Here is a 137,356-nt window from a genome sequence, read left to right as displayed (position 1 = left end):
TGGACGTTTGCGTCGTGGTTGTACCCATGCATTGCATACTTCTATTTAACTTTTGGGTGCGTGTTTTCTTGTTTATAATGATGCGTACGGCAATATTATACGTGGATTACTACCTGGTATTCTCCTACGACCGCTCAATAATTTATAATCAATTTTCTTTCTCGTGCTTTTTCGGTTTCGGTTTCAACAGCCGAATGAGTACTGTGACATCAAAGAGCGGTTCTATGTCACGTGAGACATGAAAAAAACTGCAATATAATCGCTGCTTTAATAATCGTTGTCATCTCAGTTATTAAGGAAGGCTGGCTTCAGCACTACAGTAAATTAAAACGACGAAGCAGCGATTATGTAGACGTTTTTTCTATGCCTCGTGTAACACAAAAACACTCTGTGACGTCACAGCCATCGTTCGATTGTTGAAACCGCAACAGCATGACAGAAAAAATCGATTATAAAATTATTTAGTGGTCGTAGGCGAATACCACATGATGTTTCATGCGTAGTAATGTCTTCAGCGTCATTGTAGAGAAGAAAACATGCCGCTAAAATTAAGTGTCCAAAGGAGTATAGACCTGTGTGTATGTGGTGAACACAAAATACGCCACGACTAAGCAGTGGCGCTGCCAGCGCGTGCCCGCAGTCGACCGCAGTCGACCGGCCACCCGAGGAAGGGAGGGCATACAAAAGAATAAAGCACCGAGAAATAAAGTCAGTTGGTACCGAGACTCCAATCCCCTCGCATCTTCTCTGCTTTCTTCGCACGTGCCAACGTGTATACATGAAACATTTCTCAATATACACGTACCCATCATGCAGGAACGTTAATTGATGGCTGCAGCTTACGCACGTGGCTGTGTGATTAGGTTAAGTTAGGTACAGGTTGTTTTTTTTTAATGCGTGAGCATTCGAAGGGTATGTGCAAGCAGAAGTGACGAGCGCCATACGTGAGTAGCCGAGGCAGGTGGCTCACCTGTCCTCAGGGCTGCGAATGAACTTAGTATAATACCTAAGCGAACTAAGTGTACTATCTCGCATATAACGAACCTATATGACGACCTTTCATTTGTTAGCATCAAATATAACGAACCAAAGCGTGCCACCTCGTATAAAACAAATTTTGGTGTGTCCGCGTCTGATATAATGAACGTATAGCGGCCAACGTATTCGAAAGATCCACCGAAAATCGCCCAAGAGTATTATTATTCAGCCTGGAGCAACCGGCCCTCAACAGTTTCAGCTCGAAGGCAGCCGATCGTTTGTTCGAATTCCAGTTGGAAGAAGGAGGCACTTCGCAGCATACGATTGACGTTGACGGGAGCGAAACATGTGTTCGGGTAAACTGTAAGTTCGAATTATGCCAGTTTTAGCTTACAAGATTGCACTTTAGATAGGTTTATTTGTGTTCCTTCTAATCAACTTTTTTTTATACGTCTTTATTTCTGCATAAAATAGGCCTAGCCTTGCGGCAGAAATGAGGGGCTTCATGGGGGTGGAGGTGGCGGAGGGGGAGGGGGGCCGGTCTCCACTTCTTCGAAGTGGGGTGGTCCTGTGGTCGGCTCTGCGAAGAAACGGCCAGGCCCTTCTTCTTCCTTGAAGTATAGGAGAAAAGCCCGCCAGAGCCGGAGTGCGTCCGATGATCCGATCGGTAATGGTGGATCGACCCATTCCTGCAAGGTGCCAGGTCGGTGCCCGCCCAGGGACTGAAGTGCTCGCTCCCGCACCACGTCAAAAGCAGGGCAGCGCCACAAAAGGTGTTCGGCCGTGCCTCTGGCCGGGTATGCTGGGCATTGAGGGGTCGGGTATGAGTGCGGGTTGATGAGGTTGAGCTTTTCTGGCGACAGAAGCTGGCCAGTCTGGGCGCGGCGGAGGAGTACCGCCTCTACCCTTCGGAAAGTTCTAGGTGGGCGGCGGTATAATTGCTCAGGGTTCGCCACGTGCTAGAGGATGCGGCGGCGATAGCATTGTGCGCGATGCCATGTCTCGGCCCTATCCATAGGAGGTGACGACGGATGTGCAAAGTCATCACGGGCCCAAGAAGCGGAAACGAGTGTGCATCCAGGCAAAGGTGCGGAAAGAGCTGCAGCGCGCGCTGCCTGGTGTGCCTTTTCGTTTCCACTGATTCTTTCGTGTGCAGGAATCCATCTAATAACAATAGTGTAGCCCTCCTCTCGCAGGCGTCGGGCTTCCGTTCGAATTGCGCTAAGAACGGCATAGTCTGCTCCCCCCGCGCGGCATGCGGTGTACGCTGCTTGTGAATCAGTGTAAACATGGTAGGTGCATGGAGCCGGATCCTGTCGATCTACTATTCGAGTAACGGCAAGGCGTATGGCAATGAGTTCGAGATTAGTGACAGTGTGTTCTTCGGAGAGCCGTTCAACTATTGTCAACTATTCAACTGTTCAACTATTGGCTCAGTTTCAACTTGGCGCCGCAATAGCTTGTCACGAATCTAATCAACTTTAGTCTGCGCTGGTGCTTCGTTCTTCCATCGTCCCTCTCAAATGACAGCGCAGTTAGTCATTCTCTCACGTTTAGTTGGTGGAGTGCGTGATGTCGGTTATGTGTCGGCCTGTGTCGTAAATGCCATCCAGGTAGCCGTTTTCGGCAGTCTGTTCCGGAGAGTGCGCCACTGAGAAAGTGCAATGTGACATGGCTGTCCTATAAACGTGCCCCTCGTGTGGAGCTCCTATCCTGTGACAGTAACGGAGTAAAAAAGACTAAGAATTTGTGGCGCGACTCGGATTGGTCTGGCAGTCGGCGCAGGCGCTCTTTCAGAAAGGAGAAGAGCGGTAAAGCTAACCCTTGCTCTCACCAGGAGTGAAGTAAAAGTGCGAAAGTGCTCTCTTTCTGCTGAGAGAAACGAGTGGGTCCTCGGAGCTGCTTTCCGTGGCTTTGCGCGTGCCGCTGAACGAGGACAATAATGAGAAGCGTCATACTCGGTCGGTCACGTGCAGTGACGTAAGTAGGTGGGGATGTGGCGCCATCTGTCTGGGCCAGGCACTTTATTTTTCTTTATTTTTTGCCCAATCTAACCTCTATCTCCAGGTATCCCAGATGCATTGCGAAAAGCGTGCCGGAAATCACGTGTGCTGGAAGTCGCATGTCATTTTTAAGCCTACTTATGGAGCAAGTAGCAAACAGCGTCATTGTTGTTAAGGGTCAGCGTGGCAAGCAGGCCGGTGTGCAAAGAACGTTAGCGCCACAGGCAGCGGAGAGTCAAGGGAGAGGTGGAAGCTGCCCCATGCAGATGGCGCGGCCGCGAAGAGTGACGTCACGGCCTCCATACCTATGCCCTATCCGATGTTCACACGTTTCCCGCACGAACTATAGCATATTTGCCGCGAGCGTTATCCCGCTGTGCTATAGCGTGGCAGTGCCTGTAATGGCTCATTTAACAATGCAGTGCCGACGCCCGAAGTCCCAGAGATCGCACAGCGACTTTCGCGTTTAGACCGTCAGACCAAAAGCGAATTAAACCAATTTGCACAAAAAGTAAAACCGAAACTATATACTAGGTTAAAATTTTCAGGGCTCGCTTTCCATTGAAAAAAATACTCAACGTTTACGCTATGTCCGTAATGCGCAATGCGCAGCACTAAGCAAGAGCTGAGCTGTATCGTAGGTACCACTGGACGTGGGGGCTGCAAATTCCGTCCCATATTGCTCCCTGCTACCGAGAAAACATGGAAGTGGAAGACATGAACGGGCGCTACAATTACTATCCCCCTCCCTCTTATGGAGAGACCTGTGCATGCCTATGACACCTCAAACCCATTGTAAAATATGTTACGCCAGCCCTGCAAAGCATTTCAGGAACGATCGAGGTGGCCCGAAGTTCTTATTTGTCTGCGTTTTAAAAGAGCTAAGGGTTTCGGCTGCAATGAGCGCTGAAAATTCACTTTAGGGTCCCCACTTCGCGGCGTGCTTATATGCCGCAATGACGTCTTTGAACATAATTTTTGCAATGTGAAAAATTCAACTTATTGAAAACACTTCAGATCGAGCACTCGCTCAAGGCCTACCGGAATAAGCGGCTCGGCTGGGCCTTGGACGACCTCGAGCACGACACCAGCCCGAAGGAGTGCCATGGAAAGGCGTTCCCGTTCGTCTGGTCTGTGGCCTGGAGCAGACCTGGACGCAACGTCGAGCTGCCCTGATTGCGAAGACCTGCGGAGTGCGCCAGCGGCGGCCACATTGCGTGTCATAGTTCGCATTGTGCTCCAGCCTATATCCGTATTTTTTTCTATACTACTCACCGTCATTTATAAACGCTTCATCCTGCGTGCACGGCGGATTTACGAGCAACGAAAACTGATTTATTTCCGACGTTTCGGCTGGCCCTCGTGTGTATATATACGTACATATATTAGTTATATGAACTTACATCTCTTCCAGGTTGTGCAATGCACAGTCCAATGTTGCTCGAGCGGTCCTGTATAGGGAGCGCTAGCAGAGAGTGAAGCTAATTGTTGCAGACAGTGGCTCTCGTGAACGCGGAGACAGTATGTGAACGCATGACGACAAACTTCCTTGGCAACGAGCAACTTAACTAAACGGGGGGCTTCCAGAGTTGGACTGTGACCGCTGACGCGAACTATGGAGAAATGCGCGGTACACGTACGTGCTGATGTGGGCGAGTGCCAGCTGGTAGGTAGCTTGCAGAGTGCTAGCGCTGGGCAGCTGGTAAACTGGCAGAATCGTTCGTGGCTTCCAGAAGCCGTCGAACAAAGAACTGAATACATGTCCAATATTAGGTAAAAACTGATAAGTTATACAGGGTCCTATAAAATTGGAAAGTCGCGGTTACCGTGTTAGTTGCGCCATTGTCTTTGGCTAAAATATAGAACATAATTCTCGGCGACTTTAACCTGCTACTCTTGAAGCTTCTGTTGTCCTGACTGAACGAAAGTTCATTTGGACAGTATCTGATATACAGGCACTGACGTGCACTGTATATCAGGATATATCTCTGACCGGAACTTCCGTCCTGAAGCTTGTGGACTTCGCATCACTACAGCGAACTAGAATATTGGATAGTGTGCTCACTGGCCCCGCGTATATCGACAGGCTTCTGCTTCGCAGCGCCGACACGAGGTGCCGCCACAGTAGACTTCACGGTAGGATTTTTCGTCGCTGTCACTGCGCCTCGTGTATTTGTGTGCTCGTTGTTGTTCCGTTGTGCGGTTTTGCGCTGATTTGCGCGCTTCTCGGGGGTCACTTCACGTTTTGTTCTCGTATGAAGACATTTTTAACATTCCTTGACGATTGGGAGACACTTGTAAAAAGTGGTCGTGGTTTTCTGAGTGCCTCAGCAGCCACTGTTCTTTGTGTGACTATTCTCAGCGCATTTCAACTGTTGAGTATCTGACAGAAAGCTGAAGTACAGATACTTGATGACTTCAAAGCTTAGCCAAGGTCCTCTTGAGAATCTGTTCGGAAACATAGGGCAGTCCTCAGGATGCATGCAAAAATAGCACCCTGCACCAAGCCAATTTTTAATCCTAGTCAATTACATTTCATTTTCTGGGATCATAAAATGTGTATCGCAAGGTAACCATCCTCAGAAAGTGCTAGATTTTTCTGCTAGACTGAAGTTGCAGGTGATGTGGAGCATGTCCAGATAAGCGGCCTTCAAATGCAGGGTCGCCCTCCACTCAACAGAATTCAGAAGCTTGTATGCCTGCGCATGACCACGATGACGACGCAGCTAAATGTTACGCTATTGACTTGTTTTCTACGTAGCAGGGTATGTTGCACGGAAGTGTGTATTGAATAATAATAATAATTGGTTTTTTGGGAAAGGAAATGGCGCAGTATCTGTCTAATATATCGTTGGACACCTGAACCGCGCCGTAAGGGAAGGGATAAAGGCGGGAGTGAAAGAAGGAAGGAAGAAGAGGTGCCGTAGTGGAGGTCTCCGGAATATTTTCGACCACCTGGGATCTTTAACGTGCACTGACATAGCACAGCACACTGGCGCCTTAGCGTTTTTCCTCCATAAAAGCGCAGCCGCCGCGGTGGGGGTTCGAACCCGGGAACTCCGGATCAGTAGTCGAGCGCACTGAGCCACCGCGGCGGGTGTGTGTATTGACGACAAACTGCCAAATGTGCATAACCTTGCTTACAATTCTCCCGATTCTCAAACTTTTTCCTTGCGAGGCTGAAAAAATACCGCGACCAAGGAGGACTGCTCGACCCCATCGGCGCAGCTTGTTGAAACTTGAAAACCTCTTCACAGAATACTTTAGAAGTTGGTTGCCCGTTCACACAGAAGGTATCTCTTAAGAAGATAACTAGACTGCACTTCACTACGTGAAAGAAGTTAATTTAAAAAAAAGGCAGAACGCGAACGGGCGAAGCACCTTAACTGCATGGCTGTCGAAATATAAAAATAATTGCTATTGATGTGTCTATATACCCCCCCCCCCCCCCCCCCCATAATTTATCTCACGTGCCTTGCTTCCGCCTATCGTCTCCCTCTGTTTTCTATGTGCTGCACAATAAAGATAATTGTTGCCAACGGCTCTTTTCAGTCCACGTTTGTCCCTGGCATGAATCAAATGTCGCATGCTTCAATACGCTGTACAATCCCTCGGTGTGCAGTGCATTATAATCTCCAGCAGTAATACCTCAGGCAATGTCTCTTGTGGACCTTTGAGGAATGAACAAACATGCGCACAGGCCAGAAATAAAATTCCATTCAAGATCCGCTTAGCCATTTCGGTGACACTCGCGCGAATGTCTCGATTATAATTCAATTCGCCGGGGCGGTTACTGGGATGCCGGCCGAATGCGCCACTCTTTTTTTTTTTTTACCAGTGAAGACGCGTGCAGCGCCACCACGCGCCGCCGCGACCTGTCGGCACTGGCGGGATGACCCCGAGCCGTGCCTGTGAGCACACTACCCAATGTTCTAGTTCACATCACGAAGGTGATGACTTACGTAAAACGTGTGAAGCCAGGTGGCGCTCTTGTCAATCCCCCGATAAAGGGGCTTTATCCCCCGCGTTTTGTGGCACGGAGGCACGGACGACTGCGGATCACGCCTGCTGTGGCGCAGGTCAACGTCTCGTGATGCCGGCCCGACGCCCGTCCCACCTCAACCGATATTTTACGGCAGGAAATGCTTTTAGCTTCTGTTATAGCGTACACTACACTTTCGTTGTCGCGCCGCGAATGAGTTTGGCGCCAGGACGGAAGAGAACACGTACAGAGCCGAACATTTACGAACATAGCGAAACTTTCAGTTTACCCGCCCCTGGAGCCTACGTGCTGCGTTACCGACGGAGCAGCGCATGCGTCAACAGCGTCTTCGTGGTCCCCGCGGCGCGAAAAAGCCTTAAATTAGTTCTGCCCTGCAGCCCGAGAGACGTACTATCGCGCTCAGTATGAGCTACACCGCGCGAGCGCATGGCCGAGCGCTCGGCACGGTTGTACCGTGGCGTCGATCGCGCCGTTTTTTCGAACTATCTGGAGAGGGTGTAGCTGTTCCAGCCATCTCGCATCACCTCCACTTGCTCACTTCGCCCTTCCCCCTCGTTTATTCTTGTTTTGTGATCAGTTTCGAAAGTGATAACTGCAGCCGTCCGTCGACGCCCAAACTTCGTGATCGGGGCCCTCCCGGTCCGCCCAATCGCTCTTATCTGGTTGGCCGCTTTTCGTTTCATCATTTTACTGAACGCGGAAATGTGGACGGAAGCGCCGCAGACTAATACGCTGGAAAGTGGCTGTTTGTAGAGCCGAGAATAAACAGCAATACGTTTGTCAGCTCGCAAGATGTCCCGGGTGCCCAACAGTGAGCGATTGCGGATAGTTGAACTGTCCTTAAAGCAGTATACCCAACGTCAAATAGCGGATATTACTGGAAGGTCAAATGAGACTGTGAAGCGCATCATCCAGGCTTATAGGGATGAAGGCCGCATCGGCGACGCTCCACATAAACGGCACCCTCGAGTAACGACTGCAGCTCAGGACAAGAGCATTCTCGAGGCCGCGCGGGTGAGCCCCTTCAGCACCGCCAAGGAGATAGGTGCTGCTGCTGGTGTGTCGGCGAGCGTGTCTACAGTCGAACGCAGGCTGGCGGAAGGAGGTCTGAGGAGCCATCCGGCGGCTCAGAAGCCGCTCCTGACAGATGCGAACAAGACGGCGCGACTTAAATTCGCAAGTGAACACGTCGACTGGACCACCGACGACTGGAAAACGGTAATATTTTCCGCCGAATCAACATTCACAACACGTTGGGACCAAAAACAGACTTTGGCGCCCTGTCTATACCCGCCACGAACCCCGTTAGGTCCAGGAAGTGGCATCAAGTGGCCGCACTACGGTCAATGTGTGGGGAGCTGTGTCCCGAGATGGCCTTGGTGTCCTATATCGTATTGACGGACACCTTACATCGGCAAGCTATTGTGACATATTTATGTCATGATTCCCTACGCGTTGGATGGCCCTTTTCCTGAAGGAGATTTCCTCTTCCAGCATGATCTCTCACCTGTGCACACCGCAAAAATTGTCGAGGAACTCCTTATCGAGCGAGGAGTGCGATGTCTATACAGTGGGCGCCCAAAGCAGCCGACCTCAACATCATTGAAAATGTATGGAGAAGGATGGGAGTCGGGCTCTGCAAAAGAGGACTGCACCGATCATCCGCTGATGAGCTATGGAATGCGGTAGAAGAGGAATGGATGCGCATAAAATATGAAGCACATTTTATGGAGAATCTGTACGCGTCGCTTCCGTCGAGGATGCAGGAAGTGGTCGCCGTTCAAGGGGTGATGACACGATACTAAATAGTGACGACCAGTTTTTTTTTTCCTTTCTGCGTGTTCGTGGTTTTGTAGATACTGATTTCATTTTCAAAGTGCAGTTCTCGGCGCCAACAGCTAGCTGTATTGAATTTGCTACATCCCTTTACGTGTGCGTTGCAGTTCTCGTCTACTTCCTTCTAATCAAATATTTATTTACAATTTGTTAGTTTTTATTTTGGCGCACAACTCGTGCGTTTCTTCCTAATTCTATTGTGATATTAAAGGAATGGTAGGCAGTATTCGTATTGTATAATACATTTACTTTAGGGAGAATTTTTATTTTATGGTAGTTTGCTTTCTATTTCAATGAAGAAATATTACAGTTGTCAATGTTATTTGGTAACTTCTTTAGCTACCCCATCTCTGACTGTAAATAAAAGAAACAAAAAGTGACGCAGCTTCGGAGTTCACTCAAATACCAAAAATATATTTTAATGAGAAAGCCTTATTTCCCTAATTGTCAACCGAAGCTGTCAGCATCGGTGGGGTTGTCCAGGAAAACTGCTCCCCGAAAATTGCCGTGATGTCAACGGTTATTGGTCATAAGGTATACAAGGCAGTATATACACGTGATTACTACTGATCTAATTTAACCTCCTGCTACACCTCCTATTCCACAATAATCGACTTCTTAATTCATCTCAGGCTTTCGTATTCACGGCAATCAAGCTGTCCTAGTGCCATCCAAAACTTTTTCATTCAGACTGAATATCTCTCTCAGTGAACACACGACCCTTCGGAACGCCAATTACGTACCATAGTAAAAAATTCCATGCACAAGATCTTGCCATCACGTTTCTTGGAAACGTCTTTCCTGGTGCTACTTTTGCATGACCTGACTGTGGACTAATGTATTCTCGTAATGTGTGTAATGATCGGCAAAATCAGGGTTTGGGGCCTTAGTTATAGAGAACTGTAAAATTTCGATATCATTCAACACACCTTAAGAAGGAGCGGTGTGTTCTGGAGCAATTACACATGAGGGAAGTTTGTGAAGGCGACCCGACGCGTGGTCCCAGGAGTTGCCGCAAGTGAACAAAGTAGGCTGCTATGGCCAAATGCGAAATGTTGCTACAACAGAGAATGGCGGTGGTAGCAATGGCAACGCTTTGTCGCATTAGTACCCGGACCATGCAAACGCTCTGTTGAAAACACTGCGTTGCCCACGTCGCGGCTGCTTCCGCCCTTACGCTGGACGCTAACGTGCTCTGTCAGTGCTGATATCATGTCTAAACGCACAGCCATTCGCGGATGATGGAAGCACTCAGTCTGTGATAACCAACTTCCGCACGCAGTGCCTCGTCGATGGAAAAGGCGCTGCATAAACTTTCAGTTTCTTCCCCAGTGAAATCAAAATGAACAAGAAAAAAATGATGTGCCCTTCAGATAAACGGGGGCCAAGGGGTTACAGCACGCTTACTGGAACAGCTACACCCTCTCCAGATAGTTCGAAAAAACAGCGCGATCGACGCCACTGTACAACCGTGCCGAGCGCTCGGCCATGTGCTCGCGCGGTGTAGCGCATACTGAGCGCGATAGTACGTGCAGTCGTGGCACTTCAGCTAAAGAGCAAGGCGACAGCGCCGCGTGAGTTGCCATCGTTACGTAATGCGCGCACCGGCGACGCCATCTACCACGGCCAGTAACCAGTTCTGGTTGTGCGGGTCGCCATGCATGTAACACAAAAAGCGGCAAAGAAAGCCGATCGCGATGTCGCTCGTGAACCAAAGATGAACAAACCCAAGCCCCCGTGGCAAGGGTCATTACACATTGAGGCGATGGGAGGCTGCTCTGCGTAGCTTGCAGCCGTAGCTACGGACAGTGGGCTGGGCCCGAGGGGTCGCCGAAGCGCGAAAGTGACCGGCCATCTAAGCGGCCCGTGGGCCTGTCGTCGTCCTACTTCATCTCTCTGTCTGAAAAATATTACTAAGTTTGAGGGGGCCCCCTTTCACAATCACTAGGCGGGCTCCTCATCGCAGGAGCTCATTGGCGACCACCGCGGCTTGGGCAACCAGGGCCTTCTGGCTCTCCCGGTCGGAGCAGCCGAGCAAGGCTGCCTTCCAGTCCTCCCGGGTGGGTTGGGCTTTGGGGCAAGGATCGGGGTTGATTGGCATGCCCACACCATGTGGAAGATGTCCGAAGACATCTCCGCAGAGTGCGGGCACTTTCCCGTACATGCGGGATCAAAGTGCCGGGCACAGCAGTGTTTTAGTGTAAAGACGGAGGAGTGTGCGTTGCTCCACCTTTGTAAGGACTTTACAGGGCTTAGGATAAATTGCGCGGCCGAGTTGGTATAACCGAGTAATTTCTCGAGAAACGAGGGCCGGATTGGGTTCGCGATTAGTTTCAGTCAGAACAGTCTGAAGGCGTTGCCCGGAGAGTTAGCTCGCGGGCGGTGTCGTCTGCCGTTTCATTGCCTTCAAGGCACATAGGAGTGGCAAGAGGACTCCCAGGGATCTATGGATGTAATGTGTGAGCAGGAGCCCATACAATCGTTTGAGACGGGGGGCCCCGAAGTAGTCGCTTTTTTGAAAGGTGCGACACGCAAAGAGATTAATGTACCCCTGTTCAAAGTTTCTGCAGGCCCCTTTCGAGCCGGTGATAATGACTCGCGAGTCATGGCCTGCGGCGGCTAGCGCAATAGCGACCTCCTCTGCATTTGTTATGTCTTGAGCTCGGAACATTAGGCCATTCACCGCGACGTTTTGGCGGACTACTGCAGCCGTGTACCACCCCCCCCCCCCATGGTGAGGACCAGAGGCGTCCACATAGAAGATTCCGTGTTTGTTCTCGTAGTGGCGAGTCAGTGACTCCATCTGTGCAAGGCGCCTGCCACTGTGGTCATCACGTCATGTTGGCCGGAAGAGGCTGCACTTGCAGGGCGTATCTCCAGACTTCGGGGATGCGTAACGCACTCTTCCGTCAGTGTTGAGTGGTGGACATCCATGCCGTGCGAGCGAAGCGAATGAGCTGTTTGCTGCTGCAGTCCTCACAAGCTGCCTACATTGAAATGCTTGTTTTGTGTGTACTTCCCGTGCGCACCCGTGGGATAAGTTCAGCTTCCTGTTGCCTCCTCAATGACCACATGCCGTCCATCCACCGATGCATTTTTTTTGCCATGTGCACCAGCCTGAAGAGCTAACGGCTGTCGTGCCCACCGCCGAGGTCACATAAGGAAAAACAGAGCCTGAACTACACAACTAGCAGGGTGTAGGCAACAGCAAAAGTTGATAGGCTAGAGGCCATGGTACATGCAGTAGCAGTACAAAACAAGTGGAACTATGAACGCGCTGATTATTTTTCTAGGTTTTGTTGCTCACAATCTGGAGATTATCACAATTATTCTTTTTTTTGTTTCGAGACACTCCAGGCCAGCATTCTAGCCTTACCAGGAGGGGCCTACATAAATATTATGGTGACAACTCGCTAAGTGAGGCAGCGAGAGGCAGAGCCGACTATGCTCGCAAACAAAAGTTGATGTGTTGCAAACATGTAGTGCAAATATATCAAATGCTACCGCTTTTCTGTCTTCCTGGGTTTCTCGGAGCACCCTGCTCTCTGCACTCAAATTTGGCAGACCACAGAACACTCATTGTGGTACTGCCTATGCACATGCTTAGACATGCTTTGAAAGTGTTTGTTGAAGGAAAGGCAAAGTTTTCAGCACTGTAATCACAAATCAGATGTGCTGCATCCATCAATGCTTCGATACATAACCTACAAGCATAGTGTTGCTCAAGGCAAACTCAAGCATCCAGTTTAAAGAAGCATTTCCTTTATTACACAACACTGCTAACCACTGAACGCAGCACATAGTACAGCTACATCATCAGAAGTGAAAAAAAAAATGCTACAGTGAAATACAGAAAAATACACAAATTAAGCTTCATTTGGCCAGCACGTCCACCCCTGCCAAAAAACGAACACAAAACAACACAACTAAACCCTATAAAGAATTGGTCACAGCTTATATTCGATTGATCAGTTTGAGCTCGTCTTGGGCAATAAAATAAAAAAATAAACACTCAAAAGAAGACAAGCATATGTATAAGGACTAAGGACATATTTGCAGCTTATGTACATGAATAAAATTTCCGTTGCAAGAGATAAATATAAATACAACATGCTCAGCAGTCTCCAGACAAACATGTGGCTTCTCTTTTTGGCTCACCTTGACAACACAGGTCCAAGACCAAAAAAGTACTGTACCGTTGCACTGAGATAACAAAAAAATCACATCATCAGAGGGGCATGTGTTCATTGCAAATGCTTCCATAGAGCCTATGGTGCGGCTTGCGAAGGGTTATAATTTTGACTTGGTCTCGGGTATGTATGTAGGCCTTGGCTAGCTTGCACAGTCTGAAATTTACCCCTGTGGAAATTTCACACCTCCACAGGTTTACTGCTCCTACGAGCGAATTATGCTTCCTGGTTAAAAATACTATTTCTTGGTTAATACTATTTCACGGTATTTCATGCACCACCTACCATTAACTACCACAGTGCAAATCCAATGTGCAGGCCATTAACCGACAGATTAACTAACATGACAATGAAGTGCTAACAGCCTCACTACGTGTCAAGTACTTGGGCAATAATCACAGTCTAACGCGAGAAAACATAGCACCAGGAACAGCTTCACAGAAAAAGTTTGATGTGCTACGAAAAAACACAAAATACAAAAGGATACAAGAAGGATCCTCCTCCATTGCTCTTACGCAGCTAGTGTAGTGTACAAGCACAAGTACTAATTAGTGTATATATAAAAAGGGCAATAGAACTATGTCGACAATTGGACTGCTTCATCACTGGACAGCTTGTACACTACGTATTATACTAGATACTGAGAAGAGGCGAGGACATAAGCAAAACTGGGCAGAAATGAGGCTGCTTACTTCAGTCTGATAAGTGAATGGACGATGTGGCTACAATACAAAATGGCAGTAGGATTGCCTGAGACATTAGAAAAATAATGGCGTACGAAAATACGGCACCCTGCTAAGGTGCCCTTTGCACAGCCATTTTACTTTGGAATCGGAGGATAAGATAGCAACAGGTGCCTCACAACTACAAGAGAGAGAGAGGACGCCACAAAGGCCTTAGCGGCACTAACTCTGCACTCTGCGAAGCATCGGCAGAAAGGGATAATGTGGCTAGCTATACAGTTCAGAGGACCGACACGAAATATATCTTGCGACCTAAAGTGTGACACCTCGCCTCACGACTACCGTAAAAATGCCATTTCGTGACCGTTGGATGCATCAAACAGGCTTGATGCTGGTGCTCATACACGTAGTAAAGTGAAAAACTCAGCAAATTCAGATTAAATGAAAACAGACATCTCTGCTTCCAGCTCCAGAGCACAAACCCAGCACCCCTCACACTTCACACACACATGCACACATAAAGGACAATAATACACAAGTGATACGGCATCCAAGAAGGAAACAAAAAAAGAAACTGCAGTGCTTTCCACAACCCGTGTCATTTGTTCGTCAAATTTCCTTCACAGCACACACAAAATTGAGCAACGAGGTGGCCTTTTTCAAGCCCTATTGCTTTTTCATGTTGGGTCTGAGCAAATAGGGTCCGTTGCCTACTCACTGTACTAACCTGTACTTAAGCAACCCCCCCAAAAATCGATAACTTGATTCCAGCAAAAGAGAGCGGTGCTTCAGCTTGCTTCAATGCAGCATGAATTTTTAGCGAGGGCTGGTACACTGCATGCCTCAATATTTCCTTTAATACAGTATTATTTTGGAGAGCTCACGCACCACACATACTTCGGGATTTTTTTTATTACAGTATGCCTCACTATGTACGCAACCCACTGCACGACTCATAGACAACCCTACGCCAAACAGAGCTAAAACCTTGATTGTGCTCCCGATGTGACATGCCAGGAGATGTGCCAAGTGTGGCTTACAGTAAAATTAGCAGCTGTATTCGTATTCATAATATAACTATAATATACAAAAAAAAACCCTAGCAGAGATCTCGCAGTCTATGCCGCACTGGCCACATTATGAACCAACAGACATCACTGCCCAGAAGGTGCATTTTACAGCACAAAATGTAGATTTGATCGCGTAATATTGAGTACATCATGCCCCGGCATCAATATACAGTGCCAGAAAGGTGCCTGTTACAAAACAACAGGGACTTCAAGGTGATTATTGATATGCTAGGTTTAAAATGACAAACCACTGTTGGGCATGCTGGGAACCGACAATACACGAAGCGACGTTCAACATTCCTCAACTTCTACCACCAAATATAGCATGCAAATTTTCCCTTGCTAGCCACGAATTTTACGAACACTAATGTTCATGACACGGAAGCTGTGTGACACAAACGTGAATCATTTGCATGAGCGATTTTTTTCAAGGATGACGAAACCTATATCAGAAAAATTAGGCTATGTATAGCATTTCTTTGGAGGCAGACATGAACTAGGTCTGCAAATATCATTCATTGCGAAGCTTGCTAAAAAAAAAAAAAGGGACTAAAGCGGAACACAAAAAAAAAAGTCTCACTCATAAAAGTGTCAGAAAGCGAGGGAAAATAAATGTTCTAGACTGTCTCCATGATATGCACCCTGCTTGCTTGCAAAAATAAAGTTTGAGCAACAATGTAGACGTCGAATTCACTGCAATGCACTTGAATGCAGTGCACATTAAGTAGCAAAATAGCAAAGTAAAAATAAGAAAGCTGGCTCAACTTGTACAGGAGATAAAAATTGTGTGACACTACTCACAGTGCAAAAACAGCCACTGCAAAAAGAAAAAAAAACACCTTCAAAATCACATCCTATAAATATGAACAATAAAGAACCAAGCAAATATGTTAAGTCCGACAGTGTCTGAAAGGCTTCAATAAAAAGCCTGCAAGTGTGACCATGACGGATCCTTTGAACTCGCCCTTTTCGGACGCGGAGGTGAAGCGCAAAAGGCATTCCTGTCCTGTGCAATGTAAGTGCCAGTTAAAGAATCCCCAAGTGGTCCAAATTATTGCAGCACCTTTCTCTCTTCTTTCATTTCCTCCTCTCCCCTCACAGTGTGGTTAAGGTGTCCACTGAGATGTGGGAGTTACTGTGCCCTTTCCTTCACTCAAAAACATTTTTCTTTCCCATCTTGTTTAGACAGCCCAGGCTGGCAAAGAAAGACACAGCTGCACTGCCTTTAAAACCATATCCCCCAAAATTGGAAATAGAAATGAACAGAAAAATATTTTAGAACAGAGCACAAATTAAAGACAGGAACTGAGTAGTGAAGCAAGGCTTAATGGTGGGCCAGTTGGTAAGACATGTCAAAGAATCACTTTTTTTACCAGCCGAAAAAAGATGAGGGGACAAGAGGAGAACCTACACAGCCTTATCCTGTGTAGGTTCTCCTCCTGTCCCTAGTCTTTTTTCGGCTGGTAAAAAAAATCATTCTTCGAACTGAGTAGAGGTCCCAATAGAAAGCCTGCGAGCAGGACCATGAAGGTTCACTTGAAGAATAAATTCTCTTTTTACACCCTTTCCGAAGCTTGGAAAAACATCCTTTTTTATGAAGTTCGTTCACTTACACCAGGGGTTCTCAAACTTGGTTCAGCGATCCCCGGGGTTCTTCAAAAAGCTCTGTCGGGTTACCCGAGCACCTAATCCACGCATGCACCAGCCCCTGCCTTCCTTTTACACACTTTAGTTTGGGACCAACCACGCTGTACTTGTTCATTACAGACTGTTTCACTGTACAGCCAGTCATTATTAATTGAACTTGGGCATCTCTCAAGGTGCCATGTGTTGGCATGCTCCTTTTAACATGAATTTTAGGTAGGCAGGTGCGCAAGCCAAGACACCCAGTGTTCCTTATGAAAGCCATTGCGGTACCCCAGGGCATAAAAAGACTGAGAACCCCCCGACTTAAATGCTGAAGGCTGACATTACACTTTAAAGCGGGGGGACACATGCAAGTAGCAATTATGATGACTGGATGGGCAAAAAGCCACATGTCCTACTTGTCATTACAGAACACTCTTGGTCCCCTCTTTTTTCCAAAAGAGGATGCAAGACTTTATACACACAGAGAAACACATCAATGAAGTTCGAAAAAGTAAAAGATCACTCTAGACACAGTGGAATTTTCTGGCGCATATTACTGGGACTCGCAGTGAGAGTCCCAGAGGATGCCGTTCTGCCCCGTTCGTCACTTCCTGGGGGACAATGGGCCGATGCGGGTGGGATCTGCATAGACTCTGGTCGGGTACGGGGTGTCAGTGGCTGCTATACAGTAGAGGCGGGCAACCTCATGAGGTTTCGATCTCAGCCTCATGCATGAGTTTGAGGTTGAGTGAGGTCGTCATTCAGTGAGGTTGAAATTTTGAGGTCGAGACTTTTTGTAGTCTGAAGTGGAGTTGGAGCGCACCACTGCAGTGTTCATGCAATGACGCTTGGTGTTCGGTTTCCCGTTTGGACAACCGGATGCCGCAGTTTGCTCTTAGCTTTTGGTGCTGCGCCGTAATGTCCGTTCAACCCGAGCCTACAGGAAGATGCACCTCTCTGGTCTTCCTGGAAGGAGTGCTGCTGTAATGGCACGCCACTCTCCCTCCCCCTTCCCCTGCTGGCGTAGCAGCCGTAGCTGCGTCCCGATTGGCTCAAACTCCTGGGAGCACAAAGCACAACTCACGTTGGCCCGCGGTAGCATTGTCTGATGCTGCAAACAAATAACTGTCTGTCTGTCTGTTGTTGCCAGGAAGAAAGAAAAGGAAAGTTCACAGGCCTGCTCACTGGCTCAAGCCGAGCCACAATCGCTACCACGTGCAGATAGTAGGAGAGTTGAAAGATGGAATAGAAAAACAGGATAGTAAAGACACGCTAAAGACAAGGCCGATCCCGGAGGTAGTGCAATACCGGGCCAACCGGGGGCGGGAGTGAAGCATCCTTCAAACTCTCCGCCACATTTCCAAAAATGAGTGCTTTGTGTCCATGCTCGTTGCCGGTGCTGACGTCACGGCTCTTGCATTGCAGTTGAGTAAAGAGGATCCTGCTGTACATTACGCGGTAACTTAACAGAAACTGGAGCAGTCAGCACAGGCGAGAGGACGTGATGCAGGTGGTTCTTAACAAGGACACACATTGATTCGATGAAAAAAGAAACGAAGCCAGAAAAACCTGTACAACATCATCGAAGCTTTTGATCGGTGTCGTCCCCTTTCGAATCTCACACTTCTGTATATTCCCTTCCACACTACTTCTGTATATTCTCTTGTTTTTAACTGAAAAACTTCGTAATCGCTTTTTGTGTTTTTTTTTTGTTTGGGCCCAGGAAAAGTGAGATGAAGTCGTTTCTGGAGACATCAACCTCAACTGATGAGGTTGAGAGAGGTTGGAAAATTTTTTTTGCGGTTGAGGTGAGGTTGAGATTTTTGAGGTAAAATGCCCACATCTGCTATCCAGGCATCTTCCGGGACTCACTGTGAACCCCTGTAATAGGTGCTGTAAGGTTGTCATGTCAAGCTCCCCGCATTACAAAAGTATTTTCACAGAAGCACCACTTGGAATACAATAAAATACACTGTTCTATTTAGTGTCCATAGTTCAGCGCTGGAGTGCCTTATTTCATGTGGCTTAACTGTCACCTTTCAATTTGCAAAAAGAAGAAAAAGTGGTACAATATATGTGAAGTACCTGATGCCGCACTAGCAAGCACAGGCTACGTAATGTAGTTATTGTAGTAAGCCGACTAACTTTGGCAAACTCAGTGACGAGGTCATTCACAATGGTTTGAACCTCACAAAGTTTTCAGGAGCAGCCCAATCTCTGGCAATCACTGTCGCAAATTCAGCAGAGGAAAGAAAGGTTTCGCTTAATACTGAAGTCACAGTCTTGGCCATTTTTTCCTTTTTTTTGTAAATACGGACCCGTTTGGCATGACACGTCACAATGGCAATACAAACTGTACAAGACAACTAATTCTGCTAGACAGCTGATATGTACGAAGGGTATTTCCGTCAGTTGAGCTTCCTGGGAACAACTTGTGGCGCGAGGGTTCTCGCGGGTTTGGATAGTGAACAAAACAGTTTCTTGCAGTCAGCAGTAGTGTATGAACCATTAGTAAACACTACTGCTGAAGGAAAAGCACAGTATAGAAGGAAAGATTTGACGGTCTGAAATTTTCTGCCACTGTAAAGTCCAAGGCATGGCAATGCAGGAAGCCATAATTTATGGAGACGTTTCTGGTCCTAAAATCAGCATCTAAAACCCTGTCACTTTCCAAAACTGTGGGTGTAAAGTTTGCTGGATAGGTTTTCACGCAAATGTTTTCTTTGCATCACAATACAACTAAGCAGCAAAGTTTTTACATGCACATTCCCAGTGGCAGCAAGCTGGAAAGGAGAACCAAGCCAGCAATCTTCCGTGTGAAGTATTCTGCAACTTAGCAGTGTGGAAGACTTGATGCAAAGTCTATGCGATTCACAAGCCCAGCCTCCGTAACAAAAGTCATTGGTGACCTTCAATAGTCCACAGTTCATAAACCTGCATTAAATTCTTTCGAAGCTGTATTAATGGACTCAGGTGGACATCAATTTTAACTATTTCCTTGAATGAACAGCGTCATAAAGAGTGCACGCAAGGCGAGAGAAGTCACCACGATGTAAAGGAAGATTTTTAAAATGATTTTCTGTTCAGCTTGGCAGTTGAAAAATTGCACAGGGCAATGCTCTCATCTTTCACGAGCCCTCTCTGAAACGTGTGAACTTTCTCGGCACAGCACAAGACTTGCGCTGTTGCCCTATGCCCCTGGGCGCTTGGCATTTCCTTTTGAGCCTCCGAAATGCACCGAAGCTAAAGACACTCGTTCTTTGTCTCGGCCCTGCAGCTTCGTGGGACACATGCTGCTTGTTCGCATTGCTCAGAATTCCTCGGCGTCCCTGTAGCTGGGCTCCGCGGAGACGAAGTAGTCGTCGAAGAAGCCATGGAGGTACTCGAACGTGGGCCGCTTCTCGGGGTCGGCCTCCCAGCAGTTGAGCATGATGTTGTAGACCGACTCGGGGCAGTCGCAGTTGGCCGGCCTAGGCATCCGGTAACCCCGGTCCACGACCTCAATCACCTGCCGATTGGGCATCGCTGCAAACGTGGGAAGGTGCAGTTGAAGAAACGTGCCAAGTGTCTAATTGATTCTCATGCAAGGCAAACAGAATGCTGTGAATTAGGGGCCACAAGTTGCCCACCAGCATTTAGGACAACAAACTGGCAGGGCAACAGTGAGGCTACATCGTCTCAGATTGCCTCTTACTATCAGCGGATATGTACACAATCTACTTCCCCCTTCCTATCTATCAAAAATCTACTCTAATGTTTTCATTTACGTGCGTTCCAAGGCATGCAGCCCCCGCTTAGGGTTGTGCCGGTGGTATTCACGAGCTCTGTACTTAAAAAGCATTTTGCAGCACCTCAGAAGCTACAGTGCACTCACTCAATCAGATAGCTGCACCCCTACTAAATGTGTAAGGATGTAAGGATGACATGAGAATATCGTTCTGTACCCACAAGCTATTACAACTAAAACTAAAGGCAAACCTCTGCACACATAGCAGGTTAACAGTGTTTCAGGCAACTTCAAAAACAATAAATCACAGGCTTATACACATGTGACCCGCTGAATTTCTTGCAGGATCCATTCAGGTGCGGCCACATATCATCTTGGCATTTGTGCCCTCAGCACCATTGCTTTCGGGGAAGCCATGTTTACCTGTGTTGATGTCAAGCAGCAACTCGTTTGCTGAACCTCTTTCCATCTCATGCATTAATTAGCCTGTTTCCGGGGCTATCACAGAATTGCGGGGGCGCTTCCTTCCATGGTCCGGAGACCATAAGTACATATGTTATTAGTTGTGAGGAGCAGAAGTGGTGTGCATATTATTAAAAATTCAGCCATACTTGGTTCTTGCACACCTTTCTGGCAGCGCTTGGTGCAGAAACAGTTGATGAACATATAGGGTAAGTACTTTTACCTGGAGGTGTGTCAGCATGTTTTAATCCATGGTGCTCTGCTTGGTGCAGACACCGTCACAAGAGCAGTGAGCAATGCAATGATGCCTGGCATAAACCACACTCACTCCCGACAGTACCTTTTCGTAGCTGCAGCGTTCAGAGAACAAAAACTCAACACACCTTAGAACAAAGTGCACAGAAGGCACGGCGGGCGCTCCCACAATTTTTTGGCACACCTGGGAAACTCGTGACTTCAGAGAGCACTCACAAATGAAACCTTTAGAACAGTGTGCGTCAATTTCTCGTAACGTGATGAATGCAGCAACCTTTTTCTTTTTTTTTGCAAACACAAATCTGTGGGTAAAAGTTCCAATACGTATCCTGCACTAAAAAAATGCAGCTATGTTTCAACTAGACTGAGCCTGGTTAGTTGCGAAAGGTCGGTTATGATTGGCTAGACACGGTCATGCATGGTTAGACATGGTTTCTGTTTTGTAATTCACATGCTTAAATTATTCAATTAAATTATTCATGAGTGCCTCAATATATAACTCGAAGATACGCTTCCAAGACATCTGTGCATTCACTAGACACACGCCATCTGCTGGACCATCACTGTACATTGCGTGTTGGGGTTTCAGTGGGTGCTGCATGATGGCGCTACGGCTGCACGCAATGCACGAAGGAAATTCACCAGAAACATACTTTGCTACTCGCTTAATTGGGATATCTAAAATTTAAATGCTCATAATTAAATTATTCGTGCACGCCTCAGTACATATCTCGAAGATACGTTTCTTAAACATCTGTGCTTTCACTAGACGTGCCTTCATTCACTTGCAAGAGTCGAACAGTTGTGGCGAAGTGGAAGAGTCTCCGTCTCGCATGCTGGATGCCCGGGTTCAACTCCCATCTAGACCACAATTGTCTTCTGTTCTTTTATTAACAGAGGCCGTTTCAAGGTCATATCTGCACCGTAACATGACCTTCAAGATTTGTGCGTGAGAAATGGAGCTTTCACTCCAAAAGTACTGAATGTACTGAAAGTTGAGGGCTCTGATTGCAGGCCACGCATACCCGGGTAAGGGATCTGCCCGTAGGTGAGGAGTTCGTAAAGCAAGATGCCGTAGGACCACACGTCGGACTTTATGGAAAACTTGCCGTACAGGGCCGCCTCGGGGGCTGTCCACTTGATGGGGAACTTTGCACCTGCGCATTGGACAGAAAAATCAATCATGCACTTGCTACACTGCTCTTGATCACACACAGTGAAAAAAAAAAACTTTTTGAAGCTACCTTCATGCAGCAAGGTGAATTCATTCACTACTTTCATGCGAGAGATATTTGGACACATCTGGTACGCTAACACATGCTTTGGCAGGCACTGCTGATAAAACAAAACAAATTTTCAGGCTACAGTGAACTACAGTGAAAAGTCATGACCTTTTCAAAAATTCCCACCAGAATGCCTGTACAGTGGAACCCCAATAATGCGTCCACCGTTCCTGTGACGACCCGCGTTTTACAACGAGGTGCGGGCCCGGCTAATCTCTCATATGGATATATAGCTCAGACCATTTATAACATTAACTACTTATAATGCGGGACTGCATTGTATGCGGATTTTTGTGACAACCGGTTCGCTTCCCATAGAGTTAAATGTATTGCCGTACCACTTAATACACGGCAGCGCGTAACTGAAGACTACATATAGTGCGGTTTCTTGAAAGCCTGGAGGCCTGCATACCGGCGCGGGCCCTTGGGTACCGGCAGGCAAGATTGCGCAAGGGGGCAACAGGCGGGGCGGGGGAGTGTTGTCAGTATGCTTCAACGCAAGGCTGAAGGCAGGAGAGAATTGAAAAAAAAAAAGTCCCAAAAGCAGGCGTTTTTATCACTCACTCTCCGATGCGCCTCCGTTGGGCAAACTGACTGGACAAAACTGGGAAGCACGTGATGGCACGGCCAGACGAGCTTGCTCGAGCGGCGGCCGCAGACGCATGGCATGATGCTGCAAGCACTGCTCGTACCACGCGCGCACGTGGCAGCGTCTTGTCACGCCTGAACCCATGAGCGCAATATGTGTCGTTTCGTGTAGCGAAAAGTTGACAACATAGCAGAGGCTGGTAGACTTGCTCACGTTGTCAGCTGACTTGCCTGTCTTCAGTTCCAATGGTGTCTGCGCCTCCGAAAGCCAGGAAATGGCACGCTCTTGAAACCAAGCAGAGCATTGTGAGGAGTGTCAAGAGCGGTTTGAAAAAGAATACGGTGGAAAAAAAGTATGGTGTCGCCGACGCTACTGTGTCTACCATTTGGAAGAACAGCGACAAGTTGGGACAACAGCTGCAGAAAGCCTCCGCTTTGCTAGCAAGGAAGCGGATTCGTGCATTGAAGTACGAAGATATCGCCGCTTTGTTTTCACAGTCTCGAGAGGTCCTGGCCTAGAGCGTTCCTGTCGTGGCTCGATGTTGCAAGCCAAGGCCAGGTGCCTTGCAAACATTTTGGGGCATGATTATTTCAACCCATTAAACGGTTGCATTCAGCGTTTCAAGGACCGGCACGAGATAAGCTCGTCATCGCCGGCCCAGACGGCGTTGTGTGTGAAGTAGCCGCCACAGATGAAGACATCGTGGCAGTGGTGCACGGTGACGATGAGCCTCTGACAAGTGAGTGAAAGTGCAGCAGAAGTTTCATGCCAAGACGCACTCGATGGTTGCAACAAACTGCGCCTACACTGAGCTCAGAGAAACCTCACCGAGCAAGTGCCTCCCGCTTTTTGAAGATGAAGCCATTAGCAACACAGTTCAGTCGCAGCGCCAGACTAAAATAACGTCATTCTTTCATTCATCACAAAGGTTCGACAAAAAGATCAAATAAACTTCTTTGTTTCTTGTGATTGCAGTGTTGTGCGTCTGATGCATTGTCAGATGCATTTTGAAAGGTAGGCTGGTCGTTCTGAAAACGTGAATGCATGGAAAAGCTACATTTTGGTTACAGTGCAGTACCGTTTATGATCCGGACTTTCCCAACTCCCGCGGTATGCGTTATAAGCGGTCTATCATGTAGCATTAAAAGCCTCAATTATGTGACGAAGTATGCGCACCCCGTTTCATATGTCAGCCAGAGGGAACCGTCCGGAATGACAGGCACTGGTTAGAGCTCCACTGGGTCTCACTGGTTTCCCCATTTTATCCCCCGCCGCTTTGGCGCCACTGAGCAGTTTCCTTCGTTTCCGCCCGTATGGTTCTTTTCTTCCAGAGCGCTAAAACTGCGTGCTCATCACGTGCTGTTCGCTGCTTGTATGGTGAAGCCTCCACATAGGCGATGGTGCCGCTTATGATGGGTGTGATGTGGTAGGAGTAGAGCTACACCGCATCTCACCGTGAAGGATATGGGAGGTCCTAACAATTATGGAGCAGTTTTGCTTAGATGATCCTGACAGTATGCGAGCAACAAGGCATTGCTATAAACGTGAAAAACAGTCACTGCTGCACTGTTGTCACCTGAAAATCGAGCAACCACTACTCAGTCTTCCAAAAAATAAATTTACCGTAATGCAAGCAGTTCTTGACAGCTTTTTCAGGATCATTCGATAATTCAAACATTTTTTTCGGTCCCTTAGAGCTCGAATGTGAACATTTACTGTACAAGCTCCGATTTCTGAGGATTTCATTATTAAGATATTTCAATACAATGAACGATTCTGGGCGGCCCCGCAGAGTTTGCTGTATCGAGATTTTGCTGTACCTTCAAGTTTCCCTCAAAGCAAGTCTACTGTAACTGCACAGACTATCACAGAATACCCACCATCCAAAGCACAGTAGTCTCCCAGCAATATGAACTAATTTCCAAAGTTGACACACACTGCTGCCCAGTGAAAAAAATCTGTGACAAAACGGCTTTCTGTCCTCGCTAAAGATATACTTGGCCACGAAAATGACACTAACCTTGCCTTGCGGTGTACTCGGAGTCTTCAATGATCCTTGCCAGTCCAAAGTCCGCAACCTTGACGATGTGTCCCTCGCCGACAAGAATGTTGCGTGCGGCCAAGTCGCGGTGGATCAACTGCTTGCTCTCCAGGTAGGCCATGCCGCCCGCAATCTGCATTGAGAGCAGGAGAGACAATGATGGCCATGCTATTCACAAGGCAGGAAAACAAATCTGAAGGAGCGGTCACACTTCTGTTCTCTTATTACAGTGGAATCTCGTTTGATATGATTCTCACGGGCACCGAAAATAAAAATGCAGTATCCGAAAATCGTACTACCCAAAAAACGGGCTCCAAATGATCGTGAATAATACATACTTGGCACAGAACTTGTCTTTATTAAAGCACTTTAATATAACCCGTCACTTTGCGCTACACTTTGTTTTTCGATGTACTGCAGCAAGCTTTTTTGGAACTCGTAGAAACGAGTAGCAGTTTCATCACTTGAGCTCCACAGATGCAACAAAGCCATGAAGCGCGTCCAAAGCTTTGAATGCGCCGTCAGTATTTAATGGCCGACGATCGCCGCTGCAATCTCCAGCGTCTCGGTTGTCATCGTCGTCGCTCTCCTCTTCAGCGGTAACATCTGCTATGATGTCTTGGACAGTGCGTAATTCGCATGTCACCAATCGGTCGTCTGCCGATACAAACTCTTCCGGAGACATGTCGATGATGAGGTCACCTCAGTCCGGGATGTTAATCCCCGCGCCGTCATTTTCATTTTCAACCGTATCGGCAGACACACAAAAAAAGCCACACTTCTAGAAGCAGTTGGCGATCGTTTCGGGTTTGACGCGATCCCATGACATCGCCACAAAACAGATGGCATCAAGAAGGTCCACCTTCAAGCTGGCATCTTTCTGGTCAAACTTGGCCAAAAAGCGCCTGACCAACAAGCTCCTGAAGTGAAATTTGACGCTGCTTATGATTTTTGAATCTAAGGACTGCAAATGACTGGTGCAGTTGGGCGGCAGGAAAATTACTTTCACGTTTTGCAGTTACAAAGTATCGACAAGGTGCGCGGCACAATTGTTGAGAAAGAGAAGAATTTTACAGTTCTTGGCATGCATCCGGGCATCCAGACGGGTGAGGAACTCTGTAAAAAGGGCTCCTTTCATCCATGACTTCCTATCCGCTTTGTAAACGACAGGAAGGGGCGGGTTACGCGAGGAGCAGCGTGGCTTCCAGAACTTGCCAATGACAGTAGGCTTAAGCTTCTCAGTCTCATCAGCGTTGCAGCAAAACAATACGGTGGCTCTTTCTTTGCATTTTTTTTTCTCCTTGACACGTCTCACCTATCATGGTGAGACTTTTCTCGGGCTGAAGGTTGATGAACAATCCAGCTTCATCTGCGCTGAACACGTCCCTTGGCTGGTACTGAGAAACCACCGCCGGCAGAGTCGAAAGCCAGTTGGAGACCTGATCTTGGTCGGCAGACTTCCCTTCACCGGAAACGATCTTTATATGACAGGTCATGCCATGTTTTGAAATGGTGGAGCCACCCGCCCGAAGCTTTAAGGTCGTCGATGCCCAACGAGAGTGCAATCTCATGTGCTTTCTTGCGAACAACAGTCCACGTTCACGACCACCGCCCTTACTTCTTTGAACCATGCCAGTAGAATCTCTTCCATCTTGCCATGCTGGGCACCCCTTGTTTTTTTCACGCCGGCACCGAAAACTTGTATGTTCTTCCGAATTTCCTCACACTTACCGACGATCGTGTTCAGCGCAGACAGGCAAACAAAGTTTGCGTGCCTGGTCCACACATTTCTTCTGCGGATTTTCGTCGACTTTTGCGAGGATGTCAAGTTTTTCTTTCAGTGATAATGCCTTCCGCTTCCTAAACATGGTGAAGCGCACGGGTGAAACGCGGCACGAAAGCAGAAGAAACGACAAGTGCGAACAAGTGCAAGCAGGACGCTCAGAACACCAAAATGGCAACGAGAAATGACGGGCACAAAGCCTACAAAGCCTACTGCACATCATCAATGCATGCACCAATCGCTGCTTTTTGGTCACGTGATTTTGACGTGAGTACTACTGTATTTACACGATTGTAAGTCGACCTATTTTTTTTTTATATGAAAATCCGAAGTGGGGGGTCGACTTACAATCGAAACGAAAACATCGCACTGTAAGTAAAGACGAGACAAACGAGATATCAGGCATGCTACAGCATGGTTGCACTTTTGCTGCGAGGCTCCATCGCATCGCTCTTGGTGCTGGCCTTGAGGAGCTTCTATGTCAACATGCAAAACTGGCATCCCCTTCCCCGCTCGCACGGGCGGTGGCCGATGGCGGCTATCGATAACAGCAAACTGGCACCCCACACGTGGCTGCTGACTACGGTTGCTGATAAGCGGCGGCGGCCCGATAACACAATCGCGTTCCACAGGAAGCTCAAGCATCCAACAAGTTTTCTTTTTACTTTCAAATGCGCGCTCGGCGCTCAAGGGAGTGTTGATAGAAGGGCCGCTGTTCCACACTATAAGTAAAGGTGAGAAACGAGATATCGATCATGCTACAGCATGGTTGCATTTTTGCTGCGCGGCTCCGTCGCATTGCTCTTGGTGCTGGCCTTGAGCAGCTGCTATGTACTAAATGCGCAGAACTGGCATACCCTCCCCGTGCGTGCGGGTGGCAGCCAATGGCCGCTATCGATAAGCAGCCAACGGCACCCCACACGTGGCTGTTGACTGTGGTTGCTAATAAGCGGCGGCAGCCCGATAACGCAATCGCGTTCTACAGGAAGCTCCAGCGTCTAACAAGTTCTTTTTTTGCTTTCAAAATGCACGCTCGGCACTCAAGGGAGCGTTGATAGTTGATGGAAGGGCTGCTGTTTGACACTAGTTTGACATAATGCCCCCAAAGCAATTGGAAGATCTCACTGCTGTGGTGACCATGCCCGCAAGTGGGATGCAGCCCAACAAAAAATTGGCCCCCGCCTGCTGCCTCCTTTTGTTTCCGAGAAATCACCGCCGGCAGAGTCGGAAAGCCAGTTGGAGACCTGATCTTGGTCGGCAGACTTCCCTTCGCCAGAAACGATCTGATATGACACTGGAACAATGTTAATGGATACTGGATGTAAGGGGGATGTGGAAGAAAGAATGTGACAAGAAAATGTGGACGGGGGTCTATGGATTACATAAAAATTATTAGGTCGCATGCCCTATTAATGTGACCAACTGGTCACGTGTCTGATACATGCTCTCATGGAAGTAATTTAAAGTGGTAAACCCTTAATATGCAATGAGTCCGATGACGCCATTTCATGCAGATGAAAACCATGATGCATCTAATGATGGCACCATGGTTAAATTAGTGGCTATAGTAGAACACCTTCTCCTCGTCAACTGCAGTCCTGCTAAGTGGAAATACAGTTGGACAAACAGGAGCGTTCCACAAGGACCAGAAATTGAAGTCGTATCATTGTTGAATGCGTTCTGCCCATTGCTTCACTGGCATTTAGTTTCCAAGTAAGGTAAACAGGGAGTGCACAGATTGCCGGAATTCCAACTGCAGCTTTAGAGAGAATAGGCCGATTTGAACCTTGGCTTGGCAACTCCTACCAATTAGTCACTAGAACATGCAATCCCCATCAGCCAATGGAATAGTTGCTACAGTAGAATAATTTCTGGCAGAATTAATGCAATGCTAATCCCACCTGTAGCCAACCACTTCAACCTCAAGACCACAAAAAGCTGACCCTGAAATACTCTGAATCTGCAACTGGAATTCACCGTTACTCATGACTGAGAGGAGGTCGTGAAAGGTGCATTGGCAAGAGAAGAAGGTGCAAGCGGAGAGACCACAAGATCTGTCTAATGCATTGTGCTCTCCTTGGACATGCCTCTATCTCGTACAATTTTACAATTTTACAGCGACAGCTGTCAAGAGTGCGTTTCTCAACTTTGCAGCAGTGGCGTTGTCAGCGTAACGCCACGCCACACTTATATTGGTCAGCATGCAGTGGTGCCACGCATGAGGTCACTGCAACACACCATGCTGACTGGTCAGCATGCATCATCACACGTGACATCCCTGCAGTGTGCCATGGCAGGGCACCACGCTGAGCGGTGACAACACAGTGACGTCAGGAGTGACAGCATAGTAACTTCACGTTCACTCTGCCAGAGAAGGAGACAATGAATAAACGATATTACATTCACCACCACAAACAACCGCCTCCGAACCTCACGTGACACAGTGCTCACTATCCTGCGAGTTCTTCTCTTTTAAAAGCACCCCCCACACACACACAGGTCCCACTGAAGCAAGCACACACAGTGCTAACCTGAGAGGCCATGTCGATGAGGGTGGGCAGCTTGAGTGCGCGGCCCTCTCGGCTGCGAAGGTACTCGAGCAGCGAGCCGTGTGCCATGTACTCAGTGATGATGTAGATGGGCTCCTCCTTGGAGCAGACGGCATACAGGGAGACCAACTTGTCGTGCCGGAACTGCTTCATGATGGACGCCTCCTGGAGGAAGGCCGCCGGGTCCATGGTGCCCGGCTTCAGCGTCTTGATGGCCACCTCTGTGCCGCCTTTCCACACCCCTGCGAGTGGTAACAGTTCCCTCGTCATCAGTTGGTGCTAACTACCGCAAATTGACGAGACCTGCTTAATGAAGCAAGCGTGCCTGTCAGTTGGTCAGGCGGCGGGCAAAGCACTGGCCACGAATAACAAAGTAAAATACTACACATTAAGGAAATGCAGCCGATAATATTCAGTTACCAGCACATGAACTGCGTCCAGAATTTTTGACATCACAAGTAACGCATGCAAACAATATCAGACACAACTACACAGCAGTTTCCCAAGTTTTTAACAATCCTGCTTTTTAAAGCTTCAGAAAAAAAATACAGCCAGCACACACTATGTTCGAGCATTCTTGGGATAATGAGCTAATTAACGTAAATTTGATTTTTTTGTTTAAATATTTGCTATCAGCACAATGTGGACTATGCGAAATTATATCACGCCCTGCATTATGTTCCTCAGCATAACTTGCAGAAGAGATGCAGGCCCTCACAGTAATCCCTGGTAGAAAAATCATCAGCACCATTTTTATCTCAGGATGGACAGAGCGAATCAAACATGCACTTACTAAGCCAACAGGTGAAGCGGAGATGCTTCATGAGCGATCTGCATCAAAATCAGTGAGTGGAACAGATTTCTCTCACAACCTCTCCAAGCGCAACAGTGACTGACTTCTATAGAAGGTTTCGATGCTTTCAGGTTAGAGCCAAGCTCTCATACAGACTTACATATTTTTGCATATTCGTGCAAAAATGATTGCAAAGGCTTTTCACATAACAAAACAAGGATGACCCATGCAATACACATTAAGATAGGAACCAAACTGCTAACTTCGTTATTTCAAGACTCGTACTGCACACTCCATTAGCTACTTCAAGCTCGTGTCAGTGCAATTCTAGAAGCTGGTGGTTTGTGTCAATGAGAGCCTTTATTGAAAGAAAAACTGCAACCTTGAATTTTTGCCCATGCAGTGCTATAGGTCTTCATCTATTGCTGCCCAACACCTGTTTAAAGATCGCTTCTAAGCGACACTAAAAGTTTGGTATTCTATTCGTCCCGAGAAAATAACATTTCTGTAACTCTTGCTTCGTACTCCAGGATCGCAACGCGGCATGTGCTAACTAAAGCCTCGACCCCACGTCGCGTGCCTGCACTCCCGCGCACATGCCGGAATTGATCTGCGCACGGTCGCGGCAACAGACACGAGCAGGTGAAAGCGTGGCACCCAGATCTGTACTTGCCAGGTGTACGCGGCCGCGCTACCCGCGATACACACTCGCCGTAACCGCGCTCGGTGGCGTGCATCAGTGGAAAGAGTTAGCATAGCGGATCCACTGCCGCGCACCACTAGTGTGCGCGCGCTGACTGGTCGCGACAGGGCAGGGGTGCTAACAGCTGGCTGGCACCTTGTGATGTCCTCAAGATGATCTGCGCATGTTCAATGGCTCTTCACGGAATCGGATCGCCATAGCAGCCGCGGATAGTGCTCTAATCGGAGGGCGCGCGGTTCTCTTGATCTCCGTGGAATGAGTATGAGCAGACTGCAGGTGCCGCAGCGGCACTGGGCATGCAGTGCGTACACTTATCAGGCATAGGCGTGCACACGGGGGTGGGTGACAACTCACCCACCTCAGCCACAGCGTTTGTTCGGCGTCGCGTCAGCGTCTTGTCTACCGCGTCGTCGCTCGGAGGCCGCAGGAGAGGGCGGCCAAACACATGAGGGCATACGAACTGGCGCCTCCAGACGAGGGTGGGGAGACACCGTGGGTAAATTCCCTCAATTATCCCCTGCCCGTAGCTAATCGTCCCATTCAGCGGCGACAGGAACCTTATGCGGGGGCAAGGGGGACGGACAATAGCAACTGTGCAGAAGGGGCACTGCTGCCTTTGCAGAAACGGGCCGCAGCTTTTGGCCCCACCAATCCCCATCTACGAGGTATTTCCGGCGCCAACGCTGAGATCTGGCCTAGCCAGATATCTGCATCTCCCTGCGTCGCCTTGCTCCAAGCGCCGAATTTTCGCCGCCGGCGAAGCCAATAGCCCAAACGCTGACGTGGCGCCGAAGAAACGCTGCTTTTGTGCTTCGGCTGTAATGGAGAACGATGAGTCCGCTAGGCTGAAAGAAGCTAGACTTCGGTGTCGGAACGAAACAAGGACGAGACAGCGTGCCGAAGAGACCAAAGAAGAGCGTGTCAAACATCTCGATAAGCGTCGTAATGATGACGCGGCTAGACGAGCTCGCTTAGCCTCAGACAGAGAATCCGCAAAGGTAGAAGACGACGTGCTGAGTTTGGCATCGCTGAAGGAAGGCAGACTTCAGTGTTGGAACGAAACAAGCATAGACAGAGTATAGCCAAGTAAATCATCAGCAGCATTAAATTGCTTAACCACAGCAAAGCCTAAGCGTAGTCATAACGTGTAGCTCTCGCTACATACCAGGTTTAACCAGAGCTAAACCACAGCTAACTTTTTGACGGCCCCTTTTGCAGGACGTCAACATGCTTCTATGAGTGCGATGAAGTTCAATGCATTCTTTTTTTTTTCTGGTAATGGCCTTGTGTGTTCGTAATACACACGACTTTTAAAGAGTCCATTGTACCATTCAACTTATTTTGTGTGCTAGAAGTATTTTAAATATTTGCTTCGAAATTATTCAAAGAAAATTACTATTCGATTCAAATTCACTTCGAACCAAAAAAAACACTATTTGCACACACCTACAGAATAGGCATTCAATCCGACTGACTGATGCAACAAAAAAGTCTTTGATGATGCAGAAAGAGCAAGAAAAAAAAAACCAAGGCACAGCAGTGTCGACACTCACCATACCAGACCTCGCCAAAGTTGCCGCTGCCCAACTTGCGGAGGAGCTGCACCGTGTTACGGGGGATCTCCCACTCATCGCGTGTCTCCGGGGACAGGTCCCAGAGGACGGGCTTGGGCTTGGGGCACGCGATGGTCAGCTTATGGCACAAGCCATTTGCACCTTCTGCGCACAGGCAGGGACAGGAAAGGCAAGGCTTACAAGTGAATTCGGAAAAGGCAAATAAGAAACACAGCACAACCCCACTGTCCCCTTTTTTGTGGGCCAGACAAAAAAAAAACAGGTACGAGCCAGGAAGCGCAGTTGTTGGGAAACCGCACAGAATAGTGTACACTGTTGGCTGCAGTTTTCATTTTTTTTTACTCCTCGCAAGGGCAGCATGGTCCTCTGGAATCTGAAAGGCTTTGTGGCTCAAGCGGTCATTCACATACACAGAATGTCAGAGAGGCGATAGCTCTCTGCCTGCCCAAGCAGCTGCTGGTGGAAGGAAAGCAGATGCAAGAGGGAGAGCGCACATAGCAGGCGAAGTTATGGCTCGCATGCATGCTGTTTTCATAGCAGCCAGTTCAATCCTACACAATACTTGCGTTCTGGAACCTAGAAATTGTGACAATGAATTGTGACAGAAACATGGCTCGGAGCAGTGTTTCTACAGCATTTGCTGCGCCATAGTTTCACATTTGCGCCGTCAGTCGTTTGCGCTTGTGCCACACAGCTGACAGAACTGCACCAACAGCCACAACAAAATTTTTTACACACAAGTGTGCTCGACATTGGCATGGAGGCAAAGCCAAAAGCCACTGTATACAGTGGCATCAAATCACTGACAGAGTCTAGAGTCCCGGTTTGGCCAGTCTGCCATCATTGCTCCACGCGCTAAACGTAGGCTGTCAAAACGCCGGCACTATCGCGAAGCGACATTTACGACCTACCATGCGACGACAGGGCAGATGATCTCATCCGTGTCGCTCCTAAATCTAGGGTTCCCCCAAGGCTGATCTGACTGTCCTCGTATATTTGGCATGGGCAGGGACACTATTTTTCATTCTTTTTAGAGTCCCACAATAATTTTTGTCCTAATGTATGCTGATGAAACTTTAAACATTCCAAATGTGGACTGGCACCAAGCAATCTCGATAACTTTGACAAGTGACAGTACCATCTTTGCCAAAAGTAACCGGGCAACGGTGGTCCCTTTCTTAGACGCGCTGCGAAGCACTGATACCATACCTTAAGCTCGGAATTTATGTAACGTACCATATTTACACGATTGTAAGTCGGCCTATTTTTCGAAATCTGAAAATCCGAAGTGGGGCAGAGGGGGGGGGGGGGGGGGGACTCAAAATCGAAATCAAAGCATCGCACCATAAATAAAGGCAAGACAAACAACATATCAGGCATGCTACAGCATAACTGCATTTTTGCTGTACAGCTCCATCGCATCGCTCTTGGTGCTGGCCTTGAGCAGCTGCTATATCAACATGCAAACCGGCATCCCAACCACACGCACGGCGGCCGATGGTGGCTGTCAATAATAAAAAACCGGCACTAGCCCATACCCCACATGTGGCTGCAGATAGCGGCTGGTGATAAGCGGCAGTGGCCAGATAATGCATTCATGTTTTACTCTTAATAGGTATCATCCAAGCTTTTTTTGTTTACTTTCAACCGCACACTCGGCGCTCAAGGGAGCGTTGATAGGTGATGGAAGGGCCGCTGTTCCAATCGAGGCGGCACCCCTACTTGGACCAGCAACGGTGCCGGGGAGTGTCGGTAGCCGACGAAATAGCCAACGATGTTCACGCGCAGTTTCTCTTTGGCTCTGATGCATTTGACTACTGCCGGCCGCGTTTCACAAGTTTTTAATGTAGTGCTTCATCAGTCATAATTTGTGCTCCAGGTCCGGCAAGCGACCTGCGCTCGTTCACGGCTACATTCAAGATGGCTGCCATTTTTTACGCCGGAAACGAACAGCCGCGAGCCGGGCCGCAAGTTTGACGTTCGCAACGGGTGATACAGGTGTGTCAGCTGCAGAGAGGCAAAATTTTCAGGATGTCGTGATGTGGCTGTTTGCTAAGTGCGGGATTTCGCTGCACGGCAACGCTACAACAGCAAGCTGTGGGACCGCAGCAGCGATCACGACGGCAGCGCTAGTGAGGACAATGGCGCAAGTGTGGACGAGTAGTCCAGTGACTAATACATTTTGGGTTTGGGATGTGCCCACCGGTGCGCCCGCGCGCGAAAGCAGATAGCGGCTGGCGATAAGTGGAGGCCGCAGGATAGTGCTATTGCTTTCTATTATTAAAGACCAAGTGTAAACGACTTCGAAGCTTGTTTGTTTTTTCTTGTTCCAGAAACGTGATGTGGGGGATCGACTTGCCTTCGAGTACAGTCGTACCCACTTATAACAATACCGGTCTTAACAATATATCGGGTACAACAATGGAAAGCTGCTGCACCGTCCACTTTTGTATGTCTCCTATGGTAAAATAACCCACTTACTACAATGCCCCCATGCCGCATTACGGTTATAACAATGAGTCTGGCTCCTGAGTGCTCGTGCCAAAAGGTAGTGGAATGCGAAATCCTTGAAAAGAAAAAAAGAGAATTCCAGCCGCTGCACCCTGCCCGCCGCTGTGCGCTCATAAAACAGAACCTGTTTTCCGGCCTTCTCGGCATTGCCAGCCTCGCACGCCTCTCTCCCGTCGCTCTTCCACCCCTCCAAACCGAAATGAGCTGCACCTATAGCTCTACGCTGCGCCACCCTCCGAAACACGAATGGACCTCGCCAATGCGCCGACATCGCTGATCTGCTCGCTTGCCCCTCATTCTGCGTAGTTCTGCCAACGGATTTTGGTTGTTTGTGTTAGTTGATTGCACCGAAGTCGTTCCTGGCCACGTGGTTTCTCCGTCTCGTTTGAATCGCCGCCGAAACGAAAGATGGCTGATCTGCCCACTGATTATCGGACGACATTGCCGGTGAAAAGAAAGCGCATGGCTATTGATTTGGAGACGAAGTGCAATTATCGTGAAGGACTATAGAGACGGTAACAAAGTGTGTGACTTCGATAAGAAGTACGCACTATCACAACTGACGGTGTCGACGATCCTCCGCTGCACTACGGAAACCTTCCGCTGCACTACGTGGCGAACCTGGATGCCATGGAGAAGGATTTCTGCAAGCTTCGCGTGAGGCAAGCAAAGCTGACAGACTTGGGGTTTTCTCGTGCAAGCCAATGAGAAGTACACTGCGAGATGCTTGTGGCGATTTCACCCCAGCGTTTGTTCGGGATTTCTCAAGCTGAGAGGCTACCGCAGCAACCTTCTCGTATTTTTTACAAGGCCCCTTTTGGGGCCACCAAAACGATGCCACGGCGGAGCTCGCATGTCACTTGCCGTCCGTGACCCCTCTTTCCAGTTGTTATGCTTCTTTTCGTGCAACCCGTTTATAACAATTATCAGTTATAACTATAACAATAGAATTTTTGTGGCACTTGAATATTGTTATAGACACGAGTGTAAATACGATAAGGTGAACCCTTGTCCTCTCATCTGGCACCTTTCAGTCTTTAGGGGCGCTGTAAAGGCTCAGTTGTACCATTGAAAAGCAAAAACCTGCTGCTCGGTTACTTTTGCCAAAGGGGGTACATGTGTGATCAGGCCTGTATTCCTAAAGCACAATTTCTACATGCTGGGAAAAAAAACGTGGTAGAAAAAGCCCACTTTGGATTTCTGGCATGACATGCTTATTTCAACAGCAACTAATACATGGCCGGTACCTTCTAGTCACATCTGGATGTGACACCTGGCGGCTTGAGTATAGCGAAATTGTTATGCGGCCAAAACTAAGAGATGAAATTAACGGGTCGCAATAATATGTGAAGCAATTTGCCAGAAAATGTGTTGGACTCTGCCAGGTGCAATTCACTTGAAGGCAAAAATAAAGGAGTGAATCACAGCAGCATGATTAGCGAGACGATCGGACTAAATCAAATGTCATGTGAACATCCAAAGCAATTTGGCTTCAACTAACGAGTTGGGTGCTGATTAGTAGGTAGATGAATTTACAACGTTACTGCCACGCACCCATGTAGTAGGAGATGAGCTCTTGGAGGGTGGAGAAGGTCTTCTTGGTGGTGACAAAGAAGCCCCCGTTGTCCATGGTCTTCACCTTGTAGTGCTTCACGTGGTCCCCTTTGGTCGGCTCAAAGTCGCGGATCGACAGCGAGTACGCCCCTGCATCGCGCATAGAGAAAGAAACACGCCATTACAGCCTCTTTGCACACAAAATAAAAAGTGTACAGGGGCTAACAGAATTACATAGATGCTGACATTTCAGTTCAGTGCATCCAGCTGCTAAACAATGCCCACTACTATTACACTGATGCTGCTACGTCATGGTGGCTACAGACGGCTGATGTTGCAAAATGCGGTAGGCTTGTTCGCACGCTAATCAAAGTACAGGATCACTGCAAGTGATTAATTTAGTTTCAAACGACTGCTCTCTGCAGAAAGAGAAAACAGTCACTTGCCCTGGAGCAAAGGAATGGCAGCAGTAAATGCAACCCCGCATAAGGTACTATTACATCCAGGCTGGCCAGGACCAGATGGCCACAGGTGGCACATCCACGAAAGCGACCCTATCCCAGCACACATGTACCTGGAGGCTCAATTCCAGCTAGGCAACATTAACTTTGGACAGTGGCAGAACACAAGAGTTTAGAGCTACGACATATTATGCTAATGCCCCTTAGCCCAATCGGTTACTGCAAAAAAGACGCTCGCTAGTGCATGAAAAGGACCAGACCTCCTGAAGGCCAAAGGCTTCCGAAAATTACCACATACACACAGAGACTGCTCTCGCACTTGCCACAATTCCTCAAAACACCAGGAGTTACCAGGAGGACTCCGGGAGTTATGCGCCAAGTAATGGAGGACTGCGGTGCAGTACACCGCCGGTGCAACAAAGCAAGACAGCTTGTGACAAGAACGAAAAGCTAATGCTTGGGCACGAGCGTGTGAACAGCCCTTTTCCTCTGCACAAACCTTTCAAAAGTAGGGAATATTAGCGCATGCAACGCTGGGACACACCTGTTGTCTGCTCACTGTTGCGGATGAGGAATGTGCCCCTGGGGTTTGAAGCCAGCATCAGCATCTTCTCGGCATCTTTGCGCGACACCTTGCCAAAGAACCAGCTGGGAAAGAAAATAAAAACAAAAAAGAGGGCACCTCTTTGACAAGAGGAAACAGTGTCCAGCAAATACCTTTAACGTCAAAACCAGTGCACTGCCCATTCGACTCAAGCTCGTTAGGGAGGTCAACAGAACACAGAAAAGAGGCTACTGGCAAACTAAACAGATCCACAGCTGTTGCTGAAAAGGTAGAACAATGAGACAGACACGTGCACCGAAAGAAGGAATGGATGAGAACTAGCACTGAACCTGCGTCGCCAGCCCTGTTCATTCTTTTTCTATGTGCATGCGTCTTTTTTGTTACGGTACTGTTTTGCAATCAGGTACCAAGCGGACCCCCTCATGACTCATCTGCAACCGTTGCACTGTTAGCTTGAGACCTTAACTGTTAAGCTTTTGGTGAGAGCTGTGCACACCACTCTATACTAAAAGCAATATATATACACTTTTCAGTCGAGGTTTGCACATCATGCACTGAGAGTTGCAGTGCAGATCAACCAGCATGACCTTTTGGTAAAATGTGCTGTGCAAGCTCTTCGTTTATTGCCAATAGCTTTTCCCACAACCCCAAACCAGGAAGGAAAAAAAATGACATAGCTTAATCCACACCTTAAAAACACACACACAAAAACACAGGCTCTAATAAAGCAGCAATCACTCATTAGCAACCACCTAAGTGCAGCACCTACAGCTACAAAGGAATGCTATACAGCTTTCACAGAAACTTCATAGCTGAAGAAAAATTCGTCCTTGTCCGATGGTCGAACTAGGTACCACCACCTGCCTGGGGTAGTTTCTCTACCATCTGCTAACAAGGACGGCTAGCAGATGGTAAGGCGAGAGCAAGCTGACCAACTTGGAATGGAAATGGTGCTTAGTCCAATGTATAGGAAAATTCCCAAAAAGGGAGCCCTAATGAGTAATTACACCTTTATTACAAATCTAGTCCACCTCGGGCAATTCCCCTAAACATTGGACTAAGCACAGACTATTCTTTACAGCTGAAGCACTACACTTTACCAGACCAACTTACGTCTGTTTTTCACATCTTCTTTAATATCTTACTGTGTGCACTGCAATAGATAGAAAGGAAACCCTCATGGTCAGTGGAGGAGATGAAAAAAAAAGAAAAGAAAAAGCTCGCAGCGGTAGAGCGGAGGGTAACAAAGAATCTAAACTCACTCTTCGCTCTCAACTGTCTTCTCAAATGCCACGTAGTTCTGCGGAATGTAGCCAGTGTGTGATCCGTTAAGCTGCTTTGCGTGCCACCAGTCTGGATCACTGAAATCACAGACAAGTGATGAGCATGTTGAATTCAATTTCAATTCAACTTATCTTAACGCCAAGTCACACATGCTAAAAGGCACACGAGTAAATTGACAAGCGTTGGGAGCCAGTGCTCACTGGAAGCGAACAGAGCAGACATTCCAAACTTGATCCTAAATAATCGAGAAGTGCCGCTCACCTGTCATTCAGAATCTGAAGCCGGTCTCCCTTCCTAAAGCTGAGATCACCATCATCCCTCGCATTGTAGGTGTAAAGGGCCACCACCACTTTGCCTGCACACAGTGGCACTGCGCTGTTACGACTATGCAGTGAACGCCAAAAAAAAAAAAAGGTGTTGTATTCATGTAGTAGTTCTCTCGCTTTCAAAAACACAAACTTCCCGATTATTCCAACAAGGAACCAGATTCAATCATTCCTAGCCTCTCCTGTGTTGGAACAGGCTTTCAATACAGTGGAACTTGTATAAATCGAACTCGGGGGGGGGAAAAAAAAAACGTCTATGAGTTAGATATTGTGTGTATTCAGTATAATAGTACCAGTAAATTTAATAACATACAAACACACTGACATGGAAAAAATTTGTTCCTATGACAGCCACTTACTGCACACAGATTACCGAGTGAAATAGTGATGAATTTTAGAGCACAGCTCTTAGGCACCTAGTGGTGAATTTCAGAGCACAGCGCTTAGGCACCTGCTCCTGCGTTCCACGTCGTCGTCGGTGCTGTCGGCGTAACCACCTGCTAGCGCCACCTGCCTGCCACCTGCCAGCGCTGGCAGGTGGCATGTGAAGAGAAGCGTTCAAACCTCACATTACAGACTATAGTAATCATCTGTCATTTTTTTTTCTCTGTTTCTTCTTCTTCATTGCCTCGAGGGAGAACACATCTTTCAATGTCATCGATAGACTCCGAATAGCTGAGACCAGAGCCTTCTGTCAACGAACCATGCTGAGTGCACGAAGCATATCAAAGCACATGAGCACAGGTTCTCTTAAGTTCTCACAACAGTTCGCTTTAGTGGTGTCATGGTTATCCGCAACGTCGGCAATGATGTTTCCATTCGCAAGCTCCCATGTGGCCTCCATGTTGTCATTCGTAGAGATAAAGTCGCCTGCGGTTGCCCCATCACAAATAGCACCAGGAAATATGGACACCTGTTTCCACAAATCATCAAGACCTGCGAGAGCTTCTTCGAGCTCACCAACACAGAATCTGCTCCATCTCCTCCGGGAAAGCAGAGGCCAGAACGTCAGAAGCGGTCTTTTACAGTTTCATTATGACATCATTCCAAATTCCACTCAGCATAGACAAGGCACCTAAGAGGTTGATTTTTATGTTACAGCAGTAAGGTTTGACAAAGATGACGACGAAGCATGGTGTTTGTGTGTGGGGTGGACGAGGAGGACAAAGTGTATTCGGGCGCTGGCCCTTATTCTATGGCTCCACTGCTGTCTCTTTCTGTATATATTAATCCCCTTCTGTAAATATACATTTCTAACCGTCACATTATTGGTAGAGGTGCTCAGTGCCGCAACAGCCAAGACATAACTCCGCGGCGAACTCCTTCTTTCAATTTGTTCCACTATGCCAATCAAAGGGTATGATGCACCAGCGCTTGCACGCGACCTTCTGCAGAACAGACGGTGTTGACTTGGAGGATTGGCTCGCGATGCACGAGTGCGTCAGCATACACAACCAGTGGGATCCTACCCGTAAGCTGGCCAACGTGATCTTCTACCTGAAGGGTACAGCGCGGGTGTGGTTCGAGACCTATGAGGACGACCTCACCAGTTGGGAGACCTGCAAGCAGAAGCTCCATGACCTGTTTGGTAAGCCGATCGGCTGACAGCTTGCTGCTAAAAAGAAGCTCGCCTTCCGTGAACAGATGTCCATGGAGTCTTACGTATCGTACATCCAGGATTTGTTAGCGCTATGCTTGAAGTCGACGGCACGATGTCCAAGAGCGACAAGGTGGGCCACGTCCTTAAAGGCATTGCGGATAACGCCTTTGAACTCCTCCTTTACAAGAACTATGCGCCAGTTGATGGTATCATTCAGGAATGTCGCCGCTTCGAACAAGCGAAGAGCCGCCACATCACCCACCACTTCACGCAGCTGCCGAATACACTTCGTCCCCCTCGTCCACCACGCACACAAGCACCATGCTTCGTCATCATCTTTGTCCAAGCCTACGGCCGTAACATGCCTCGGGACGGTGCTTCTGCCAGCAGGGATTATGTTACGGCCGTAGGCTTCGATAAAGATGATGACCAAGCATAGTATTTGTGTGTGAGGAAGACGAAGCGTAGTCGGGCGCTGGCCCTTATTCTATGGCACAATATCATTTCCAATCCTCAGGTTGTGTAGGGAAAAATCAAACACTTACTACAACCAGCCTTCACTGCGTATATTATCCCCTAGTCCAAGGGTTGAAGCAAAGCACCCACATAACATTCAGCAGCAGGAAGCAAAGGTCAACGTTGCTAGGACTAGCCTGCACTAGTGGGCAGACCAGTTGTCTATGAGGTGGTAGACGTTGTGACCTTGGCCTACCAGGTCATTAAAAAAGTTTACGAGTCATCCATGCTCTTCGACTGGACCAGTAAGTCACTAGAACTGAAAGCGCATTGTGCAAGCATCATGGAGGGTTGCTTTCTCCAATCACAAGTGGTTGCAGTTTCATCGACCCAGCCATGTTAGTGGCGAGCAACGCTGATATTCTAGCCTAGTTAACTTTTCCCCCTGTGGGACTTGTCATCACAACACACGCCAGCGTCTTGTTCTGAAGCATCGGCCGAAATAATGGAGTTTCATCTGTGTTGAAAATATCACAGGGTTGGTCCCTTGCCATGATGTCCCCCGTGGTTTCTTCAATCCATTTGTTCAGAGCATCATGTCCATGGCACGGCTCTCATCAGCGATTGCCTTGCCGACAATTTCGTGGTGTTCTTAAAAGCCTCGCGGCCAAACAGAGCCACCGGGCAAGTCGGGTCTGTTGAGAACAAAAGCAAAGTCCTTTGCCTTTTCCTCAATCAGGGGGCCAGAAATGAGAATTTTTCGTGACCGAACGTCGAGGAGCTATTTGTACACAGCTGCCCCAACATCAAACACAGCTCAGCGAACATGTCTGGCACCGCGAGCGCCTGGTCTTCCCTGCTTTAGTCCGAACGTCAGCCTTGTTCTTTCAAAGTGGTGCTCAGCATGCTTATTGAAATCTTGTACGCTGCGGTGACTTCGGATTTCTTCGCAAGTTGTTTAACTTGCTTGATTATTTCTAGTTTCATACAAAAGTGGAGGTTCTGCTCTTTCGCAACTGCCATCACAAGCATACAGAGACAAAGAAAACCATGCGGAACTTCCGATGGTAGCACAAGGCACCGTACATGCGAACTATATGATCTGGGCACGAATGGTGCAACGCACTGAACACGCATGTCCTGGCTGGCTTGCTACATACCCATCACCTATGTCATGGCAAATCCATGTCACTATATTTCTTTTTTTGAATTATTTAGTTCAAAACAGCAGATGCGGCACATACACAGGTGCAGCCCTTACATGAGATTATATGATTACCGTAAAAACCCGCGTATAATACGAGGTTTTTTTCCCATAATTAGCGTCCTAAATTTCCGCCTCGTACTATTTGCGGATCCGAACAAAAATTTTTGAAGTTGTTCGAAGTTTTAGTTTCGTTATTGCGGCATGGCTATGGCTATGGCTGGGCTTCGCTACTCTCAACAAACGACGTCACGATGTCGTTTCTTTGTTGGTGATCCGTTAGGTGTGCCGGAGGGTCGTGGTGTTCCGTGTGCCTGTTGACAACACTCGCAACTGCTCGCATGTAAGCCAAGCTTCGTGGAGTGGATATTTTTTTGGAAGCAAGATATCAGGGCCTCGAAAACAGCACTCGGCTGCTTTCAAGCGAAAAGTGATTTTAGCTGCGGAGAACATCGGCAACAGTGCGGCCGGGAGGCAGTTTGGTGTCGTCAAGGGAAGCATTCGTGGATGGCGACGACAGGAAAAAGCCCTTTTCGCGTGCAGCGGAACGCGACGAAGCTCTCGCAGCCCGAAGAATAGCGCATTGCCAGAAATTGAACTTGGCCTGACAGAGTTCGTACGGCAACAGCGAGCCGCACATCTAGCTGTGAGCGTGGAGCTTATACAGGCAAAAGCTAGAGAGCTTGCAAAAGAAAAAGGGATACCGCGCTCTGCTTTCAAAGCGAGCAAGCACTGGATCTCTCGCTACATGTGCCATGCATGCTTTTCACTACGCCGGCAGATCTCGATTTCACAGAAGCTGCCTGAAGCGTTCGAAGAGCTGCTTGTGAGTTTTCAGTGCCATGTTATTTTTTTGCGAAAAGTCAAAGAACTTTCTGTTGGACCAAATAGGCAATGCCGATCAGACGCCGGTTTACCTGGACATGCCGTCGCCCCTCACCGTGTACAACAAAAGGTTCTAAACAAGTTAGCGTCCGGTCCACTGGCAACGAGAAGACGCGAGTTACAGTCATTGTGCATGGCAGATGGCCCTCAAGCTCCCCTATTACATGATCTTCAAGAGGAAAACAACGCCGAAAGGTGAGGAGCTGCCGAAAGATGTCATCGTGAGATGTCATGAGAAAGGGTGGATGAATGAGGATCTAGTCTTGGACTGGGTAAAGTCCGTGTGGTGTAGGCGACGTGGTGCACTGTTGTTTCTGCCGTCCATCCTTGTGCTGGATGTGTTTCATTGCCATTTGGCTGACTCCGTGAACAGGCTGCTACACGACTGCTGCACTGAACTCGTGATTACAGGTGGGATGACGTCACAACTACACCCCCTTGATGTTTGTGTAAACAAACGCTTCAAGGACGCATTCAATCGTTGCTATGCAGAGTGGATGCGCTCGGTGAGCCTGTGGTGACGCCAACCGGGCAGCTGAAGAGGGCTTCGCCAGCCACGCTGTGCAAATGGATCGTGAACGCGTGGGCGGCCATCCCAGAAGATCTTGTGCGTCGTTCTTTTAGGTACGGCATCTCGAACGCCCTTGATGGCATGGAAGATGAGTGCATTTGGGATGATTTGTCGGACAACGAAATGTCCGAAGAAAGCAGTGGTGAAGATGAAAGTGATTGAAGTGAAGTGCGGAATGTGATTTGAATAAATGTCTTCTCTGAGCTTTCATCACTCGTATTATACGCGGGCAAATTTTTTTTTTTTTCCATTTCGAGTTTTCAAAACTTCAGCTCGTAATGTATTCGGGTTCGTATTATACGCGGGTTTTTACGGTATTCCCTGATCCCCCTCCCTGCTTCCTCCAATGAGTGAACCCAGTCCAAGGACCATCTGGACACATTTTTCTAATGCCAGAACAAGGAAACAGTGTGTAGCAGGATGAGAGCTGAAAACAGACAAGCCAGACCTGAAAGAAAGGCGAGGCACACGTGAAGGCACACTAGGCAGAGCAAGAGATATAGCAAGGCACAGCAGGAGACAGACATGCAAGGCAAACATGAACAAAGGCAAGGCATAGCTGAAGACACACAACACAGAGCTGAAGACAGATAGACAATGCATGGCATGTCATCCAGTGCCCATGCTGCTTCCTCGTTCTGGCATTATGAAATGCAACAACCAGTCAAGCAAGCACATTGTTGAAAAACGTTCCACTCGGCAGCGGGGGAACATGTGTTTTTGGCTATGACATGCTACACAGGAACCGACTCACCCTGGGCCGAGCCAGGGACGTTGGGCTCCCTGGGGGTCTGCGCCTCGCGGGGCACGTGCGGCCCGTTCATCGGCAGCACCTGTACAGCGCCTGCGCTAGGGCGCTGCCTGACGTAGCGGGGGTCATGCTGCAGGCCGCCATTGTTGTCGCCACCAGCGCCAGAGGACTGGTGCAACGCGTCGCCGTCCCCGCCACTGGTGGTTTTGTCCAGGTCCACGGACTGCACTTCGGGCCCCGACGCCGATGCCTCGAAGCAGTTGATGTTGCCCATCCTGGCAACGCACTGTGGGCCACTGTGCTGTCACTCAGCTCGCGTGTCTGAAGTTGGGGAGTAAGCAAACAACAACAAAAATTCGAAAAACAAGCCATGGAAACAAGGACATCCCCTCAGTTAGCATGTGAAAAAAAAAGAAGCTCAAGGGCTCTTTACGTAATGCAACACAAGTTTGAGTATTGCCTCTGCAAGCAGGAAGTAGAAGAAAGAATTCGGCAAGAGAATGTGCTCGAAGGCTCAGTCGCAAGGTTTTTTGACCTCAACAATGACGGATAAAATGCGTCACATGATGCACACTCGCGTGTAAGTCAAGTGACATGGTGCCAGCAAGTCAGACTCGTGCCAGCTGCACTGCGTAATCAAGCCCCGTCATGAACACGGGTCTTTCATAGCCCGGCCCTGGTAGAAAGAAAAGCTGTCATCCGCAGGGCACAATCTGAGTGGAGCCAACATTGCCACAATTCCAAAATTCTGTGCCCTCAAGACATCCGAACAAAGGAGCTAAGTGGCAGCTCTCTTTAAGAGCCAATGACCCAGCGGTTGCATAAACATTGCCCAATTTTACAGCGTTAGCAGCAAGAGCACAATTCCCCAAAAACGGTGGTGTGAGAAGCCATCCACCCACACCAGAAGCCCCATCCACCACCCCACCCCAACACCCTAGCTACAGGCATGACCCCCCAGCCACCTCCAGAAGGCCTCTGCCCACCAGAAGGCAGGCAGGCATGACACTGACAGGCGGGTGCCTGTTGCTAGGCCCATAAATAGCCTGACCGCGTGGTTTCTGCGCAGCTAGACTGTGGCGACACATTCACCAGCAGTCTGAAAAACAGACCGCACGCAGCCTTTGGGCACCGGCTAGAGCGTCGCTGGTCATTTCCTTTTCTTTTCAGAAGCAGCCTCACCATTCCGACGCCGATGTGCATTCCCCGTGCTTTCATCCAGGTTATTCTTCCAGAACGCTAAGCACGCCGAAACTGCGTGCTGTTCGCTGTTTGTGTGACAGAGCCTCCTTACAAGGCTTCAATGCATTTTCGGCACCTCTTTTATTTTTCCCTGGACGGGAAGGCATTTTATAATTCGACTTTCGGATAATTCAGGCATTTCTTCCAGTCCTTTGATATCTGATTTCATGAGACTTTATATATTTGTATATTTATTTCTTTTCAATACTGCCAGTCTCATCTGAGACCATAGCAGGTGGGCGAACAACAATGGGGAACATGATAAATTCAAGCAGTGCACTCGAGAGTTACATGACAGGAAACCAAACAAAGCGGAACGTAAAGGAACAAGCAAAGTAAAGAATAAAACGTAAACAGCAGTGAAATAAGTTTTGGATTGTGAAAACATGTATACACACATGTATTCTAAAAAAAAAATTACACATGCAAGATTTCAATGAGAAATTCAGCAAAATAACAGCAAATGGGAGCACAAGAGCAAGGGTGGAAAAAACAAAACAAAACAAACTTCCTTCACGATTAATTAAGAATCTATTGAAGTGCTGACAGGCATTTGATTATGTAAACGAGACGGCGTTATTGGTTATTTGATAGATTCTATCCATGACGTGAACTGAGATAATGTGTCTGGAGTAATAATTGAGGGATCAAGGTGATTCCATTCTCCGATTACGAGACGAAAGTAAGAATACATGAACGTGTCGTTATGGCATGAGTATTCTGTTACAGTGCATGCATGTTTATGCCTCAACGAGCGTGACTGAAAAAGATATGTATTTTGATAAGTCTATCCCGTAGTAGTTGTGAGCCAAGAGAAATAAAAATGTTAGTTTCAATCAACCAATCATGTTATTTTTAGCGTCGATTCATGTATTTCATTTATTCTGTTACTTATTTTGCATAATCACATTACTGGCTGTGCACAGTAATGCTGTCTAAACAAGTGGCATATGTTTCTACGCATGTCAGGTTTTTGTTTTTATGGTGCTAAGTTTGTGTCAGTCTAGTTTTGTTTCATTTTGGTTGCAAAGACCATTCATTTAAAACAAAAGGGGGGGAAACATCTGCCTGTTTACCTTTTACTAACAGATATTCAATATTTGATTCGATACACAAAGGCCTTTTTCTTCATATTCACAAATTTTAATACCTGCACAAGTTCACAAGCCCCATGTCAGTGCCTGCTTCATACAATGTCACATGCCCCACCAAACGGTACGTGAGCTTATCGAAAAGGAACAAGGATCAAAATCACACGTGCACAAACTGAAGCCTGTACCTGCTACTCTCATAAAAACTGCCAGACACCATATTTCATATGATAAACTTATTGTTGGTACCATTAAAAACAAATGAATGGTTTCTTTTTCTGCAGTCAGGCAGTTTTAATTCTATGCCATGCAGTCGATGTAGTAATCTGTGTCAGACTCGCACGGTGGCTTGCAAGACTAGCTGAACTGAAATTTTTTTTATGTCGGGTTTCATTTACTGAGAAATAAAAGGCACTCATACTTCGAGAATTCAATTAGGATGAGAGCCTTTCAGAGTCTATGTGCAGTCTCAGGAAGTTCTTGTACGATAAGCGCACCTAGTTATTCCACCAGTACCTGCTACAATTTTGATGGCTGCTGCAGAGTTTTTTTTAAGTAATTAGCCAAGCTGCTCCTCTCAGCAAAAAGCTTATTAAGTTAATACAACAACATAGTGATGCACTGGCATTGGGCACATGTGATAATATTTGCAGAGCAGCCAACAGTTATTTTTCACGCTACTTCCTTGCAAGCACGCATATAAATGTCTGCACTTAACCAAAAATGGGCAAAACTGACCCCTAAGCTTGATTAAACGCCACATGATGAAGAAGATGCTACCGAACTGCAACACGACAAATCATCTCTGCTAAAACACAAAAGTAGGCTAAATAAAACAGCAGTAAACACATACCCTATGGGTGAAACCAGAAGCCTGTGGAACCTTCAGAACACGCAGGCAAATTTCACAATGCCTCTCCGCAAGTTCTCTGTCCAAAAATTGTGCTCCATTGCAGCGTTCAGAATGCACAGACCCTAATTGACGCCATACCACAAACACATAAAGTCGATAATTACATGAGTGTGAACGCGGCAGCAGTTTGCTCTAAAGATTCACCACGAGCAGAATCAAGCCAAACGCTTTCAATGGGTCCCACAATCGCCGTGAGCTGTCACTCTAAACAACAATATATGATAGGAGGATATTGCTGAATGCCAGGAGAGATAAGCTATCTCCGCTGCGTTATGAGGCACAGCCCATTAATGCTGGATGTTAGTCATCAGGGTCAGTCCGAATGCATTTCAGCGAGAAAGCGTAACAATGGCATGAGGAACCAATACGGCCCAACAAAGGCCACTTAGCCCCCTCATGTGTAATAGCATTCAAGCATGCAATGATGACACAAAAGAACTGACAAGGACTAACATTATCTATCAAGTGATAATAAAATCAGAGTCCACTGATAGCCTCCTTACTGGTCACACAACTTCCTCGGATTTCACACAGGTACAGGCCACTATGAGAGGCAGCAGCATTGATTACACGGCAGCTAGCTAATGCCCTGCTAGTTTTACCTCATGGCGCATGGAGAAAGATTGTTAGAAGCGCTATAAAGAAAGAATGTTTAATGCTGCTTAGCTTGCAACTTACTCATCAATGCTCCAATATCTACTTAAAATTGTTTTGGTTGTTTTATCTTGACTAACTACTCATGTTCAACCAGTCCCCAGCTCATGACTGCAGATCTCACCAACTTTTCTACTAACATCATCCTCCCAGGCTTCTCACTTTCCACAAAATATAGTGCATGAATGAACTGCTTAAGACCTCTTTCATTACTTCCTGTATAGCCTCTTCCAATGATCACCAGCTGAAAATATGTGCCCCAAAATGAACTAAAACCACCCGCCTGTTTGCACAGACTCCACACTGGAGCCTGAAGTCTTCAACTTCAAAGTCAAATTGAGCAGTGAAATTTCGCTCCCACAGGAGGAAGAGGGTCTAGCTTGTGCATAGAAAAGCTGAGAAGAATTCAAAGAAAAAAAAAACCCTCACAGCTCATCTGAATGCCAGTGTAGGACAAAGTGTAAACGCCTGTATGCTCATTAGACTCTAATCACCTCAAATCATCCAGAAACTTTTGCCTGATGTACCTAAACCTGTATGTGATCAACAATGAAATTATTTCTCACAGAAGGACAATTTTTGGCAACAGCTTGTCATGGCTATATGATAGTGGGTGTCCCTCTGCTCTGCACTTTTCAAATAGCCCACTGCTTTTGCAACAAATATGACTGTTTTCAGAAGATAATCCTGCACCCTGCGAACATCGAAGTCTCACAGCTTTGCATGCCCTGTCCTCCGGGTACTGCCACGCAAAATACCAAACTTAAAGTTGTCCGAATTGTTTGGAAATACAAATTTTTCAGGTTTACATTACTGTGACTCAAATCACAAGTGAGCACTGGACATGCTTGTGTGATGTCTTCGGCATAAGGAAAACATAGGTGACGCTGCGAACAATTACAACAACGCACGCACAACTTAAATTCTTACACTACCCCTGAATGACAATGTTTTCCTCAATATTAATTCCGACCACCAGGGCTCCATCCATCCGTACCCTCTAGGCCCAAGCATTTTCACAATTCACATCCTTTAATGAGTGCCTGCCACAACTGTTGCAGTAGAAATGAGGTGGCTGTTGACAACTGCGACCGTACATTGCAATGGAAACTTTTTCGTCAGCCATAAGTGCATGCCCTTCTAATGCTTTTCCATCTTGGGAAAAACCAGACTTGCGACAGCATGAAGCAAGAGATTTATGCTGTGTGCTGTCGCTGTTGCCAACAGCTGCCCTCATTCTTCAACAATGGCATGCAAGGGCTAGCTAGGGTTACAGCGGAGAAAGCACATCGCTGCTATAGGTGCAGTATCAAGAAAGCGATGGACAGACTGAAAAAAGGTCACTCAAAACATTCATTTGAATCTAATGTGCTTCAACCAGATCACTTAATAAATAATTTACAGCCCAGTAGGCAGAACTCGTAGGAGACCCCCAGTATTGTAAGCTTCTTTCCTAAAGGAAGACTTCTATTACAGTGTTCGCTGGCCGAGACTACGTTTCTCTATGAAGTTTCCTATGCTGCATTAAATTTACACTTCGGAGTGAAATGGTGCATTGCTGTGAAATAGAATACTCCAATGCAATGCCTTTTAAGTTCTATCACTAAACAACTTGCAGAAAAGCAGGAATGGCCTATTCAACAGCTCTTGCATGGTTGGCTTCATAGCTTACGTAAGAAGGCATGTTTATTAAAAGAGATGGATGCAGCTTCACTGCGAAGTTTGCTCGGTTCTGTCAGATTTGCTCCTGAAAGTGCGCTGCATGTGTCGGTTGACCCTCCCCCACCACAGAAGGAAGCCAGACCCGCCCAGAACTTCACTCACCTGGCTGTTTGAAAGTGCTGGCGGTTGGCGTGGCAGGCAGCCGCAGGCCAGTTCCCATCCATGCCCTCTGCCCTCCACGAAACACGGGCTGACACCCTCGCCGCGGACACTGTGCCGATGCACCACGCCACGAAGCACCACACACTGCGAAAGCAAGGGAAGATGGCGGCAGCCGCCCCTCCGTTTCAAACGAGGAAGTATAATCGCAACGGGAGGAAGCGGGCTTCCTGTCGACCCTCCCCCTCAGCGGCGTAAATGCCAAGAAGCAGGCCTCCCTGTTTCCTGCATGCACAGTGTGTGTGTGTGTGCGTGCGTGTGTGTCAAGATGTCACAGCACCATGCAAGACCCATTTCCTCTGCAGACACGGGCCCAGCATCACAGATCCTCTGTGTGCTAACTGTCACGGGAAGTGGGGGAGGAGCTCAATGAATTAAGAAAAAGGCGTGAAGCAACTGGGTTTATACAAAATATGGGAAACAAGAGCCCTGAAGCCTCTCTGTCTGTCTTTCTTTTCCCAAAATTTTTTTTCCTGCTCGGTGTATATGCTCTAGCCAAGATCATCAGTGGGATTTCTGGACGGATGTGCTGAGTAAGGCATGCGTCAAGATGTCATAGGCAAATGCAAGACCCATTTCCTCAGCAGGCAAAAAGGACGAATATCAAGGATCCTTGTCGTAAGAGAAAGCAGTTCACTGACACAACATGCGACCCCAATATAGCAGATACTCTATGAGTGTGCAAACTTTCACTGGGGAAAGAACTCCACTGACATAACAAAAAGAGGTTGAATCATCCGAAGCTCAGCAAAATATGGAAGTTGAAACCCTGAAGCCACTTCTTTCTTCTTGTTTTACTGTTTTGTATACACATATACAACAAGCTAAAGTCATTTTTCACATCTTTGATTAAGGTCGCCCTAACATTGCTTGTGCTGGCTTAAATGTAGATTTTAACAAGTGAAACTGCTTAGCCCTTAACAAAAATGAAATGCCTTAAGTTTCTTTTTGCTTTGCAGGCATGAGTAAAACCCAAAGGGGGATGACCACTAATTGTATCTTTCAAAGTTGCAATGTTTTTGTATTTGCAAGTTCTAAATCATTCACAAGTTTTTAGGGATTAAGCAATGGGTCATGTTAACATTATCTCACTGTTATCTTGCGCAACAAAATCGGAGAGGCAAGCGTGTTATTCGCAGCAATGAACATGTTGCAAAACACAAGTGAAACGCTCGGTGATGCAGCGACGTTTTTCATAAACGCCAAGAAAACCGAAGAAGTTAATGAAACAATGTAACTACAAAAAGGTTTACTGAGAACGACAGTGACCATAAAAACTCTCAAAACATGTTTCACAGTCTTCTGGAAGAGAATTAAAAATATATAAAAAATATCAATAACAACAAATGATAAATAAAAATAATATAGATAGATAGCACATGTGACGTGATAATAAACAAATAACAGTTCAATACTACAGGAATTTAGCATCGTAACAAACCATATTTAGGACTTATTCAAGCACACCACCAGTTTCTTGTTTCTACAATGCTCTTATCCAGAAGTGAGGCTTGTGTTACATGTGACCACAGAAGCCCTTGGCTAGTGTTATTTACATTATATTCACAATACATATTTATCCAGACAACGTGAATGGTCAGCTTTAAAAACACGCCTTTATATATAAAAGCACAAAATTTACATTTCGGCGATTTCTACCATTTTTCAACAAAGAGTGGCGATCATACAACTCTCAATAATTATGTCAATTACTCCCTATTTTGCTTAACTAGAGAATCTGTAATTAAACAGCTACAGTATATTTGTTCCATGCATAAAAACTGCAAGTAGGCCACAAATGGCTCTTAAAGGGGTACAGACACGAAATTTTGGCTGCATGTGCTTTCTTTGTAATGGTGTGCAGTGCATTAGTAAACAGTAATCACTATCTAGAATTTACCTGCGCCCAGCAAATAATTTACTACTGAATTTCTTCTGTCATGTTCCAGTTGCAATTTCAACAACTGAAACGGTGGCTATGACATCAAAGTTAACTTCAGGTAATGTGACGTATGAAAAAAACAAATAATCAGTGCTTCGAAGTTTTCGCTCACTATTCTGAAAGCCTTCCCGCAAAAACTGGGATGAGAATAACTGCTTGTTCATTAGCTATATAGAACACGTGAAACTAAAGTAGTATGAGAGATAAAAATCAAATTATTTACCGGGCATCAGCAAATTCCACACGCAGATCTGTGCACACTAATGTCTTAAAGCGCCATTCCAAAGGTGAAAAATTGCAGCCAAAAATTGCCTGCAAATGCCTGGAAAAAAAATTCCTGAACTTGTTTAAGGAAGGAGCAGGAGTCCCTTTACACTTGACAAGCTAAAAAGTTTGTGAACATAGGCTGTGGAACTCTGCAAAGCCAGGAAACAGGCCACTGCTGAAATGAGACCCCTGTTTAGGAAGCCAAAATACTGAAATGTGGTCTTAAAGCTCATTTGGAGCTATTCGTGGTCGCTAATGTGTTCCTAACAAATATATAGCATACTGAATTTCAAGTATTGTTAGATCAGCGTCACAGTTAATGCTTCCGGAATGTTAAAGGACAATTCACGCCTGCAGTTTTGCGCAGATGTGATGCCACAAGCGACCGAAAAGCTACTACGGACCAAAAAAGGTGATTCACTGTGTAAAGCAACGAATCAAAGATGCCATAAACACATCAAATGCTTTTGATGCCAAGTGGAAAGGTGTAGTTAAAGCAGCTCCAATTTCCTGACAGAGGCATGCTGATACTTTGCAAACTTCACTAATGCTAAGCTCACGTTTACGTTCACATGGCTTGAGGAGGCACTAAGACTTCATTCATTCACCTCGAACATACACAGAATTCTGAACAGGACGATATCTTACAGCTTTAAAACTTTAGCAATAGGTAAAGTTTACGTTTAAGCTTTGCGCACAGATGTCTTGTTTCCCCAAGAACAGTTGCAAGATTGAAATTCTTCCACACCATGTGCATTTCCTGCTTCTCAGCTTTGTACGTTTTGGACTGTTATTTCAATTGTTTTGACAACCTTCATATTCCTCCCTGCTTCGGCCAAGCATTGAACTAATGCACGGGGAAAATAATAAGCATTCGAGACTCTACATTTTTGACACACAAATAGAAGTCCCCTCCAAAACCATGACTGAGAGGCGCTGTTTATGAGAAATCGTCATTTCTTGTAGCCTGTAACACTATAGCCCACCACTACAGTGCACACTGCATGAGTCTCGATTTCTCTCAGCTATAAGCAATCAACAGAGTTGTGAATAAAATATAGAAGTAAGGAAACCATCTCAACTTAAAACCCAGATGACGCGCTTACACAGCTTACTTCAGCATTTCCGCTTGCCACAGGTGCATTCTTCAGGATGCGTTTTTGATGCCCCACAGTAAGTGGCTCACAAGAAAGAAACCCTCGCTGCTTTCAAGGTAGCCATCTCTTGACACCGAAGTAACCGACCTTCCCCGGCTCCGGTCTCTTAATGGTGCACGCATGGGCACAGAACGGAAGGCTGGATGCCGTTGGAAAGCGATTTAAACAGAAACAAACCGAAACGGCCGATGACTAAAGTCGGCAGGCGGTTGGCAGAGGTGAGAAGGGGGAGGAGGTTGTGGACCATAAGCGAAAGAACGTGAAAGAAGTGACGGGGTAGCAAAAGAGTGCAGCAGCGGGGGGTTGCAAAATGATCAGCCCTCTTTGGAGGCGCGGGAACTTCTCCGCGCTAACCGTGACCTGGCGTTTTTCCAAGAACGGAAAGCCGCCGTTTCATCTCCTCTCGCCTCGGCGCGTAGTCGTCGGGCCAGTTTATAAAACGCGGAGCCGTCCGTCCGCGCCCAACCCGCAACAATAGCGTCCGTTACGCAACCTTGTATCAACGGGCCGTAACGTTAGAGAACACGCTTCATCAACGCAACGCCGTCAGACGCGGGGACGACGGCCAGACGATTTGACACACTCGCTGGACGCGTCGTCTGCATGGATCGTAGCTGCGAGGCCAGAACCTTGAGAATGGATTAACGGCTTTCGGCTACACTACACCAGACAAGTCAAACAGGCCGATGCGCCCGTTCAAGGGATTAGGGGGCGGCAATTAAATGACGCTTCCTCGCGGCAACGGCCAGAAATTGGCCGTCATTTAACTGGTCGACGCGACCACCTATTGTTCACATCATGCAGCCGCGGTTCACGCATTCGGGTCGCCGCGTTCTCTAAAAATAGTCCCCGAGGCGCTTTGAGAGAAAAAAAAAATGGTGAAGAAACTCGTCTCTTCGAAAGTTGCCCAGCCGCGACGAGGTAGCGGCGGCTTGCACTGGCAGTCAGGGTGTTAGTACTACTACGAGAACAAGATTCGCCAATGCCGCAAAGACAGTGCCCGACCGAAGATGTCACGAAGACATGCCGACGACACGGCGACGGCACGGACGAGCGCGAGAACGGGCGAACGCATCTTCGTGACCCAGTCGTGCGCGATGTCATTTTTATAACGGGCTGCAGCAGGTCTCGTTCTTCTCAAGGCGAGACGAGGTGCTGAGCTGCTAGCCACAGAGCCAGCCGTGCGTGTGCGATGACGCTTACTACACGAATTAAAGCGCTCACCTCGCTGGTATCAGCTCATGATTGTGCCCAGAAAAATATCCACTGTCGTCTGCAGCGAAGTGTCGGGCCGGCGGAGATCACAGGAACACGGGTGGTGGTGGGGGGTGGCTCTGCGGCGATTCCGGCTCTTCGCTTTCTTTTCCTGTTGTTTAGCTTCCTCTCGCACTTCGCGGCGGGACCTACATGCTAAGCGAGTACGCTACGGCGAGAGCAGCTCGCGGGAGACATCTTGACAGGGCATCGACACAGGCGGCCACCTTTAATACATGCAGGCTTCTCAGAAAGCGGGAGTCAACCATTCATGCCGTTTGATTTCTGAACAGATGTCGCTACTAAGCAAACAAGCTCATTTCTTGTTAAAAGCTTTTATTTGACCACTGCGCTTTAATCTGCTCGTAAAAGCAAGTAATTAACTAAAAAAGTTTAAAATATGGGTCAATTAACAAGTAAGGCTCAACTTCCAGCACTGGATTAAACGTACAGTACTGTAGCGCCTATGGCACCGCCGTGGCGTGTAGCGTCATCTTTTTACTAAACAAATCAATTAATTTTAAACACTTGAAACTCGCTTTCTTAACCTAAAACACTTTTTTGTTATAAATAGTTACTTTTGCGTATATTATACTAAAATTTATTTCTATTGGCGATTTTTATTTTTTTTGCGCTTTGGGAAGCTTTTGTGACGAGGCTATCTAGCACGTGACCTCCAACAAATATGGCCTCCACAATGCACTCAAAAAAGCGGGTTTGTTACTATTACGATGGTAAGTTTAGTTAATTTTTGTTAATATTAACGCTTTCGATAGTGTCGAAAGCAGTGGCATCCACTTTTGCATCCGTCCAACGTTCTGGTCTTCTGCGCAGTACTGTTGTTTCGGTCGCCGGTCTAAGTTTTCTTCAGCAAGCTTCGGCAGCTTGACAAACATTTCGCTTTGTTCGCATCTACGGGGCGGTTGGTGCTCGTACATAATAGCGAAGCTGACAACCTGGGTTTACACAGAGAATGCAGCTGGAGTTGCATTGTGTGACCCTTTTTTTTTTTTACATCGAGAGTGGTAGTTCTGCTGAGATCGAGGAGATTTAAAAATAAAGGTACTGCGGCGAAATTTCGGAACGAGGAGTTCGTAAAAGTTCGTTTAAGTGGCTGTGTTCGTATAAGCGCAATAAGTGCAAATCTTGCTGGCTCGGCATAGTTTTGTGCTCTATTTATTAAGTGTGCTAATACTTTGTAAGTTTTACATTTGCAGTGACGGATCCGGCAGTAGGTAGTTATACTTTTCGCTTGCGAGAGGTTCTTGGTGCCGCGGCGAAGCTGGGTTCGCTTGTTGATTATTTTCGAACTCTGATCGAAACTTATTTCACGGGTTTGTCTGCAACGTTCGCATGTTTTTGTTTCTGCTATGCCTGTTAGATGATAGCGGTGCACGTGAGCACAAATGTCGCAGTTCAGAATTCTTTCTACATTGTTGAGTAAATAAAACTTGTGATTAGGCACCGTTAGGGAAATCTTGGTCGAATATTCGGACCGGTATTATCGCGCCGTCCTGACAGCGCAAAAGTTGGTGTTTCTTTGAGGCACTTCTTGGCCCAAGCACCTGTTTTCATCTAACGCGAAAAACATTTCGTGCTACAGATGGCCCACAGAAGCGAGCTTCTTTATTGTGCTTTCTATTTTTAGCTCCGTACGGACAGTCCGCCTAATTTCGAAAGTGTATTGCGTCAGACTGATTGCGCAATAACGTTTGTTCTGATAGTTGAAATTTTTTGCTGTTACTGGTGCACCGAAAGCTATAGAACACACTGTGTGATGGGTTGCTTTAGTAGTTAGTCTAGACGAGTACCTATTTTCGAACCTTCTTGGTGCTCAAGAGTTAGGGTGCTCTGAAGTATGTAGTCCTCGCCTATAATTCATTTTTTTTTTTACTGACTCTAGTAGCTTTCGATACCAAGTTATAGCATCTGACCTGCAGTACATGAGCCATTTGCAGGGACCTGTTAAAATTTGGCGTGCAAGTCTCGAAAAGTACTTCGGCTACAAGCGCTAAAGTGGTTCTGTGCTTCAGCACTCCTATAACATTGGCTAACTTTGGTGATGTGTGCGCGTGGACAGGCAACCTCCTGACTCCAACCACTGGTAGCTCGTGAAAGGTTTAGTTACGAAACACCTGGGGTGCAAAAGAGGCATCTGTGGGTGTCGGGAAGGAATATAGTATCAATGGCGATAGGTTTTCAACGGTATTTTTATCCCATGTGTTTGTACTGTCCGCTGTGCTTCCTCAGATGTGCTGTCTTGCCGCAGTGTCATGATTTTGCCATATATTGCATATTGCTGTACACGCAGTTTGGTGCTACTCGACGGCTATTACGATTATTGAAGCAACCATGCTGTCCTGTCTAGACCTGATGAATTACATAAAGAAAGGCATCATCATCGATACAGTAAACTTAAATGAGAAGATGCAAGAGTCTTCTGTTAATGTTCTGTTTAGCAGTTGTGTGTCAGTTGGTTTGCAAAAGATGACTTTGCAAGCTTATTGGGCACCTGAGAGCAGTGGTATGCTTACATTTAGTTTAGCGCTGTGTATGTGAGCTTCCGTCAGAAATTGGCTGAAGTGCTGTTTTGTGATATTGCTCTTTTTCAAATTCCAGGCGACATAGGGAACTACTATTATGGCCAGGGACATCCAATGAAACCGCATCGTATGCGGATGACGCATAATCTTATTCTCAACTATGGGCTGTACCGAAAGATGGAAATCTATGTGAGACATTTCTTTGCTTTGTCTTTATTTTTATTTGATTTTTTGGTGCATGGTTCACCCGGTGACAGTTTCTGGCTGCAAAGACTGTGCTTGCCCTGAGGCACACTACTGTTCAATCACGCCAAACTCCCTCTTGGCTTGTGACATAGAGATTGGTCTGGTGCACTAGCTCCTACCCTGCGAGTCGCTGTGTTGCCTACTCTTACTTAACCCCTCTCACCTGTAAGAGCCGTTCTTTTTCTGTAAGTTATCTATCCATACATTTTTATTTGCACTGTATGTCTCCAGGAACACTTTTGAATCAGATAGGTCAACTTCACTGTTGTGTTTGTTAGTAGCAGAGTGCCCTGTGAAGTTTTGCCCTAGCAGTTACTGGCGTTTTGTAGGACGTCTAGTCTTAGCAATTCTTTCAATTCTGTGTTGAGCTTACAAATCATTTAACATGGGCTGTTCATAACACGTGTCGGAAACTGAACAGGTATTTGATTTGTATGTGATCATCAAGGCTTTTAACATGTACTGAGCATAGGTGCAATCTTTTTTTTATAGAGAACAGGATAAAAACTAAGGGGGAATATCATGCTGAGCTCTACAGTCGGGTAGACTAAGGGAGAGTAGCAAAATAATAGTAATATGAGACTTCTGCTTTAGTCTAAGGGGTCCTCTTATCATTTTAGCCTCGGGGAACACCAACAGCTTTCGAAGGAACCCCACATTTCTTAGTTTTCATCCCTTCCTTTATTACATGCACGCAGGTGCGCAGCCTTTCAAATAATGCCCAAATTCTATTAATGGCTTTTAATGAAACAGTCCACTCACTGTGAGCAGCTATAGTAGGATATGGCTAGTTGCAAAATAGAGTAGTTAAAAGGAGAGAGGAGAAGTGATTGGGTCATGCATCGATTTAGGAACCCAGCAAAAAAGAACTCTAAGGAACCTAGGAGTTCCGTGGAACACGGTTCTGAGAACCCAGGGTCTTGTGCCTCACGGTAGTGTCTTTCAGCAAAGTATTCTGTGGTTAAAACGGCTGTGAGAGAGTGGTGTCTGAAATTTGTGCATGAGTTTTTTCTGTTTTGTTTTTTATGGCAGTGACTGACTGTCATTCGCATTGTGGGGGATTTGTTTGAGCTTGGCTTTTCATTCACCCCGTGGCTTTGCCTGTTGTCCAGCGACCACACAAGGCGACCCAGGAAGAGATGACCAAGTACCACAGTGACGACTACATCCGCTTCCTGCGGAGCATCCGGCCCGACAACATGTCGGAGTACAACAAGCAGATGCAGAGATGTCAGTTCCCTTTTTCATCCGTGGCTTGACGTTCTTGTATTCCATGCTAGGCTTACACTTTGTGGTGCAGTTGAGTCTTGGGAACTTAGGGGCAACCGAAAATTTGTTCACATTATGTGGTGCTTGAATTAAGAGGAATAAATTGTATGTTAGTGTTGTTATGCGTGCCAACCTTGATATAATTGGCGGTCGGATTTTGGAATGTTAAATGAGACTACAGGGGGAAAATTTCTCTTGGGTTTAGAAGAATGGAGGTACAGTCAGAACCTGGGGATTCAGGCGAAGCTGGAAAAAGGGAAAGTGCAATCTTGGTATTGCACTTTTCTTGGGAACTGCAGTTATTATTAAACAAACCAGGTTCGTACAGAGCAGGAAAAAGTGCGTTCTCCGATGCGGGATGTCATCTCCTACTTTTCTGTTGTGCGGTTCAGTCACAGATTGTGCTGAAGTACTCTGGTTTCTCTTTTTGCAGTCAACGTCGGTGAAGACTGCCCTGTTTTTGATGGCCTGTACGAATTCTGCCAGCTATCAACAGGCGGCTCCGTGGGTAAGTCCGGGAAGTGGCATTGCCATCTTCTGTTTGTAGCCCCTGCTTTTTAATTCTTTTAGTGTGCTAGCACGAGAGCTTGCAGTTAGCTGCTCAGCTGTTGTCCGCAAGGTCCCTTTGTGTGCCCACCAGGTTGTGGGCCATCTAGGTCATCATAACAACCTGCCCACCGGATTGTGAGCAACCTGCTCACTGTGGCAGGTGGCTTTTAAATTATTGGTGGCCATGAGCAGTTGCTCGGCAAGAGCAACAGGCTGCAGTACCTGCCATCGCAGGGCAATGGTGCATCTCTTAACTGCTGCACCACTGTGCCGGGAGCGGTATGTGGACTCCTAGGATTCCATGAAAGTAAAGGAAAGAATGACCAATTCTGCTTTTATGGGCATTAACCCAATAGCATTGGCGAGTCATTCTTTAAGGTGGGTCTTAAGGGCTCCCTCCAGTTTGTTTAAAACCTGCTTCACCTAGGAAGCCGAGCCTTGAACCGAAGCCGAAGCGCTAGCATACCTAATTTGACCTAAGTGAATTATATCGTTTTTTATTAAACAAGGCACCATGTCATGGAAAACTTTAGTCCTTGATGTGAAGTAAGCTTATTTTGGTCTTGGAAAAATGTATTTGCTTTGGTGCTGACACTCTGACGTCATAAAAGAGGCAGCTGACTGCTGAGGAAAGCATGCCTTGGAAAGGACGAGAAGTGGAGATGGAGTGGGGTGCGTGCACAGTACGCTAGGGAGACTTCCACATAGGATGAAAAAGCTACTCGTGCCTTATCTTGTATGTGGTAGAGCCAAGTTGGTAACCCTTCCCCGTGAAGTGCATCTGACAAGAATGCGTCTGTACTTAATGTGAGACATGTGAAGCGTCACATGCTTCAAGCACTAAAGGAAAAAAATTCCATGGCCATAGCCAAAGTACTCTATGCCATGACAAAAAGTTTGCGAAATTACATTTTCTTGAGTTTACTGAAAACACTACCGATTATTGTTGATGTTTCCTGCTTCTTTACAGAAGACTTGCTGGTAAAAAGATTTGTTTGATAAAAACTGTCATGGTATTGTTTGATAAAAACTGTCATGGTATTCTTTTCATTGTGATTGTAAATTTCTAAGGTCACTTTAATGGATTTGAGCAGTCATGTAGTGCCTGCCTGTATAAATCCTGTTCGCATTATGTAGTCCCCAGCTTGACTCTTTAAGTTGAGCTTCTGTCTTGAGACAAAAGCTGATGAAGTTTCAATTCCAAGTTGTTGAAGCCATGGGACGTCTAGTTATTTCGACAAACTGTTTTGCCACAACATCGTGTTGTGGTGTGACTGTGAGATTGTTTCTTTGCCCGTCTCTCTGGGCAGCTGGGGCCGTGAAACTGAACAAACAGGCAACAGACATTGCCATCAATTGGGCGGGCGGCCTCCATCATGCCAAGAAGTCGGAGGCATCGGGTTTCTGCTATGTCAACGACATCGTCTTGGCCATTCTCGAGCTGCTCAAGTGAGTGGCTCTGCCATTTCCTTCACTGTTTGCCAGCCTACTCCGAAGTTAGTGTGTCGCCACATTAGGTCTTCTGCATTTGCTGTCTTGGCAGAGTGTCCAGAAGTTGTGTGCCTTTGACAAAAGAGCCGGCGCGGTGGCTTGCGCACGGTTGAGCTATTGTATGCTTAGAAAGCTGTCAAGTGCCTGAGCGTCAGAGAAGAGCGTAGCTGTTCAAGCCAGAACGCTACAAAACATCCTCTACACTGAAATGCTATGAAGGAAGCAGGATCTTCAGACCCCCAAGCAGTTCGGCAAGCTCAGTATCAGGAGCGAAAATGCCTAACCTCCACACCACAGCCAAGACTTAAACATTTGCATTACACGCTCACAACTATCCTGCTAGTTTTTTTACCTCGTAAAAAATGCACACCCAACCTTCAGCGTCAGTGTTCAGCATGTTCGCTTTATCTTGCCACGATTGCATAATTGGTAGAAAACCTTTGGATTACGCCATGATACAGCAGACACCTTTTGAGGTGAACGATGCTAACACCGGTGACATGAACGTGTCCGACCGCATGCTTTTGTTGGTGATGGACGAACAGAAAAACGGGCGGTCGTGTGGCACGAAAATTTAATTCTCCCTGAAAAAGCTGTTTAAACTTTTTTTCCCAGCATAATGAACCCTCCCTCCAAATTGATAACAACTTTTCCGGAAAAAAATTGGGCTCATTATGCGAGTGCATACAGTATTCCTCTTACCTTTCATTCATGAACATAGCATATTGTGAGCCGCCGCGGTGGCTCAGTGGTTATGGCACTCGGCTGCTGACCCGAAAGACGCGGGTTCGGTCCTGGCCGCGGGTGTCGAATTTCGATGGAGGTGAAATTCGTGAGTCCCGTGTGCTGTGCGATGTCGGTGCACGTTGAAGAACCCCAGGTCAAACTGCAGATATAAGCAGGAAGATCGTTTTGTTGTTGTAGCCAGTCACCATTGATTGAATATGGATATTTATTGAGAGCTTGTGCACCTATGTGTTATTTATTACATGTCGTCGGACGGTTGCTTAGTAGACACGTTTGAAATTTGATGCTTTTTGAAATGGAAGTGGGGGTCCCCAAACCTGAACAGTCTAGGGACTTCAGCCAGGAATGCACATGCAGTAGTGTACGATTTAAAACGAATATCATTGTTGTGGTAGTCACTCAAAGAGGCATGGCTTGGAAGAACTTTTGTGTCAAGGCAAAGTTTCATAACTTGTAATATGGCTCATAGAACCTGGTGTCAAGTGCTTTTCTGGCGACTCCTGCAGGTACCATCAACGGGTGTTGTACATAGATGTCGACATCCACCATGGCGACGGTGTGGAGGAAGCCTTCTACACAACAGACAGAGTCATGACATGCTCCTTCCACAAGTATGGGGAGTACTTTCCTGGCACGGGTGATCTCAGGGTAGGTGTCTCCTTGCCAAGCGGGTGGAGTCGCATGTTGTTTTGGTGGTTGGCAGATCTCTCGCTAAGCTTTCATGGCGAGCTTAAAGGGGCTGTGAAACACCTTTCGAGGAGGGCACATCAATGCGCTCATTCACTGTATTGCATTGTCCTGAACTCCTGAGCCAAATAATACACCTCTACACGAAGCAGAGAACTCACAACCATGCGTGAATGTTGGCGAGCCCTTCCGAGCGACTTTCTTCATGCTTGCACCTCCTCCATCGCTCACACCTGCGTATACAAGTTGAGAGATGGCTATTGGTTAGTTCCTTTTAGATGTCTGGGTAGCTAGTCCTGGCGGGTCACGAAGTTCTGCCCCCTGAGGTGGGGCCGGCGGAGGAGCGCCGACCTTTCAGCGTGCAAAAAGTGAAGTTCAAATTTTGATTACAGGTAACTCAGCTTCTACAAAGCTCATTAAAAAAATTCTTATTCTTGAAGCGGCATGCTTTAACATCCCAGGCATACCGCAACTTTATTAGAGCCCCTAAGTGGTTGTTGGCGACTTTCTACAGGGTTGCGGGAGTGTGAGAAAAGCTTTGCAATGATGCTCGAAATGCCTTTTGTTCTTCCTAGGGCCTTCACAATTCTGCTTGAAAGTTTGTACGTATGTGAGCGCATCTGTATGGCAGCCTGAAGAGTACGGAGGCTGAATGTTAGTCCCACTACATAATTGGTGCATTCTCGCTCGCAAGAAAGAAACTGAACTCACTCTCTCCATGTCCCATTTACAGGGGAGCATAGTTCTTAGAGCTCTGGCAGTGGTTTGATGACAAATTGCCAGCCACTGAGGTTTTTTTTTTTTTTTCGGATTTCTAGTGCAGATGGCAGCGGGCCACTCACCGTAGTGCATTTTTCTCCTGACACCAATGAGACCTACATATGTTTTGATTTTTTTTTTTTCCCCAGTGTGGTAGGTAGTGACACTATAGCGCAGTTGTGCTCAGCCGACAATTGATATCTGGTCTGCACTGTCAAACAAACATCACAGGCTCATGTCTAATCAGTACTTTGTCTTGCTGTGGAATGAATTCCATGGTACTTGGTCAAGTTCTGTGCTGAATTCAGCTCCCAAATCTTCTCGGTAATTGTTGTTTATTCCCATCAGGTTCAGTTGCATTGTTTTTTCCTAGTTGCCACATAATTTGAGCATCTGCTGTATTTTTGCACTCGGGTCGGTTTAGCGATTCATCCTACCGACGTGGTAGTGCAGGCGAGCTGTAACAGTGTTTGATTTTATTTTATGCCTCATTGTTTAACATGTTCCTGCTATGATTCCTCATTTAGCTTTTGGAAACCTCCTCGTGGCATTCTATGATTCTTATTGCATTGAACTTTGTATCATGCTTGAAACCTGAGTGCGAGGGATGTCTAGGTAAAAGGGGCGTTGGCTGTGGGATATTCAGCAAGCTTATGTTCGTGGTTTCGTTATGTGTCACAGTGCTAATAGCGTGAACAAAAGACCAATTTAGTGCTGGGACACAATGAGTGCACGCCAACTTTGCCAGATCTCTGGTTCTGTCTGCGTTTCTGGGTTTGGGCCTCACTGTGTAATTGCTTTTGATTACATTTTCACCTTTTGTTTTTTTTTTCTTTCCCCCCAGGATATTGGTGCAGGCAAGGGCAAGTATTATGCCGTCAATTTCCCCCTCAGGGACGGCATAGACGACGAGTCTTATGAGAGCATCTTCCAGCCGGTGAGTAGTGCCGTCAGAGGGGCTCGGCTACTCAGCAGTCCTGCCGTTTTCTTATTAGACAGTTTTAGCAGAGCGTATTTGCGGCTCTGCTCTACTCATGGTACCCGCTGAGCCTTACCGTAGCGTTGGGTGTAAAACTGCCTTTTAGCTAAGGGGGGCCAGACAGGCAAACTGTACGAAGAGCTTCCTGGTTGTAAAAAGTGAAACCAGACAATAAAAAAGAAGCTTTATTTTTCCACTGCTCTTCAGAGAAATATTTTTGCTCTTAAACATGTTATAAGACGTGAAGTGAAAGACATACGTTGTTTTTGAACAGACGTTTGTTAATTTTGTTATTTCTGCACACGCTCCCAAACCCAGGGGTTGTTGAACGGGTTTTCCGCAACCATCTTGTGCAAAAGGCACAGACCTTCATGTACGCGAAACCTCTTTCGAGGTTTGCAGCTAGAGACGCCTATGCATTCTGAGAAGGTTGTGGCACATGCGACAGCATCTGTTGAACGGGCTGCCATGTTGAACTAGCAGATGCGCACGAGACCAGAAGGCTTTGCGTGAGCTGCGCTCCGCTAGCACTGCGTACGAGCGGAGTCGAAGTGCATAGTCCGCTCACGCACTTCTGTCAGAGCGTTAGGCGCATGCACGGTAGCATTCCCGCTTGCCGGCTGAGCAGAGTGAAGGTGCAAATACACTCAGCTGAAACTGTCTATTGTTCATCGTGCCGTGCACTGCAGCTTTGTTAAGCAACTGTGGAGCTGGCCCTGATTATTGCTGGCGTTGCTGCAGTCGAGCTTCTGGCTCTATTGTAAAACCTTGTCAGTTCAGTTCTCACGAGGCTGGTAGAGGTGTCTGCATTAATGAGGTTTCTATGTGTTAACCATTTTCATGATGTTTAACCCTTCTTCATGGTGTGCTCGGCATTTGCACCAGAAAGGGCAAAGCGTTATGGCACGAAAAATCTACAATGGGGTGCATCCATGCTAGCGCCAAGTTTCCTTGTGGCGACGCGGTGCCCGCGAAGTTTGGGTGCCACCATAGAGCGCTGTTCGCCTGCGGTGTCGCTAGGCCTAGCGTGCTTTGCATTGAAGCCCCAGCGAAAGTGCTTTGGATCTAGTCACAGTGTATTATATAAGGTCTAACCTTGTTACCAGTTTACTGTCGCACAATAATCTCACATTAAAATGGATGTGTAACTGATTTCTGCAAGGCCTTCGACAGTGAAGCACATGGAAAGGCAGGCCAGGCGAAGGCCACCGCACGCTGACAGCCATGGGTTGCATGTGTGGAGTGCCACTCCAAATCGTTGGCCAAGGCATCATTTGAGAGTTGTAGCATTGCCGTACAGTAAACGCGGGAACTGCGGCCATATGCCAAATGCGGCTAGGCAAAAGCCCAACAAGTGGTTAATTTGCGCTCGTCATCAGATGCTTTTAAAGATTTTCTGGGGCTACACTGCATTTATTATAAAAATGTACGTCGCAGCACAGAAGTAGGACACGTAATCGAAGCTCTACTGCAGTTGGAGAAAAAAAAATGAAAAAACACAAGCCCCGTGTAAAAGCCATACCACATCAAAAGAGAAAAAAACAGTGTGGCCCTTATGCTATTATATACAGTGTTTGGTGAGGTACTTTTGTTCATAAACTTCTACTCAACTTTCTGTGTACTGTGGCCTCATACCTTACATTATATTCGCGACCTTTTTTTTTTCCCCCCGTTTTTCGTCCACAAAAGCAACCGTCATGTTACATTCATGATTATTAGTTTGTTTTTGTGTTTTGCACCCATTAAGTTGCAGTCACTGTTGCCTTACATTTGGTAAAATATAGCAAGGCTTATTGACGGGGGGGTTCTGCGTTGTGATTGTCTACACTGTGTTGCAAAGACGGCACTGCTGTCATATTTGCACTGTCTGTGTTTGCCTACGACAGTTATGAGAACCAGGATCGCTCGCTCCGGTGTCTCAGTCATTATAATTCTCGTGAAGGTTGTAACTGGAATGTCGTGTGGTCGTGTTGACTGGCATCGTCTCCTTTTCCCCCGTGGTGTGCAGCTCATCTCAAAGGTGATGGAGATGTACCAGCCCAGTGCGGTGGTGCTCCAGTGTGGCGCCGACTCCCTGTCGGGCGACCGCCTTGGATGCTTCAACCTGACCCTCAAGGGGCACGGCAAGTGCGCCGAGTTTGTGCGCCGCTACAGCCTGCCCCTGCTACAGCTGGGCGGTGGAGGCTACACCATCCGCAACGTGGCGCGCTGCTGGACCTACGAGACAGCCGTGGCACTTGGTGTCGACATTGCAAATGGTGAGCGTGGTCGATTGAGAGCACGCCCGGTTTCGTTTTCATGCTGTAGAATCTAGATGACAGTATCACGGCTGATAGGAATTTCGGTATGATACGAGTTTGTGAAATTCTTCACTTGAGGTGCGTTGTGGATAGTGTACAGAATTTTGGGTGCTCAATGTGCAAACATTCTCTTGCACCACTGCGGATGGTAACAAATTTGTGAGCTGTGATCACACCCAAGGCCACTAAGCATTGCCCTGACGTTGCCAGTGTTTGAGTTAGCAGTCATGCAAACTCACCGCAAGCACTGATCAGTTTCACGTGCCCCGCATATCACAATCACCGTACAGTACACATTACGCACACTGATCAGCGGCGCAAGGTCCGCACGTTTCTGACGCCTCAAGCACCAGTTGTTACCCAGTATGCAGCACGAACACTTGAGAGGTGGCATGTGGTTGTAAATAAATTCTCTCTGCTGTAAACAGGTTTTCACAAATGCATTTCTCGTAGTTCAGCATGCAGATTTTGTTTTGTAGCAGGTATTCCAGAAAATTCACTGCAGCCGCAATTTTCCACCCATTTACCATAAAAACCGGTGTGCAATACGAGCCTTTTCTTTTTTTCAGATTTTAGCTTGCCAAATTCTTGTCTCATGTTATTTGTGGGCCGGAACAATTTTCAACCCGAGATCCGCAGTGCCAGTTTCGTTATTATTCAGCGCTATCACCATCAGGTATCCAGTCATACTAGGCACTGCCTAGCGGTGGCATTGAATGGTAGTTTCAATTTCAACACCATTTCACCACACTGACCTCTTTATGCCCACACTGTCGGAAGCAGGATGATCACATCATGTACGATGTCGGGACCACGAAAGCGGTACTCGTCAGCTTTTAAAAGGCAAGTAATTGTTGCTACCGACGGCATCAGCACAGTTTCAAGTGCTGCTGCATGCACTAAATGAGATATGGAGAGCCTGCCGCAGCACAGTTGAAACAGGCCTCTTGAGCAACATTCTGCAGTTGGATCGTGGGCACTTGGGCCAGCATTTCCGAGGTGCTCGTCGGTCGTGCTTTCATGAAGTGTGGTGTATCGAATGCACTTGACTGCATTAAAGACGACTTTCTATGAGAAGATAATGCTGACATAGGACTCTTGGAAGACAGTTCACCCAATTGCGACAATCACAGAGCCACGAAATGCAGTGCAAATAAATGCTTTCGGTGAGCTTTCCTTGCTTGCATTGTAAGCATTTGAAAACTTTTTTTCTATCCTCAAATTACACCTCATGTTATATATGGGTCGGTATTATGCGTTTCTTTTTATGGCTTGTTATACAGGGGAATCTAATTAATTCAGACTTAATTAATTCAGTCTTCCTTATATTTGAACTGACATTTTGGTCCCATCAGCATTGAGTGCAGGGAAAAGGCTCTATATTATTTGGACAAACATTTGGTCAGATGTGATTTCAGTTATGCACTTGAAAGTTGACAGTTGAGCCCAGGCTCAATTGAACAGCCCGAACGACTTCTGAGCTCCTCTGTTATTGTGTTTCTGTCCAGAGCTTCCATACAATGACTACTTCGAGTACTTTGGGCCAGACTTCAAGCTGCACATCAGCCCTTCCAATATGGCCAACCAGAACACGCCAGAGTACCTGGAAAAAATCAGGTATTCATATTTTATTTTGATATTCTTACCTTGCCTTTTTATTGCACAGATTGGCATCATCAGTGACCTTATTGGGCTAGCACCCCTGCTCCATGCCTTTTTCTTTTTGAAACTGTTGCTATGGCTGCTTCTTAGTTTCGTTGCAAGTGGAGGTCACCTGAGACCAACTGTGCTCTTTCTGTTTCAGGACTAGGCTCTTTGAGAACCTTCGAATGCTTCCTCATGCACCAGGCGTCCAGATGCAGCGTGAGTTTTTGGCATGGTTTTGTGCATTTCTCTTCTGGGGGGCTGTGTGTTGAAAAGGAAGCGAGAGTTGACATGGAAAAAATTTGGAAGAAGCACAGCGCACCTTTTGTGTGCTGTATGCATCATCTCAGTGTTATTGAAATGTTTTCTTTTCATGCAGTTCAGTTATAGTTTTTTTGGACTCATCGGGACGCGGAAAATAGTCTGAGTCTCTGAACTTGTAAAAAAATTATTTTTCTGCGAAAAAACAGGTTTATAAATTGCGAACTTCACTGCTCTCCGCATTCGCTTGCCAGCAATATTAGACTGCATCTGAGCCTCGGTCAGGCTTTCATCATATCCGCACCACCGCACTTCGTGATACCAAACAGCGTGATGCAGCCGCAGTTCATACACTAGCCATTTTATGTTATGGCTGTGTCATATAAGGCACGCTGAAGTGTAGAAATCTGTCTGCATAGTGCATTTTATTTTTTACTTATGAACTCGCCCCAGTAACACCTGGTTATCATGTATGTTATGTTTCTGTTTTAATGCAGGGCCTGCTTTTAATGCCACTTTGCTCATTCTCTCAGCACATGTGATGCTATATCAAATCGTTATCACACATGTGCATCATGCGAGGGTGTGTAGAGACATGCAAAAGTAGTGGCTTGACTGCGATTGTCTCTTGTACCACCACCGAGGTCCTGCTCTGTTTCTTGAGCTGGAGCTCATTCAACAGCTTGTTTGCAAACTCATTCCGGCACTATGCAATAGGTACTGCAATCTATGCATGACACAATGCAGCCATCCCCGAGGACGCCATGGACCAAGAGAGCGAGGACGAGGATAAGGTCAACCCGGACGAGCGCATCAGCATCCGGGCTTCAGAGAAGCGCGTGGCCTGCGACGAGGAGTTCTCAGACTCCGAGGACGAGGGCGACAACCGACGTGACAACCGCTCACACCGGCCCAAGAAGCACCGCAAGGGATCAGCTCCTGGGTCGGCTGCAGCCACTCCGGGCGCAAACACGGCCGCAACTCCCACAGGGGGCGCTGCGGTTGCCCCATCGCCCACAGGGGGTGATGATGAAGCCAGGACATCACCGGCTGTGGACGTCAAAGTCGCCGTTCCTCCTGGTGGAGATGGTCCGCAGGCCCTGAAGAAAGAGGCTGATGGTATGTGTTGGACCGGTGTAGCTGAATAGGATGCTACTCTTTTCAATTGAGTGGTAAGAAATTAAAGCCACTCACCTACTGCATATGACCAGTGGTCAGTGCTAGCTGACGGCGCCATGGATAGTGCTGCGCGTAAATGCCACTGAACAAACATAAGAAGCCTTAGTAGCCTATGAATGAATGGGATGATTCATAGCTGTGGGGAAGTGTACTGTCTATCCTGGTCTGGGTTAGGGCCCTTCATGCTTTCGAATTCGGTTACCCAAATTTGCCTCTGCCAGATGGTGGTGTCCAGGCTAGGCTGGCCGTAGAGTGGCTCTGCCTGAGCTGGCATCTTTGTTCGTATGCATGACACCGATGGTGTGAAACCGGATGAAATGGGCTGATACAGCTTTCACTGTAAAATTCAGTAGAATCTTGACGATACAGTCATGGTTGGTATGAATTTGGGGATAATATGAATTTGCAGAATTCCCTGGCCAGAATGCACTGTGTGCAGTGCGCAGAATTTTGGGTATCCCGAACACTGTCCTTGTGCCGGCATCGAAGGCATAGCGTAGGCTGCGACCCGGCCGTTCCCCCCACCAAGCATTTTGCACGCCCACGCACCGATGATGCCCAGCACCCCACATTTATTTCTTATTTTGTATTTGTACATAGTGTATATTACCCCCTACCCCTATCCTTTCTCACTATCCCTCCCCCCTTTCCCTCTCCCTGTCCTTTTATTCCCGCTAGTCGCAGCTCAGGTGCTTCAGGTTATGCCGCGGCTAGCAACATCTTTTCCTTCCATTGTTATTTTATTAATAAATGCCATATTTACACGCATAATTTGTGCACTTTTTATTAAGAATTTAGGGCTCCAAGAAGTGGGTGCGCAAATTACACGGGGATCTCGCGAGTGCGACTTAAAAAAACTCCACAAAGGTCATAACGCGCAATATAGGTATAGTGTATGTTGCTGCGTATACGTCGGCACCCGGACCCGCACCCCACGCTGCCCCCCGAAAACAAATTCACTCCAAATGAAAGGCCGTGCAACCCCCCCCTCTTGCGGGATGGCATGAAGGTGCATGCACAAAGCTGAATAAGACACGAAAACAGCGTCATCGCTTACGGCCCAGCCAATTGTTCGGTAGTTCCGGATTCTGTAAGTTTGCTTTCGGAGCTTCGTCCGGGAAAGCAACCGCGAATCAATAAATCAATTATCACACCACACAATTCTTTAACAGTACCGCGCGAGCGTCGACCAAACTGCTTGTCGGCGCCTTATAATGGCGCGGAGCTGAGAAGCCAGCGAGAATAGCCATGTGCGCACACAAGTTTTCCGACACAACGATTGTCATCTATGGACAAACTTGTGCGCACGCGGTTATTCTCGCTGGCTTTGCCGCTCCGCGCCGTGATAAGGCGCTGACAAGCACTTTGAAACTTGCCGTATAGTTGTGATATCCCATTGCAAGACACGACCGAACAACCGAACACAAGCCGTCAGAGCCACCAAGAAAAGCGTAGCCGGCAGTCGAGTCACATGCATCAGCCAAACAAACCAGCAGTGTTGGCTCTTCTATCAGCTGCCGATCCTCCCCGGAAGCGCTGCTGGCTGTTCCGAGTGGCGATGCCGCTAGTGCCGCCGCAATTGTAACAGTGGCGCCTGACACCACCATGAACGCCCAGTGCACAAAAGATTCAGAAAGCCTTCTGAACAAACACACGGAATAGCCGAATGCTACTGGGTAGAGCCATAGGGTAGAGCCCGCGTGCATGATGATGGTCTAGCTCAGCGCGGTGCGTAAAATATGCGAGTAAAAAATTTTTGTAAACCCGGATGATAAGTTAAGGGTCCGCAAATTATGCGCGTAAATACGGTAGCCACTAATAACAACAACGCTGTCCCGCACTACTACGGATAGTATCAATACTTCAGTCGTCAACCTATCCTCAAACACTAAGCGCAGCGCACACATTGCCAACGCCTCGATCGCCACTCGCATGGTGCGCGCCACGAGCACTTACTTGTGGCACAGCCTTAAATAAATTCCCTCAACCATGAACTGATGTGCGTGAAGGCTTTTTCGTGTGTCTGTATATGAATTTGGTTTGTTTTGGATGATACACATTTCGATAATAAGAATATTTTTCGTGACCTCTTGAGATTCTTATCGAGATTATACCGAACTTGGTCAAAGGAATGTTCATAGGGCCTGATATCGTATTTGCCTGATTCCAGTGTGCGCATTTTTTCACGAAAACGGTTTCAAAACGTCATGCGCCTTGCAGAACGAAACTCGGATCATCATGTCACCACTTGACGGCGGTTAAAAGTCATTTGGCGTTCTTTGTTGGCATTCTGTTGACGACGTCAGGCATAACTGCTTCACTGTTTCTCCTCGCCATGATTCATTGCCATCATGTTACTGCGTGTTGCTGCATTTAAGTCGACCTCCCCAGCTCAAAGCTCTCGCTGGTAAAAAAAAAAAAGGGTCTCTTCCTGTTATAAGTCGACAGTACTCCTCTCCTGCCCTGGCCAGCCAGAAAAAGGTAGATGCATGTCTAGAGCGTCACCATTTTGTTTTCCATAGGATAGTGTCACACACGCACGCAGCTCAAAGCAACATGCACATAATGACGAAGTCTCAACGCTAGCAGTCGGAGGCAAATGGAGGTTAAGCGTAATAAAATAGGGTACCTTCCTGCATACTACACTCGCGTGGTGCCTTGTTGACTAGCATGGAAGCCAGCAATCTGAACTACCAATGGCCCAATTCTGTATGACCACTAGTGCAGGGCAGTACTACCCATGGCTCGGTCAAAACTACGTTAAGGGGGGACACAGGTCTTTCGGGCCGAAAAATCTCGAAAAAATCAGTTTTTAGAAAATGTTATTTTCGAAATCAGCAGCCATTTATCTACCTCTCTGTTAAATTTCTCGCCTCTAAGGTCAGTATTTTACTCACAATACCAATTTATATAATCCATGTCGCCCGAATTTGAGCTGAAATCGGCGCCGAAACAGCAGTATTTCGCAAAGCGTAGCTCCCGTTTCATGCGCGGCACCGCAGCCATCTTGGTCTCATTTGAAAAAGCCGCCTTTCGCCTTCAATTTCCCGCCACTACGGCTTCCGTTCGCCCATTGGTTGCCAAGAAAATAGCAAAAAAGAAAAGGTAGTATTCAAAATCCTATTGGCTGCCGCGGATCACGTGACAGCAGGTCGTCATCAGATTGGTGGAGCTGGCTGGCAGCGTCTGCTTGGTGCGCCCGAGCCGCGGGGAGACGCGACTCTCTGTGCCGGACCGTGCAGTGCAAGAAACGCGCAGCGATGCCTGGTTCAGCGCGCAAGGTGCACTCAAGGCATAAATTCGGCAAGAAAAGGAAGAAGTCGCTGGTCGATAACCTCAAGAGACGCCCTGCTGTGCGCCCCGACAATGATGAAACTCCTGCGCTGAATGATCGTGTCGGCGAGGCCGCGCAGTTAGGCCTAACGCGCTCCGCAGCACGGGAAGCTGTAAGCGGCAGCGCCCGCATCCGCCGTGATACAGTGATGCTGGAGCCCTCAGATGTGCTCCAAAATAAGACGAAGACTGAACAAAAACTGCGAGAACTCGCCTCAACTCCCGCAACGGAGCGGAAGTCTCGTTGTTTACGTGACGGCAGCGCGTCGGACTGTCTGCTCGACGAGGCAAGCTTCACGATCGTTTGTTTGGAATCGCTCAACAGTTTGTTGAAACTTGTGAAGTGTAAAACGTGTGGCGGCAATGACTTGAGCTTCGTAAAAGATGAGCGAGAATACGGCCTTGCCGTTAAACTTTCTCTTCAATGTGCGAGCTGTGGAGACGCATCGTCTGCATGGAGTTCGCCGCGGGTACGTGGCGATCAGAAGATCAACCCTTTTGTGGTGAATGTGCTCGCTGCTCGTGCAATGCAGAGCACTGGCAACCAGCAGACAGCTCTAAATGACATTTTTTCATCGCTGAACGTTTCGCACCGCGGTCTCCACAATAAAACGTGGCAAGACTATGTGAAAAAAAAGTTGACACCTGCAGCAGCTCGTGCAGCCGAAGAAGTTACACAAGAGTGTGCGCGGTCGGTTCGAGAACTTTATAATGAATTGGACCTTGGGAACCCCGGCAATATTGCAGTATCATACGACGGCACTTGGATGACACGCGGCCACACACCCCACATTGGTGTGGGAACCGTCATCGAACTGTTTACCGGGCTTGTGCTGGACTATGTTGTATTGTGCAACTTCTGTGCCGGCTGCGAGCGAGGCCCAAAAGAAGGTGACCCATCATACCAGTCCTGGAGGGCTGGGCACCTATGCCAAAAAAACTCAGAAAAAAAGGCTGGAGAGATGGAAGTTGAGGCAGCCCTTATTCTTTTTGAAAGGTCGTTGAAGAAGTGTGGCCTTCGCTATACCAAAATGCTTTCGGACGGTGATAGTCGGGCTTTTCTAGCTGTGCAAGAGGCAGATGTGTATGGATACATCAAAGTAAAAAAAGAAGACTGCATAAACCACGTGCAGAAACGTATGGGAACAGCATTGCGGACTTTGTTGTCCAAACACAAAGGTGCCGAAAACCTTGGAGGAAAAGGCAAACTGACAGGCAGCCTCATAACAAAGTTGAGCTCCTATTATGCCTGGGCTTTAAAATCCCATAATGGGGATGTAGAGGCTACGCAGAAGGCTGTGATGGCCACCTACCACCACATTACTTCTACTGATGAGGCATCAAACCATAGCTTCTGCCCATCGGGACTGGACTCTTGGTGCCAGCAAAATGCGGCAGCAGCCCGAGGCGAATCTGCTCCAAAGCATCGGTACAACATTCCACCCCATGTTGCTAAAGCATTGCTCCCTGTCTATGAGCGACTGTCGGATAGGAAGCTCTTAGAGCGGTGCCATAGGGGTAAAACCCAAAACAGTAATGAAAGCCTACACTCTTTGATATGGGCCTTGGCACCCAAAGAGCGCCACGCATCATTGTTTACTGTTGAGGCTGCCGTGGCTGAGGCAGTAATGCGGTTCAACGCAGGCAGCAAAAGAACTTCTGCAGCAATATTACAGGAACTGGGCCTCAATACGAATTCTATGAGCGCAAAAAGAATGCGAGAGAAGGATGAGCGCCGAGAGCAAAAGTGCGCTCGAAAGCATTCCATTGCGGAAAATATTCAAGGAGTGCTCAAGAAGCGGCACCTGGATACTACTGGCAATCAAAAGGACTACATTCCTGGTGGCTACTAGCCATTTCCTATTGTAAATATATTACTGCACTTGTAAATATTTATTAAACTGTCCCCTGCTTGTTTTTGGGGCTTTTCTCAAAATGCATATGGTTGACTGCTAGCAGTCTTGAGGCCTTGATATCTCAGCAACCAAGTCACATAGAGCTGAAATTTCGGTTGCAATGGAAAGCCTAATGTATGCTGTGTGAAATGTTGGGAGCAGATTTTTTCATTTTACCTTAAAAAAATTATTTTCGTTAATTTACCATTACTTGGTACACACATTTTTTATACTGAAATTCAGAAGGTTGTAAAATGAGTAATAATTGACATATCAAAAATCTGCTCTCAACATTTCATAATTCACTATTCTGGCTATCTAACCATGCCTTAAAATTAATTTTAGATGAAATCATTATTTTGCTATTTGGGCCTCAAACAATGGGCATTAATTGTTAATTATCTTGAAAACTAATTGGCCTACACTTAAAATAAATGCATATTTGAAATCAGCATAAAAATTTGAATAAGTCTATGCATTTTTATTAAGATTGGTCAAAAAACAACAAAAACAGCTTTAAGACCAGTGTCCCCCCTTAAACCCCACAAATTGGTCTTGTCGGATTTTTTCTTAAATACCACGCGGTGAACAAAGGCACTAATTTCAAAGGACCAAAAATGGTGATGTTCTCGTGATCAGATCCACATTGTCGTTGGCCTTTGTGTCATTAGCCTGCGGTAACAATATTGTGCATATGTTGAACAGGTCAGTCCACATAGCTGCATCGTCGGACACATGCCTGCTGTTGCGCAGTTGTAGTTCTCTTCTGGTTGCTGTCAGCACAGAAATAGTTAGCGTGCGCCTGCACGATCAGCAAATCACATGTGCGGTGATGTGGAAGCGGGAGAGAGTGACCATGTTTCAAAGCAGGTGTCGCTAGGAGGCTTTCAGTAGTGCCTCTACAGGTGATCCACTGCGTGTATAGGTCAACAGGCACTTTTGAAAAATAGACTTATACGCAGCATTATACAGCAGACATCATGGTCAGTGTTCATTAGTGAAAAAAGGCTGCAGCAACTGCTAATGCTCATCGCTACAGCAGAATGAGTTAAGACATGGTGTGATGTGTATATTGCTAAAAAAAGCTCTACAAGAGAGAAGAGAGCTGACACAAAAGCTGAAATGAACATCAGTTGAGTCTTCCGCATAAAATTTACGTTTTCTGTTTTTGCAAACATGGAAATCGGGGCCGGGTTATAATGGTTTAATACAGTATTTAGCATGAATGGGAACCTGCAGTGGTATGGAAAGCAGGCACTGGAGTTGAAAGCAGTCTTGACACTACTATAACTGCACGGGGAGCCACCGCGGCGGCTCAGTGGTTATAGCGCTGGCTGCTGACTCCAAAGACGCGGGTTCAATCCCGGCCGCGACGGTCGAATATCAGTGGAGGCGAAATTCTAGAGGCACGGTCAGGGCTGAACCGCTTTGTGGAACCTTGTGTGACAACTGTTCTGTTTTAATTGTTGGTTTGTAGTGTAGGTTTTTCAAGATATACCTCGCGGCAGTCATGCTGCAGCTCGTGTAGAATCTTCCTTTGCGTGTTGCCTGTCCAGAGTTTCAAAATATCTTGCTTTTTCTAGTGCTAATTAATGTGTCAGAACTCAAAATTCTGAGACGTGTCTACTGACATTCCTTCTCTGTTCATCGGTTCTTTTGTAGATAAGGATGACAAGAAGATGGACACTTCAACGGTGGATAAAGATACAAAGCCTTGAGTAAAAGGTAGGTCTAGGAACTTTTCAGTTTGTACCGCCATCTCCAGGCCCGTTGTTTCTCCTCTGCTAAAGCAACATTTCACTTTACATTGTTTAATGATGTATCATTCGTTTACAGTGGTTTACAAACGTTGTGTACAAACTTGCCTGAATAACAGTTAAGACCAGCTATGCTTTTGAAGGCATACACTGTATGTATTGCCACATAAACCATATACTGCTTACTTGGCTGCGTAGGTAGGAAGCTATGTTATTCATGTTATCCTGGTGAGCTTCGAAGATAATGAAGAACAAGAAGTAGATGATGAAGAAGGTGGCCTCGATTGAATTCAGGGGGCTTCCATGGGCAGTGAGTCGGAATGCAGTGTCTGTAGCAGTTGTACCTGGCGCTGTCACATGTGCATGTGCAAATAGTTTTTTACTTCCGCAGGGAACACATCACCTACCCACATTTCATGCAACAAAGAGGAGAAGGAGGAGGGAACAGAAGGGAGAGACTTATCACAAGCCATCACACGCCTTGTTCCAGTGACGCAGCCATGTCAGATTGTCGTCGCAGGTGCAGCGGAGGAACAGCTGTATTTATCAGACTCTTCGCGAGAAGAGAAAGGGTTTTTTATTGTCTCACTCGTGCACCCCCAGAGCTGCTGCTCTTGTGTGTACCTCCTTTTTCTATGTTGTTTTGTCTGTGCTTGTCACGTCTCATCGAAAGTGCATTTCCTTCCTCGTTAGTGCTCCACCTCTTGACCACAGCATTTCCCATGTGTACAAAGTGTTCAAATTTTCATATAAGAACCCCCCTGCGGTCTGCTTTGTTTTGTTACCTTTTTTTCTACAAGGAGTTCATGAGTTTTTAATGCAGGTCTTAACTGAAACGCCTTGTGCTCTGGCGGTCGACCGGAGCGACCGACTATGAAATGTGCATGTGGCATGATCAATGGTTTTTGGCCTGCCATGTAAGACTGATTTTGCTCCTGTTTCTCATGCTCATTAAAAACTTTCAGGATGGAGTTTTGTTGTCCTTATTTGCACATTGAACCCTGCACAAGTCAGTTACCATCTTACAAAGTACCGTAAAAACCGGACTATAGGTCGGACCGGAATATAGGTCGACCCCCTAACTAACCAATGCTAAAAATGAAAAATCTTTTTCAATGGGAAAAGTACCGAAAGACATCCTTACTTTGAAACAAATGCGACTCGAGAGGTTGCACGATGGTGACAGTATTTAATTTCATTTAAATGCTGTTTGTATGTACACCCGGCAAATTTTTTAACAATATCGCGCACCAATCGGCCCGCGTGTTTGTTTCTGGCACAGGAAAGTACGGCGCCGTAGAGCAAAGCCCTCCTCTTCATGAATCGCCACAACCAGGATGGCGAGCCTTTGAATTGCGCCCGCGTGAGTCTAGAGGCACGCGCGATCTCTGCCGCTTTCACGCGGATGCATTCGGCAGTCACAGGCAGTGATCTTGATCGCAGCGCAACGTTTCCTTCCTATTCTCGATACACTACGGTCTGCCCACGAAATGATGTTTTCTTCTGGTTGCTGCAAGTTGTAATACGCAGCTTCTGCCTCCGCCAGTACTGAATGCTCTTTTTGGATACTCCAAATTCGCGCTGTGCCGCCAGGTTCGCGTGAGCTTCCTCGTACTCAATCGTGTTTTTCTTGAAGGCGACGGTAAATTGCCGTTAGCTTCCGCTTTGCATCTACAGAAACGCAAAATGGTGGCACTGCTGCTGATGGCGATGGTGATAAAGGCTGTTGACTTCAGCCACCCATTGTTGCAAGACTTCCGTATTTTTTCCGCCAATGACCGGTATATAAGACGGGGGTCGACTTTTCACCATGGTTTTTTGAAAAAAAGTTCGACCTATATTCCGGTTTTTACGGTAGTTTAGTTATAGGCATTGGGGTGATGGTTTTAAGGGCAGACCCTACTCTTCAAAAAAATTTAATCAAGGAAGTCACAAGTATGCAATCTTCAGGGAACATGCATTTTTGTGTCATGTTTCTAAATGTTGCATGTAAACGAACTCCTTGTAAACTTATACAATATGTAAGTTTTTAGAGATATTTTAAGAAATGTTACTGCAAAGAACTTACTCGAATGCATGCCACTAGTTCCTCTTGACATCAAGAGATACAATAACGGTTGCCACTCCAGAAACGGGGATACAAACTTTTCACCCTGTCTCTGAAGTGGCAACTTCAAAGCCTCGCAACTCAACTTCTATGATAGGCAAGATAATTTTACCCTTATTGCTTTCCTTGATGCCAAGGGGAACCGGTGGCATGCATATAAGCAAGTTTCTTGCAGCATTGTTTTTTTTAAAGGCTCTCTAGAAACTTTCGTGACATGGCTGCGTAGGTACACAAGGACTTGTTTTATATGCTATTAAGGAATATATTTAGAATCGGCATGCAAAAATACATGTTCCCTGAAGATTGCATACATAATTACATAAGATAGCAGTGCATGCAGATACTTTTTGGTATTTCAAATTGTGCTACCTTTAAGTTGTGGAGTGGAAGTGAGTGCACTGCATATACTGCTTGCAGGTTGATTACTACAGCACTACAACAGCTGAAAAGGGCTGCACCTTTCAACAAAACTAGATATTCTTGCAGGTCAGCTTGATATTGTGTTTGGTGAATGCACCAGATTACATATGAAGCATTGCATAGTTGTGCACGTGTCGGCATAAAGTGGCTGCAGCAGAACCTCGTGCAATCTGTATGTAGGCTATGCGTCAAATTGTCTTTTTGATTTGTGGTAAATCTCTATTAGCAGCAAGGCTATATTAGGCAAATTCCTAAGCTGGTGCGTTCCAATAATATTGTAGGAGGCAAATATGCATGCACTGGAGGCGGTGGTTGGGATGTCTTGTCCTTTTGTGACTTGCATAATGCTGAAGCACCTGTGTAGATCCGGGACCCAAATTAAACTGTTGAATCCTTGAGTTTCATTGTTCATTGTCGGGACGATGGGGGACAGCTTGTCATCTAGCAAGTAAACTGTAAAAAATTATTGATGGTCATCATTTTGCTGTTTCTCCCACTGATGCCACCTAACTCGGGCAAGGAATGATCATTCCAGATCTTACAAGCTCCACACGTAACATTTTGATAATTGCGTGCCAAGGTGAAAAAAGTTCCCATTTCCAGCTGGAACCATTCAATCCTAAATGGAACGTCATCTGCTTGCAGCTGGATTATGTAAATGGAAATTCGGTGCGCCTAGAACCACTTCCGGCAGATGTAGAAACATCACCACAGGTGAAATGGGCGTCCCCCACCCCTCACAAAAGTCTGTCGGGTCACCATTTTCAGGGGGGCTGTGCCCTTATCTCTTGAGTTTCTGCATTATAGGCAGTGTAAAACTGGATGAAAGCACATATGTTTGCAACCAATGTTGGGCTTGGAAGTAATGGAAAGTATGTGGTAAAGTCCTGGAGCTGCTTGTGGACTATGAGGGACACCGAAGTGAAGGGCTATGTTTTAACTTCAACCACCCACAGTTCTTTAAAGTACGTTCGACACCTAATTTTATTGCGCGTTTTCTTCTGTCAAACAATGTGTTAGACATTAGAATACATGGATTACTGAGTGGTATTTGCCTACAACCGCTAAATAACTTAAATTGAATTTCTTCTCATGCTGTTTCAGTTTCATCGATTGGACGACGACTGTGACGTCGCGTTGATGTTTTGGTCACGTGATCCACTAGAAAACACATATAATCTCTGATATGTAGTTTTAATTCACTACGACATTTAATCCAGCCTCTTCCATGACCTGTAACGAAAAAAAGAATGACCTGTCAGTGATTATATTTGTTTTTGGAGGGTCACGTGACCAGAACATCAACTTGACGTCACAGTCCTCGTTCGGTCGATAAAACCGAAACAGCGTCAAGAAATTAAATTATTTAGCAGCCGTACACGAATACCACAGTGTGCTTCAGGCATACAAATGTCTAACGCTTCGTTTGAAAGAAGAAAACACGCAAGCAAAAATTTGGTGTATAGCCTTTTAACTCGCAGGGATACTGCTCATGGGCGTTTTCATGTTTCTTCATCAAAATGCGACGGCGATTCTAACCCGCGACCTTGGGCTCAGCAACCGTACGCCAAAGCCACGGACTGTGGCACGTACAGTCTGCGTCAAGAATACGCGGCCCAAGGGGTTACATAAATAGCTCTTAAGCCGCGCAGTAAGGGCCTCCACTCCCTTGTACGTCCCTACTACAAAGGAGCGATGATGAGGTCTCCCCCCAACTGCCTCAACTTTGAGAGATTCTTGCCGCTAACGATTCAAAGCAAATCACACCGCGTGTCCCAAAAGCAAATCCCTTGGGCCGTACATTTTTGACGCAGACAGTACTACATTTGAGTATGAAGCAGCTTTTCCCATAGTGCGTGTGCCCCGCCGCGGTGGCTCAGTGGTTAGGGCGCTCGACTACTGATCCGGAGTTCCCGGGTTCGAACCCGACCGCGGCGGCTGCGTTTCTATGGAGGAAAAACGCTAAGGCGCCCGTGTGCTGTGCGATGTCAGTGCACGTTAAAGATCCCCAGGTGGTCGAAATTATTCCGGAGCCCTCCACTACGGCACCTATTCCTTTCTTCTTTCACTCCCTCCTTTATCCCTTCCCTTACGGCGCGGTTCAGGTGTCCAAAGATATATGAGACAGATACTGCGCCATTTCCTTTCCCCAAAAAAAACAATTATTATTAATTAGTGCGTGCTGTGCGCAACCTAACGCATTGTTACGGCGTACTCGCATAAGCTCTTGCTACGCGTGCATTCTGTTTTGTACGCTCTTGCATCACATCTAATAAATACGCCGTATAAAGGTTTGCACTGTTAAAAATGAATGAAGAGGTGATTTTTTTGCTCCCACGAGATTTGAACGTTCTGCATTATACACAACTTTCCTCAACTGAACACTGCCGCCGTAAGTAGCGCTGGTTGCTGTAGCCATCGGGCAACAATGAGCGAAATTTTTCTTTCGCTCAAAAGTGCGCGGTCCGTCGTCGACGCGGTGTAGATAACAAGATAAGTGACGCGAGAAACTAGCATGCAAACAAAAGCTTTGTGCTCTGCAAATTGAAAGCATCGCGGCAAAGCGTGGCAGTGTTTACTATACCAGCTAATCGCTACCATTTCTGTCGGCATTGTTTTTCATGTTTCATCGCTGCTGCAGATAACGGCCGGTCGCGTTTGCTACGGAAGGAGGTAAGGTGACAGTGCCGGACGGCAGTTTATGGTTGATCGCGAGAGGTTGGTCACTCAATGAACGGTGCGGCCTATTGCTGCAATGTCGCGTGCCTGCCACAGCGTTGTCTGCGCTAATGCATGCAGCCCACATCTCTTTCTTACCACCACCACGTGCATACCTCAAAGCGCGAATGAAATGCCCACAAACCCAGGGAGTCAGTTATGCGCCCTTCAATTTCCTCAAATCATCGGAGTCTAGAACGTTGTCACCGCCAAAGCCAATGAACGCCGACGGCCTATAGAAACGAAGGCGAGTGCTCGGTTTCGGGCCCGCCGCGGTGGCTCAGTGGTTGGGGCGCTCGGCTACTGAGCCGGAGCACCCAGGTTCGAACCCGACCGCGGCGGCTGTGTTTCGATGGAGGCGAAACGCAAAGGCGCCCGTGTGCTGTGCGATGTCCGTGCACGGAAAGATCCCGAGGTGGTCTAAATTATTCCGGAGCCCTCTACTACGGCACCCCTTCTTTCCTTCTCTCATGCAGCCCCTCCCTATCCCTTCCCTTAGGGCGCGGTTCAGATGTCCGCCGATATGTGAGACAGGTACAGCGGCATTTCCTTTAATAATAATAATAGTAATTGTTTTTTGGGGAAAGGAAATGGCGCAGTATCTGTCTCATATATCGTTGGACACCTGAACCGCGCCGTAAGGGAAGGGATAGGGGAGGGAGTGAAGGAAGAAAGGGGTGCCGTATTGGAGGGCTCCGGAATAATTTCGACCACCTGGGGATCTTTAACGTGCACTGACATCGCACAGCACACGGGCGCCTTAGCGTTTTTCCTCCATAAAAACGCAGCCGCCGCGGTCGGGTTCGAACCCGGGAACTCCGGATGAGTAGTCGAGCGCCCTAACCACTGAGCCACCGCGGCGGGTCCATTTCCTTTCCCCAACAGCCAATTCAATCCAGTGCTCGGTTTCGGCGGCGGCGGCTGAGTGACGTCATAGCTGTCACGTGGTTCAAGATCGGTTCAAAGTCAAGCGCGCGCACACGGCGAAGAAGCTACGGAGGGGAGTAGTAAAGCTTAATTCCGCGTTAAAAGGCAGTGTTGATGGGCAGAATAATTACATACCTATGTGCTCCAGTGTACGTGTCTGATGAGTTGACTGCAAAACGCCAGCAGCACAGCAAGCTGTGTATCATGCTTGCTGGATGGGCCAATGTTTGCTTCAGTGCCATTTGGGAAGTTGGGGCGGCCTCGTTGGTACGCGGAACGTGCATAGTAGGCGAGGTTTTTTCTTCCCACGTGACCTGGTAACCGGTGTGCGTGATTTGAACGCACATTGCTTACGCATCAGGCACAAAGCGGCCTACACGAAAAGCAGGCAGGGTGCCTTCTGGCACTTTGCTTTGGGTCTATGTTGCTGTAACTATTCGAACCCAGTGTCTGTGAAACAACTGTGCGGCCTCTAGATGTGTGATTTGTTGAAAAGTGATAATAATAACAATGATAATACTTTATTGTGGCCATTAAAATAACAGTACAAAACTCAAGTCTGCCAAAACCTGATTAGGCTTGATAGGCAGTGCCTACAGGGATAAAAAAAGCACAAAGTACAAATAAAAAAATTCATATTTAACAGCTTTTCAAGTCACATGGAGGAATAACAGAAAAAAAAGAGAAGTGGGCCACACAGCGCAGCGTAAAATAGCATACCATTATAGGCATTCAAAACAGTGTTGTTGGATACAACTGCAAGCAGTACAAGTAGCATTACAATTTTGCGACAGTATCCGTTACATCATAAGTAAGTCTTTCGTGACGTGACGTCCTCATTTGGTAGAAACCTAGTTTTGATGCCGGTTTCCTGTTTGTTGATTTAAATACTTCTCGGTATTTTGATAAGCAGTTTTCTGTACTAAAGAGGAGACTTTAAGGATTGTGATGGGATTGTCAACTCAGGATGTTCAAAAAACCCTCGGAGTTACCTTTTAATTTGTGACTGCCACGCACTGTCCCCCTTCGACAAGGAAGAAAGTTACCTAAACAGAAAGCTAATCACAAGATGAAATTATAAGTGCAAGAATTTTGGGGCCCTTGGCTGGAGTGAAGGATTAAAATGTTTATTTCTTTTGCTGCTGTGATTGGTTATCGGAGTAATAGGTCACCCTGCCGGCCATGGGGTGTTGTTTCCAACTTATTGATTAAAGGGCCACTCAGGCGAGACTAAAGTTGGCTTGTATCAATTGATTATAGCATTCTAATGACAAAGAAGGTACTTTGGCAGAAAAACGAAGCTCTTATAAGTTAAAACAGCCATCACCGGCTGTTTTAACAAATAAACTGCGATATTTGATATTTTCTTTAGTCGCAGATCTCAGGGGTTAGACCCCACCGTGATCCGCTCCCATTCGGAGATCATGGAGTCCATTGTGGTCTCGAGGTCATCAGCAAGGTCATGAGTTGAAATCAAATGGTGGAAAAAAAGAAAAAAAATCAACTCTCAATTTCCAGCAGTAACTATGTGGTTTTTGCCAAACGAACGAGCCACAAAAAGCCAAAGAATCACATTTTGCTGAGAACAAAATTTGGGCTGAGTTGGCCTCAGTTTTCCTTTAAGTTGCATCCTACTGTACAGCTACATTACTACCATGTTAGCCGCAGGACCTGGGGCCGCTACAAGTACCGCCATGCCACACCCGGAGCGACCTAGAGTGTGGCACCGGCTTTGCGACTACACCTTAGGCGTCAACTGGCGACTGACGCATTTTGCCGAGGACTTGCCGGCCACCTTTGTCTGTGGCCTGTGCGGTGTGATTCCGAAGCGGACGTTGGTGCTGCCCTGCTCGCACGCGCTGTGTGAGCCCTGCCTCAGAACGACTGCCACTGAGGGCATTGGGATCTGTCCCCTGGACCTGGTGCCTTTCCCCGAAGATGAGTGCCTCGGAAATTCAATGGCGTCCAGGAGAGCGAACAGCTTGACGGTGAGTGATGCTCGGTGCAGAGATGGCCCGACAGGTCATGCCAGGAGCCCTGCATTAACGTCACCCTGTGCAATAAAGCTTTCTTTCTCTTTTTGGTATGCACCTTGTGTTCCCTCGCCGACATGTGCATGCTGGCTTAGTGCGTACAGACCTTTTTATCCAGGGCGCTGCCATTTTTCCTGCTGAACACGCCAGAAAGGGAGACGTCTTTTTTCTCTCCCTTCGTTTTTCCTTTTGCCCCTCAAAGCCATTTTCGGTTGGCAGAAGGGCTGGGACAGAACGGACCCGGCCATTCGTGTTTTGGAACGCACTCATGCACAGGTGTGGACCAGCGTTCACCGGACCCACCCAGCCAACCTGGGAAAATCGGCCTCACACGTCTTGTCGCTTTCTCTGTTAGCTTCCCTGTTCTCTCCATTCCCCCTTACGCTGACGGATGCTATAGCATAGCTTTCGAGTTGATTGTGCCTGGTTTGAAACTGGCATTACAAAGGAACCATGCCAACAAGAAGGGTGGCAAGGCACAGAAAAGAGGTTCCTCTTGCCCTTCTCGGCACCGTTACAGTACTGCCAAGAATCCTTGCACGAAAAGATAAAGTCAACGCCTTACTGCTTCAGCAAGGATTAAAATTTTCTTAAAAAGATCTCCTTAATCTTAAATACTTGACAGGAGTGATGTGTCAGTTTCATGGTAATAGCGGTCACCAATGTACCACTATTTCCTACATTTAGTCCTCAGAGTAATGGGTTTTTACCAAGAGGCGTTGCCATAATTGCTGCCTCTATGGTTAGTAAGAATGGGGAGACGGTGTGCATCGAAGTAATGCCTCTTTTTTCTTTTAGAGTTCATAAACTTTATGGCAGCGTGTAAGAAGCCCACATAAGCAAGCGCATGGTATTGCCATAGAACATTACGCAGAAAAACGAAGATGACACAAAGGAAGACTCAACAGACGCTCACTTTCAACTCAAGGCATAGGTGTAAATGTGACGTGCATGTATTCCTTTCATGCTAACCATCAGTTGAAAGTTAGCTCCTCTTTCGTCTTTCTTTGTGTTGTCGTAATTTTTCTGCGCCATGTTCTACAAGCAAAAACAACTCGTCAAGCTTCTCGTTATCTAAGAGAACTGGGCTTGTTTAGAGTGGTGAATATATTAGCGATATTTTATCACGCCTGAAGGCATGGGGCATGTCTGAGGAGTGCACTTTGTAGGTCGCTCAGAGAAATGCAAAGCACTCAGTGCTGTTTGTGGCTTTATGCGGTGACTTGGAACAAAAATTAAGCCTTTTTGTGGTTTTTGTGTTGCTAAAACTTTTGTCGGCACCTCTAGGCCCATGAAAATAAAAGTCAGACATTCCTCTTGCCACCACACCTCTTTCTACTTAAGTAGTGAACCAGTTGAAAAGTCTTCACATTTTATTTGCTGTTCATTGTCTAATACGGTTCTAGCACCCAGGCTACAAAGATCAGCAAGAAATTTTTTTAAAGGTGATGTTTCCAAAGAGGGGGATGGGGATGTCTAACTCTTACCGATAGTTGTACGGGGACACTTTCGCCAAAGCCACGCATATTCCATATACTGGTAAAGAGTAATGGACACCAAGGTCTGGTTATGTGTTCCTTTTGTAATGATGTGCAAGACATTATAGTGGGCACAAATCGCCGCATGGAATTCACCAGTGCCCGGTAAATAATTTAGTCATGAATTTCTCTCATGTTGTTTCAGTTTGGTCTCAACAGCCGAATAGTGGCTGTGATATCGAGGTTCAGTTCAGGTCTCGCGACGGATACTAAAAAAATTCTATTGCATGCAGTTGCTTCTTCATTTATTTTTGTTTAGGTTTTAGGCAGGCTGGTGTGAGCTGTACTGAATTTTTATGACAAGGCAGTCATTGCATAGTAGTTTTTTAATGCTTGATACGACCTGAACTGAACTTTGGCACCACAGGCACCGTACAGCTGTTGAGACTGGAGCCAAAACAGCCTGAAAGCAGAGATTCAGTCATAAATCATTAACCAGGCATAGCCGAATTCCACGCAGTGATTCATGTATACTGATGCCTTAAGTACCATTCCGGCCAAAAACTTCCTGTCCATAGGCCTTCAAAGTCGAGGAGGGTTCCGCATAATATGGCACTTTCACGGTGGTGAGGGCAGCCCATATGGCAAACAAACTTGGAACCATGTTCCCATTTTAGGAGTGGTTGGAGTGTGGCCCTGTGGTGTAAGTTGGGTGTTTCACCTAAGATGTCCTGCAATTTTTCAATATAGGCTTTTTGAGTTAGAAGAGCGCTTTTTGGCATAGCATTGTTGGTGGTGTAGCGCATCAGATTACAGCTAAAACTTGCTAACTTTTTCAATTGCTGTCAGTCTCCTTATTTATTGAGAGACATGTAATCCAGCTTGAATAACATCCATATCAGGTTTTAGAATTTCGATAACAGAGTTACCCTTGGCGCTGTGGCTCAACAAATTCTTGGCTATTTCGACGAGTTACATGCACTGGAGGGGTTGCTTTGCCTACAAGCTTTTCGAAAAGCATGTGTACTTTGGCGCCATATAGGCGGAATTTGTTGGGCCGCAGCACCGATGATAACCCCGTTTTCGAAAAAAAATAATATGGATATTACTTATGGTCGGCTATAGGCCTCTGGAGAAAAAAGGAGGCCAACAGCAATAATTAAGTAGTTAACTATTCAAAATTAGTTGAGCAGCGTACTAGTTAGCACATCTTAGCTGTATTCTTATGCACTGCACCGCTGACAATGCTGCGCCGAAAAAAATATTTTAAAAAATCGCAGAGCGTCTTATAGGTGAAACACCCGGTAAAGCCGTCAGATACATTTTCCGCATTCTAACCAGTGACCTTTTATACTTGTGTTTTTATTTTTCCTTTTCTGAAGGCTCACTGCTGGAACGAAGAGCAGGGCTGTGAGTTCGTGGGCACCGTGAAAGCTGTGCTGCAACACTACGAGGAAGAGTGCACCTTTCATGCCGTCGAGTGTCCACGGTGCGCAGTGAGTGTCCTGCACAAGCATCTCCCGGCACACTATGTGGCTGGATGCATCACCAGCACTCTGCCCGCAGGCACGGGACAGCCTTCTTTACCTGATACCCCAAGAACTAGTTGCGACTGGAGTGACACCTTAGGTGAACTAAAGGCTGCACTAAGAGAGACTTGCAACGACCAGTTAGCTTCCATACAGAGCCAAATGAGCGAGCTTACGCGACATCTGGAGAGTCAAGGTGCACAGTTCCTGGATGTGGCCCGTTCGCTGAATAAGTCGGAGGCTTACACGAAGAGCGTGATGGCAGGAAAAATGGAGACGGACCATGACGGCTCCTCAGAATTGGCGCCGCACTCTCGATCTGACAGGTCTTCAGAGGCGAGTACAAATCAAGATGGCGGGCGGTCTTCGGAAGGTGGAGTCAGCCGAACGGTTACTATGACGTCACCGTGGCGCTCTGAGAAGATGCTCGTGCTTCGGAAGCTCGAGTGCATTGCCGATGTCTCATTGAGTGCGCTGGAGCACTTGCGTCAAAAGGTTCAGGCACATCTCTCACGCCGACCAGTCATCGCTCGCTGTGAGCGCGTGTCTTCTTATTCGGGAGGCTTGCCCGTGGTGGACAGCACTCTGTGGGCGCCGCCCTGGCAGACAGACTGTTCTGCTGTGGAGTACCTCGTGACCTTGACCAACGGCGGCGAGATAATGAACGCTCCGAGGGGGCTGTACTGGACGATCGCAGAGGTGATGGCGTGGCACCGACGGGACAGCTATGTGACGGTGGCCGTTGGCACGTGTAACAACTCATTCGAACCATTCGCTTACTTGGAGGTTCGCCTGAAGTGCTTTGGCCTCCTGAAGGAAACCTCTTTCCCGCTGTCGCCAGACTGTTGTGTGACACTGCTCCACAAGGTGCCAACGAAGAACTGCGTGCTTCCCAGGATGCCCGACATTTGCGTTGATGGCGGTTTGAACCGTTTTGCGTGTTTATTCCGGACCGAACTCAGGGTGCTCAACGACAGGGGATTCCTTCAAGACGGCGAACTGAAGTTAGGTGTCGTGCTGGTTGAAGAGCAAGGTTGAAGATCGTTAGCGCCGAGTCCTCCGTCTTTAGAAACTGTGGGCGTGATTTTCCCTTGTCTTTCCGTCAATTCCTTCTGGCGTTATGATGTTCACCCAAAATGCCAGTGGCATGGCCTGCTTGTTCTGAAGCTGGGCAATGTTGTGGAGGCGCTGCGGCCACAACCGAATAATAGGCTGTGCGGATTACACAGAAGGCAAAAAATTGGCGGCGGTTTAGCTCTGGTTAAACCTGGAGTTACGCAATAGCTACAGCTGGCCGAGTGGAACTTGGTCACGTGATCAGCCACGCTGAAGGCTGGAAATGATACCGTTATGTAGCTATCGCTACAGAACAGTGGCGTAGAGGTGGTTTGTGCTCGAACTTGGCAAGCAGACCCAGCTGGCATCAGCGGCTCGTTCTGCCCTTAATAAAACCCTGCTTGTTACAACTTGGTTGAGGTGCTGGGTGTTCCGTTCACCCGAAGATGGATCCCACCGTGAACATTGCCGGATTCGTGGCCTTGCCATCCTCGTCCGTGTTTGACTTTCCATAGTCAGGCCGCCCACCTTCTATTCTGTCCTCTTGGATCCTTCATAGGGTTGACACTGACGCCTCGCATCTGATGCGACAAAAGCCCCACATAGTGTCATCGTCGTCCAAACAAGATGTGATCAGTGAATCAGTGCAAGATATGTTAACCAATGATCAAGAGTCCTCGAGTCCTTGGGCTGCTCAAGTGATCCTTGTCTGGAAGAACGACGGCACGAACGACTTGACCCCCCACCGCTGTCAACGATGCCATCGACTGCCTATTTTAGGCCTCCTACTTCTGTTGGTCTCTGACCGGGTATTGACAAATTCCTGTGCATCCAGCAGACATTTATTACATTTGTCAGCCTTTATCAAAAATAGGTTTTCTTGAAGTAAAAATATGGCTTTTTCAGCATATATTATTACCAGTGCGGCCGGATGCCAGAAAACCGGTGGATCGTTTTAGCAGTAAGCTGGTTAGCTATAATTTTTAATTATTAACTTTTTAATGATTAGAGTTAAGTGCCTGGTTGCAGTTAGGGATATCTAGCGGGCCGTTAGTGATAGCCATGTCAGTTTTTAGAATTCAGAAAACGCTGCTATGCCTAGATGCCTTTGCCGCTGTGGCTCGACAAGCATGCTTTTTTTGACTACGTGCACTATGGACCTCCTTCACCCCGCGACGTCACGAAGATGCGGTGGCGCTGATGTTGGCAGCGACTTTCGCATGGTAGGCAAAACAGGTTCCGCTTGCCCGTGCCTACCGCAGCTGCCGCAGCTACCAGCGGCTGCTTCAAGCCTGTGCACTGCAGAAGCAGCATGCATTGACCAGCTGCGTCACTGCTGGATCCGCGTAGTAGCATAAAAGATATTAAATTAGCCTCGATAGGTTTCTCGCGCATAAATGCCGCATTCGGAAACTGGCTAACAGGCATTGGGCCACAGTAGTAAAGCGCGAAGTCTGGGAGTCGATAGGCACTGCCACTCAATGCACTTAATAGCATGCAAGTTACTGCGTTCATTCACCTGAACTTCAGGATAGTAGGCTGATAATTGCTCAAGGAAAAAAAAAGACATATGCAGCTGCACACGTACTTATCACCTTGAGCCGGAGTGCACGGGGCGCCGACAGTTTCACTCGCCCCCAAGGAATGTGTTTTTTTTTGTTAATAGCACACCATGTTTTAATGGCGCGTTTTATGACATTTAATATTTACTTGAAACTGTTTCTTGATATGACGACGTAATTGTTTCATTCGAGTAGAAAGAAGTCAGGTAAGTTGTGTCAACCTTGCGCGGTCGCGTTGGTGTGCTTAGAATAGCGTACCTTAAGTGTGCTAAATGCCATATGCTTTTTCATTGCATCATGCCTGTGTCATGTTTCATGTGGTAGTACATGATCGCGAAGCTTGCTTGGAAAGAAGCAGCCGCAGGCATGCTACTAACAGACACGTGGCGAGATTGAGAGGGGACGCGGCAATGAAAAGTGTTTTCGTTATTCATGCATGCGATATGTAACTAAACTTGGTGCAAATATGAAATTCCTACGCTATTTTCAGTAATTCCTTTTATTTATAGCTATACGTGGTGCAGTTCTGGGTAATTATAATTAACACCGTCGTCAAGTCCCCCCAAGGTCTCAAATAATTGAGTAGATAGTGAGCAGTTTTTTTATGCCAGCATGTACATAAAGCCCTGTTCTGTACGATGACGCGATTAGTTCTTTATCTATATGATCAGTACTTATGAATGCATAGTTACATGAAAACGTTTCTTACAAGAAATAACTAACACAGTACTTACTGCACGTGTAGGGAAAAAAATCGAGAGATTTATTACGCTCCTCAACGTCTCAGGAATAGTTTGCGACAAATGAAATCATCTGATTTTCATGCGAATTACGAAGGTGAGTGATCCAGTCGCAGAAAATGTGAGAGGTCACAAAACGAACCTTAAAGTTTATTCCCTCGTTTATGGCATCTTCGCTTTCGCTTTTGTCAAGGAAATGCGGCACTGAAATCAAAGAAATTACCTCACAATTTCTGACGACCACACTTCTAAAAAGCGTAATTTATAAATTTGTACTCAATATTTTGCTATAATTTTTCGTCGCGAAACTAGACTTCAGGGCTAGGAAAGAAAATAATTCTAGAAATAAAAAATTTTCACCAAATCGACCAGCTTAACAAGAGGACAAGTCGGCCTGGCTGGTGCGTGGTCATGCGGCTAAAAACAGCGCTAAGCGAGACAGGAGATCAGGGACACGACGCTGTCCCCACTTTTCGCACAGTGCGACACGTACGTATGTCAGCAGACGATGAGCGCATGTCTGCTCCGACAAAACAAGGCCAGCGCTTCCCCTCACTATTGTCCTAGTGCAGAGTGCAAAACTAGTGCAGTGACACTAGTGCAGAGTGTCAAAACTTGTTTTATTCAATGCCTAGCGCATAAATAAACGGCAGGAACGCTTTCTACACGTTTACTACTAACCATATATGCAATACAGTGGCAAACTATTTCTCTTTATAGGCCGCACGTGGCCAACGCGAGCTCGTGTACTTCAACAAATTACAAGTTGGAAGCATCGACCACTGCTATGATTCGCAGAAACTGGAAACGCGCCTACAAGCCTTGAAAACCCGCGCTCAACACCTATCCCCGACGCCACTCCTCGACCTTTTGCCTACCACGAGCTCGCTAGCGACTGCAGCGCCACCTCGTTTGTTTACAAACATGCAGGAGGTCTATAGACAAGCGTCAGGCCGTGACGTCAAAGAGATGTGGTGGCGCTGGCGTTAGCAGTGACTTTCGTTGTGTAGGCAAAAAGCGAGACTTTCCGCATTGGGTGCGCCACGCTTGCGTGTTTCTGGGCACAATTCACTGCTTGCCGACAAACTGTGGTGCGTTTGGTTTGTGCCGCAATGCAGAAGAAAGGAAGCGGCATAAGTTTCCACGAGTTCATTGCAGTCAGATATGCGCGAAAGCGACAGGCAGGGGCCGAGGAGCAAGGCAAGTTCAGCGACGGATCGGCATCGCGGCTAATTATTACCGCCGAGCTCGTTTCGCCCCTTGGGTTATTGCATTGCGTTTCTGCATTCAAATCTAATAAGTTGATTCGTGTCTCTAACTTCGCATCGTTGATGTTCGGTCGCGTGGCAAACGGTGCAAAAAATCAAGTAACGCCTGCAACTCGTTCTCATTCTGTCGTACTCTCAGCATAAGTTTAGGCGTGATATTCCGTGTGCTTGGGATCGCAAGTTGAACGCAGGGGGCCATTTTCAGATGCTTATCACCTGGATCTCGTCCCGGGCATCACTTCGCACAAAAAAAAGGGGCAAAAAGCTGCCGCCAGTCGCCTTCAGCGTTCACACCGTGCCGCGCTCGAAGCAGCACCGGACTCGGATAGTAGCACGCACACGGCGGTTTTTAATAATTATAATAATTGGTTTTGGGGGAAAGGAAATGGGGCAGTATCTGTCTCACATCCCGGCGGACACCTGAACCGCGCCGTAAGGGAAGGAATAAAGGAAGGAGTGAAAGAAGAGGCACGTAGTGGAGGGCTCCGGAATAATTTCGACCACCTGAGGATCTTTAACGTGCACTGACATCGCACAGCACACGGCGCCTTAGCGTTTTTCCTTCATAAAAACGCAGCCGCTGCGGTCGGGTTCGAACCCGGGAACTCCGGATCAGTAGTCGAGCGCCCTAACCACTGAGTCACCGCGGCGGGTACGGTGGTTTTTTCTGTTTTCATTCTCGCGAATTTCAACAAGTGTGTCATTTCAACACCGGTCCAACGACGCTATAGGATCTAGACTACATCGCGCAGTGTAATTTCCCAAATTATTTGAATTTTCGCACTGTAGGTCGATCAGAACATGGCGAACAAAGCACCCGATGCAGCGCTCCGCCTTCTAATTCCTTCTGGCGAACAGGCTGAAAAAGTGCAGAACTACCCTCCGAGCATCAACAAAAATGTTTCTAACTTCAAGCGACGCGCACGCTTTGAAATATTTGCATACACCAGTTGGTTTCGAAAGCGGCGTCGCTTGGCGCAGTGTAGGTGCGCTGCATTTTGCCTACACCCCGCGTCGCTGCCGACCGCAGCGCCGCCTTTGATTACAAACATGACACTTGTATATTAGAAAGGTTGCTTTGCCTGCGTGCTTTTCAAAAGTGCATGTATTTTGGCACGATGTAGCCAAATTTTGTTGTGCCACAGCGCCGAGGATAATTGCGTTTTCGAAATTCTGAAAAATAGTATGGCTATTACTCACGACCGGCTACAGTCCTCTAATTGCAACCAGGGGCTAGATTACGCAACTGTGACAAATTCTGTTTCTAGTTATTGACAGTGACGACACAATGAGACGTCACCACGTGACGCAACGAGGAATCAGCAGGGCGGCGCCCCGAAAGCATTCAAGGGACCGTCTGCATAAGCTTTTGTAAAAAGAAATAAGGAATAAGCAACGATGAAAATAGCTAATATTTTATTTTGCCAAAACATTGAGTTTAAAGTTCTAAAATATTAAGCAAAACAAAAAGCGTTCGAAGTTGTACTATTACACTTGCTAGTGGGTAACTTTTGGTGTTCGGGGGGGGGGGGGGGGGGGGTGCTGACGGCAGTAAAAAGGCCGCTTTGCAAGAAAGCAGCTGTTTCACGCCGTGTTATTGTTTTTTGCGCGTCGTCTGGAATCGAACTACTGTGCGGTTGACCTAAGTGCGCAGAAAAATTTGAACGAATGCAGTGAAGGCTACGTGACTACCGAGCGAACTTGCAAGAAGCGCTTGGTACGCAATCGACGAAGACAACTTGTTGAAGCCTGTGTTGTTCGGCTCTTTCGATCGATGACAAAAATTCCAAAAGGTGAGGCGTTGCAGTATGTGACGAGTGGTTGTTTGTTTCTTTCCCCTTGGGAAACAGAAGACGACCACGAAGTACCATTTGCTGGGAAAAATAAAGTGCTTTGCCAGCATAAGCGTGTATTACTTATATGTAGCTGTGTGTCACAGAGGTGACGACGGCACCCACCCCTTCTGCGCACGAACATTACAAACTTCCTCCAACACCCCCTGTACGCATTTGCTCACCGCCGGTTGTGCGATGAAGACGTACGCCTCTTTACCAATGGCAGCTTGAAAGCCGCCCATGGCAAAGAACCGCAGTCCACACAGCACTTGCCGCCGCACCGACAGCGCGCTCGCACGCAAACCTCCCATTTCAAAGTCGCATAGCCACTGCACAGTCTGCTTCTAGAGTCGAAAAAGGCGTCGAAACAGCTCGTCCGGCAAGTCAAACGCGTCTTCGTGCGCCCTCCCTCGCCGTTGCTCGCGCCAGCGCAGCTGTCTCAGTCGTATGGCCGCGTACACCGCCGCCATTTTCTGTCACAAACTCAACGGTGAAATTGACAGCCTCAAAACTGTGACAAAAACTCAATAAGTTCCTGCATAGTTAGGTGTGCAACGTCATCTCTTCTGCCATATCCGTGACGTCATCAGCAGCCACCCATGATGCAAAAAAGCAATATGGCCGCTGGCCACGACCGACCAATAGGAGCGAGGCTTATTGACACCTTTGTGACAAGTTTTTGACACTTTTCCTAATTGGCAGTTACGTAATCTAGCCCCAGTTGCCTATCTGTGATAGTTAAAAATTCATTATCAGAAATTAGTTAACCAACTTGCTACCTAAGACAATCCACCGGTTTCCCGGTGTCCGCACACACTTTATTTTAGGGTAAAATAATAATAATAATAATTGGTTTTGGGGGAAAGGAAATGGCGCAGTATCTGTCTCATATATCGTTGGACACCTGAACCGCGCCGTAAGGGAAGGGATAAAGGAGGGAGTGAAAGACGAAAGGAAGAAAGATGCCGTAGTGGAGGGCTCCGGAATAATTTCGACCACCTGGGGATCTTTAACGTGCACTGACATCGCACAGCACACGGGCGCCTTGGCGTTTTTCCTCCATAAAAACGCATATTTTTTACCCTAAAAATCCTAGTTTTGAAAATTACTTAGTCTTCCCTGGAACGCCTTGTATATCATCGTGTGTCGACGTTCGACCGATGGGACGACCTCATAAAACTCTGGTATTTGTTCATCGCACTGAATGGCTCTGCAAGGAGCTGGTACGAGAACCGTGACACTTTCCTTACGAGCTGGGACGCATTTAAGATGGAGCTATATATATAATTATAATTGGTTTTTGGGGAAAGGAAATGGCGCAGTATCTGTCTCATATATCTTAGGACACCTGAACCGCGCCGTAAGGGAAGGGATAAAGGAGGGAGTGAAAGAAGAAAGAAAGAAAGAAAGATGGAGCTGCTGAAGACTCAGCATATTGCTGAAGCAAAGGGCTGCACTACTGCTTCAACCTCGGTTCCAGCAAAACGAAGGAAACCGTTACTGCGTACGTCGTGGAGATGCCGAGATGACAGGAAAAGAGAACGTTATACCCTGCCACACGGGCGCTTTCAATGAATATTGAGTCCTTCGAGATTATCAATCGTTATCGAATTCGAGAGAGTTGTGCCGCTGCCACATGGCAAACTCGATCGCTGTCGACCAGTAAGCTTAACCTGAAACGAGCAAAGGCGTTAAAAACAATTTTTTTATCTGCTAAAGTAGTATTAATTACTCTTGCTGTCTTGAACGAGCTTTCATATATGCTCTTGAGGAAGCTGGTATTTTTTGTTTGTTTTTGTATCGCTGACAACGGCGGTATTACGCTTGCTGCAGTGCTTTGTCGCGCAGGGCTGTCTTCCTCTCAGCGGTAAGTTGTACCCTATATTTAGTGTTCTATATTTTTCTAAGTTGAAACAGCTGTGATTTTATTATCGAGTGCGTTGTTGCTAGCGCTCCGCGTTCATGAGGGCACTCAGTCGCCGCTCGAAGGCCCTCGAAATATTAAAGCGAAAGCTTTACTACACCCGCAGCGGTGGCTCAGTGGTCAGTGCGCTCGGCTACTGATCCGGAGTACCCGGGTTCGAACCCGACCGCGGCGGCTGCGTTTTTATGGAGGCGGAACGCTAAGGCGCCCGTGTGCTGCGCGATGTCAGTGCACGTTAAAGATCCCCAGGGGTTCTAATTATTCCGGAAACCTCCACTACGGCACCTCTTTCTTCTTTCACTCCCTCCTTTATCCCGTCCCTTACGGCGCGGTTCAGGTGTCGGCCGATATATGAGACAGATACTGTCCCATTTCCTTTCCCCCCAAACAAATTATTATTATTATTAAAGCTTTAATACGGCATGTTCCGCCAGTTTCTCCGACTGCGTCGCTTTGGCCTTCTGCCCTCTTCAGCCGCTTCCTGCGCTGGCTCGACCATGTGACTAGCCACCTCACTCGCAGCGATGGTTCCGCCGCCGGCGTGCGCGCTCTCTCCGCCACCGCGCATGCGCTCTCCCACTGTCAGACCGGGCGACTCGTCAAGCGCTTGGCCGCGATTTAGCCTGTACTCCATCCCTGTAGTTCCTCGCAGCACTACCAACGCTGCGATGAGCGCACAGGCAAAGTTCTGACGCCGCGGAATGTAGTGCCAGGATAGCTTGCTTTAAAGTGCGCATGCGCCGAACGCTATTTCATATCGGGACTTAACGTACTCTGGCGTTGCATACGGTATTTGCCGAATTTTGCGTGCGTGACTCTTGCGTGCTCTAAAACGTTTACAAAATGGCTGCACCCTTCGAAGCAGGACCTCTCTCCTCGGACTGAATTCGTCATTGTTTCCGCCAGTACCTTCACTCAGTACCTACAGTAAACCTTCACTCACCATAAATTGGCCGCCTGGCTTTCCGCTTCGTTAATGTCGTTTGTAATAAAGCGTATGAACGATAAATTTACTTTATTTATTCAGTGATGATTCTGTCGCTTTCAGCCCTAAAGAAAAACGTCGATTTGTTGACAAAAATGCTTCCTTTTCTAACCGCCAGATGACGCCACTAGGCTGACCTTACCTTGTCGTTCTCTCCGTTTGCATGCGCTTAACTAAGAGCACGAATGTGATAAATGGTGTAACGTCATGCAGAATGTTTGCGTTTAGCATACATAAGCGTGCAGAGGTAGATGGCACATAGACGGCGTCGATTTATGCTGTTTTCTAACCATATCCGTGTACTCCGCAAGCAGACGACTAGGCGCGGAAGAACACGCCTAACGCGCACTCCCGATTGGCTAACAAGGTCTCTGCATTTGGTAGTGCTACAAGTTAGTTGTGGGATGGAGTATAGGCAGTGTGCGCTTCGCCATGGATCCGAGCGAAGTTACGCAGCGAAGGTTATGCAGAGGGCTCTGCAACTTCGTCAGCAAGCCGCATGCGACCACCCCGCGGATATCGCCCGCTTTCGCTTTGTATAATTAGGTTTAGAAGAGTTAAACCTTCAGCCATTTTTTTAAAGCGAAAGCTTTGCTGGCCGCGAGCTTGCGATTTCGCCGTGGCGGTGTTCCGAGGAGGCACGTGACGTCACAACGCGCGCCTCGCCGCGGAGCCGAACCGGGCTGGCGGCTGCTGGCGCACTCGGCGCGAAATAGAGACATGCTCCAAGTCTCCGGTGGCGGTGGTAAACATTTATTATTTACAAGGAGGTGTTTGGGCTCAGGCCCTATTGCCCAGGTCCTCACAATTCTAGGTGGAGCTCCTATTCCGGAGCCCCAGTGGCGTCTAGTGCCGCTCGCGTCCTGGCGACCAACCCAGGTCCGTTGGGACTGTAGGCCATGACAGCTGAGCAGCGCCGCCTCCCAGGCCTCCCTAGAAGGGTGGGAGATGAAGGATTGGGATGGGTGGGAATTGGAAGGGCAGGCCCAGACCATATGGAAAACGTCCGAGAACGTCGCTCCACACAGCCTGCAGCCACCATCAAATTCTGAATTGAAGTGTTTCGATACTGCCGGGCACAGCATTGTATTTGTAAAAATTTTGAGAAGCCGTTCGTCTGCTCTCCGGAGACCCTTACAGGGTTCTGGAAACCGAGGATGACTGTCCTTATAATATGTAGTGATGTCTTTGACTGTAATTAGAGATTGCGTAGGCTCGGAGTAGGCTTCCTGAGTAAGTGTGAGTTTCCGGGGAGAGAGCGCGCGGGCCGCCTGACCGGCCAACTCATTGCCCTGGAGTCCCTGGTGGCCGGGAGCCCAGATGAGGTTACAGTTTGGAGGGTCGCTGGACCGACAGCAATTTTGTAGGATGCGCCAGGCGAGATGAGGTATCTAACCCAGCTCATAGTTCCGACAGGCCCCCCTCGAGTCGGTAATGATGTGTTTCACTTCAAGTGAAACACATCGCGATTGCGCTCGCACTCCCCTCCCACGGTGGGAGGGAGAGTGCGGGCGCAATCGCGATTTCCTCCGCGTGTGTTGTGCTGTAGGCGCGGAAAGTGATTCCTGCCACTGTGGTGTTGTCGTGGGCCACTGTCTGTCTGTCTGTCTGTCTGTCTGTCTGTCTGTCTGTCTGTCTGTCTGTCTGTCTGTCTGTCTGTCTGTCTGTCTGTCCGTCGGTCCGTCCGTCCGTCCGTCCGTCCGTCCGTCCGTCCGTCCGTCCGTCTGTCTGTCTGTCTGTCTGTCTGTCTGTCTGTGTGTGTCTGTCTGTCTGTCTGTCTGTCTGTCTGTCTGTCTGTCTGTCTGTCTGTCTGTCTGTCTGTCTGTCTGTCTGTCTGTCTGTGTCTGTCTGTGTCTGTCTGTCTGTCTGTCTGTCTGTCTGTCTGTCTGTGTCTGTCTGTCCGTCCGTCCGTCCGTCCGTCCGTCCGTCCGTCTGTCTGTCTGTCGCTGACAGGAAGAAAGGAATGTGCACAGGCCTGCTCACTGGCTCAAGCCGTTGCCACAATCGCTACCACGTGCAGATAGTAGGAGAGCTGAAAGATGGGTTAGAAAGACAGGATAGTAAAGACGCGATAAAGACAAGGCCGATCCCGGAGGTAGTGCAATACCGGGCCAACCGGGGGCGGGAGTGAAGCATCCTTCAAACTCTCCTCCACATTTCCTAAAATAAGTCCAAGTTGGACCCGTAAAAGATACTCTACGGGTCCGGACAATCGACTAATCGTGGACCACTGCTGCGGTGAACCAACCCCACGGTGGGGACCGGCAATGTCCACCTAGTACACGTGTTGTTGTCGTCCGTAATGTCGCCCCAGTGCTTCCGCACGCGCCTGGCGACGGCCATTGCGGTCAGAGTGTGACATGTTGCGGGGAATGGGTCGGACCCTGAGGGCGCGTCTCCGGGGTCTTGGCGCTCGTACCCGTTCCTCAAAGGTGATGGTGTGTTGGATAAGTCTCCGCCGGTGCAGTCAGAGGGCGCCGAACGCGTCTGCGGTCAAGCGCAGTTGGAGTATAGAGGGTCTTGCTTTGGTCGACATGACTTCGCCGTGCAGCGCGCCTAAACAGTGGTAGCGGCTCAAGCTCTAACCACGAATAAAGGCGCATCTATGGTGAATGCACTCTTCCGATGCAGAAGTCACCGCGCTTTCGCTACCTATATCCTGGCCTAACAAAGCTAGGCCATCAGCAATTTTTTTGCACTGCCCCCGATTATTTCCGACACGCTATGCCGATTATTACTCCGCCGACGGCTTTTTCGACCGAATGAGCTGTATACGCTATCGCGTAATATCGATAAAAGAGCTATGTAGCCACAAGCGCTGTAAGTGTACAATCTAAGCTTCGAAGAAAAAATTATATGTGTACACATCCGAAGGTAAACAATCGCATTGACGTTCACAAATAAACACGAGTATAAGCATGGACAACATTCCCTCGAACGCCTGAGTACCGCAGTCGAAGCCGCCTGTTCTAAGTGGTGTCGACTTAGGGCATCTCAAGAAACCCGCGGATATTCTCCAGAGAACTTAGGAGCTCTACCCGCTCAGTTCAGAAGTACCCGTTCAAAATTTGGCCCGCACGCATACATTGCCTCTTGCTTCCTACAAAGCTCATGTCTGTTATCCTCAAACACATGCGTGACGTGAAACAAACAAAAAATGTATCAGATACCGCGAGGCAAGATTACAAAAGCGAAGCACCCGCCGCGGTGGGTTGGCGGTTAGGGCGCTCGGTTATTGATCCGCAGTGCCCGGGTTCGAACCTGACCGCGGCAGCCGCGTTTCGATGGAGGCGAAACGATAAGGCGCCCGTGTGCTGTGCGCTGTCAGTGCATGTTAAAAATCCCCAGGTGGTCGAAATTATTCCGGAGCCGTCCACTACGGCACATATTTCTTACTTTCTTCTTTCACTCCTTCCTTTATGCCTTCCCTTACGGCGCGGTTCAGGTGTCCACCGATATGCAAGATACTGCGAAATTTCCTTTCCCCCAAAACCAATTATTATTATTATTATTAAGCAAATTGACCAATATAATATAATTGGTTTTTGGGGAAAGGAAATGGCGCAGTATCTGTCTCATATCGTTGAACACCTGAACCGCGCCGTAAGGGAAGGGATAAAGGAGGGAGTGAAAGAAGAAAGAAAGAAAGATGGAGCTGCTAAAGACTCAGCATATTGCTGAAGCAAAGGGCTGCACTACTGCTTCAACCTCGGTTCCAGCAAACCGAAGGAAACCGTTACTGCGTACGTCGTGCAGATGCCGAGATGACAGGAAAAGAGAACGTTATACCCTGCCACACGGGCGCTTTCAATGAATATTGAGTCCTTCGAGATTATCAATCGTTATCGAATTCGAGAGAGTTGTGCCGCTGCCACATGGCAAACTCGATCGCTGTCGACCAGTAAGTTTAACATGAAACGAGCAAAGGCATTAAAGACAATTTTTTAATCTGTTAAAGTAGTATTAATTACTCTTGCTGTCTTGAACGAGCTTTCATATATGCTCTTGAGGAAGCTGGTATTTTTTGTTTGTTTTTGTATCGCTGACAACGGCGGTATTACGCTTGCTGCAGTGTTTTGTCGCGCAGGGCTGTCTTCCTCTCAGCGGTAAGTTGTACCCTATATTTTAGTGTTCTATATTTTTCAAAGTTGAAACAGCTGTGATTTCATTATCGAGTGCGTTGTTGCTAGCGCTCCGCGTTCATGAGTGCACTCAGTCGCCGCTCGAAGGCCCTCGGAATATTAAAGCGAAAGCTTTACTACACCCGCAGCGGTGGCTCAGTGGTCAGTGCGCTCGGCTACTGATCCGGAGTTCCCGGGTTCGAACCCGACCGCGGCTGCTGCGTTTTTATGGAGGCGGAACGCTAAGGCGCCCGTGTGCTGCGCGATGTCAGTGCACGTTAAAGATCCCCAGGGGGTCTAATTATTCCGGAAACCTCCACTATGGCACCTCTTTCTTCTTTCACTCCCTCCTTTATCCCGTCCCTTACGGCGCGGTTCAGGTGTCGGCCGATATAGGAGACAGATACTGTCCCATTTCCTTTCCCCCCAAACAAATTATTATTATTATTAAAGCTTTAATACGGCATGTTCCGCCAGTTTCTCCGACTGCGTCGCTTAGACCTTCTGCGCTCTTCAGCCGCTTCCTGCGCTGGCTCGACCACGTGACTAGCCACCTCACTCGCAGCGGTGGTTCCGCCGCCGGCGTGCGCGCTCTCTCCGCCACCGCGCATGCGCTCTCCCACTGTTAGACCGGGCGACTCGTCAAGCGCTTGGCCGCGATTTAGCCTGTACTCCATCCCTGTAGTTCCTCGCGGCGCTACAAAAGCTGCGATGAGCGCACAGGCAAAGTTCTGACGCCGCGGAATGTAGTGCCAGGATAGCATGCTTTAAAGTGCGCATGCGCCGAACGTAATTTCATATCGGGACTTAACGTACGCTGGCGTTGCATACGCTATTTGCCGAATTTTGCGTGCGTGACTCTTGCGTGCTCTAAAACGTTTACAAAATGGCTGCACCCTTCGAAGCAGGACCTCTCTCCTCGGACTGAATTCGTCATTGTTGCTGCCAGTACCTTCACTCAGTACCTTCACTCACCATAAATTGACCGCCTGGCTTTCGCTTCGTTAATGTCGTATTTAATAAAGCGTATGAACGATAATTTTTTATTTTTATTTAGTGATGATTCTGTCGCTTTCAGCCCTAAATAAAAACGTCGATTTGTTGACAAAAATTCTTCCTTTTCTAACCGCCAGATGACGCCACTAGGCTGACCTTACCTTGTCGTTCTCTCCGTTTGCATGCGCTTAACTAAGAGCACGAATGTGATAAATGGTGTAACGTCATGCAGAATGTTTGCGTTTAGCATACATAAGCGTGCAGAGGTAGATGGCACATAGACGGCGTCGATTTATGCTGTTTTCTAACCATATCCGTGTACTCCGCAAGCAGACGACTAGGCGCGGAAGAACACGCCTAACGCGCACTCCCGATTGGCTAACAAGGTCTCTGCATTTGGTAGTGCTACAAGTTAGTTGTGGGATGGAGTATAGGCAGTGTGCGCTTCGCCATGGATCCGAGCGAAGTTACGCAGCGAAGGTTATGCAGAGGGCTCTGCAACTTCGTCAGCAAGCCGCATGCGACCACCCCGCGGATATCGCCCGCTTTCGCTTTGTATAACTAGGTTTAGAAGAGTTAAACCTTCAGCCATTTTTTTTAAAGCGAAAGCTTTGCTGGCCGCGAGCTTGCGATTTCGCCGTGGCGGTGTTCCGAGGAGGCACGTGACGTCACAACGCGCGCCTCGCCGCGGAGCCGAACCGGGCTGGCGGCTGCCGGCGCACTCGGCGCGAAATAGAGACATGCTCCAAGTCTCCGGTGGCGGTGGTAAACATTTATTATTTACAAGGAGGTGTTTGGGCTCAGGCCCTATTGCCCAGGTCCTCACAATTCTAGGTGGAGCTCCTATTCCGGAGCCCCAGTGGCGTCTAGTGCCGCTCGCGTCCTGGCGACCAACCCAGGTTCATTGGGACTGTAGGCCATGACAGCTGAGCAGCGCCGCCTCCCAGGCCTCCCTAGAAGGGTGGGAGATGAAGGATTGGGATGGGTGGGAACTGGAAGGGCAGGCCCAGACCATATGGAAAACGTCCGAGAACGTCGCTCCACACAGCCTGCAGCCACCATCAAATTCTGAATTGAAGTGTTTCGATACTGCCGGGCACAGCATTGTATTTGTAAAAATTTTGAGAAGAAGCCGTTCGTCTGCTCTCCGGAGACCCTTACAGGGTTCTGGAAACCGAGGATGACTGTCCTTATAATATGTAGTGATGTCTTTGACTGTAATTAGAGATTGGGTAGGCTCGGAGTAGGCTTCCTGAGTAAGTGTGAGTTCCCGGGGAGAGAGCGTGCGGGCCGCCTGACCGGCTAACTCATTGCCCTGGAGTCCCTGGTGGCCGGGAGCCCAGATGAGGTTACAGTTTGGAGGGTCGCTGGACCGACAGCAATTTTGTAGGATGCGCCAGGCGAGATGAGGTATCTAACCCAGCTCATAGTTCCGACAGGCCCCCCTCGAGTCGGTAATGATGTGTTTCACTTCAAGTGAAACACATCGCGATTGCGCTCGCACTCCCCTCCCACGGTGGGAGGGAGAGTGCGGGCGCAATCGCGATTTCCTCCGCGTGTGTTGTGCTGTAGGCGCGGAAAGTGATTCCTGCCACTGTGGTGTTGTCGTGGGCCTCTGTCTGTCTGTCTGTCTGTCTGTCTGTCTGTCTGTCTGTCTGTCTGTGTCTGTCTGTCTGTCTGTGTCTGTCTGTGTCTGTCTGTGTCTGTCTGTGTCTGTCTGTGTCTGTCTGTGTCTGTCTGTCTGTCTGTCTGTCTGTCTGTCTGTCTGTCTGTCTGTCTGTCTGTCTGTCTGTCTGTCTGTCTGTCTGTCTGTCTGTCTGTCTGTCTGTCTGTCTGTCTGTCTGTCTGTCTGTCTGTCTGTCTGTCTGTCTGTCTGTCTGTCTGTCTGTCTGTCTGTCTGTCTGTCTGTCTGTCTGTCTGTCTGTCTGTCTGTCTGTCTGTCTGTCTGTCTGTCTGTCTGTCTGTCTGTCTGTCTGTCTGTCTGTCTGTCTGTCTGTCTGTCTGTCTGTCTGTCTGTCTGTCTGTCTGTCTGTCTGTCTGTCTGTCCGTCCGTCCGTCCGTCCGTCCGTCCGTCCGTCCGTCCGTCCGTCCGTCCGTCCGTCCGTCCGTCCGTCCGTCCGTCCGTCCGTCCGTCCGTCCGTCCGTCCGTCCGTCCGTCCGTCCGTCCGTCCGTCCGTCTGTCCGTCCGTCCGTCCGTCCGTCCGTCCGTCCGTCCGTCCGTCCGTCCGTCCGTCCGTCCGTCCGTCCGTCCGTCTGTCTGTCTGTCTGTCTGTCTGTCTGTCTGTCCGTCCGTCCGTCCGTCCGTCCGTCCGTCCGTCTGTCTGTCTGTCCGTCCGTCCGTCCGTCTGTCTGTCTGTCTGTCTGTCTGTCTGTCTGTCTGTCCGTCCGTCTGTCTGTCTGTCTGTCTGTCCGTCCGTCCGTCCGTCCGTCCGTCCGTCCGTCCGTCCGTCTGTCTGTCTGTCTGTCTGTCTGTCTGTCTGTCTGTCTGTCTGTCTGTCCGTCCGTCCGTCTGTCTGTCTGTCTGTCTGTCTGTCTGTCTGTCTGTCCGTCTGTCTGTCCGTCCGTCCGTCCGTCCGTCCGTCCGTCCGTGCATCCGTCCGTCTGTCTGTCTGTCTGTCTGTCTGTCTGTCGCTGACAGGAAGAAAGGGATGTGCACAGGCCTGCTCACTGGCTCAAGCCGGGCCACAATCGCTACCACGTGCAGATACAAGGAGAGTTGAAAGATGGGATAGAAAGACAGGATAGTAAAGACGCGCTAAAGACAAGGCCGATCCCGGAGGTAGTGCAATACCGGGCCAACCGGGGGCGGGAGTGAAGCATCCTTCAAAGTCTCCTCCACATTTCCTAAAATAAGTCCAAGTTGGACCCGTAAAAGATACACTACGGGTCCGGACAATCGCCTAATCGTGGACCACTGCTGCGGTGAACCAACCCCACGGTGGGGACCGGCAATGTCCACCTAGTACACGTGTTGTCGTCCGTAATGTCGCCCCAGTGCTTCCGCACGCGCCTGGCGACGGCCATTGTGGTCAGAGTGTGACATGTCGCGGGGAATGGGTCGGACCGTGAGGGCGCGTCTCCAGGGTCTTGGCGCTCGTACCCGTTCCTCAAAGGTGATGGTGTCTTGGATAAGTCTCCGCCGGTGCGGTCAGAGGGCACCGAAGCCGCCGAACGCGTCGGCGAGACCCTTTGACCGACATGACTTCGCCGTGCAGCACGCGAGGGACATGTCGGAATATAAACGCGCCTATACAGTGGTAGCGGCTCAAGCTCTAACCACGAATAAAGGCGCATCTATGGTGAATGCACTCTTCCGATGCAGAAGTCACCGCGCTTTCGCTACCTATATCCTGGCCTAACAGAGCTAGGCCATCAGCAATTTTTTTTGCACAGCCCCCGATTATTTCCGACACGCTATGCCGATTACTACTCCGCCGACGGCTTTTTCGACCGAATGAGCTGTATACGCTATCGCGCAATATCGATAAAAGAGCTATGTAGTCACAAGCGCTGTAAATGTACAATCTAAGCTTCGAAGAAAAAATTACATGTGTACACATCCCAAGGTGAACAATCACATTGACGTTCACAAATAAACACGAGTATAAGCATGGACAATTCATCCGCTGGAACGTCTCAGTACCGCAGTCGAAGCCGCCTGTTCTACGTGGTGTCGCCTTAGGGCATCTCAAGAAACCCGCGCATATTCTCCAGAGAACTTAGGAGCTCTACCCGCTCAGTTCAGAAGTACCCGTTCAAAATTTGGCCCGCACGCATACATTGCCTCTTGCTTCCTACAAAGCTCATGTCTGTTATCCTCAAACACATGCGTGACGTGAAACAAACAAAAAAATGTATCAGATACCGCGAGGCAAGATTACAAAAGCGAAGCACCCGCCGTGGTGGGTTGGCGGTTAGGGCGCTCGGTTATTGATCCGCAGTGCCCGGGTTCGAACCTGACCGCGGCAGCCGCGTTTCGATGGAGGCTAAACGATAAGGCGCCCGTGTGCTGTGCGCTGTCAGTGCACGTTAAAAATCCCCAGGTGGTCGAAATTATTCCGGAGCCCTCCACTACGGCACATCTTTCTTACTTTCTTCTTTCACTCCTTCCTTTATGCCTTCCCTTAAAGCGCGGTTAAGGTGTCCACCGATATGCGAGATACTGCGCCATTTCCTTTCCCCCAAAACCAATTATTATTATTATTAAGCAAATTGACCAGTATAATATAATTGGTTTTTGGGGAAAGGAAATGGCGCAGTATCTGTCTCATATATCGTTGAGCACCTGAACCGCGCCGTAAGGGAAGGGATAAAGGAGGGAGTGAAAGAAAAAAAGGAAGAAGAGGCCGTAGTGGAGGGCTCCGGAATAATTTCGGAACAATTTGCTTCAGTGTCTAACAGCGCCGAGGTCCACCAGTCAGCAAGCATATGTCTGGCTATAGAGGAAAGCCGTAAAAAGTCGGAGTTCCTGGTGAGGCCAACAAAAGGGAATTCTAACTGGTGGAATGCGGACTGTACAAGAGATTACAGGCGGAGGAAGGCAGCATGGAAGAAGCTTCTTCATAACCAATGCCCGAATAACTGGAGTGATTATAAATTTATTGCAGCCACCTTTAAACGCACAGTTTCTCGCGCGAAGGAAAAATATGACTCAGAACACTTCGATTATCTTTCAAAGGCGGGCAACCAACGTGCACTGTTCGGTTTTCTACGGTCTAGGAAACAGCTCATGTCCTCTCATAATTTTCAGTCATTAGTTATGTCACCTGAAGAAGCTATCCAGGTGGTTGAATTAATTGTCACAGGCCTGCAAAAGCGGTTCTCGTCTTTACTACCTTTGCGCCCATTGTTATTTCGTGCCAAATGATAATGCCTCACAAGTAAATCTATCAGAGCTTTCACAAGTTGTCCAGAGATTGCCAGCTGCTGCTCCTGGTCCTGATGGTGTTACTACAAAGATGCTCAAGATTATATTTGAAGAGTCTCCCAACTCCTTATTGCACCTAATAAACTACTCTCTCAAACACGCTTGGATACCTTCTGAGTGGAAGCTGTCCAAGGTGATCCCTTTACATAAATATCAGGGTGGAGGCTATGATTGTCCACATACAGGCGGCGTTCCGTACGTGATTACTTGGGGCTCCGGATGTGTCCAAGCCAGCCGCGCACGACAATGGATATCGGCATTTCTTTATAACAGGGAATTCTTTTGCGTCCATAATGGTGTTCATTCAGAGAGGTACAGACAAACGCGAGGTGTACCGCAAGGAGCTGTTCTTTCTCCTGTGCTCTTTAATATTCTGTTGAGCTCAATTCCTCTCCACCGCCATGTACGCACTTACGTCTATGCGGACGACATTGCGTTTTTGCTGCTGCGCAGGATATACATTCCCTGTATGGTCTGTTGCAGTCATATTTGAATACACTTTAGCACTGATTGAGCACATTACACCTGAAGTTAAATGTTGGCAAGTGCGCCCTCTCTCTATTCACTCCTGTAGTGGTCTCTCTCACTTTCCAGTTAAAAATAATACCGCAGGTTCAATCCCTAAAATACCTAGGGGTCATTTATGACAACAAACTCACCTGGCGACCTCACATTGACCATGTCGCGGCGAAAGGGGCTTGTGCCGTGGGCATGTTACGGCATGCGCAGAGACGCGCTATTAATGATCTACATAATGTATGTCAGGCCAATTTTAGAATTTGGATCAGTGTTGTTTTCAGGCTCGGCTACATATAAACTTCGTCCTCTCGTCCTTTTAGAGAGGGAAGCACTTCGCATGTGCCTCGGCCTTCCAAAATTTGTGGCTATCAATGTGGTGTATGTTGAAGCCCGCATTCCGCCTCTCTTATCCCGACTTCAATTTTTAACTGTGCAAACTTACCTCAGGGTCTATGAATGCCATTTCCACCGTTCCCAAAGCATTTTCTGTTCTCAGCCGACCTCCTTTTTTGGTGTCCCCTGGTCTCGTTTCAATTCCCCTCAGGTAGTGTTTGTGCAAAGATTACTTCAGCCTTTAGATGTAAACATTTATGATAGCCTTCCTGCGCTTCGCAATGGGCCCGCTATCCACGTTGTTTTCGACGACGTATTCCAAAAAATGCAAAACTTTTGTCACCGAGTATTCTAAATGGTCTTCTAGAAGATCATCTGAGGACCCTACCTACAGATGTAGCAATAGCCACTGATGCATCGCAATGCAATGAAAAAGCAGGTGTGGGAATATTTTGCTCGCATTTAGACTGGTCCTTTTCTCTGCGCCTTCCAGATTTCACCCCTATTTTTCAAGCAGAGTTTCTAGCAGTTGTACTTGCTCTACGCAAGCTAGACCCCTCTATTACAGCAGTTGCAGTAATTACTGATTCTTTATCTTTGTGTTCGTCCCTCGCTGCACAGGTTGACGGTCCCATTTTATCAACTTTCTTATCCGTACTTCCTCCGCATTTGAGCCTTGTTCATTTAGTATGGGTTCCCGGTCACAGCAGTGTGACAGTAAATGAGATTGCTGACAATCTCGCAAAGGCTTCCCTCAGCGGCCCCGTGTTGCCAATCATCCCGGCTACAGCCTATATTACAGCATCTAAATTTCGGCGACGTGCGTTTTTAAGCACGTAAGACACATCACTTTTAACATCGGCGGATTATGAGCACCTTAAATATTGTTACAGGTTCTATTTACAAATAATATTTACAAGGCAGGTCGAGAGGAGCCTGGTGCGCCGGCGGCAGGATACTTGACTTTCTCTTCTACTTCCAGCCGCCGCACGTCTTCTTTATTCCTCAGAGCCCATGCGCAGCACGTGACATTTCCCCGTTCGCAGACGAAGCCCTCTGGGCCAGTGAATCAATCGGGGTCCCGAGAGTGGAATGGCTTCAGCCGTGCGACATGCACGACCTGGGTTGTCCTTGAGCGGCGTCCTTGCGTTGATTGGGGAGAGATGACATAGTTGAGGTCATTGAGGCGAGCAACAACGATGAACGGGCCTGTGTAGTGGGATAGCAGCTTTTCTGATAAGCCACGCTTGCGTAGGGGCGTCCACAACCATACAACGTCACCGGGCAGGTAGGAGACATCCTTGCGCCGGCGGTCATAACGCTGCTTAGAGCGATGCTGTGATGCCAAGGTGCGTATGCGGGCAATCCGACGGGCTTCTTCAGCGCGACATAGAGTGTTGGCAATAGAAGGCTCGGTGTCGAGAGAGAAAGGTAAGATGCTGTCGAGGGAGCTTCGAGGCGGACGGGCATAAAGAAGGAAGAATGGGCTGTAACCAGTTATTTCATGCCTCGACGTGTTATAGGCGTATGTAATGAAGGGAAGCACGTCGTCCCAGTTCTTATGGCGGGAATCGACATACATGGCCAGCATAGTCGTGAGTGTCCGATTGGTACGTTCAACCAGTCCATTAGTCTGGGGGTGGTACGGCGTCGAGTGGCGAAAATGGCATGAACTAAGACGCAGAAGCTCTTCCACAACGTCTGCCGTAAACTGGCGACCGCGGTCACTGATAACAACTCGAGGAGGTCCATGCCGGAGGATGACAGCACGAAGAAGGAAGAGCGAGACCTCAGCAGCGGTGGCGCAAGGTAGGGCGGCGGTCTCACAGTAACGGGTGTGGTGATCAACGCACACTATAATCCAGCGGTTACCGTTGGACGAGCGGGGAAACGGGCCGAGCAGATCGAGTCCAACTTGTTCATATGGCGTGCTTGGAGGTGGTAAAGGATGCAGGCGTCCAGGCGGAGAAGTCGTGGGAAGCTTGAACCGCTGACACTGCACGCAGGTGGCCACGTAGCGCTGAACCATGTGACGCATTTTTGGCCAGTAAAAACGTTCTTTGATGCGGTTAAGGGTCCTGGCAAACCCCAAGTGCCCAGCCGTGACGTCATCGTGCATTGCCTGCAGAACAGATGAGTACAGAGTAGCCGGAACGACTAGGAGAAAGCGCGCACCTCCAGGCGAGTAATTCGTTCTGTAGAGTAAACCGTCGCGAACGCAGAAAGGGCTTGCGGATGTCGGGTCACGGGCTTCGGCAAGAAGCGGCGCCAAGTGCTGATCCTTGCGTTGTTCCATCTGGAAAGTGCCAAGATCTGGAAACTCTTGGGAAACGGCAGCGAGATAGTCATCGAAGTTTTCATCATCGGAAGTAGTAACCGTGAGCGGCAGCCGCGAGAGGCGATCTGCGTCGGCGTGTTGGCGGCCACTTTTGTAAGACACTTTGAAGTTAAACTCTTGGAGGCGTAACGCCCAGCGGGCCAACCGACCGCAGGGGTCGCGTAGATTGACCAGCCAGCACAGAGAGTGATGGTCTGTGACGACTGTAAAAGCACGTCCATAAAGGTACGAACGAAACCGTTGTACGCCGAAAACAACGGCGAGACACTCTTGCTCTGTTACAGTGTAATTGCGTTCCGACTTGCTGAGGGTGCGACTTGCATAAGCGACAACGTGTTGATTGCCCTCATGGCGTTGGATAAGCACAGCACCCACGCCGATGCCGCTGGCGTCAGTGTGGAGTTCAGTCGGTGCTGTCGGGCAGAAATGACGCAATATTGGCCGCGAGGTGAGGAGAAACTTGAGCTGCCGAAACGCGGAGTCGCATTCGGGAGTCCAGTGGAAAGGGGTGTCTTTCTGCAGGAGACTTGTAAGCGGGTAGGCTAAATCAGAAAACTTGGGAACGAAACGTCGAAAATATGAGCAAAGTCCTAGGAAACTCCTGAGCTCTTTCACTGATTTGGGTTCTTTGACACTGCTTACAGCTTCAACCTTCTGCGGGTCGGGTCTGAGGCCATCCTTGTCAACGAGATGACCAAGCACAGTAATTTGGCGTTCACCGAAGCGACACTTCTTCGAGTTCAGCACGAGGCCCGCTCTCTCTATGCAGTCTAGGACAATGGCTAAGCGGCTGTTATGTTCGGCGAAGGTCCTACCAAAAATAACAACATTGTCCAGATAACACATGCAAACTTGCCACTTCAGGCCACGTAAAAGCGTATCCATAAATCGTTCAAAAGTGGCAGGAGCGTTGCAAAGGCCGAAAGGCATAACATTAAATTCATACAACCCGTCAGGTGTCACGAATGCTGTCTTCTCTTTGCCTTGCGGGTGCATCGGGATCTGCCAGTACCCGGACCGTAGATCCACCGAGGAAAAGTAGGAGGCTGAGTGGAGGCAGTCAGTGGCATCATCAACGCGCGGGAGTGGGTAAACATCCTTCTTTGTGACAGTGTTAAGCCGGCGGTTGTCGACACAAAATCGCCAAGTGCCATCTTTCTTTTTGACAAGGTTCACTGGAGCAGCCCACGGGCTTGAAGATTCCTGAATGATGCCGCGGTGCAACATGTCGCGGACTTGTTCATCGATTATCTGACGTTCGGAAGGCGAGACGCGGTATGGCTTCTGGCGAATCGGCTGTGCAGATCCAGTATTGATCATGTGATGGGTACGGGAAGCTGGAATCGGCGGTGGTTGGTCGCGACCAAAGTCAAACACGTCCGCATGCTTCATAAGAACGGCCACTAGTACCTGGCGGTAGCTAGTGGGTAGGGATTTGTTGACCATGGCTAGGAATTGAGAGTCGCTCAGATCGCGGCGTCTAGTTGGACGAGACACGTTGTCAGTGATCGCGGCAACTGGTACAGAAAAACGTTCTTCAAAGCCAGCAAGTTTTAAACCACATGGCAATACTGCAGGTTCGTTGGAATGATTGACAGTCCAAAGAGTGGCATGGCCCTTGGTCCCATGGACGACGCTGGACGACGCTGTGGGGTACTAGCACACTTTTCTTTGCACAGTTAAGGGAACAAGGTTCCACCACAGCATCGAAGGCATCAGAAATCGTGCTCGAGGACACAACGGGAACGAATATGGCAGACATTGCTGGAACGACGGTATCTTCAGAGACAGAAAACACTTGGGCAACCACTGGCGAGTCTTCTATGAGAGCTGACCGAAGGCCAGGACTTAACGATATGCCACCACTGCGGAAGTCGAGAGTAGCGCCGCACTGGTGCAAAAAGTCAATACCGAGGATGATGTCATGCGTAGAACGAGAGAGCACCGTGAATTCAGTTCGGAACATGTGGCCAGCGATCACTACATTCACAAAACAAATACCAATCGGAACCAATGATTCTCCCCCTACACCCCGGAATATAACAGCACGATCCCAAGCGAACACCATGGCACCAGTGTCCACTAAGGCCATGACGCAAATACCGTCCACTAAAACTTCAAGGCGGTTCCTTAACATAACAATGGGCAGAGGAATTGGCACTATCGATGATCCGGCGACCGCACCTCCATCGGCCGCACACGCTAGTTTCCCGGGGACGGTGGGGAACGACGTTGGGGGGAAGGCGAGCGGCGAGAGCGGTGCGGAGGTGGAGTCAGACTTCGGTCAGAGGCAGGGGAGTCGTTCCGTGGTGGCGCGTAACTGGATGGGCGCTGAGACGATGTGAAGACACGGTCATGAACAGGCGCATTGAAACTCAGGCGAGGGTTCGACCATTGGCGCTGGGAGCGGGAAAACTGGCCCCGGCGACGGCAGAATCTAGAGATGTGACCGATCATACCACAGCGGTAACAAAGTGGTGGGTCGGGGGGGCACTCGGGATAACACTCCTCGTAGCCAGTGTCGAAACGACCATCGTACTCCAGCTGCCGCAGGTGGCGTTGCGGATGAGCTGGCGCCCTGGGGCCGGGGCGGGTGATCCGGGGAGCGTCGCTGTAATCAATGCGAGTAGCACTGGTAGGGGCCTGGGCAGACAAACTCCAAGGGGAGGAGCGGTAGGCGGGAGCCGCCTGCAGAGAACAGCTCCCATACGGGACCTCACTGCGGCGCGCAAGATCTTGATGCCGGGAGAGTTCGTCACGCACGATTTGACGAATGACGTCAGGGAGAGTCGCCGCATTCACAGGCTCGTGGAAATCCACGCTGGCGACGGTGGTGACGTTAGGCAGGCGACCGAACTTGGGAGTAATTCGACGCAGTTTTAGAGCTTCAAAGGTGCGGCAGTGCTTGATGATATCCGTGGGCGAGTCTAAATTTTCTTTACTAATAAGAAAGCTGTAGACGTCCTCTGCGATGCCCTTGAGGAGATGACCAACGCGATCTTCGTCGGACATACTGGGATTAACGACTTTGCACAGCTTCAAGACCTCTTCTATGTAAGTCGTGCAGGTCTCTCCAGGCACTTGCGCCCTCTGAAGCAAAGACTGCTCAGCGCATTTTCGTTTGGCAACAGTATCCCCGAAGCAGCTGCGGAGCTCTTCCATGAAGCGGTCCCAACTTGTTATTGATGCCTCATGGTTTTCGAACCAAGTTAGCGCGGTGCCATCGAGAAAGAAGACGACATCGGCCAGCTGAAGAGTGGCATCCCAGCCGTTGTATTTGCTCACCCGCTTGTAATTGGTGAGCCAATCATCCACGTCTTCGCCAGCCTTCCCGGAAAACGTCCTCGGCTCACGGTAGTGCTGCCAAGCGGGCGTTGCGGCGCCGGTCGGACGTGCGTCGGCCTCCTTGGGCATTTGCACGGGCAACGGTGGCAATCCGGCGATTCTTCGGCTGCAGCGGTTGCGAGAGGGGTCCGTGGTGATCGACCCAGCTCCTGCACCACACTGTTACAGGTTCTATTTACAAATAATATTTACAAGGCAGGTCGAGAGGAGCCTGGTGCGCCGGCGGCAGGATACTTGACTTTCTCTTCTACTTCCTTCTTCTTCTTCTTCTTCTTCTCCTCAAGTTCTACTTCCAGCCGCCGCACGTCTTCTTCATTCCTCAGAGCCCATGCGCAGCACGTGACAATATTATTGGAACAGGAAAATTGGTTGCTCTCGGCAGCTTGAAGTATCACTGACGAGGCTGCGCGGCCGCATCCCCCCTCTAAATTTCTATTTACACAAGTCGGGTTTGGCGCTCTCTCCCCTTTGTGCATTTTGCCGTGAGCCTGAAACTATAGAACATTTTTGGCTGTATTGTCGCCGATTCAACGCTCTGAGAAAAAGGTTGCTGGAGGAGCCCTTGCAGCATCTTGGCCTTAGTTTGAGCAGCCCGCTCTGGCTATCATTTGGCGCCACCACATTTGGGTTCAGCCACAGATCTGTTTGTACCGCTGTTCTAAATTTCCTGATAGAATCTCACCGACTGCCTTGCTAAATGTTCCAAACTTTTCTTTTCTATCAATTATTACATTTTGACTAAATCCTTAATATTTAATCCCTCTCTTTATTATTATGCTTATAATTTTGAAATCGAAACTCTCATCCCTTTTCTGTTCATGACGCAAAATTCACCGGTGTTGCGCTCCCACGTGCTTTTCCTTTTTGTTAACTGCGTTCAGGTGAATAGCCACCCGATTCTTGGCCGATCCCCCAGTGTGGGTATGTGCCATCTTTTGATAAGCTAATAACAACAACAACATAATTTCAACCAACTGGTGATCTTTACCGTCCACTGACATCGCACAGTACACGGGGAATGTCCGGACCCCGTAGAGTATCTGTTACGGGTCCAATTGAACTTATTTTTGGAAATGTGGTGAGGAGTTTGAAGTTTGCTTCACTTCCGCCACCGTTCCGCCCGGTATTGCACTGCCTCCGGGATCGGCCTTGTCTTTAGCACGTCTTAACTATCCTGTCTTTCTATCCCATCTTTCAACTGTCCTACTATCTGCACGTGGTAGCGATTGTGGCTCGGCTTGAGGGCCCCGCCGCGGTGGCTCAGTGGTTAGGGCGCTCGACTACTGATCCGGAGTTCCCGGGTTCGAACCCGACCGCGGCGGCTGCGTTTTTATGGAGGAAAAACGCTAAGGCGGCCGTGTGCTGTGCGATGTCAGTGCACGTTAAAGATCCCCAGGTGGTCAAAATTATTCCGGAGCCCTCCACTACGGCACCTCTCTTCCTTTCTTCTTTCATTTCCTCCTTTACCCTTCCCTAACGGCGCGGTTCAGGTGTCCAACGATATATGAGACAGATGCTGCGCCATTTCCTTTCCCCCAAAACCAATTATTATTATTATTACTCGGCTTGAGCCAGTGAGCAGGCCTGTGCACTTTCCTTTTCTTCCTGGTAACCACAGACAGGCAGACAGTACACGGGCGCCTTAGCGTTTTTCCTCCATAAAAACGCAGCCGCCGCGGTTGGGTTAGAACCCGGGAACTCCGGATCAGTAGCAAATTGACCAAAAAATTGGTTTGGAGGAAATGAGGCGGCCCCGCCGCGGTGGCTCAGTGGTTAGGGCGCTCGACTACTGATCCGGAGTTCCCGGGTTCGAACCCGACCGCGGCGGCTGCGTTTTTATGGAGGAAAAACGCTAAGGCGCCCGTGTGCTGTGCGATGTCAGTGCACGTTAAAGATCCCTAGGTGGTCGAAATTATTCCGGAGCCCTCCACTCCGGCACCTATCCTTCCTTTCTTCTTTCACTCCCTCCTTATCCCTTCCCTTGCGGCGCGGTTCAGGTGTCCAACGTTATATGAGACAGATACTGCGCCATTTCCTTTCCCGAAAAACCAATTATAATTATATATATGTTAAAGATTCCCAAGTCGTCGAAATTATTCCGGAGCCCTCCACTACGGCACCTATTTCTTCATTTCTTCTTTCACTCCCTCCTTTATCCCGTCCCTTACGGCGCGGTTCAGGTGTCGGCCGATATATGAGACAGATACTGTCCCATTTCCTTTCCCTCCAAACAAATTATTATTATTATTAAAGCTTTAATACGGCATGTTCCGCCAGTTTCTCCGACTGCGTCGCTTTGACCTTCTGCGCTCTTCAGCAGCTTCCTGCGCTGGCTCGACCATGTGACTAGCCACCTCACTCGCAGCGATGGTTCCGCCGCCGGCGTGCGCGCTCTCTCCGCCACCGCGCATGCGCTCTCCCACTGTCAGACCGGGCGACTCGTCAAGCGCTTGGCCGCGATTTAGCCTGTACTCCATCCCTGTAGTTCCTCGCAGCACTACCAACGCTGCGATGAGCTCACAGGCAAAGTTCTGACGCCGCGGAATGTAGTGCCAGGATAGCTTGCTTTAAAGTGCGCATGCGCCGAACGCTATTTCATATCGGGACTTAACGTAGGCTGGCGTTGCATACGCTATTTGCCGAATTTTGCGTGCGTGACTCTTGCGTGCTCTAAAACGTTTACAAAATGGCTGCACCCTTCGAAGCAGGACCTCTCTCCTCGGACTGAATTCGTCATTGTTTCCGCCAGTACCTTCACTCAGTACCTACAGTACCTTCACTCACCATAAATTGGCCGCCTGGCTTTCCGCTTCGTTAATGTCGTCTGTAATAAAGCGTATGAACGATAAATTTACTTTATTTATTTAGTGATGATTCTGTCGCTTTCAGCCCTAAAGAAAAACGTCGATTTGTTGACAAAAATGCTTCCTTTTCTAACCGCCAGATGACGCCACTAGGCTGACCTTACCTTGTCGTTCTCTCCGTTTGCATACGCTTAACTAAGAGCACGAATGTGATAAACGGTGTAACGTCATGCAGAATGTTTCCGTTTAGCGTGCATAAGCGTGCAGAGGTAGATGGCACATAGACGGCGTCGATTTATGCTGTTTTCTAACCATATCCGTGTACTCCGCAAGCAGACGACTAGGCGCGGAAGAACACGCCTAACGCGCACTCCCGATTGGCTAACAAGGTCTCTGCATTTGGTAGTGCTACAAGTTAGTTATGGGATAGAGTATAGGCAGTGTGCGCTTCGCCATGGATCCGAGCGAAGTTACGCAGCGAAGGTTATGCAGAGGGCTCTGCAACTTCGTCAGCAAGCCGCATGCGACCACCCCGCGGATATCGCCCGCTTTCGCTTTGTATAATTAGGTTTAGAAGAGTTAAACCTTGAGCCATTTTTTTTTAAAGCGAAAGCTTTGCTGGCCGCGAGCTTGCGATTTCGCCGTGGCGGTGTTCCGAGGAGGCACGTGACGTCAGAACGCGCGCCTCGCCGCGGAGCCGAACCGGGCTGGCGGCTGCTGGCGCACTCGGCGCGAAATAGAGACATGCTCCAAGTCTCCGGTGGCGGTGGTAAACATTTATTATTTACAAGGAGGTGTTTGGGCTCAGGCCCTATTGCCCAGGTCCTCACAATTCTAGGTGGAGCTCCTATTCCGGAGCCCCAGTGGCGTCTAGTGCCGCTCGCGTCCTGGCGACCAACCCAGGTCCGTTGGGACTGTAGGCCATGACAGCTGAGCAGCGCCGCCTCCCAGGCCTCCCTAGAAGGGTGGGAGATGAAGGATTGGGATGGGTGGGGATTGGAAGGGCAGGCCCAGACCATACGGAAAACGTCCGAGAACGTCGCTCCACACAGCCTGCAGCCACCATCAAATTCTGAATTGAAGTGTTTCGATACTGCCGGGCACAGCATTGTATTTGTAAAAATTTTGAGAAGAAGCCGTTCGTCTGCTCTCCGGAGACCCTTACAGGGTTCTGGAAACCGAGGATGACTGTCCTTATAATATGTAGTGATGTCTTTGACTGTAATTAGAGATTGGGTAGGCTCGGAGTAGGCTTCCTGAGTAAGTGTGAGTTCCCGAGGAGAGAGCGCGCGGGCCGCCTGACCGGCTAACTCATTGCCCTGGAGTCCCTGGTGGCCGGGAGCCCAGATGAGGTTACAGTTCGGAGGGTCGCTGGACCGACAGCAATTTTGTAGGATGCGCCAGGCGAGATGAGGTATCCAAGCCAGCTCATAGTTCCGACAGGCCCCCCTCGAGTCGGTAATGATGTGTTTCACTTCAAGTGAAACACATCGCGATTGCGCTCGCACTCCCCTCCCACGGTGGGAGGGAGAGTGCGGGCGCAATCGCGATTTCCTCCGCGTGTGTTGTGCTGTAGGCGTGGAAAGTGATTCCTGCCACTGTGGTGTTGTCGTGGGCCACTGTCCGTCCGTCTCTGTCTGTCTCCGTCCGTCCGTCCGTCCGTCCGTCCGTCCGTCCGTCCGTCCGTCCGTCCGTCCGTCTGTCTGTCTGTCTGTCTGTCTGTCTGTCTGTCTGTCTGTCTGTCTGTCTGTCTGTCTGTCTGTCTGTCTGTCTGTCTGTCTGTCTGTCTGTCTGTCTGTCTGTCTGTCTGTCTGTCTGTCTGTCTGTCTGTCTGTCTGTCTGTCTGTCTGTCTGTCTGTCTGTCTGTCTGTCTGTCTGTCTGTCTGTCTGTCTGTCTGTCTGTCTGTCTGTCTGTCTGTCTGTCTGTCTGTCTGTCTGTCTGTCTGTCTGTCTGTCTGTCTGTCTGTCTGTCTGTCTGTCTGTCTGTCTGTCTGTCTGTCTGTCTGTCTGTCTGTCTGTCTGTCTGTCTGTCTGTCCGTCCGTCCGTCCGTCCGTCCGTCCGTCCGTCCGTCCGTCCGTCCGTCCGTCCGTCCGTCCGTCCGTCCGTCCGTCCGTCCGTCCGTCCGTCCGTCCGTCCGTCCGTCCGTCCGTCCGTCCGTCCGTCCGTCCGTCCGTCCGTCCGTCCGTCCGTCCGTCTGTCTGTCTGTCTGTCTGTCTGTCTGTCTGTCTGTCTGTCTGTCTGTCTGTCTGTCCGTCCGTCCGTCCGTCCGTCCGTCCATCTGTCCGTCTGTCTGTCTGTCTGTCTGTCTGTTGCTGACAGGAAGAAAGGAAAGTGTACAGGCCTGCTCACTGGCTCAAGCCGGGCCACAATCGCTACCACGTGCAGATACAAGGAGAGTTGAAAGATGGGATAGAAAGACAGGATAGTAAAGACGCGCTAAAGACAAGGCCGATCCCGGAGGTAGTGCAATACCGGGCCAACCGGGGGCAGGAGTAAAGCATCCTTCAAACTCTCCTCCACATTTCCTAAAATAAGTCCAAGTTGGACCCGTAAGTTACATACTCTACGGGTCCGGACAATCGCCTAATCGTGGACCACTGCTGCGGTGAACCAACCCCACGGTGGGGACCGGCAATGTCCACCTAGTACACGTGTTGTTGTCGTCCGTAATGTCGCCCCAGTGCTTCCGCACGCGCCTGGCGACGGCCATAGTGGTCAGAGTGTGACATGTCGCCGGGAATGGGTCGGACCCTGAGGGCGCGTCTCCAGGGTCTTGGCGCTCGTACCCGTTCCTCAAAGGTGATGTTGTGTTGGATAAGTCTCCGCCGGTGCGGTCAGAGGGCGCCGAAGCCGCCGAACGCGTCGGCGAGACCCTTTGACCGACATGACTTCGCCGTGCAGCGCGCGAGGGATATGTCGGAATATAAACGCGCCTAAACAGTGGTAGCGGCTCAAGCTCTAACCACGAATAAAGGCGCATCTATGGTGAATGCACTCTTCCGATGCAGAAGTCACCGCGCTTTCGCTACCTATATCCTGGCCTAACAGAGCTAGGCCATCAGCAATTTTTTTTGCACTGCCCCCGATTATTTCCGACACGCTATGCCGATTATTACTCCGCCGACGGCTTTTTCGACCGAATGAGCTGTATACGCTATCGCGTAATATCGATAAAAGAGCTATGTAGCCACAAGCGCTGTAAATGTACAATCTAAGCTTCGAAGAAAAAATTATATGTGTACACATCCGAAGGTAAACAATCGCATTGACGTTCACAAATAAACACGAGTATAAGCATGGACAACATCCCTCATACGCCTGAGTACCGCAGTCGAAGCCGCCTGCTCTATGTGGTGTCGCCTTAGGTCATCTCAAGAAACCTGCGCATATTCTCCAGAGAACTTAGGAGCTCTACCCGCTCAGTTCAGAAGTACCCGTTCAAAATTTGGCCCGCACGCATACATTGCCTCTTGCTTCCTACAAAGCTCATGCCTGTTATCCTCAAACACATGCGTGACGTGAACAAACAAAAAAAAATGTATCAGATACCGCGAGGCAAGATTACAAAAGCGAAGCACCCGCAGCGGTGGGTTGGTGGTTAGGGCGCTCGGTTATTGATCCGCAGTGCCCGGGTTCGAACCTGACCGCGGCAGCCGCGTTTCGATGGAGGCGAAACGATAAGGCGCCCGTGTGCTGTGCGCTGTCAGTGCACGTTAAAAATCCCCAGGTGGTCGAAATTATTCCGGAGCCCTCCACTACGGCACATCTTTCTTACTTTCTTCTTTCACTCCTTCCTTTATGCCTTCCCTTAAGGCGCGGTTAAGGTGTCCACTGATATGCGAGATACTGCGCCATTTCCTTTCCCCCAAAACCAATTATTATTATTATTAAGCAAATTGACCAGTATAATATAATTGGTTTTTGGGGAAAGGAAATGGCGCAGTATCTGTCTCATATATCGTTGAGCACCTGAACCGCGCCGCAAGGGAAGGGATAAAGGAGGGAGTGAAAAAAAAAGGAAGAAGAGGCCGTAGTGGAGGGCTCCGGAATAATTTCGGAATAATTTGCTTCAGTGTCTAACAGCGCCGAGGTCCACCAGTCAGCAAGCATATGTCTGGCTATAGAGGAAAGCCGTAAAAAGTCGGAGTTCCTGGTGAGGCCAACAAAAGGGAATTATTCTAACTGGTGGTCGAAATTATTCCGGAGCCCTCCACTACGGCACCTCTTCTTCCTTTCTTCTTTCACTACCTCCTTTATCCCTTCCCTTACGGCGCGGTTCAGGCGTCCAACGATATATGAGACAGATACTGCGCCATTTCCTTTCCCTCAAAAACCAATTATTATTATTATTAACTGGTGGAATGCGGACTGTACAAGAGATTACTGGCGGAGGAAGGCAGCATGGAAGAAGCTTCTTCATAACCAATGCCCGAATAACTGGAGTGATTATAAATTTATTGCAGCCACCTTTAAACGCACAGTTTCTCGCGCGAAGGAAAAATATGACTCAGAACACTTCGATTATCTTTCAAAGGCGGGCAACCGACGTGCACTGTTCGGTTTTCTACGGTCTAGGAAACAGCTCATGTCCTCTCATAATTTTCAGTCATTAGTTATGTCACCTGAAGAAGCTATCCAGGTGGTTGAATTAATTGTCACAGGCCTGCAAAAGCGGTTCTCGTCTTTACTACCTTTGCGCCCATTGTTATTTGCACCAGTCGTGCCAAATGATAATGCCTCACAAGTAAATCTATCACAGCTTTCACAAGTTGTCCAGAGATTTCCAGCTGCTGCTCCTGGTCCTGATGGTGTTACTACAAAGATGCTCAAGATTCTATTTGAAGAGTCTCCCAACTCCTCATTGCACCTAATAAACTACTCTCTCAAACACGCTTGGATACCTTCTGAGTGGAAGCTGTCCAAGGTGATCCCTTTACTTAAAAATCAGGGTGGAGGCTATGAATTGGATAATATTAGGCCAATTTCTTTAACATCAAACGTGGTAAAGTTGATAGAAATAGTGTTACTAATTCGGGTGTCAGCCATTGTGGACCGCAAAACTATACTCAGCCCGTGCCAACTCGGTTTCCGGCCACGGTGTTCGATATGGAATGTACATGCTGATCTTGAGAGCAGAATTCTCCTTGCTCGTCGTCAACGCCTGGTCGTGGCTTTGGTTACGTTAGATGTCGCCAAAGCTTACGACAGTGTAGAACACTCCATCCTGATACATAGGCTACAGTCTCTTCAATTTCCAGATTATATAGTTGCATGGATATCTGCATTTCTTTATAACAGGGAATTCTTTTGCGTCCATGATGATGTTCATTCAGAGAGGTACAGACAAACGCGAGGTGTACCGCAAGGAGCTGTTCTTTCTCCTGTGCTCTTTAATATTCTGTTGAGCTCAATTCCTCTCCACCGCCATGTACGCACTTACGTCTATGCGGACGACATTGCGTTTTTTGCTGCTGCGCCGGATATACATTCTCTGTATGGTCTATTGCAGTCATATTTGAATACACTTTAGCACTGGTTGAGCACATTACACCTGAAGTTAAATGTTGGCAAGCGCGACCTCTCTCTATTCACTCCTGTATAGTGGTCTCTCTCACTTTCCAGTTAAAAATAATACCGCAGGTTCAATCCCTAAAATACCTAGGGGTCATTTATGACAACAAACTCACCTGCAGACCTCACGTTGACCATGTCGCGGCGAAAGGGGCTCGTGCCGTGGGCATGTTACGGAGATTGTCATCACCGGTACGGCATGCGAAGAGATGCGCTATTAATGATCTACATAATGTATGTCAGGCCATTTTAGAATTTGGATCAGTGTTGTTTTCAGGCTCGGCTACATATAAACTTCGCCCTCTCGTCCTTTTAGAGAGGGAAGCACTTCGCATGTGCCTCGGCCTTCCAAAATTTGTGGCTATCAATGTGCTGTACCTTGAAGCCCGCATTCCGCCTCTCTTATCACGACTTCAATTTTTAACTGTGCAAACTTACCTCAGGATCTATGAATCCCATTTCCACCGTTCCCAAAGCTTTTTCTGTTCTCAGCCGACCTCCTTTTTTGGTGTCCCCTGGTCTCGTTTCAATTCCCCTCAGGTAGTGTTTGTGCAAAGATTACTTCAGCCTTTAGATGTAAACATTTATTATATCCTTCCTGCGCTTCGCAATGGGCCCGCTATCCACATTGTTTTCGACGACATATTCCCAAAAAATGCAAAATTTTTGCCACCGAGTATTCTAAATGGTCTTCTAGAAGATAATCTGAGGACCATACCTGCAGATATAGCAATAGCCACTGATGCATCGCAATGCAATGAAAAAGCAGGTGTGGGAATATTTTGCTCGCATTTAGACTGGTCCTTTTCACTGCGCCTTCCAGATTTCACCCCTATTTTTCAAGCAGAGTTTCTAGCAGTTGTACTTGCTCTACGCAAGCTAGACCCCTCTATTACAGCAGTTGCAGTAATTACGGATTCTTTATCTTTGTGTTCGTCCCTCGCTGCACATGTTGACGGTCCCATTTTAACAACTTTCTTATCCCTACTTCCTCCGCATTTGAGCCTTGTTCATTTAGTATGGGTTCCCGGTCACAGCAGTGTGACAGTAAATGAGATTGCTGACAATCTCGCAAAGGCTTCCCTCAGCGGCCCCGTGTTGCCAATCATCCCGGCTACAGCCTATATTACAGCATCTAGATTTCGGCGACGTGCGTTTTTAAGCACGCAAGACACAACATCACTTTTAACATCGGCGGATTATGAGCACCTTAAATATTATTGGAACAGAAAGATTTGTTGCTCTCGGCAGCTTGAAGTATCACTGACGAGGCTGCGCTGCCGCATCCCCCCTCTAAATTTATATTTACACAAGTCGGGTTTGGCGCTCTCTCCCCTTTGTGCATTTTGCCGTGAGCCTGAATCTATAGAACATTTTTGGCTGTATTGTCGCCGATTCAACTCTCTGAGAAAAAGGTTGCTGGAGGAGCCCTTGCAGCATCTCGGCCTTAGTTTGAGCAGCCCGCTCTTGCTATCATTTGGCGCCACCACATTTGGGTTCAGCCACAGATCTGTTTGTACCGCTGTTCTAAATTTCCTGATAGAATCTCGCCGACTGCCTTGCTAAGTGTTTCAAACTTTTCTATCAACTATTACATTTTGACTTAATCATTATTATTTAATCCCTCTCTTTATTATTATTCTTATAATTTTGAAATCAAAACTTTCATCCCTTTTCTGTTCATGAGGAAGAATTCACCGGTGTTGCGCTCCCACGTGCTTTTCCTTTTTGTTAACTGCGTTCAGGTGAATAGCCACCCGATTCTTGGCCGATCCACCAGTGTGGGTATGTGCCATCTTTTGATAGGCTAACAACAACAACATAATTTCGACCACCTGGTGATCTTTAACGTGCACTGACATCGCACAGTACACAGGGAATGTCCGGACCCCGTAGAGTATCTGTTACGGGTCCAATTGTGTCTGCCGATATGTGAGACAGATACTGCGCCATTTCCTTTCCCCAAAAAACAATTTTCATTTTCAAATGAAAGGTGCAGTAACGGTCTCACCAGTGGACACCTCAACCGCAGCGTGAAGGAAAGGAGAGAGGTGAAAATGAAAAAAAAAGAAAAATAGGTGTAGTTGTGGAGGGCTCCGGGTTAATTGTGGCCAGATACCAAGATATAAGGTGCACTAACACCGCGCAGCACTCGGAGGCTCCCCGCGGCTGAGTTCGAACCCACGTACTCTGACTCATGCAGTAGCCGAGCATACTAATTGCGCCACCGCGGCGGGAATAAAAATAATAATAATTGTTTTTTTGGGGAAAGGAAATGGTGCAATATCTGTCTCATATATCGTTGGACACCTGAACCGCGCCGTAAGGGAAGGGATAAAGGAGGGAGTGAAAGAAGAAAGGAAGAGAGAGGTGTCGTAGTGGAGGGCTCCGGAATAATTTCGACCACCTGGGGATCCTTAACGTGCACTAACATCGCACAGCACACGGGCGCCTTAGCATTTTTCCTCCATAAAAACTCAGCCGCCGCGGTCGGGTTCGAACCCGGGAACTCCGGATCAGTAGTCGAGCGCCCTAACCACTGAGCCACCGCGGCGGGTGGGAATAAAAATAAAGAAATTGTTTTGGGGGGAAAGGAAATGGCGCAGTACCTCACATCTCGGCTACACCTGAACCGTGCCGTAAGGGAAGGTATAAAGGAGGAACTGAGAGAAGTAAGGAAGAAAGAGGTGCCGTAGTGGAGGGCGCCGGAATAATTTCGACCACCTGGGAATCTTTAACGTCCACTGGCATCGCACAGCACACGGGCGCCTTTTGCGTTTCGCCCCCACCGAAACGTGGCCGCCACGGTCGGGTTCGAACCCGGGTACTTCGGCTCAGTTGACGAGGGCCTTAAAGGAGTATAGACGCCTAATTTTGGCGGAATGTTTTCTTCTCTACAATGATGCGGAAGACATTATTACACATGAATCACCACGTGGCATTCACCTACGACCACTAAATAATTTATAATCGTATTTTTCGATAGAATTCCGCGCTGCTCTGTTGGCTATAGATGTATTTCGATGGCCATCGGAGCCGTCCGAGTACCAGCGCTCAGTTGGACTACGAGTCAATGGCCTTTCGGTTCGATGGCCTTCGAGAGGTATGTCTCGTGATGCGATGGGAGAGCACGCTGAGGATGGCACCCATCGGCGTTTTCGCCCGCAGCTTGAGTGGCGCTACAGAATGCATGTTCATTCGAAGCCTAACACTGTCAGGGCTGGTCTATCCTCACTGCAGCTCCGACAACTCCCTTACTGCCACACACCCCGTGTATATTGATCAGCGCGTTCCGATGACAAAAAAAAATGCACGAATTGAAAACTGGGTTTCTATAAGGTTGAAAAGACCAAGCATTCCCAACGCTTACGCTGTGTGGCGTAAGGCGCCAAATTCAGTGAGAGCGGTTTTGCGTGAGCGCGATTCGAGGCTTATACGGGTTGTTGCAAATGATCACGACTCCAGCGTCTTCTCTTGGCACTAATATGCACGCAGAGCCAAGACTACGATACATCGGCCCCCACGGCATCCACCGTGTTTCCCTGACCCGCGCGGAACGGAGTCACGTGCTTGTCGTCGTAGAATATGCCAATAACAGCTCTCGCTGTAAAATTGGTGGTAGTTTAGCTCTGGTTAAACCTGGAGTGACGAGATAGCTACAGCTGGCCGAGTGGAACTTGGTCACGTGACCAACCACGCCACCGCCACGCCGAAGGCTCGGAATGCTACCGTAATGTAGTTATCGCTACAAAATGGCATACAGCAATCGATATCACCAGTTATTTCCGCAGGCAAACTACAATTACGCCAGTACTTTTAACGTGGATCTCAAGGTATAGACCTTATCATTATCCAGATACCAATCATGGTGTCCGTAAGTGTCGTGACATCCTCGGCAATGTCAATGGTTTGAACCGAGTAGGTAAAAAAGTTCCACTTTGAACTCGAAATTTCTCAGCCATAGACACGTCTTTTGCAGCCAAACCAACATCAACAAAACAACAAAGAGGCTAGTCAGTGAAACTGACAAGAAGAAGAATATGAAACGGTTCTCTGTGTCCGTTAACCCTTCCACACAGGCACGCCTAGCAGGCTTCCACTGTTGGTTTCGAACTTTACTCATCGATCAGACACGTTCAATTCACTCCTATTAGTTGGATACATCGATTCGCAGCGCCTAAGTAGCGAAAAGAGACAGGAAGCTTTCTCGCTGTTGCTAGTATAACAGGTGTCACACATTTAGTGCAGATAGAGAAAGAACTTTATTAAAAACATAGCTGTTTTCTGACGTGCCATCAGCGTCATCCCAAAGCGCGAATGGGAAAACATACCATAAAAACAAGGCCATAAAATGATAATCTTCTTGAGAAGAAATACACGCAGGGCCATCCTCTTCCACACAGCGGTCTCCGGGCCGTCGAAGATAATAATAAATACACTAAAAGTTATTCTGCGTCAAGTGAAATCTTGTTTTCTTGTTCCAATTTCAACTGTCTTGCTCACGTTTCATTCGACGTTGATAGCATACTGGGGGTGCACACTACAGTGAAATACGTTGCGAAATCTGGACGCGATGAAAGGAACTCAGATTTGCATTGTCCTTTTGCGAAAGTTTCGTGGTTAGGTGTTTTCATCTTTCTGCACTGTCCCGCGAGTAGTAAAACTTTCCCTGAGCCATTGGACAGTCAGAACTTTGATGTGCCACATATGCCAATATAGCTTTCGCCACGCTGCGGAGTAACACACTAGGCGGCCATGCTATTTGCCAGCATAGAGAACAATAATCGCCGAAACGCTATCTTACAACTGTTTAAGACCTGTTCGCCCTTCTTCCCGCGACTTTGTCCTTCGTGCGTTGTACACTTAGCCAGGAGAAAAAGAACTCAGGGACAACGCCACGGTTGGCACAAGGAAAAGCTTGCGCAAACAGCTACCGAAATGCAGAAACAACTGCAGTGCCAAAATTCTTAATCTCTTGGAAGGTTTTTCAAAGGGGCGGTACAGATACGAAAGGCTCCGCCGAGTACATTTGCCTAAAATGACAATGGAAAGGAACTGTTGTGCTTGCGGGACATTCACTTTCTGCAGAGCCGTCCAATCCGTTCCGGGTTGCCGTCGCATCGCCACGCACCGGAAGAGCAACGTTACGTCTTGGAACGAAAGTCAGTCCCGCGTCAATTCAGAAAATCGCAGTCGTCAGAGCCGAATCCGGACAGTCGTCCTGGTCGTCGCAATGCCACGAATTTCGAATGCAACGCTCGCTTTCACAACGGACACACCTTCACGTGGCACCGCAGCCGTCTTCGTCTTCACCGCCCGGGCAGTCGTCCTGGTCGTCGCATCGCCACAAACTCGGAATGCACCGTCCGCTGTGGCAACGGAATTCACTCTCGGGGCATATTCGCAGATCGCAGCCGGCTTCGTCCGAACCGTTCGGGCAGTCGCGGTCGCCGTCACACACCCTCGTGTCCTGGATGCAGAGGCGAGTGTCGTTGCACGTGAACCAAGAGCACCACGTGAAAAAGATGCATTTTTCTGGTTCGTCCGAACCATCAGCGCAGTCACGTTTACCGTCACACAGCAATGAATGCGCAATGCAGCGGCTGTCGTCACTGCATCCGAAATGTGTTTCGGGACACTCCAGCGGGAAAATGCAGTCGATCTCGTCGGAGCCATCTACACAGTCGCGCTTACGGTCGCATATTGTATTCGCTAAACAAGTGTCACTGCCGCCGTGAACTACGCAACGGATTCCGCCGTCCGCAAAGCAGGAGGTGATGTTGTGGCACGAGTCTTCATTTTCGTCGGACTCGTCGTCACAGTCCGGTTCACCGTCGCATCGCCACCAGGACGGTATGCATTGGGGATGGCTGCTCTCGCATCGATACTCGTCATCGAAACACGAGGTGCAGTTCAGCTCGTCCGATCCGTCGCTGCAGTCCGCTGCCTCATCACAGCGCCTCTCGTAGGACACGCACTGGTGTGTCCCGATGCACTCGAACTCCTCCGCCGAGCATCGGCCCAATGGGGCGTCGGCGGCTCGTAGACTGTGAGAGGCGGCGGATGTGAAGACTGTAGTGACGAACAGCAGGGTCGCAAGAGGCCGCAGGGAAGCTGGCGCAGTCCACCGCTCCATTCCTTCGTTGTCTGGAATGCGAAGTCCTCCAGGCGCAATCAAAATGCAGAAGTTCACGCGTAGCACGTGCACACGGCATTGACTTAGCCGAAAGATTCTGGGCTGTATATATACAGTTGCCCCTCACTTAGCTTATCGCTGTGTAAGGCACAGCCACTGCGCATGCCAAAAGCTGCCGAAGAAAAGTGATAAGAATGCTGCGTCACCCTCGAACCGCGGGCTCCCGGATCAAATCTTAAAAGAACAGCCGATATTTGCACTGTAAAAACGTGTGCTGCTATCTGGAATTGCAACCGAAGGTGCGGAGAGCTGTTTAGTTCGTGGTGAGTGTTTTTAATCTCTGCAGCGTGGGAACACTAACGGGGTTCGAGCCTCGGAGGTTGTGTATTTTCTTCGGTTTATATTACTGAATGTACGTGACAGCGGCGGGTAAAGTGCCCGGGCAGCCTTTATCGTATTTTACCAAACAAAAGCTGCGTCATTAAAAAACTGGCAGGTGATTATGATAATCGGTAATTCGAAGTTCGAGCGCACAACCCTTCACACTCCACCTGCCATCGCTGTCAGGCGGCGTGTCTAGCCACCCTCCGGGATCTACCCGTGACACCTACATTCCGGTTGTCCATTCCTGCGCTCTCGCCGTGACAGGTGGTGTTTCCGGAACTCTGCTACTATACCTGCCGACACGCCACCTGTCACACGCCTACACATGCCACAGCGCGTGCGCGTCCCCAAAATCTGGAGATACGCCCTGCACGTATACGCCCTCTTCCGGCCAACATGACACGATACGACCATAGTGGCCGGCGCCTCGCGCGGGTGAAAGCCTTGGCACGCTACTATGGAAACAAACACGGAGTATTTTACGCGGACGCCACCTGCCCACAACATGGGGGTTGGTACACAGCCGCAGTCGTCCACCAAAACACCGCAGTGAACAGCCTTATCACGTTCGAAGATCAAGACATTACTCATGCGGAAGAGGTGGCAATCGCGCTCGCCGCCGCCGATCAGGACTCGCGGGTCATCGTTACCGACTTGCGGGGGGCCTGCGGGAACATCGAAAGGGGGTTTATTCCTTATTTGGCATACCCAATTCTTCAACATAGTAACTATCACGGGGCTCCCACGTCCCGCACAATAGTATGGACTCCGCGCACACGGGTCTCGAGGGCAACGAAGCAGCTGACGCCGCCCCCGCGCGCTCACTCTCCGGGCATCACCCTCGCCAACCCCCGATGCGGACTCCGACCCTAATCCGGCTTTTACGTTCAAGGAGATCATCCAGTATTACCAATTCGGCCACGCAATCTTTCCTAAGCCCTGCAAGGACCTCACGAAGGCGGAGGAACACTTACTCCTTCGCCTTTATACTAAAACACTTCTGTGCCCGGCAGTCATCAAACATTTCGACCCTGCGTGCACAGGGGAGTGCGCGCACTGCAGTGAAAAGTCTTCGGACATATACCACACGCTGTGGGCATGCCAATCAACCCCGCATCTTCCCCCTATCCCCAACCTTGCCCGGGAGGACTGGGAGGCGGCCCTGCTCGGGTGCTCTGACCTGGCGAGCCAAAAGGCCCTGGTCGGGCGCGCCCGAGCAGCAGCTATACCGCCAATGGGCTGCTGTAATGAGCAGCCCACCTAGCCTTTGTAAGGACCGCTCCACTAGCTCCCTGTATATATTTTGAAAATAAAGTTTTTCAGTCAGTCAGTACACATGCCACCTGTCAGGTGGAGGGTTACTCCGACGACGCGGAATCCACGAGCGGGCGCCTAAATTCGTTGTTTATTTCGTCGTCGAGAGTAGCTGTCTCCATAAAAAAACACTGCAAGAAAAGTTTGTCACACTCCAGGGCGGCTCATATATAGTGGTGGCGACCTGCAGCTTCACTCAGATGTCATTTGGCTGCACGGCAGCGTGCGTGGTCACTTTGGGTGACTTTGCAGCTCGAGGAACCACCAGCCACTTCTGCCCCAAGTGAAGAGCTCTGTCGGCGTCTCTTGCCGCTTTTATTCCTTTACGTCCCGGGTCATTCAGGCGTTTTGAAGCGAAAAGCTTCACTACGCTATAGGTAAAGGAGCCGTCGCGTAGGCCGGAGAATGACTGAACGACCTTCAGCCAGAGCGTGTTAGCCGCGTATGACCATATGTGGTACAGTTATGGTGTCGAGCGCTTGACCCCTGACCATGACCCAATGGCCTTTAGTTGACCTATGACATTGGATGACCTTTGGGTTGACCTTCGACATCTGACCTTAAGAACATCCGATGGGGTGATGTGAATCCACTTGACGACGTCCAAGGGGGTGTCTTAAGAGGATGTGATACCACGTCATAGCCACGTGGTCGTGTGGGTATGTACAGAGCAGCTGTCGCGAGCGTGTAGCGGAATTGCCATGGACAAGCCTCAGAAGCTTAGCAAGCGTCCTTACTTTTCGCTGAATTCTAGGGTTTGCCAAGTTAAGCCATTGCCACTTTTTTTTTATCAGTGCGGAAGCACTATTTAACGGTGTCAAAACCAACCAAGACTCTTGCGTGAAGCCCCGGAGGTCAACCCAAAGGTCACCCAATGTCATAAGTCAACTAAATGTCATTGGGTCGGGTAAGCTCGGGTAGGTCGGAAGAGCTTCGCGCCAGCTGCCGCTGAGTGGAGAGAAGGTGTCAGGATTAAGAGACCCAGAAACGCGGTTACGTGCTCATGCGGAGGCGAGAAAGAAGAGGCGAAGAATGAGCACACACTTTCGCACGTATGCTCGGTTCAACTACGTTAAAGTTTGGCAGAGAGCAGAGCGTCTTTCGCTGCATTTCTTTCTTGATAAATTTATATCTATTGCTGTTTTCATTGCTTGACACGCTCTAGCGAAACCTGGCCGCCGACGCCGGGATTTAACCTGCGTACTCGGGCTCAGTGGCCGAGCACTATAACCCATGAGCCACCGCGGCGGATGAGGAGAAAATAATGTCGGCATTGTGACGAACGCGAATAGCGCATTAGTACCGAAACTTCGTCGACTTCGATTCGACCTGCGTCGCATCGATTCGAAGAAAGGCTCTAATCAGAAGTGATAGTTCACCACCCGTCATCAGCTCATGGAATTCGCTGTAGAAAGAGGACCTTGATTGCCGCAGCGCAAGCGATATCGACAAGCACAAAGGATGCTGTGCTGCCGAGCTCCAAGTCCAAATTTATGTGGCGTGTATTCTTGCTCGAGGCTTGGGCTTGCTTTCTTTCTTTCTTTCTTTCTTTCTTTCTTTCTTTCTTTCTTTCTTTCTTTCTTTCTTTCTTTCTTTCTTTCTTTCTTTCTTTTCTATTTCTAGCTTTGTTCCTTCCGTATCTCTTTTTATTCCCTTCTCTTCTTTCCGGACTACTATTTTTTATTCATTGTATATGTTGACGCTGCAATCTCAGGAAGGAATTTTCGCATGGCGGGAAAACAGAAATCAAAATAAAATTACAATACTGAGTTTAAAAAGCGAAGGCCACAAACGATTAATTCATAAACAATACAAAGAGCAAAACAAAGAAGAGAACAACTAATGAAGTCAGCGCAACAAAACAGCAGTCATGGCAGACTAACAAGAACACATCACATCTCGAGCGAATGAATTAATACTGATCACAAATAGCACCATGTCGATAATATATGAATAAATTCAAAACGTGGCGGGAGTCACGAGCGCAATAAAATCGAAAAGTGTAGTCTGCGTTTTTATGGAGGTTGGAGGAAAAACGCTTTCCTTTCCCCCAAAACAAATTATTATTATTATTATTATTATTATTATTATTATTATTATTATTATTATTATTATTATTATTATTATTATTATTATTATTATTATTATTATTATTATTATTTATGGAGGCAAAACGCTAAGGCGCCCGTGTTCTGTGCGATGTCAGTGCACGTTAAAGATCCCCAGGTGGTCGAAATTATTCCGGAGCCCTCCACTATGGCACCTCTTTCTTCCTTTATTCTTTCACTCCTTCCTTTATCCCTTACCTCACGGCGCGGTTCAGGTGTCCAAAGATATATGATACAGATACTGCGCCATTTCTTTTCTCCAAAATCCAATTATTATTATTAATTAATTAATTAGCACTCAATCTTCCTATGAATGACGTCTGGACTCGCTTCTTTGTTTGTCTTGTATTCCCTTCCTTGCTTTCTTCTTTTGTCATCTATTCCTGGTTTTATTCGTTTTCTTTCTTTCTCTACACCTTTCTTTCTCCGACTGCAACGTCACACCGCGCATGCGCGAAGGAGCCAGCACGTCCAAACCACGCCGGCCTCCTCTCCGCCTCGCAATTACCTGAACACAATCTACGCGAGCGCAGCTGCTCTGACGTAATGAACCGATGACGACGCGTTGCGCCTATGTTGAGAGCCGGACATGTTTATGCTCTGCCAGCCATTCATATTCGTACGACGCAGTTAGTCGCCACAACCGAACACGCTACGCGTACGTTCGCACGTAGTACGTTTGCGTGCACACATGCGTATAGGCCTACACTGTCGGCTTGGCGCTCGTCACAGACCAGTTGCGTTCCATTCAGCGCCTTGTCTAAGTCATCCGAGTACAATGGAGCCCCGATGACAATCGGCGGCAGGGCTTGTTGTTAACGAGCCTGCGTGTGAGAGATGTTGCGCGCGAGCGACATTTCAATGGTCATCGCAGTAACCGGAGTCCTCCTAAACGAACCGCCTGTAGAGAAGGGCTGACTTTGTGGAAGAATTTCGCGATGAAATTCGCGAATTCCCCCCCTCCGCAGCTGCACCGTACTAATAATAATTGGTTTTTTTGGGGGGAAAGGAAATGGCGCAGTATCTGTCTCATATATCTTTGGACACCTGAACCGCGCCGTAAGAGAAGGGATAAAGGAGGGAGTGAAAGAAGAAAGGAAGAATAGGTGCCGTAGTGGAGGGCTCCGGAATAATTTCGACCACCTGGGGATCTTTAACGTGCACTGACATCGCACAGCACACGGGCGCCTTAGCGTTTTTCCTCCATAAAAACGCAGCCGCCGCGGTCGGGTTCGAACCCGGGAACTCCGGATCAGTAGTCGAGCGCCCTAACCACTGAGCCACCGCGGCGGGGCTGCACCGTACTCCGATGTGCTGTTTGGTCGTCGAGCTGTTTTTCCCCGCTCTCTTCTGTCGTCGTGCTGTTTGTTCAGTTTGCTGTTTTGTCGCTGTGACGTTTTTTCTGGCGCGCTGTTTTTTCCCTGTGCCGTTTTGTCGCTGTGTCGTTTTTTTCCCTGTGCTGTTTTTTGCTGTGCTGTTTTTTGTGCGCTGTTTTGACGTTTGCTGTTCTTTCGTGTCCCCCTTCACAACACCCCTCACCATCGTTCGATCTCGCACGTCGCATTTTTTTTAACCGAAAGTAAGGGCGAACGGTCTTTAAAAGAACACTCGGTACAACTACAATTTTTATCTTTGGTAAAAATTGATTTTACAGCTCAGCATGATGCCTGATTCTCATGAAAAGAATTATTTTTTTCCTGACAAGATTGCATTAAACATTTTTCCTACACTGCAATCAAGCTCGTGGCGCCTGCACTAAAAGGACTCCGTGATCACCGATTTGATGTGAATGGCGGTGTAGCCTTGCCTCTGGGATCCGCGTTACTTGTGCCGACGCATTGCAATTTACTTTCGAAATCGGCCGGTGAGGGCGACACCTTCATTTCATTTTTTAGATCTTTTCTAGCTTATAAAAGCGTCATTTTTTCAGTGAAAGTGGCATCTTTGCCGTTAGAGGGCAGTAATCTAAGGAAAGAGACAGACTTCGCTTGGTCCTTTGTGTTCGTCGGAAGTTTTTTTGCGGAAGGAGGTCTCTCTCTCTCTCTCCCGCGCATGCGCTTGACGCGGAAGTTGTCGTTTATCTCACCGATGCCAATTACGCAAGAGGCGCGGGGTCGATCTGGAAGACCCCGCTATGCACACGCCATTCACTCCTACTTATTTCCGTTCACGGAGCCTGTGACACACTTACTTCTGAAGCACGCCCGTTAGCGGCGAACGTCTGCTTGCGCGTATTTACTTATCGACGCGAATGGCTGCGTTTATACACACACCGCCCCTTATGGACAGGAAAGACGACAAGAAGCCATTTCCGAACGCCGTCTGCTGCGTTCGCGAGGAAGCCATTGTTTCCGGCAATCCACGCGCCCCCGCTTCCGGCTTTCGGAATGATTATCCATCCAGCCGTCTGCTTACTTGCGGAACTCTTCCGCCATGTCCCCCTGCTGTTCCCGAGGGTTCGCTTGGTCTGAGCAGACGTCCGCTCCACGATGACTCTCTGTTCGTTAACCATGTTGGTATTGGTCGTGGGCCGCCATTTTTAAAACGCGGAGCTTTAACTGGAAATATCTTTCTCGTTGGTCTATTGCGCCGCGCTAACATAACACGTTTGTGCAGGTCAAACAACTTGCAAGGCAATTTCGCTGCTTGCAGACTAGTTGAAGCGCCGCGCACTGATGAGCAGCGCAGTAACAAAAAGTTCATATGGCTACTCCAAGATGGTGGAGCCCACTGGTCGAAAGTAAAATTATCTTACTTATGCGATCGTCGGACTCTATCCATGCAAACACAGGTACTCGCTTGGCCACATGCCGGAAAAAAAGGCCAACATGTTGATTGACTTGAAACTTCGAAGTTAAAATTTCTTGCGTCACCTTTCGGTAGACATTAAACCTATAACAATTTGATAAGTGAAGTCAAAGTTATGTAAGAATGATTTTTTAGTCAATCATAGAGGGCGCACGCATCTGCTAGTGCCCCATATTTCGTCACGTCAGTTGGCTGCATTTTGAAGCAGGCGTTCGCGACTGCCATGGTAAACACGGCGGTTCCAGTCGTTAAGCCGGCCTGTTATTCGGGGAAATAATTTGCTCGTTTGGGGCGCTGCCGCGCCGCTTGTCACTCGTCCGTCACGGGCTCTCGCGGACGTTATTGCTGCGGAGTCTTTCAGAAGTTTGGACACGCTTCCTTCTGTTCGTCGCGGATGCCCCTGAGTCAACAGAGCGCTTGACGGATGCGCGGGCTGTGGCAGTTCCCTTTCACGAACCAAATGCACACACACGCACGGCACTGTACGCGCGAGCGTGCGTCGTCTGCTGCTGCTTCTAACCGGTTTTGTCTGCGACCCTCGGCGAGCAGACGATGACTGCTAGTGTGGACCGTGCAGACGGCTTTGGAACGAAGTGACGTAATTCGCGGTAGCCCGGGACAGTTATATGGACGCAGTTTGACGTCCTCACTTGGGGGTTCGTTTCTGGGTGCTTTTATTTCGCCGCCTGTCGTTTCAACGGGTTCGTTTCCGTGTTCAATCGAGGCACTTTCTCTTTGTGAATCCTAATGTTTATAAGAGCGGTATGGCTACTTTTCCAAGTATACGTCGCATCTGTTTTAATTCGCGGGAAATTGAGAAACAGGCACTAAATTTTAAGTACAGCATGATGATAAACTACTGTTAACAATCACGGAAAACAACGCTGAAGTGTCAAGTAGCTTATATATCGCTTCTACGTGGCGTCATGGACATCTTGACGCCGCAATATACGCGTAGCTTCCAACCACCAAACTTCCAAGGAGCAGATGGCAACAATGGGTTAGGCAAATGGGCGGATCTCCGCCGTAATCTTTATTCGCCAATTGGCGAGCATTGTGGTGTCCGTGCAAGTCACCCGCGGATATGTTTAGTGTTAACATGGAAGTAAAAATTGACGGTCGATTTGCGTGTAGTTAGGCCGAATGCGAATAAGATGAGCTAGCAGTTGGGTTTTCACTTCGCTTCCGGTGTTCGTATCCATCGTTCGGGGGTGGAAATTGTTCTACTAGCGATGATGGGCGAACGCCCACATATATGCAGAATTGGTCATTCTCTACATTCAAAGATCCGTACCACTCCAGGCGCAGTGGTGCAGCGGTTGAGCGATGCGCCACTGCCCGGCGACAGCAGGTGCTGCCACCGATGGCACTTGTGAGACATAAGTGAAGGTGCCTCGACGCCAGCGCCGCCGTTCAGGGTGGAGACAACTTCAACGGAGCCGCCATATTGAATCACACGGGATCAGCTGCGCTAGCGTTCGTTACAGCGCCGTTCATGCTCTCGGCGCGCCTCAGAGTGCTTTGACTTGAACAGTCTTTTTGGAATTTCGAAAACGCGATTACCCTCGCGGCTGTGGCTCGACAAAATTTGGCTGCGTCGTGCGAACATACATGCGCTTTCGAAAGTATGCAGGCAAAGCAACCCCTCCAGTGCTCGCAACTAGTCGAAAAAGTCAAATTTTGTCGGGCGATAGCGCCAAGGGTAATCCGTTTTCGAAATTCTAAAAACTGATATAGCTATTACTGACGACCGGCTACAAATCTCTAATTGCAATTGGGCGCCTAACTCTACTAGTTAAAATGTTAATTATTAAAAATAGTTAACCAGCTTAGTACTTAAGATGACTCGCCGGTTTTCTGGTGTCTGCCAACACTGGTAATACTATGCCCCAAAAGCCATATTTTTTACCCTAAATAGCCTGCTTTTGAAAATTTTTGAAAGTGCGTGCTGAAACACCCGGTATATACTATATAAATACACTAGGGCAGGTTGTCCATCGTCCGCGGTGGGCAGGTTTCAAACAAATAAACAAACAAACAGCGGCTAAATGTGGGGAATAGCCACTACAAATGTTATCGCTCTAAAACGCTCAGGAGGGACCCTCCCGCCTAGCGGCGGCCGGCCTTTGCTATCCCGATAATCCAAGCCAATCCAGGGTCTTCTGAACTGGCTGCATAGTGTCTAAACCAGTGCAGTGTTCTAAACGAAAGGAAGAACGAAAAGAACAGGAAAAGACGAACGAAGGAAAGAAGGAGAAACGGCAGAATAACTAAGTCGCACCCACAAGTTAGAGGTGTACAACAATTTAGCATCGGAAAAAAAAAAACGAAACGTAACGAAGAAGGCCTGCAAAGAAAATGCGAACATGGCGGCGTACAGCGAAATACACTCACGTAGACGACGATTCGTAGCAAAAAAAGAAAAAGAAGAAACAGACACGCACTCCAACTCTCGTCTTGGCAAAGGCGGCGGTGACAACGATGACGATTGCCGCGGTGGTGCCGGAGGCGCGAGCGCGTTGCGAACTTGACCCGTCATATGCAGATTGCGGGCGCCGTTCGCTTCGCCAAGGGAGACGCATTACACGGGTTGGATCCTGTGCGCCTACACCCTCCGACGGATCTTGCCAGGGCACGTACTCAACTCAGAACCAAAGAAGATGAAGAAAAACAGAAACAGGCAGGGATCGCACCTCGAGCAACGGGGTCG

General features: G+C 48.2%; 3 protein-coding genes across 6 annotated transcripts; 2 read left to right on the top strand and 1 right to left on the bottom strand.

Annotated features, from left to right (window-relative positions):
* Window positions 1-18,167: 18,167 nt before the first annotated feature.
* Src64B (Tyrosine-protein kinase Src64B) lies at window positions 18,168-54,979 on the bottom strand. 3 transcript variants are annotated; one of them, XM_077639532.1, is made up of 13 exons: window positions 54,691-54,830; window positions 50,044-50,187; window positions 47,506-47,581; window positions 44,323-44,640; window positions 38,788-38,881; window positions 38,505-38,603; window positions 37,222-37,325; window positions 36,217-36,366; window positions 32,131-32,295; window positions 29,064-29,323; window positions 24,729-24,882; window positions 21,862-21,993; window positions 18,699-19,917 (listed from the first exon to the last, which is right to left on the bottom strand). In XM_077639532.1, exons 4-13 carry the CDS (start codon window positions 44,591-44,593, stop codon window positions 19,703-19,705), a joined length of 1,644 nt encoding a protein of 547 aa, XP_077495658.1. In that variant the 5' UTR covers window positions 44,594-44,640; window positions 47,506-47,581; window positions 50,044-50,187; window positions 54,691-54,830; the 3' UTR covers window positions 18,699-19,702. The 3 variants fall into 3 exon arrangements, with proteins under 3 accessions (XP_077495657.1, XP_077495658.1, XP_077495659.1); XM_077639531.1 differs by lacking the exon at window positions 47,506-47,581 and having other exon boundaries at window positions 18,168-19,917; window positions 54,691-54,979; XM_077639533.1 differs by lacking the exon at window positions 54,691-54,830 and having other exon boundaries at window positions 19,554-19,917; window positions 47,506-47,627; window positions 50,044-50,173.
* A 385-nt stretch (window positions 54,980-55,364) lies between these two features.
* On the top strand, window positions 55,365-77,330 carry LOC144107643 (histone deacetylase 1-like). The gene is made up of 13 exons (XM_077640741.1): window positions 55,365-55,454; window positions 57,340-57,452; window positions 58,622-58,739; window positions 59,212-59,286; window positions 60,638-60,776; window positions 62,072-62,213; window positions 63,856-63,948; window positions 65,999-66,248; window positions 67,799-67,907; window positions 68,095-68,153; window positions 68,943-69,314; window positions 76,265-76,327; window positions 76,751-77,330. The coding sequence occupies exons 1-12, from the start codon at window positions 55,406-55,408 to the stop codon at window positions 76,318-76,320; spliced, it is 1,575 nt and encodes a 524-aa protein (XP_077496867.1). The 5' UTR covers window positions 55,365-55,405; the 3' UTR covers window positions 76,321-76,327; window positions 76,751-77,330.
* A 3,986-nt stretch (window positions 77,331-81,316) lies between these two features.
* On the top strand, window positions 81,317-89,769 carry LOC144106331 (uncharacterized). 2 transcript variants are annotated; one of them, XM_077639108.1, is made up of 3 exons: window positions 81,317-81,559; window positions 84,194-84,519; window positions 87,425-89,769. In XM_077639108.1, exons 2-3 carry the CDS (start codon window positions 84,226-84,228, stop codon window positions 88,607-88,609), a joined length of 1,479 nt encoding a protein of 492 aa, XP_077495234.1. In that variant the 5' UTR covers window positions 81,317-81,559; window positions 84,194-84,225; the 3' UTR covers window positions 88,610-89,769. The 2 variants fall into 2 exon arrangements, with proteins under 2 accessions (XP_077495234.1, XP_077495235.1); XM_077639109.1 differs by having other exon boundaries at window positions 81,356-81,559; window positions 84,200-84,519; window positions 87,425-89,763.
* The last annotated feature ends 47,587 nt before the right edge of the window (window positions 89,770-137,356 follow it).

The sequence above is a fragment of the Amblyomma americanum genome, chromosome 10 (genome assembly GCF_052857255.1).
Source record: "Amblyomma americanum isolate KBUSLIRL-KWMA chromosome 10, ASM5285725v1, whole genome shotgun sequence".
In the NCBI taxonomy this organism is placed as follows: domain Eukaryota; kingdom Metazoa; phylum Arthropoda; class Arachnida; order Ixodida; family Ixodidae; genus Amblyomma; species Amblyomma americanum.
Note: the sequence above shows the minus strand (reverse complement) of the source record. Positions and strands in the feature narration are given on the sequence as shown.

What these genes read in the sequence shown, in the direction of transcription:
- Src64B (XM_077639531.1), bottom strand. Translation starts at nt 44,593, where the DNA reads ATGGGCAACATCAACTGCTTCGAGGCATCGGCGTCGGGGCCCGAAGTG. An exon ending in CGTCCCTGGCTCGGCCCAGG is followed by an intron (nt 38,882 to 44,322) that starts GTGAGTCGGTTC and finishes CACTGTGTGCAG; the next exon opens with GCAAAGTGGTGGTGGCCCTT. An exon ending in CAACAGTGAGCAGACAACAG is followed by an intron (nt 36,367 to 37,221) that starts GTGTGTCCCAGC and finishes TGCGCGATGCAG; the next exon opens with GGGCGTACTCGCTGTCGATC.
- LOC144106331 (XM_077639108.1), top strand. Translation starts at nt 84,226, where the DNA reads ATGCCACACCCGGAGCGACCTAGAGTGTGGCACCGGCTTTGCGACTAC. An exon ending in GGAGAGCGAACAGCTTGACG is followed by an intron (nt 84,520 to 87,424) that starts GTGAGTGATGCT and finishes CCTTTTCTGAAG; the next exon opens with GCTCACTGCTGGAACGAAGA.
- LOC144107643 (XM_077640741.1), top strand. Translation starts at nt 55,406, where the DNA reads ATGGCCTCCACAATGCACTCAAAAAAGCGGGTTTGTTACTATTACGAT. An exon ending in ATCAACAGGCGGCTCCGTGG is followed by an intron (nt 59,287 to 60,637) that starts GTAAGTCCGGGA and finishes CTCTCTGGGCAG; the next exon opens with CTGGGGCCGTGAAACTGAAC. An exon ending in GCCATTCTCGAGCTGCTCAA is followed by an intron (nt 60,777 to 62,071) that starts GTGAGTGGCTCT and finishes CGACTCCTGCAG; the next exon opens with GTACCATCAACGGGTGTTGT.